The 144,179-nt window shown below is 39.0% G+C and overlaps 1 protein-coding gene and 1 long non-coding RNA gene across 6 annotated transcripts; one reads left to right on the top strand and one right to left on the bottom strand.

Moving 5' to 3' along the window:
* Nucleotides 1–25,243: 25,243 nt before the first annotated feature.
* Nucleotides 25,244–143,868, top strand: gcgra (glucagon receptor a). 5 transcript variants are annotated; one of them, XM_051716474.1, is made up of 17 exons: nucleotides 25,244–25,378; nucleotides 25,907–26,205; nucleotides 27,850–27,922; nucleotides 78,407–78,501; nucleotides 115,819–115,961; nucleotides 117,956–118,052; nucleotides 119,379–119,486; nucleotides 120,495–120,598; nucleotides 125,261–125,367; nucleotides 125,541–125,709; nucleotides 127,308–127,467; nucleotides 127,585–127,645; nucleotides 131,211–131,280; nucleotides 133,616–133,704; nucleotides 134,276–134,423; nucleotides 137,131–137,172; nucleotides 137,258–143,868. In XM_051716474.1, the coding sequence occupies exons 5-17, from the start codon at nucleotides 115,908–115,910 to the stop codon at nucleotides 137,618–137,620; spliced, it is 1,572 nt and encodes a 523-aa protein (XP_051572434.1). In that variant the 5' UTR covers nucleotides 25,244–25,378; nucleotides 25,907–26,205; nucleotides 27,850–27,922; nucleotides 78,407–78,501; nucleotides 115,819–115,907; the 3' UTR covers nucleotides 137,621–143,868. The 5 variants fall into 5 exon arrangements, with proteins under 5 accessions (XP_051572434.1, XP_051572435.1, XP_051572433.1 ...); XM_051716475.1 differs by lacking the exon at nucleotides 78,407–78,501 and having other exon boundaries at nucleotides 27,850–27,918; XM_051716473.1 differs by lacking the exon at nucleotides 78,407–78,501.
* Nucleotides 64,408–77,521, bottom strand: LOC127451661 (uncharacterized). The gene is made up of 2 exons (XR_007899124.1): nucleotides 77,388–77,521; nucleotides 64,408–65,789 (listed from the first exon to the last, which is right to left on the bottom strand). It is a non-coding gene; the product is annotated as an uncharacterized LOC127451661 (long non-coding RNA).
* Nucleotides 143,869–144,179: the final 311 nt, after the last annotated feature.

Genomic DNA, 144,179 nt, shown 5'->3' with positions numbered 1-144,179 from the left:
TGGCTCCCTAAGATCAAGGGAACGAGACACTGCTGTAAGCACTTTGGGGAGTATCCTTCTACATGACCTTGCTAAAACCCTTAGACAATCACACCAATCCTCTGATTGGCAATGGTGTCTGAGCCCCGCCCTTCAGGTGCACAGTTGGCCTATATAAGAGGGCGCTCAGTCACCATTTCTGACTGAGGGACAAGAGTGAGTCACTCGTATTATGAAACTCTGAAGTAGTAGTGCAGCCAGCTTTCGCAATGTCTCGTTCCCCATCTCAGGGAACCGAGGTTATATGTGTAACCGGAGACATTCCCTTTCTATTCAGTTCACTTGACATTGCTGTAAGCACTATGGGGAATGATATCCCATCACGCCACACAACGTGACATCACACTCCCAGAGTAATAACACTAAATATAGATATTCATAAAGGAGTCACAGGCCACAGTCATATTTAAGTGTATATGAATAATCCCACGTGGCAGACGCCAGATGGAAATTAATGTAATATGAGATTTAAATGAAACATATAGATATACACAGTATGGTTTATTAACCCTCTCACAACATGGTTGGAAAAGTAGGTTTTATTTCTTATGGGAGTGCTTATGACTTTTAAAGGGGCAGTTCAACAGCATATAATTAGGTGCTGTGTTGATTATAGTCAGTAGCCCACCTGTAATAAGGGCTTGTGCTCACCCGCTTGAATGTAAGAAGTGCTCTATACAGAGAGGACTTGTGAGGAGATGGATGCCATGTCCAGGTTATAAAATCTCATGAATGTGTTTTGTGAGGACCATCCTGCTGCCAAACATGTGTCCTTAAGGACACACCGTTTGTCCACACCTATGACGAGGCCATGCCTCTGGTTGAATGCGCTTTGAAACCAATAGGGCAATTCGCGTCCTGTGATTCATAAGCGAGGGTGATCGCATTAACGATCCAGTGAGAGAGCCTATGTTTGGAGATGGACATTCCTTTTGTGCATCCTCCATAACAAATAAAGAGCTGATCCGACAGCATAAATGGACAGGTGCGCTTGACATACTGTATGTATGCAATGCCCTCACCAGGCATAACATTGCTCTTCATCCGAATTAAATGGTGGGGGATAAAGGCTTGCAAACAAACCACCTGAGCCAAGGGCGTTGATAAAACCTTAGGCACATAGCCTTTTCTAGGCTTAATGGTGGCTTTTGACAGATCTGGACCAAACTCCAGGCATGAACTGTCAGTTGACAGTGCCTGCATGTCACCCACCCGTTTAAATGAGGCCAAAACCAATAGGAGTGTGGTTTTTAAGGAAAGCACCCGCAACTCAACAGATTCCAATGGCTCAAACGGGGAGTTCGTGAGTACCTTCAGCACCAGATTTAAGTCCCAAGTTGGCACCATAGCAGGGCGAGGGGGGTTCAAATGCCTCGCTCCCCTAAGGAACTTTATGACTAGATTATGTTTGCCTATCAAAGAACCAGCCTCCAGGGCATGGTATGCTGAGATAGTCGCTGCATAAACCTTGAACGTTGATGGGTTAAGACCAGCATCCAGCCGCTCTTGAAGGAATATCAAAATCTCAGCTATGGGGCAATTCACCGGGTCTTTACCACATGAAGAGCACCCATTTGCAAACACTCGCCATTTAAGTGCATAGAGGTGTCTCGTGGGTGGTGCTCTAGCCTGTAAAATAGTGTTCATCATTGACTGAGCCGATTTTGGCTTGTCCGATGTGCCCCATTCAGGGGCCACACATGTAGGTTCTGCAGCTCTGGCTAGGGATGTCAAAAAGTTCCTTGTGCTTGAGAGAGAAGGTCTCTCCTTAGCGGTATTTCCCATGGAGGGTCGTCTAGTATTTCTGTCATCTCCGGAAACCAGGACTGATTGGGCCATTTCGACACAATTAACAGAACTGATGCTGGCATGCAGAACAGTCACTGGGTCTGCTCCAGCATACCTAAAACCATTTCTGCAGAGCTACGCGCCCACTAGAAGCCTGCGGTCGGCTAAGGAACATCGCCTTGTTGTACCAACACAGAGAGGCACCAAAACACTTTCCTGGACTTTCAGCTTCATCATACCACGTTGTTGGAATGACCTTCCCAACTCTATCCGTGAAGCTGACTCACTCTCTGTCGTCAAAAAATGACTAAAAACACATATTTTCCATGAGCACTTAACCAGTCACAAATAAATAAATAAATAAAATGTTCTTCTTACACTTTAATCTGTTTTGAAAACTATTCTGATGCTAGTGAAACTTTGTAATATGTCACTTTTCGTACCACTGTCTCCTTAAGTTGATTTGCTTATGCTTTCCTCTTTTGTAAGTTGCTTTGGATAAAAGCGTCTGCCAAATGAATAAATGTAAATGTAACTGTTTCCATGTCCATTTGGACTTTGCTGATGACAGAATTTAGGAGGCGCACCGGGGGAAATGCATACTTGCGTTTCGCCGGCCATTTGTGAGCCAGCGCATCCACGCCCAGCAGGGTTTGGTACATGGAGCACCAAAGGGGACAGTAGGCATTCTCCGCGGAGGTGAATAGGCCAACTTCCGCTTTGCAGAAAATTCCCCAAATCCTCATCACTGTCTGAGGATGAAGTCTCCATTCCCCTGGTAATGCTCCCTGCATGACATCAGATCCGCTCCAAAATTCAGATGTCCCGGGACATGTGTCGCACACAATGAGAGGAGATGATGCCCGCTCCATTGGAGGAGGTGTTGTGTCATGCTCATTAATTGTGGCAGTCAGAGTCTGCCCTGGTGATTTATGTATGCCACTTCTGTTGTGTTGTCCGAAGGAATCAGAACATGATGATACACAATGTCAGAATCAAAAGCTCTCAAAGCTAGAAAGCACAGGTTGATGTGCCACGCCTATTTCGCACCTGTCCAGGTGTCAAATGTCAGGCGTCCATCGCAAACCGCAGACATCTGTGGTTACCACTTTTCTTCTGAAAATTTGACCCAGCATAACACCCTGATGGAATAAGGTCGGCGCTGTCCATGGTGCAAGAGCAGCCAGGCAGTGGCGAGTCACTGCGATGCGCATGCGCCCGTGGCTCCAGGCACGATGTGGAACGTGTCGCTTGAGCCAGTACTGGAGAGGTCTCATGTGTAACAGATCTAATGGTATGACGTGGATGCTGCCACCATAAAATCCATCATTCTCTGTAATGACTTAGTGGCAATGTTTTCCCCAGTTTGAACTGAGACAGACACCGAAGAATGGTCTATACACGCTCATTTGTGAGGTGCGCATGCATGCTCACGGAGTTGAGACAAACTCCTAAAAAGGAGATTTGCTGGCTGGGGAAAAGTGTGCTTTTCACCCAGTTGACATTCAAACCCAGATTTTTCTGAAGGCAAAGCAGCAAGTCTCTGTGTTCACTCAGTAGTGCCACTGATTGGGCTGGTAATAACCAATCGTCGAGGTAATTCAAAACACGCACACTGTTCATTTTCAATGGAGTAAGCACCGCATCGATACATTTCGTGAATGTGTGGGGAGACAGAGACAGACCAAAAGGAAGGACTTTGAATTGATACGCAGTTCCCTCGAACACGAATCTCAAAAACCGCCTGTGACACTGTGCAATTGGTACATGAATGTACGCATCCTTCAGATCTATTGACACAAAGCAGTCCTGAGGATGGATGTGCGATAAGATCTGTTTCTGAGTTAACATTTTGAATGGGCGCTTCGCGAGCAAGCGATTCAAGCATCTCAAATCTAGAATGGGCCGAAGCCCGCCATCTTTCTTCAGAATGAGAAAATATGGCTGTAAACCCTGCTGTGTGTGTCACAGTCTGGGACAGTCTCTATCGCATTTTTTGCGAGGTGGCTGGTGTAAAAACTAAAATCATGTAACCATGCTCGATAGTTTTAAACACCCAGTCTGACACTCCCGTGAGGGCTCGCCACACATTCGCACAGTGGGACAGCGGGCTTATTGATTCGCTCACTATAGGAGATAGAGCGCCGCTCACCATAGGGAAGCGGTTGAGCATAATGCGTATGATATGTGAAGAGGAAATGGCCTTTTTTCTGAGAATGTGTGAGTGTCCCGTGTTTGTACAATGGCCACTTTTTTCTCTTTTGTGAGAACAATGTTGGTAACACTTTATTTTGATGGTCCCAAATAGATATTTAACTGACTATAAGTGACTTATCAACTGGCTTGCTATAGCTAGTAAACAGTGTTTCAACAAACATTCAGTAGACTTTCAGTAGCTTGTATATAGATCTCTATTAATGACCTACTTACATTTATCAACTGACTTGCTATAGCTAGTAAACAGTGTTTCAACAAACATTCAGTAGACTTTCACCAGCCTGTATATAGATCTCTATTAATGACCTACTTACATTTATCAACTGACTTGCTATAGCTAGTAAACAGTGTTTCAACAAACATTCAGTAGACTTTCACTAGCCTGTATATAGATCTCTATTAATGACCTACTTACATTTATCAACTGACTTGCTATAGCTAGTAAACAGTGTTTCAACAAACATTCAGTAGACTTTCACTAGCCTGTATATAGATCTCTATTAATGACCTACTTACATTATTGTTGAGAACATCACTTCATTAAAAGGTCATTAATAAAGATCTACATACAGGCTACTGAAAGTCTACTGAATGTTTGTTGAAACACTGTTTACTACCTATAGCAAGTCAGTCGATAAGCTGTTATTTAGGCCCTTGACCCTATCTGCTCCAGGGGCGCCGTATCATGGCTGACCCTGCACTCTGACCCCAGCCTAACTGGGATATGTGAAAAAGAAGAATTTCACTGTATATGTGCAAATGTATAATGTGATAAATAAAGAAAATTATAATTATAAATTATTATAATTATAATTAAATTATAATTATATTTTGCTGCTGTTATACAGGCTATTGAAAGTCTACTGAATGTTTGTTGAAACACTGTTTACTAGCTATAGCAAGCCAGTTGATAAGTCACTTATAGTCAGTTAAATATCAATTTGGGACCATCAAAATAAAGTGTTACCCTCCATTTTTCAAGCTATTTCCCCCCTAACCCTGCAAACATATCGGACAGCTTGGAAATGCTTAAAAGATTTCCACCTAAATTATAATCTTCCATTTCAAGATTTTTCTCTCCTCTCCATATCCTCCTTCACCTCACACCCCAACAAAACCAAAAAACGACTTACTATTGATCTACTAACTCATTGAACACTAAACATTCTCCATCAGGGTTACATTTCTCTAAACGCCTCAAAAACACTAGACACCATGTTCATCCTTGCCTTCTTTGGCTTCCTCTGTTGCTCCGAACTCACCACCACAACAAAATTCGACCCAAGACTCCATCCCACTATTTCAGACCTCCACATCCTAGATAATGACACAATCAGATACTTCGTCAAACAAAACAAACCAAACCCATTTTCAACCTTCCTACTCCCATCCAGCCCTTCCAATCACTAGCACACTACCTACATTTCAGAGGATCCCAAACAAAAACCCCTCTAGATCCCCTCTTCGATCGATTGAAAAATCAAGCAGTATCCCGATTTTAGTTCCAAAAACACCTAAAGTCTTTCCTGCTCAATTCATGCATCTCAGATAAACTATACACAAGCCATTAATTTCACATCGGCGCCGCAACAACAGCAGCCCACAAAGGCCTGCCCAAACACCAAATACAATTGGTGGGCCGCTGGTCATCCAACGCATATCTCGGCTACATCCGCACCAACTGTCTCCATATCAGGAAAGTGCATCAAGCCCTAATCAGCTAAACACAAATGTTCTTATTCAGGATCAGGGGGACGCTTGCTTCATCCTTATCTTTCCAATAGGCCTACCCCACCATTCGGATGTTGCAGGTGTCCACCAAAGCCAGTCCAGAAGCCCCCTGTCCCACAATGCAGGACGGGCCCACTTTAAGCACTCAAGGGCTCTCCCGTTCGAATCGCAGTGGGGGTTCTCCCGCTCTAATGCAGTGTGAGCTAACTCATGTTTATTTGCATCATGGACTCCCCCATTCGAAGTGCATTGAGGACTCCCCCATTCGAATGCCGTGAGGCCCCCCCCCCATTGTCAGGAGGAGAGGCTGAGGTCATTCCGAGTGCCTAGGATTCACTCCTACACTCGAGACAATCTGCCCTAATAGCTAGGATTCACGCTTCCTCTTGGGCGGGTCAGACTCCTCCAACACAATCCATCAAGGGCTCTCCCATTCAGACCGCAGCAGGGGTTCTTCCAGTCTGAACGCTGAGTGAGCTATTTAAATTTATTTGTATTGTGGGCTCTCCCGTTCCAATCTCGGAGGACTCTTCCGGTCAAATGCAGCGAGAGCCCCCATTCAATCCTAGGTTGGGCTCGCCTGCTCGAGCGGAGCAGTGATCCGTCCCTCAGGGCTCGCCCGCTCGCTGCACGGGCCCATCCGTCGGACTCACCAAGCCTGGAGGAAGACTTAAAGTTCAGTCTGGGCGGCCCCCGCGTTCAGGCGTAATGATTCCTCCAGCGCTTTTCAGCTCTCGCAGAGCTCATTTCCATGTGGCCGCAACCACCACTGTCTCTTAGTGCTTCCTCCTATTTTCATTCTCCATCTCTACCTATTCTACACCTCCCAGTTTCCTATCCCCCGAGTGGACCCTAGTGCAAGGCTGCCACCACTAGCGGTCCCCGCTCATTCTATCATACTTTGGCACCTCTGCCCACCTCTCACAGGGCTCAGCAAGCACCTCCCCCTCCCTCAAATTACAGTGCATCCGGAAAGTATTCACAGCACTTCACTTTTTCCACATTTTGTTATGTTACAGCCTTATTCCAAAATGGATTAAATTCATTATTTTCCTCAAAATTCTACAAACAATACCCCATAATGACAATGTGAAAGAAGTTTGTTTGAAATCTTTGCAAATTTATTAAAAATAAAAAACGAAAAAAATCACACGTACATAAGTACTCACAGCCTTTGCCATGACACTCAAAACTGAGCTCAGGTGCATCCTGTTTCCACTGATCATCCTTGAGGTGTTTCTACAACTTGATTGGAGTCCACCTGTGGTAAATTCAGTTGATTGGACATGATTTGGAAAGGCACACACCTGTCTATATTAGGTCCCACAGTTAACAGTGCATGTCAGAGCACAAACCAAGCCATGAAGTCCAAGGAATTGTCTGTAGACCTCCGAGACAGGATTGTATCGAGGCACAGATCTGGGGAAGGGTACAGAAAAATTTCTGCAGCATTGAAGGTCCCAATGAGCACAGTGACCTCCATCATCCATAAATGGAAGAAGTTTGGAACCACCAGGACTCTTCCTAGAGCTGGCCGCCTGGCCATACTGAGCGATCGGGGGAGAAGGGCCTTAGTCAGGGAGGTGACCAAGAACCTGATGGTCACTCTGACAGAGCTCCAGCATTTCTCTGTGGAGAGAGGAGAACCTTCCAGAAGAACAACCATCTCTGCAGCACTCCACCAATCAGGCCTGTATGGTAGAGTGGCCAGATGGATGCCACTCCTCTGTAAAAGGCACATGACATCCCACCTGGAGTTTTCCAAAAGGCACCTGAAGGACTCTCAGACCATGAGAAACAAAGATTGAACTCTTTGGCCTGAATGGCAAGCGTCATGTCTGGAGGAAACCAGGCACCGCTCATCACCTGGCCAATATCATCCCTACAGTGAAGCATGGTGGTGGCAGCATCATGCTGTGGGGATGTTTTTCAGCGGCAGGAACTGGGAGAATAGTCAGGATCGAGGGAAAGATGAATGCAGCAATGTACAGAGACATCCTTGATGAAAACCTGCTCCAGAGTGCTCTGGACCTCAGACTGGGGCGAAGGTTCATCTTCCAACAGGACACCGACCCTAAGCACACAGCCAAGATAACAAAGGAGTGGCTACGGGACAACTTTGTAAATGTCCTTGAGTGGCCCAGCCAGAGCCCAGACTTGAACCCGATTGAACATCTCTGGAGAGATCTGAAAATGGCAGTGCACCGATGCTCCCCATCCAACCTGATGGAGCTTGAGAGGTCCTGCAAAGAAGAATGGGAGAAACTGCCCAAAAATAGGTGTGCCAAGCTTGTAGCATCATACTCAAAAAGACTTGAGGCTGTAATTGGTGCCAAAGGTGAATACTTATGTACATGTGATTTTTTTTTTTTTTTCTGGTTTTTTATTTTTTTAAATAAATTTGCAAAGATTTCAAACAAACTTCTTTCACGTTGTCATTATGGGGTATTGTTTGTAGAATTGAGGAAAATAATGAATTTAATCCATTTTGGAATAAGGCTGTAACGTAACAAAATGTGGAAAAAGTGAAGCGCTGTGAATACTTTCCGGATGCACTGTAATTTCATCATTTCAAACTCTTTTTGGGGGGTAGAAGAGGCACCGTAAAATACTTCGTCTCGTCCCATTTTCTGTCATCTTTTGACTCCATTGCCAATCAGAGGATTGGCGTGATTGTATAAGGGTTTTAGCAAGGTTGTATAGAAGGACACTCTCATAGTGCTTACAGCAATGTCAGGCGAACTGAATCAAAAGGGAACTACAAATACTCATGTGATCATAATGTTTCTAAACAGGAAACCATGGACCGTATTTTTCCATGCCTGTCTACTACTGTGGCATCAACTATTTCAGATAAACCCGCCAATAAACTGTGTTTAGTCGCTTTCATGTTGATCATGCAGTCTCATTCAGTCTCTTCCTGTCTAAATGTTTGTTTTTGTATTATCATAATAAGCTGCAATCTGGACCAGACATTATGCAGAAAATCTATTCCCATCTGGGATTCCAAGAGTTTTTATTTATATTGTTGAGTTGAGGACTTCTGGGGAAGAAAATAAGGGACTTTTTGCAGTTTTCACACCAAATTTCTTCTTCACTAAATGGTTAAGCACAGTGTATTGCTTAGTTATTAGATATGCAAACATAAAATGAGTAATATACTGTATATTTAGATTGTAATTATATATCCCCCTTCTTGTAATATACAGTGTAGCTTACATATGTACTGTATATTACACAATAATATATAATATATATCTGTTTTTGGAAGGAGAAGAAAAGTGGGTCAGAAGACACAATCAGCCATATCTCCTCAACCCTATAGCAGCTGTGAGCTAAGCGTGATGGCACACTGCAATTAATGGGGGTGTGAGTGACACACTACAGTATATTGTATTCTATTGCTGTTTCATGGCATGAAGCATGTGATAGATTTGTCTAGTTTGGTAAAACAACACTGTGCTGTCTAGACTGAGTTCAGGAGCATGGAAGTGTGTATAATACGAGCTTTGAATCATTCATAGGAACTCTAGTAGTTTTGTGCCATTACACAAGTTCTGTTGGCAGTTACCTTTGCTTTACATATTTTCAGCAATTTTAAGTTTGATATGTATGTTCTATTTGGCTAAAAAAAAAAAAAAAAACACTCATACAAATAGATCAGAGAATGAGGTCATAAAAGAAGTGCATTTACATATCCAAGTGCATTAAGATCATTAGTTATTGAGAATGGTCTGGATTGTTGAATATAAAGGCTACCCCAAATAACATCAATCTGTTATGTAGGTAAGGGTACAACGGAGCTAAAGCCTCCCTCTCCAACTATGATTAGATAGTTATACCATCCGACATTCTGCTGTGCAGGATCTTCTGAGTATTTATGGAAAAGAAAAAAATTCAGCGTGAGTTTGAAACACCAACCAGAAACGAGGTGTATAAATAGAGCTAATTACAATTGAAAGTGATCATCCCTATGCCATGCTCACTCCGAATGACAGAGCTCTTGATGTGGGCACTCTGAAGGGAGCATAGCATTACTGTATGAACAATTTATGGTTCCAAAGACTTAATAATAAACAGTCCTGCAGGCTGAAAGTTGTTGTATGTAAAAAAAAAAATCAGATAAGTCAAATGAACAAATGCTTTTGGTTCCTTAAAACAACAGGGACACTGAGCAATGTTCTGTGCAAATAATTTTAGTTACAAATGATGAAGAACATTAACCAAGCAATATTTTTTTTATAAGCAGTATGTTTTAAACACATAATTTCTTTGCCTGCCGAGGTTGGCTTAAAAAATACAGTGTATATATATATATATATATATATATATATATATATATATATATATATATATATATATATATATAGTATATATCCCAATTATAGGCATAAATGATGGAATATAACTTTACTTCCCTTCATAACCTCAAAAACATGCAGCCATAGTGTTAAAACTGTCCTTCTACTTCTATTAATAAGATGTGTGAATATGCTAGACTCTGTGTTGGCCCAAACCTGTTTTTAGTCCTAGTTTTCTTCTCATATTGTGTGCCTGTAAACATGAGGGCAGTTTTGGGGTTACTCATCTGGCAGCATTTTTTATGACTGATATGCTCCTTGGGCAGGCCACACCCATACTAAAGAGTGGAGAATAGTAATTTGCAGAGAAAGTGCTATGAGACTAATTCTTTTGTAACTGAACTGGTAAAATTGTACATTACATTTATTTTATCTTATATTATTTATCTTTATACTGTCCCGTTCTGCCAAGACCATTTTTGATGCACTTTCAACTGTCATTGAAAAAACTATTCAGGGTCCTCTTTTCACCAGCCGACACACATGACACAGTAGCCGGACTTTCTTTTCTGAGTTTACAGACATAATGTAAACATGCAATGATGAATAACGTAAGCTCTAAATAAAAATTATTATTGTAAGCTTACCATAGTAAATCGGGGTAAGGCAAGGACAGGGTTTTGAACACAGATTTTTTGTATACTTACTCAATAATGGAAATTTTGTTAATTGTAACAAAAAAATGAAAATAAAAATCTTACGTTGTGCAGCTTTCAGAAAGCAGAGAGTGTACATTTTTATTTAATGTCGACATTTCGAAGTACACAGTTTAGCTGAGATGGAGCACTTAAGTATTAAAATGAATGGGAGAAATTGGAACACCCAATACGGCGGATGTCAAAAAGGAAGTCCCACCTTAGAGGTAAGAGACAATAACCTTTTAAATACACCCTTACAAAAAATTCAGTTTTGACAAACTTGCTGCAAATTTGCACTCATTATTTTCACATGCAAATGAGCATATGATTAGCTGGACTAGCCGGAAAAATATAGTTTTTTAGTGATCTGAGCTAAAGAAGCACAATTTATGATACCATTTTCTGTCAGATTTTACCGCTGATTTGAAATATGATATTTGATTGTAATCTTGACCAACCGTTTTAGATATTTTGGTCTTTCCCAATTCAAGTAGATAGGAGCTGCACTTTAATGTCACATGTATTCATAGAAAACGGCTGCAAGGGAATGTTCCCAAGATGGCCGCAGAGTGGTCTGGCTTGCCTCGAAAGGAAGTTTGCTTTAAGTCTCACATTTTATTTTGATATTGTCCATGATACACTGTGATATTATACTTTGTTCCATTTTGTGACTATTTGACCCTCTCTTCAAGAAATTCCATAGTTTCTAAATAAATAGGACAGAATATTATATTTTTAGCTACTTTTACACACACCTGTGCGCTTGTGACCTGGCCAGATGCCATTTGTACTGACTTTGAACAGTAGCGCCACCTAGCAGTACCTTTCTGATTTACAGTTACAATAAAGGGCATTTTATCTTGTTATCATATCACAGAAGGTGAAATTCTCAGAGGAACTCTATTTATTCTCCAAATGTGGTTGATAAATATACCTGTTCCACATACTTTTCACATACTTAGTCATTTAACAGGCTACACTTATTTTTCTTCCCCCAAAAAATATCTGATCTGTGGACACTGACACTTCCATTAAGGTACCAAAAAGATTATTGTGTAATAACTTTTCCCATTTAAATTTCTGTACAATTTTAAGATTCTGAATGGTATTTCAATCTGAGGTTCCGAGTTAATTCCACACGACACAATGTGACATACAGTAGCTTCAAGGCATATTGGGATATGGCCAATGGTTATGGGTAGTGGTTGATTTCTTATAAGAATAATGTTCAGTAGAGTGTAGAAACTACATTCTGCATCTGCCTAAGGATGATTTTGCAGAAAGTCAGTTAGAAATTATAGAACATTCAGAGTGAATGTTGATTAGACAAATTAAATTTACTACTTGGAAAAATGTTATGAATTCCAGTGCTGATTACAAACCTACTTTAAAATGGAATAAAACGGTTTAACTTCTATACACATTGACACTCTAATGCATTTTAAATGCGGACACTGTTTATGAATTCCGCAGAATAAAACTTTGTCTAATAATTTCTGGAATTTGTTGGAATACAAATATATGTAGTAGATTGAAAACACCAGCTTCTTTTATATTACTGAGGTCTAAACATCAGGTGGCACTCCCATGTGTCTTGTTCTTCTTATATTTTGTTTGCAAATCTGGACACAGATGCAGTTGATGTAATCTCTCCACTACCAATTAATGTCTCTGAAAGTTACATTTAATTAAGAGTGGAAGCTTTTGAAAAGGCTCTCACACAGCAATGAGAGAGCCTTTTCAAATAACAAATCCTGTTGTTTTATAAAAAAAAAAAAAAAAAATGGCAGCAGTGGTTGCCAGAATAATTATATAAAAAATACAGTAAAAATGTAAACAACTTTACAGAACAACCTGTACATTTTACAGTTTAAAACTGTTGTAATTTATATGACCATGCTGGCACTGTAAAAAATAAAATAAAAATAAAATGTTACATTTACAGTAAAAAAATAAAAAAAACATCATTAACTTGATACTAACCTTCTGAAATTGTAAAAATCTGCTTTTTACTTTATAATGTATTGTTAATCACTGTAGTAATTACAAAAGTGCATGTGATGACATGAAGTTCATCAATAGTGGCTCATCTAGGAGCAATGACCAATAAACATATAGAGACAGCGCTCAGTGTCACTCACACAAACACTAAACACCATCAGGGTAATACATGTGAAATTAAAATAATGCAGTAAACATTAACTAAACTACATCAAATATAACACAGAACACCCCAAAGTACATAACTGATATTAAAAATAAGAAGAAACATTCCCATAAATTCCCATAAAATATAATGAAATATGATGGGTCATGCAGGGAATTGTGGGAACACCCGATTATTTTTATTTATTTATTTATTTATTTATTTTGTAATTTTAACAATAATTTACTGTAAAAAGTACATGTACTCTCTTGTTAAACATAATGTACATTTTTACCATTATTTATACAGGAAAATTATACCATTTACATCTAAAAAATGTAAACTTTTACTGTGTATTTTACAGTTAATACACATTAATCAATTAACGTGTTTTTTTTTTTGTTTTGTTTTGTTTTGTTTTTTTTCTGTAGCATTTTTACAGTCTTTTACTGTTAAAATTACAGAAATTTTTTACAGTGCAGTGAATGACTCAAAAGCAATTTGGTACATTGTTCTCAACTATGGAAGAATCATTTATACGAATCAAAGCTCCTTTTTCAGAACTGAACAAAATGTTCTTAATAGCTTAGGCCTGATGATGGGTAAGCAGATTTTCACAGTGCACTGGCCCAATTCTGGACTTTGAATTCAGACTCTAGATCTACCAGAGACCGTATATAGAATGAAACAGGTCACTGGTATACTGTACTTATGAATGGGAGAAATCGTAGCACTGAATATGGTGGCTTTAGGAATGGAAGTCCCACCTTGAAGGTAAAAAAGCCAACTACCTTTGTGATATAGATATCGCTTACCAGTTTTAACCGAGAATGTGCTTGCACATCAGCTGGACCAGCCTGAAAAAATTTGTTTTTTAGCGTGATCTGAGCTAAAGAAGCACAATTTATGATACCACTGTTGTCAGATTTTAATGCTGATTTGAAATATGTTACTTGCTAAAAATCTTGACCAACCATTTTGGAGATTTCCATTTTTTCCAAGTAGATAGGAGCTGTACTTGCATCCTCATACAAGATAGCTTCCTGCGGGCTGCCTGGAGGCATTACAAACATGGCCGCTAAGTGGCCTAACTAGCCTTAAAGGGACTTTAGCATCCTGATCTCATGAAATTTACGTGATTGTGGCCATAAATTTTAGCAAAATGACATTACGTGGTTCATTACACGTAACACGGCAGTTCCGAGGTGAAATGTCCACTATGTGGCGCTAAAATCGATGAAGGTTAATGCTCGAGTTTTAAATCAACAAAACCGACCGACCGACCTCCCTACCCTAAACCTTAAACCTAAACCTAACATAAACAAATGCGAGATGAAAAATGGAATTGCAGAAGGAACCAAGTCATTTTGTGCTGCCTTTGACTGAAGTGTCGAATCGTTTGCTCTTCAGGACTCGTACCCCTATCCTTTACATTGCAAGTGCAACGCTCTACCAGTTTCGCTACCGCACAATTTGATTGCATTAAAAAAGCTTTTGTTTAGTGTAGTTTATGTAATGCAAACGTTAAAATGTTTCACCTTACAAGTCACACACAATAGTAAAAGTATTTAGATGTGAATTGTGTGAGGAAGAAGGCGAAAATTAAGTGTTTATGTAATGATAATCTGCAGTTTTACTCGTGAATTGTTTGAAAGGGAATAAAAGCCATTGTTATGTTTTTTTTTTTTTTTTACACCAGGAAACTGCTACAATCTGTACAACAAGCCACACAAAAACCATTTTGCAAAATTGTAGGTATAGTAATGTGATTCAATGAGACCCGGTAGGACTTTGGATATACTTATTCAGCACCATTTTGCTATGAGGTCACCGACTGTCAGTTCGAAGAACTCAGTAATCCTTTAATACAAACTTAGACATTAATTTACTGACACCCTCATCTAAAAGTGATATGTGGCATGCCAGATATCAAGGATGAAGTTTTATGGCTCCAGTAGCTTTTCTTCAGTATTCAGCAGCTGGCTTAGTGTTTCTGAGTATGGGAGTCTAGACAGCTGGACCTGCAAGAAATATACTTCAGGGAAAAGTCCATTTAAACCCCCTTCAGCACAAATGCCACGACTACTGTTCATGCTGGCTAAAGTTCAAAGTTTATCCAAAATATTGATATTAGAGTAGACAGAGATGCTGTTTACATTCCTTTGAATACTGATACAATACAATATTCAATACAACATGGGCCTAAACCAATACAATTGATTTCTATTGCACATATAAAGGTGCACTCAGTAGTTTTTTATCTCATTAAAAATGTTTTAACTCCTAAAGACATGAATTGTAATTTTGCAATATATGTAGGAAATCATGAGCACTCACATTAAAATGAAGACTCTAGTCATATCAGTAACCTTCTAAAAGCTGTTTTATTCTACATGGAGAGGGTCCGCACATGGGGGCTGCCATGTTTGAATCACATGACCAGCTGAATACTACTCGCTTAATCTCAATAACTGTCCTGTTATAGGACACTTTCACTCATTGATTAAAGTAATCATACCTGACTGTGAATACTAAATTTCTACAATGGCATCTGAAACTGAAAACTATTGATTTTAAATGATGCTGCATCCAAGCCGCTAGGTGTCAGTGTAAGTCCAAGATGACAAAAAAGACAAAAGTTACTGAGTGCACCTTTAAAAACAACAGAAGTTGACCAAAGTGCTTTACAGGTAAAAAATATGTAAAATCAAATAAATAATAAAAGAAATTAATAAACAAATGCCATTCCACATTACACATTCAGTAAGACTATGGAACCATTGTTGTTGTTTTGCCTCAAAACGCAAACTAAAACCCCGTTCTTAAGATAAGATTTAAAAGTCTCAATTGTAGGTAGTTTGATTTATCAGCAAGGCCGATTTATTGTCAGATTTTTGGCTAGTTTGTGATTATCGTATTGGCCAATAAATTTGGTCACTCTTCCAAGTGTCAGTTCAGCCTTGTCAATCGATGACATTTTCTTTTCTTTCTTTTTTTTTTTTTTTTAAGAAGAAAAACATGACAGATTCTTTAACAACACTATGAACCATTCTTGCACTCTAAAGTTATGAGTTCTATTCATAGGGTGAAATACTTGTCTTAAAAATAAACAGATTGAACTGTGTTGTACAAACAGAGTAGTTTGTCTCACCAAAGCTTATCTAAAAAAGTGGAGCACTGAATTTTGTAGTGGGGCAAAGTTCAAAGTGAACAGGGGCATGTGTTAGGACTTAAATAAATAAATCTTTTGAAGTTTCGCTGAACATCACATCTTGATTTTTTTTTTTTTTTTTTTTTTTTTTTTTACATCTCTGGACATCTGAAAAACACAAGAGTTGTACTTTTACCTCTAATGAAGCAGTCTACCCAAAACCCAGACTTCTAAACATAATGAATCCAAGTGCAAATTCCCCTTTGCCCTAATTCATTGCCTTTTCATTGTTTTGATATAATCACTTAAATTGAGGCATGGGCATCTCCTCTCAAATAAACACATTTGATTAGCAATTATGAATATTTCCCAAGTGGGCTATTCACTCATCATGGGGTCAGTCACCCATGACAGCAGTATTTATTTATGCTTGGCATTTCATTGGCACCCACAAACAGATGCAGCCATAGGCCTGATACTTCCCACGCAGTGGCGATTACAGCAATGTCATCGTAAGCAGGAGATCATGACTGAACACACAAATGGCTTGAAGCTGAACTGTCTAATGAGTACAGGGTTGCGTGGAGTCAGAGGAACATTATGAATAGGTTATTATTCAGGGCAATGGGGTTAAAGCAAGAACTACTGGAGAGATGTGTCCATTGAAGTTCTTATACTGTATATGGAACTGGACAATCATTCTTAACTTTAACGTTTACCATCACACCTGTAATTTTGCCTTTGTCAGAAAGAAGCTCACTCATGCTCACATCCAGCAATTAAGATTGCCCTGTTGTGCTGTAACTAGATTTTTACATTTTCTGAAGTGTGAGTGATGCATGCTTGTGCAAAACTCGCCATCAAGTTGCCAACTTTCTCAGTATTCTCAGTTCTAGGTGGTTGCAAGGGTGTTGCTAAGATGTTCTTTGTGGTTGCTTTTCGTTGCTATGATGTTCTGGGGGGTTGGGGCAATGCTAAGGTGTTCTGTGTGGTTGCTAGCTCATTGATAGGGTTTTCTGTGTAGTTGATATGGCATTACTGGGGTGTTCTTGGCGGTTATTAGGCATTGCTGTGGTGTTCTGGGTGGTTGCTAAGGTGATCTATGTGGTTGCTATGGCCTTTCTAGGGTGTTCTTGGGGTTAATATAGCACTACTAAGTTGTTCTGTGTGGTTGCTATGGCATTTCTATGGTGTTCTGCGTGTTAATAAAGCACAACTAAGGTGTCCTGTGTGGTTGCAATGGCGTTGCTACAGTGTTCTGAATTGGTGCCTTGCTGCCTAAAAGCTGATTTAAATAATTTAATGGCTTAGCCAATAGCTTATTTGCGTGAATGGACCTCTTAAAGTTTTAGTTCACTCAAAAATGAAAGTCATAGTTTACTCACCCCTGTGTTGTTATAACTCCCATATGACTTTCTTTCTTTTTCTTAACACAAAGGGAGAAATTGTGAAAAATTGTTGTTCTCAGTGATGTCATACAATGAAAGGATAGGGTAATAACAACACAGGGGAGAGCAAACAATGACTGAATTTTCATTTTTGGGTGAAATAATCTTTTAAAGCTACACTAAGTAAAAAATTTTGTTAATGAGAAAGTGCAACAAAAATCCATCTTCCAAACCACGTCTTTACCCAAATTCACTTTGATAATCCTATAATAATGATTTATATTTTAGAGCTGTCAGGACAGATTTCATGGGAAATTGCATACATACGTCATTCGCCTGTGCGTGTTGACGTCATATCCGTACACAGTGACTATTACTGCACGTGTATGGTGTGGGAGTAGCTGAAAGTTTGTTGTCACAATGAACGAGAAAAATTGACCGTGGATCATTCAAAACGACAAACCTCCAGGGAATCACCGGTTGTAAAAACAAAGAAACCTTGAACAGAGCAGAGTCTACAAGCAAAAAGGGAAAGTGACAGAGTCCGTAATAAAACATCAGCTTTGCTTTTCAGAGGTGGTGACATCTCCGAGATCTGAAAGGATTTACAGTTGAAGTCAGAAGTTTACATACACTTAGGGTGAAGTCAATAAAACAAATTTTTTAACCACTCCACAGATTTAATATTAGCAAACTATAGTTTTGGCAAGTCGTTTAGGACATCTACTTTGTGCATGACACAAGTAATTGTTTACAGACAGATTGTTTCACTTTTATTTTGACTATATCACAATTCCAGTGGATCAGAAATTTACATACACCAAATTAACTGTGCCTTTAAGCAGCTTGGAAAATTCCAGAAAATTATGTCAAGCCTTTAGACAATTAGCCAACTAGCTTCTGATAGCAGGTGTATTGAATTGGAGGTGTACCTGTGGATGTATTTTAAGGCCTACCTTCAAACTCAGTGCCTCTTTGCTTGTCATCATGGGAAAATCAAAAGAAATCAGCCAAGACCTCAGAAAAAAAATTGTGGACCTCCACAAGTCTGGTTCATCCTTGGAGCAATTTCCAAATGCCTGAAGGTACCACATTCATCTGTACAAACAATAGTATGCAAGTATAAACACCATGGGACCACGCAGCCATCATACCGCTCAGGAAGGAGACGAATTATGTCTGCTAGAGATGAATGCAGTTTGGTGCAAAATGTGCAAATCAATCCCAGAACAACAGCAAAGGACCTTGTGAGGATACTGGAGGGAACAGGTAGACAAGTATCTATATCCACAGTAAAACAAGTCCTATATCTACATAACCTGAAAGGCTGCTCAGCAAGGAAGAAGCCACTGCTCCAAAACCGCCATAAAAATGCCATACTACAGTTTGAAAGTGCACATGGGGACAAAGATTTAACTTTTTGGAGAAATATCCTCTGGTCTAATGAAACAAAAATGGAACTGTTTGGCCATAATGACCATTGTTATGTTTGGAGGAAAAAGGGTGAAGGTTGCCAGCCAAGAACACCATCCCAACTGTAAAGCATGGGGGTGGCAGCATCATGTTGTGGGGGTGCTTTGCTGCAGGAGAGACTGGTGCATTTCACAAAATAGATGGCATCATGAGGAATACAATTTATGTGGATATATTGAAGCAACATCTCAAGACATCAGACAGGAAGTTAAAGCTTGGTCACAAATGGGTCTTCCAAATGGACAATGACCCCAAGCATAGCTACAAAATTGTGGCAAAATGGCTTAAGGACAACAAAGTCAAGGTATTGGAGTGGCCATCACAAAGCCCTGACCTCAATCCGATAGAAAATGTGTGGGCAGAACTGAAAAAGCAAGTGCGAGCAAGGAGGCCTACGAACCTGACTCAGTTACACCAATTCTGTCTGGAGGACTGGGCCAAAATTCCAGCAACTTATTGTGAGAAGCTTGTGGAAGGTTTGACCCAAGTTAAACAAGTTAAAGGCAATGCTACCAAATACTAACCAATTGTATGTAAACTTCTGACCCACTGGGAAAGTGATGAAAGAAATAAAAGCTGAAATAAATCATACTCTCTTCTATTATTCTGACATTTCACATTCTTAAAATAAAGTAGTGATCCTAACTGACCTAAGATAGGGAATGTTTTCTATGATTAAATGTCAGGAATTGTGAAAAACTGAGTTTAAATGTATTTGGCTAAGGTATATGTAAAGTTCTGACTTCAACTGTAAAAGCGACCCAGAGATGGCTTTTTTCTTACTCAACAGGTAAGATATTTTGGTGTTCTGGGGTGACTGCTAAGACATTTCTTGGGTCTTCTGGGTGTTTGCTAGGGTGTTCTAGGGAGTTGCTAGGGTATTGCTAAGCAGTTGCTAAGTTTTTTGCTAGGGTGTTCTGGGTGGTTGCTAGGACATTGCTAGTGTGTTCTAGGTGGTTGCTAGGATGTTGCTAGGTGGTTGTCAGGGTGTTCTGGGTCATTGCCAGGGTGTTGCTGGGGAGTTACTAAGCCAGTGGTTCCCAACCCTGTTCCTGGAGACCCCAAACACTACACTTTTTGGATATCTCCCTAATCAAACACACCTGATTCAACTCATCAGCTCATTAGTGGAGACTCCAAAACCTTACATTGGTGTGTCAGAAAAGGGAGATATACTAAATGTGCGAGCCCATCCCCAAGTTTCTATGATATTCTTGTCTAAGCAGCACCATTAATAATGTTTTATCATTTAATTGTTTCTAAGGGTGTGTTCACACTTGGCAGGTTTGGTTCGATTAAAATGAACTCTGGTGCAATTGCTCTGTTAGTACGGTTCATTTGAACAAGTGTGAACGCTGCCATCCGAACCTTGGTGCGCACCAAACAAGCAGACTGAGACCGCCTGAATAGTGGGTCTCGGTCCACTTCCAAACTAACTCTGGTGCGGTTCGATTGATATATGAATGCAACATGGACCAAAGACGTCTAAACGGACCAAAAACAGTTAGTAATTTGCCTAATACTGACCTCAAGCATACCTGGTTCTTCTCATCATAGGAGCTATGTTGCCCATTACAGTTCGGGCTTCGGAACCGCCTTCAGCTCTCCTTGGAGCATATCTTCATTTGTGTGTGCAACAGAGGAATTCCTGGCGCTGTTTTGACTCCATTACGCATTTTATTAGCTCTTCGTTTGTTCTCAGCTGGTAAAAATACCACAATATATATATATATATATACATAAATCCAAGGAGCGCATTTAACCCAGCAGCCAGCATTGTTTTGGATGTTTGGAAAGTTCCGTCGCAAAAATACATCATAAAAGCTGTCCAATCAGGTTCTGACTTTTTCTTGAAGCCTTTTGTTTTATATCTTTAGGTTCGGTATTAAAAATGCCAGTGTGAACGCTAAGTGCACCAGGACTAAATGTATCATTTTAGACAGTTATTGAAGTGCAGAGGAGGACTCAATGACTGCTGAGTAAAACTGTATCAGCAGCGCCTGTGGCAGGTTGAATTTCCTCAGCTGGTGAAGGAAGTACAACCTCTGCTGGGCCTTTTTCACAATGGAGTCAATGTGGGTCTCCCACTTCAGGTCCTGTGAGATGGTAGTGCCCAGGAACCTGAATGACTCCACTGCTGCCACAGTGCTGTTTAGAATGGTGAAGGGGGTCAGTGTTGGGGTGTTTCTCCTACAGTCCACAATGATCTCCACCGTTTTGAGCGTGTTCAGCTCCAGGTTGTTTTGACTGCACCAGACAGCCAGCTGTTCAGCCTCCCTTCTGTATGCAGACTCATCGTCATCTCGGATGAGGCCGATGACAGTGGTGTCGTCTGCAAACTTCGGGAGCTTGACAGAGGGGTCCTTGGCGATGCAGTCATTGGTGTAGAGGGAGAAGAGTAGTGGGGAGAGCACACATCCCTGGGGGGCACCACTGATGATTGTACAGGTGCTAGAAGTGAGTTTCCTCTGTCTCACAAGCTGCTGCCTGTCCGTCAGAAAGCTGGTAATCCACTAACAGATAGACATGGGAACAGAGAGTTGGTGTAATTTATTCTGGAGTATAGCTGGGATGATGGTGTTGAAAGCTGAACTGAAGTCCACAAAAAGGATCCTTGCATATGTCCCTGGTCTGTCCAGATGTTGCAGGATATGATGCAGTCCTATTTTGACTGCTTGATAATTGCTCGATACGCAAATTGAAAGGGATCTAGAAAGGGTCCAGTGATGTTCTTCAGGTGGGCCAACACCAGTCTCTCAAATGATTTCATGACCACAGACTTCAGGGCAACAGGTCTGTAGTCATTAAGTCCTTTGAGCATTTGAAGCAGCATGGGACTTCACACTGCTCCAGTGATCTATGTGAAGATGGGGGCCAGCTGGTTAGCACAGGATCGAAGACACGCTGGTGAGACGCCATCTGGGCCTGAAGCCTTCCTCATCTTTTGTTTCCGAAAGACGCAGCACACATCATCTTCACAGATCTTAAGTGCAGGTTGAGTAGCAGGAGGGGTGAGGAGGGGGGTTGCAGGAGGTGTTGGTGTTTGTGTGAATTGAAGGTCAGAGTGGGTGTGGGGTGTGAGATTGGGCCTTTCAAATCTGCAGTAGAACACATTCAGGTCGTCAGCCAGTTGTTGGTTCCCTACAGGGTTGGGGGTAGGAGTCCTGTAATTTGTGAGTTGTTTCATGCCACTCCACACTGATGCAGGGTCATTAGCTGAAAACTTATTTTTCAGCTTCTCAGAGTATCTTCTTTTAGCCACTCTGATTTCCCTGTTCAGTGTGTTCCTGGCCTGATTGTACAAGACTTTATCCCCACCCCTGTAAGCATCCTCTTTGGCCTGACGAAGCTGCCTGAGCTCTGCTGTAAACCACGGTTTGTCATTGTTGAACTTTACATAAGTCCTAGTAGGAATGCACATAACCTCACAGAAACTGATATATGATGTAACAGTATCTGTGAGCTCATCCAGGTCTGTGGCTGCAGCCTCAAAAACACTCCAATCCGTGCAATCGAAGCAGGCTTGTAGTTCCCGCTCTGCTTCATTGGTCCATCTCTTTACAGTCCTTACTACTGGCTTGGTTGATTTTAATTTCTGCCTGTAGTTTGGAAGAAGATGAACCAGACAGTGATCAGAGAGTCCCAAAGCTGCTCTAGGGACAGAGCGATATGCATCCTTTATTGTTGTGTAACAATGATCCAGTATGTTCCTGTCTCTGGTGGGGCATGTGATGTGCTGTTTGTATTTGGGCAGTCCACGTGTGAGATTTGCTTTGTTAAAATTCCCAATAATAATAATAACTGAGTCCGGGTATTGTTGTTCCATGTCTGTGATTTGATCAGCCAGCTGTTGCAGCGCTGTGTTCAAACACGCGTTTGGTACGATATACACACTCAACAGAATAAACGAGGAAAACTCCCGCGGCGAGTAGAAAGGCTTACAGTTAATAAAGAGTGCTTCCAAATTAGGACAGCACATCCACTTTAACATTGTTACATCTGTGCACCAACTTTCATTGATGAAAAAGCATGTTCCACCGCCTCTCGTTTTCACCGTTAACACTGCGATGCGATCCGCTCTGAACAGTTGGAAGCCCAGCAGATGTAACACACTGTCCAGAATGGCTTCACTCAGCCAGGATTCTGTGAAGCACAAGGCAGTAGAGGTTGAAAAGTCCTTGTTTGTGCAGGTGAGATGTAGTTCGTTCGTTTTGTTAGGAAGAGAGCAGAGATTCGCTAAGTCAATACTCGGCAGCGCTGTTCGAAATCCGTGCCGACGGAGTTTGACCAGCACACCGGCTCATCTCCCTCGCCTGCGTCTCTTGAACAGCAGAGCTGCGCCTCCAACTAAAATGTCTAGCAAAACGTCTGAATAATCGGAAACAGGGAAAAGATTTTCTGGTACACGCTGTCGAATGTTCAGCAGTTCGTCTCTGTTAAAACTGACTGAAAAAAGATTACTGAACACAGGACAAACAAACAAAAACAACAAAAGAACTGAGGAGCTCCACACCGAGGCAGCCATCTGCGGCGCCATCATTAAAAAAACACTTTTAGACAGAATGTTAGCCTTGGACAACATTTACTTTCAGTGAATGTGTTTTTTCTCTCTCCATATTTTGAAAGTGAATGGTGACGACATTGTCAGTCCCTAACATTCTGTCTAACATCTTTTGTGTTCCACAGAATACAGAAGGTCACATGGGTTTGGAACAACATAAGGGTAAGGAAATTAAGACAGAATATTCAATTATGGCTGAGCTATCACTTTGAAGGGATAGTTCACCCAAAAATGAAAATGCTCTCATCATTTACTCACCCTCATGCCATTCCAGATGTGTATGACCTCCTTTCTTCTGCAGAACACAAATTATGATTTTTAGAAGAATATTTCAGCTCTGTAGGTCAGGACAATGCAAGTGAATTTGTGCCAAAATGTTGATGCACCAAAAAGCACATAAAGGGATCATAAAAGTAATCCATACGACTCCATTAGTTAAATCCATATCTTCAGAAGTGATATTATAGGTGTGGGTGAGAAACAGATAAATATGTCATTTTTTGCTAGACATTCTTCTCCCTGCCCAGTAGGAGGCGATATGCAGAGAATCACCAAAAACACAAGAAGAAGAACGTGAAAGTGATCTGTTTCTCATCCACACCTATCACATCGCTTCTGAATATATTGATTTAACCACTGGAGTCTTAAGGCAGAGCAAAAAGCATTTACACTTAATTTGGATGTTTACATGGATTTATTCAATTAATCAGCCCAAAGTAACTGCGAAAGTTTCCAGTATCCCTGCGAGGGCTCGGGGTAAATGAGTAAATACTGCTTATAACATGCGGGATGCGGTACAAAGCGAACTGATATATTTCTGCACTGATTTAAAAATGTATACTTAAAAACTGATGTCACAAGAGCCCATATTTAAAAAACTGATGTCACAGAAAAGCCCACGTTATCATAAGAGCCAAAACTTACCTCAGCATGCTGCCTTAAATTGAAGCTGAGATTTTAATCATGGAATATCAGTTTGTCTTGGCGTTAAATGAAGGCATTGCTTGACGAATCTATTCTTTTTGTGGAGCGAAGAAATGATTTCACTTTGAAGAGTTTGTTGCTGCAGCAGTGATGGACTCGGCTTGAGTGACAATCTGTGACAGCGTGCGCAGCTGTGTGAACTTCCACTGTCGTAAACATCCCATTCAGTAATCTCTCAATAAATTACACATGAAATAAAATTAAACCCAGTAATGTAACAACAGGAACGCTGCCCATTGTAACAAAGTAAAAGTAAAAAAATTTCATTCGAAATTTATTTGAGTGAGAGTAAAACGTACCCACTTTTAAACCTACTCTAAAAGTAATTTTTTTTCCCAAAAAGTTACTCAATTAAATGTAACAGAGTACATGTAGCTTGTTACTACCCACCTCTGATGCTGGACCTCCCAAGGGTTCTTCGCAAACAAAAATAAATCAGACACCAGAGGGGACCAGATTCCCACAGACATAACACAATAATGGATCTCATTTACAGTGTGCTTGTAGCAGGATGACTTTCTAATGGTGCAATTTTCCATATGCCCATCTTTAAGTGTTGAAAATGATGTTTACATGCAGAAATAAAGGTTATGGAATTACGCCTGTGCCATGACATTGTATATATGCAGAGTGAGTTACTGCACACGCTGCGATTACTTTTGGAGAGTCCCTAAATGGAGAGATCTCTTTGCGCATATCAGTCATGTACTTTTTCATGGCTTAAAATAGAGATTAGTCCTATTGCAGTTTTACGTGTCTAAGAAGTGTGCAGAGTTTATTTGGCTATAGGGGAGACCAGGGCTAGTTGTCACACAGGGAAGATAAAAAAGGTTTCCTGTGATTTCTGTCCTCCATAATAAATACTTACCAGGAATAAGTTCACAGGACAAGGGTATTTTTGGTAAGTTGTGGCAGGTAATCACATTTTTATTGTGGCCAGCTGTCACATACAGTATGTTTTATTTGTCGTAATTTATTTTTTACAATTTATGAACTACACGTTCTGTTGGCATAAAAATTGGTTTGATATTTTGTGTTAAAAAAAATATTTTTGCTGTTTCATGAATTGTGTTACTGTTTAAAATATCCTGTGATAGGCTATACATGTTGACAAGGGGCAGGTTGTCACAAAAGGTCAATATGTGTTAAATGAGCTGTATCTTTTTTGCTTGATAATAACATTGAGAATACTCAACAGATTTTTACCCACAACTTTAATGTATGTATACAGAAACATTCAAAAATGAAACCCACCCTGAGATATTTATTGAGAAAAAAGTGTGACAACTAGCTCCTTTCTTCAATGTTTATATTTGGAGAAGTTGGAAGTTGCTGCCATCACAGAACCGTTTTACACTGTGCCAACGATGTTGACTTTAATTAATTATGCCATTTTGTTACATTGTATAATTCAGTTTTTGTATATTAGGCACTGAGCTGAGTGTTGACGTCAGGCTGTTGATGCAGATAGACGCTGAGAAGCTTCACTGAGCACTTCATTCGAGTCTACAGTTCCTTCAGAGGGACTCACGTGTGTCACCATAAACCACTAACACCAAATAGAAAAGTATTTTGATATTCTCCGAAGGATTCATCCTGCATCATTTCATTCAGGACTGGATTACGTGTTAAATCCTAAACTGGGATTCCGTCTAATTTTGTTCGTCGGAAGATGCGTGGCTGTGGATCGCAGATTGAGGACTTTCGCGGAATTAAACGAGCTTTAAGGTAGATTACTTTTTAATTTATTATTTTTAAACTGCAGCTAAAGCTTTGTCCTGGATAGTTAAACTAGTCGAAGCTGCTTCTTTTTCTTTGTTTCTTGTTTGCAGGGTGTTCATTGAATAAAACGACTTTATTAAGTGATCCGTTTGTAGATTATCCACGTGGATTGATTATGCATATTTGGCCATTTGTTTATTTTTGATGGAGAGAAAAGAAAAAAGAAACTAATGCTTAAAGAAAAAATATAGCTTCATGTAGGTTACTCTTGCGCAACTCTTAAAAACAAGTAGTTTGCTTAACATCATTCTTATCCCTTTTTTTTTTTTTTTTTTTTTTGTTTGTTTGTTTTTTCTTTTGTTTGTTTAAGTACGTAAATATGTAGTGAGGAAAAAATCCGCAGTAAAATGTGTCATTAGTAAAATGAGCTAAATTAATTTAACACCCAAGCCAAAACAGATTCGTAGTTTTATACTACATTTAAGTCACCAAATGAAAGTTAAATGTATTCGTTTATTAATTCATGAGAAAATATATTTTTCATACATTATGTAGCCATATTTCCACAATGTGGATTGAATCCACGTGCGCACCGACAGCAGAGAGACAGCGCGCGAGGCAGGAGAACTGACAGGACTGATCCGCGAGTTGTTGACATTTATCCAGATTCAGAAATAGAGTTAGTTGTATATTCACGTATACGTATGCTTGCTTATTCTATAGCATATCCTTTATCCTGCAGACCAGGGTAGGGTCGCACTAGCTGTGCGTAAATTCTCACGTAAGTTGGGACGTAAAATTCACACTAAGGGCGTAGTAACTACTAGATAGTTTGTAACTAAGTCAATGCTTAATTTGGTTGCACCACCTGTTCTTAAGGCAAGACTTAACTAGTAGGTCGTAAGCTCTCCGTAAAGTAATGCGTAGTCGCATAACATGACGTTTACCTGTATTGATCCAATAAGCAGCCTTCAAATTTGTACACAGAAGTGTTAAACAGCCGTGAACTTCAGTTTGATCTTGTTATGGTTGATGTTCAAACCTTGTTTGCTCATGTATCTGTCATCTGGAATAAATTATATCCGCATTGAAATATGATACGTAATAAAAGTAGCTTTAATAAATAGCATATTTGCCCTGTGTAAATAACAATATTATAGGAACTGTATCTAAAATCATACAACATCATACTGTATGTCGAAATGATTGATGCCTGTCATGCAAAACATGAGCTCATTGATGTCATAAAATATAAATCTGCTTTTTTATTCCATCAGTTACGCCTGGTCGGAGTCTTCCGTATATATTTAGTTTATATGTAGGGTTACGTCCTACCTAAGTTTAATGGTGCAACGCTCAAATATTCAGTAGTGCGTAAATTGTGACTTAGTGTCCATTTATGCCACAACTAGGCTAAGTTTGAACTTATGCACAGCTGGTGCAACCGGCCCCAGGGGCGTAGATTTCAGGGGGGATGGGGGAAGGTAACCCCCCAAAAATCAGAACAAGCAAGTACAACCCCCCCAATATTTATACACTGATCAATGTAAATTCTTCACACTGTAAACCTCCCACCCCCTACTCTATGCCCTTGCTGCCGACTGTAATGTTTCTTCGCAGTTTTAACTTTCTGTTGTCTTTACATTTTAGTCACTGCAAACGCGAGTCGCAAGAACTGGAAGAACTGACCGACCAGTTAGTTGAAACGCATCGATATGTGTAGGTTAGTTATTTACTCTTACATATGGGCACTTTTTCTAACCTTTACTCTTTTATACGCACTCTTTTAGCCTTTAAATCTCATAGAATTTCTTCTTCTTTTCTGAAATTGTAGCAAACAGTATAACCACAAACGTTTCTCATATGCGGTTAAGGTCACTTTTTTGTGCTAAATAGTGCTTCTCTATTTTGCATGTTCTCTTCATTTACAGTACATGTTATATTGGTAGGCTACTGTTTAAATCTTAGCTGTTTCTCTCTTCTCCATACTGTAGTATGTCATTGCTTGCACGCAGTTAGAAGCCATACAGCACCACTGTTTAGCCTAATATATTCATTGCTATATGTTTTGTGGATTGTGTTGGCACTGTGTGGTTGTTTGAAGCATTTTTAGACAGAGCTGTTGCTTAAACGTCAAAGATGTACAGCTGGACTAAACATTTGCTTTGTCCTGGTGCCTACAAAAACCTCTGCATTATTTAGGAGTGCAAACATGTGTACTTTGCAATGCATACATACAGTAAACCTCTCCTGACTGTTTTAATGCTTGAAGAGAACTGAAGTGGCCGTTAACCATCTGATTCATGAAAATATTCACATCTAAGTTCTTTCTACTACGGCATCACATGTCGTGCAGTTTAGGAGCTGTTACAAGACAAGACTATAAAAATTTCATAACAAGCAAATAAGTGCTTTTTAAAGCTCAGGGCATGCTTTACATGAATTAGTTATTTAAATCTACATGCAGGATGGTCACAGTATGATGATTACAAAGCCTTTAAACATTTTGTTGTCCCAATCTACCTTCCACTTTTCATTCATATCAAACCTCATCTCTTTCCCTGAGGTGCACTGGCCAACTGAGCCATGGATTTGGCTTGTTATAGACCTTTAGGATAAGTTCTTTCTTGCATATGCATCACTTTTTGTCAGACGATCATGAAGGCTGTCTCCTACATGGTCTAATGATGAATGCATGTGTAACTGTGGGCCTCTTTCTTAGGAAGCCTCTGAAGGATAACAGCCATGAACTTTTTCACATGCCCTGATGGCATCATCTCTTTTCATGAGCATAGGAGCTATTTTACATTTCTTGGCTTTGCCTACTTCAGTGCACAAACAGATTTTTTTTTCTGGTTTTAATGAATACAGTATCCCTATGTTGCCTTACCAAGACAAAGACCATTTAAATATATAAATAAATAAATAAAAAGATAGATTACAAGTTCATTTATGTGCTTCAAAAAGCCAAATATAAATTCAGGGCTCCAGAGTAACATATTAGAGTGCCACTAAGTTCTAGGTGGTGGCTTCAGCACCTGATTTGGTAGCTGGGATCCTTTAAAATAAGAAATAAAAGTATAGACATCAATAATTAGGTCATTGACTAATAAGGTGGTCAGAGGTGATAAAATGAGAAATCTTTTAAAAATCTAGTTTAGAGCACATGTGTGAAGTTAGAAGAAATGTAATCTTTGTGTACAAGTTTTTGAAAAAGATAGCATTTTCTAGCAAAATAAATAAATCAAATTTATTTAATGACATAAAAATGTAAAAGATAAAAATGTAAAAACTAAAAAGTATTAAATGCTTTCCTAGAATACATGAATTATTCAAAAAAATCATTTGACCTGAAGAAAACGTGCCTTTTCATAAAATGTCAAAATATCTAATATTTTTCAAAAAGTTCACACACAGTCATGAGGGTCTAAAAGGGTTCTTCTCTGTTTTTTTATTTTTATTTTTTTATTATTTTCCGAATGGCCACTTGCATGTTGGTTAGACCACCTGAATTTGATTTGGTGGACAGATGTTTTTTAAATATGAATAATATTTTATAATTGTTTCACTGCTTTTTTCAGACATAATAACAAAATATTATTCCAAAATATTATATATATATATATATATATATATATATATATATATATATATATATATATATGTTGGGTGCTTCACTCAGGAGCGGGTTTGATTTTTAGCAATAATTAATAATTATCAAAGATCATTATTAATTATTAACATCAATAGAACATTGATTAGAATCAACATTAGCTTATTAATCCTTCAAATCAACAGTCATCAAAGATAACTATCAATTATCAAAATCAACAGAATATTTATTATGATCAAAGACAACTATTAATTATTAACATCAATAGAACATTGATTAGAATCAACATTAGCTTATTAATCCTTCAAATCAACAATCATCAAAGATAACTATCAACTATCAAAATCAGCTGAATATTAATAAAGATTAATATTGCCGTGGCACCACCCTGGAATCAGGGAATAATAACCAGACAGTATAGCAGTCTCAGTATAGGATTGTTCTCTTAGGAAAGTCGACGTCCGGTGAACATCGACATTCAAAAGGAAAACGATGAAGGCTTGAATCCGAGCACTGAAATCCCCTGCCAGCACTTGACACAAGTGCATGCAGAACAATACCAAAACACTTCTCTTTAAAGTATAACAAAGTTTATTAATGCAGTAATATCAATTAATAATCAGTACAATGCAGTCTATAAACTTCCGACTTCCAACTACAAACTAAACGGTAACATGATTAGATATGGTAGCAAATAAGCCTATAATACATGAGGAGGGTAGGTGTGTGTGTGTGTGTGTGAATAGGTGTGTGTGTGTGTGTGTGTGTGTGTAAGGAGAGAAGGAGGACACAAAAAGGCGGATGTGGCTCTCATGGAGAGTATGTCACGCAAGGTTTCCAGCCAGAGAATATGGCTGAGAATGTGGGCGGAGAGACTGGTTAATGGTGTCTGCCCATTTAACGCATGTCTCCGTTGGTATGATAACTTAGGGACAAAGCTGGGCTCCATCGCCAAGTTATCTGCTCTCCAAATGTGTGTGCGGGTATGTTTGTGAGGGGTCGTGTGTGTGCGGTTAGTATGAGAGAGAGAGAACTGAGTGATGGCACTGAAGCCAGTTTTAGCTATTGTGGGAGAGAAGACAACCTTTAGTTTTATCACTCAGAGACGCGGTGAACGGCTCGTAATCCATCTGCTGCAGTCGTTGGTTCTTTAATGGATAAACTCAGTGTGCCGTTCTCACCCGCGATGGCGGAAATGCACAAACAGCCCAACGTGGTTGGACGATAACACAGCAAATCTCATTCGTGGTAACAGTAAGTTACAGTAATACTATGAGTATTATTAGCAGCAGTGAGCGGATTCGGCAGTCCATAAACTGTACAAGCAATAGCCTTGATACACAAGAATAACCCACAATAATAATCTATCTCTGCCCAGATGTAAACCTCTTACTTGAGTCGCATGAGGACGCGGGTAGAATGTGTGTTCGTCCGTCGTTTGACTCTGACTCATTCCTCGAAGCTCGGGTGAAGACAGGAGGCCATTTCCTCACTCTGTTGGTGGGTGGTACACCAACTGATTCTCGGGGGGTTGGCAGAGATATCACTGAAGTCGAATCGGTTGAAGAAGGAAGAGAAATCTTCTTTCTTCACTTCTGCAGGCAAAAGGGTGAGACGAGGATTGCTCAGCGGTCTCCTTCGGATCCGTTAGCATGCTCGGTGGAACACGGAGAAATCTCGGCTCATCCAGCGAGATGGAGATTGTATGGCCAAAGTTCAGGTACGTACGTTACTTCCTTGGGCAACGAGGCTACACCTGGGAGCAGCAGGGCTGCAACTAGACTCGGCTCATACTGTCTTTGGAAGCAAAGCTTAGAAGGATCTCTAAGATTTTATGCTGCGTTCCATTTGTCTCGGAAGTCGGAGCTTCGAGTTATTTTCCAAGTTCTGAGACCGGAACTGACAAATGGAACGCCCCCCGATGTCGGAATTCCTACTCGGAAGTTCGGACGAACTCAGAGGACCCCGAGTTCAGAAAGCAAGATGGCTGCGAAGAGCATCGACTGTAGTATGATGTGGGTTTAAAGTTTTTTTTTTAGCACTTTTGTCTTTTTTGTGTCCAATTTAGTAAGTCGTATACTGGTACAGCTAAAATTGTCTAGGTCGCTGCTGCTACAAGAACAATGGTCAATGTTGCTACAACAACACTGTCTAACGTTACAAACCGTAAAACCGTTTACACATAACACAGTTAGGCAAATTTATATTGCAAATATACCTTTGTACTTCCATAGGGCATTGCCCTTTGTTTACACCGCTGGTTCGTTTAAAACGTGGTTAACATGTTTTGATACAATCAAATACGCGGAAACATTAACATACCTTCTCCACTTTCTGTCATCTTCCTCGAGGTCTCTTAGGTGAAGGGCATACTTATTTTGTAGCTCTCTGTACTCCAAAAAAGCTAGTGCAACAATTACTTTCCTGGAGGCGTCCATCTTTTTTTCCAACTTGTCGTGTTGTGTGTAAAAGGAACGCATCCAACTCGGACTTCTTGTTTTTTTTAACGGATATGACGTCATTCCGAGTCCCGAGCTCCGACTTCCGAGACAAATGGAACGCAGCATTATACTTTCGATAACGTCATGGTTGAGGGATGTGTTCTGTCATGTGTTTCATCCAATAGGAGTTGAGAGTTCGATCCTTCAGAATTTCACACATAGGTGTGAAAGTAAACTGAGCAAGGCTTGATGGGATCTGTAGTCTGTTTTGGACTCCCTTTGTTTGATTTTGGTGCTGTTTGTGTTATCAGGCTTTGAGTGTTCCCTTAGGCTGAAGTAAGGCTTTATGACTGTATGTAGGCCTGCCTTTGTCTCCTATCTGAGTACATGAGGCCCAACATATATATATATATATATATATATATATATATATATATATATATATATATATACACACATACACTACCGGTCAAAAGTTTTGAAACACTTACTCATTCTTTATTATAATTTTTTTTTCTTCACATTTTAGAATAATAGTAAAGTCATTAAAATTATGGAATAACATAAAATGGAACTTTGGGAATTATATTGTGACTAAACAGAATCCAAAATAATTCAAAACTGTGTTATATTTTAGCATCTTCAAAGTAGTCACCAAAATGTACTCGACATTTTCTCAACCAACTTCTTCAGGTATCACCCTGGGATGCTTTTTAAACAGTATTCAAAGAGTTCCCATCTATGTTGGGCACTTATTGGCTGCTTTTCTTTATTATTTGGTCCAAGTCATCAATTTCAAAAACTTTTTTTTTTAATTACATTTTAGTTTTATAATGAAATAAATTAATATGGTGGCACAATTATATTTTTGTCTACAAAACTAATTTCAAACATTTAAGCATGCACCTTCAGATCAAAAGATTTTTAAGATCATGAGAAACATTTCAGTCAGGTGTTTCAAAACTTTTGACTGGTAGTAGAGCCCGACCGATATAGGATTTTTGAGACCGGTACCGATTTTAGAGAGGGAAAATTCACTGATTACCGTGGATTTTTCACCGATTTTGCACCGATATGACTATACAAAGGTACTCAGAAGGCTGTTTTCTTAAACAAACATTTTTATCACAGAATATTTTACATTATTATTATACATAGTCAACAAATTCTAGAAATGAACACTGAGAAAAAAAAAGAATAAATAAAATACAATAAATAGCTTAATAAACATCAGTACTGTTTAGTATCAGTCAGTTGCTGACCATTAAAATAAAGAATAAATAAAAATAAAATAAATAGCTAAATAAACATCCGTACTGTATGTTAAGTATCAGTCAAATGCTGACCATTAAAATAAATAATAAATAAAAATAAAACAAATAGTTATATAAACATCAGTATTACTGTTTAGTATCAGTCAAATGCTGACTATATTAATACTGCCGAGTCAAGATAAACAGTGGCAGCGGTGTTACACCGTATTCTACTATACAAGTTCAGGGGAAACTTTCAACGGTGGAAAACCAGACTTTTAATATTACATTTTATAAATGACATGACTGAAATTGTTCGGTTGAAGGGGTTACCAAACTGTGAATCCTTTTTGGTGAATACATGTTTACTCGTTAGCTTTCACTCAGCTGACAACAATGAAAGTAGCTACGTGATTAGCTAGTTAGCTATAAGCTCGTTGTCACAGAGAGTAAAAGACGGACGTTGTTTATTTTACTTTCCAGCATTGTGTCTCAACTAGGTAACAACGTGGCGTGAAATCAACACTCAGACACATTCTACCACCGCACCCATTGTTTGCTGAGCTGCAAAAAGATGCTCTGATGTTTACCTTTCAATCTGCTACATTACTGACTGCACTGACAAACTATAGCTGGCTAACAGCAAACAGACATGAGTGACATGGTTGTCAGGGACAAGGTTAACGTTATATTAGTTATATTGAAAAGGGAAAATGATGGGGTCATTGTTTATTAACTTTCCAGTATGTATTTAACAAACTAGTTAACAACTTACCGACACAGCTTAACTCCGCCCTGTCTGCAGAGCCACCATCAGTTTAGCTCTGTAAACAATGGAGTCGGAGCGCACTCTGCTAGAAAAACTACATATGACACCAATTGTAAAGCATTGTTTTCTGCATTATATGTTCTGAAAAAAGGTTTTCATATCGGTGCATATTGGTAAAATATACGCCAATACCGATATATCGGTGAAAGGCTAATATCGGCCAATAATGGGCACTAACCGGTAGTGTGTATATATATATATTTTGGAATAAACATCAGTAGTAAAAAGTTAATTACCAACTAATTTTTATAGGGCAATGTTAAAATATTCGGACAGTGGGACTGATTTGGGACTCAGTATTGTTTTCCTTTCATGAGGCTTTTGAAATAATTGAAATAAAGTCATATCTTGGAATTTCTGAAGGCAGATTAAGCCAGTGACTTTTTCTACAATCAAACATGATTAGAACAGAACATAATTTACACAGGAGCTATTCAAAAGGTCGCGCAAGTAAACAAACTTGCTCTGCACCGTGCAGATAATTGGTCTATGTCCATGGCTTACTTGCTATTTCATCTTAATTTTGAACAAATGGCCGCTTGCACATAATCAAGAATTTTTGTTTTCGACTTTTGTAGTTTTGTAGTCTTACCAGTATGACTTCTAACAAACTTTAATCCTACCAGCAGGAATAATGATCGCAAAATGTGAAAACTGAAACTGCAATTTATTTTTTTATTGTTCTTTAAGTGGGTGTGGGTAATTTGTCAGCAGTGGGGAATCGTGGTGCAACTCCTCAATGTGGGTGCATTAAGCTCCACAGTGAGCTGTTTTTAACTTATCAGATGAATTAAAATCCAGAATGGAGTGTCTCACATTCACCTTCTCCTGTCTACAAAGAGGTTTTTGTTTTAAGTTAGAAAGTTTTTCTTTGGCACAAAAGACTAAGGTAGAGATGGCCAGATTCATGCTGATTGCATTGTTATAAACGGTGTGGAAACATGTTATGTCACACTTACTTATAGTTTCTGTCAGCCTTTGGGCAACTTTTGATTAGTTTAAGGGCAGTTCGCAAGAATTTGCATACCCAGGGGTGTAAAATAATTGAGTAAAAATACTTATGTACTGTACTTAAGTATTATTTTTTGGGATTTGTATTTTACTCGGAGTTTAAATGGAATACTTGTACTTTTACTTAATTACATTTCCAAAGAAAAAATTGTACTTTTTACTCCTTACAATTTTATTTAAACTTGAAAAGTACTCACTACATTTTTCAGATAATTTTCTTTCATCTTACTGGACAGAAGCTGCCTTTTCACTGCATCCGACAAACGACAGATGACAGACCAGAGGTCAGTCATTTCAAATTGAGCATTGCACGGTGGCTGTGTGGAGTTCCAACCATCTCCAGATGTGGAATTCGGATCTGATTTGAGCTTCAGATACATTTAAATATTTGTGCAACTAGACCGTACGTGAACACCTGACTGAATGTGATGTATTCATTCAAAACTATGACCATGAAGTGAGAAACACTGATGATTTTAGGACACTGACTGTCCTAAACTTTATTCTAAATGCCTACTAAAGATAATAATAATGATAATTAAAATTATGGAGTCTGAGTAAATATTAATTATTCATTTTATTGAATTCATCCATCTGCTCAACAGCAAGGTTTGGTAGGAAACCTCAGAAAACAATTCACAAAACCAATAACATTACTAACTTTCTTCAAAGCTTCATCTGATTTTTTTTTTTTATCTTTATGTCTCAAGGGGCTGGGTGTTCTGACATCGCAATTCATGAGTGCCTTCTCCCATGCAACGAACATTGCGTGACTGTGGCAACGTTTTTGCAAAATAAAATTATGTGGTTCATTACACGTCTCAGGACAGTTCTGAAGTGAAATGTCCACTGTGTGGCGCTAAAAGCGAGTGAAATGTTCTCCTTTACAGATGAGGTTTTTAAGGTTAATTTTCTATCGAGATTTAAATCAACAAAACAAGCTCCCTACCTTAAACCTTAAATCTAAACCTAACCGATAGTGTCATAAAAAGCAAATTTCAGATGAAAAACACAATTTCAGAAGCAACCATGTCATTTTGTGGTGCTTCTATGACACTTTCGGCTCACGTGTCGACTCGCATGCTCTTCAGGACTCGAACCCTAGTCCTGCACATCACAAGTGCAATGCTCTATAAGTTGAGGTACTGCACAGTTTGATCACACTTCAAGAAGCTTGTAAATGTAGTTTGTTATGTAATGCAAATGTTAAAATGAGTCATGTGCTACAGTAAAAGTGTTTAGATGCCAAAAGATAGCACTGTGTGAGAAACATGTGTTTATGAACTGATAATCTACTCACGATTGAGTGAAAAGCAATAAAAATCATTGTTGTTGTAGCGCCTCTAGTGTTCATTCCACCAGGAAATTGCAGTGTTATGTACAAAAGGCCACATAAAAATCATTGTAGGTATTGTAACATGATTCTTTGACCAGGTTGTAAATGCAAATGTGGGAGAAATATGACAGTGTTAAAAACAGTAAAAAGGCGGCTTAACAAACCAGTCGAATTTAACAACATCCTCTCTCACACAATCTCCTCTCTTCATTTCATTCTAGCTAGAAAAAAGTTACTTTTTACTTTTTTAATACTTAAGTACAAATTAATGTGAATACTTTTTTACTTTCACTCAAGTATGTTTTTGGCTAGGTACTTGGACTTTTAATTGAGTAAAATTTCACTCAGTATCCATACTTTCACTTAAGTATAATTTCGGAGTACTTTTTACACTCCTGTGCAAAGCTAGGTTTTTGCGTTCATGGACTTCCATAGAGTATGTTTTGGGCCTAAGGTGAGGTTATTTAGACACTATCAAAAGTCTTACACTTTATTAAAAATTGCTTGACTACAAATATACAAAGAGACTCACCATAAGCATTTTCTCCAGAAATGCTGATCTATTATTTTTTACTTTATTTTGTCAACTGGCTTTGGCTTAAATTTTATCAAGCTATAGAAAAAGACGACAGTGATAGCTATGTAGAATATAAAGTATGAGTTCAATCAATGATCGAGAACGATTCATGACCGAAACTATAATGAAGGCACTAATGCAAAGTGTTGAAAACCACACTACTAACTGGACTACTTGGTGCTAAGAATAGTCCTTGTTTTTAATCAATAGCGATGTGATGCCTTGGGGCTGATAAACATACACACACTGTGATGCAGGATGCATAACATTAAAACTGTAATGTGTGTGTTTTGTCTCCGTGCTTTTTATTGTTGTTTTTCCACTCTGTTCAAACAGTTTTTTTTTGTTTTTTTTTAATGCTACCAGTCTATGCTTAATGTCTGGGATATTTTTAGGGATTATTAAACAGCTGACTCAACTACATGTGCTATCATAAATGGAATATGTTCTCTCACTTAAGGGAGCAAAGAGGATGTTTTAAGAGAAGTTTCCTCAGTCTGGTGAATCATAGCCCCGAATCAGGTGACAGAGCAGAGGATACATGCATCTGCATCGTCTCAACGATGCATTTTGTCCAGATGCTGCTCATTGTCCTGTAATGTCAAACAGCTCTGCTAGACAGAGGGGTGAATTTGAGGAAAACACATCACAGGTTGACACTAATCATGAGCACATACTCAAATATCACGGTGATGTCTCGATAATGAAGAATTAACCCTCCTCCATCCCATAGAATTTATTCACAGTAGCGTCATATATGATTTTTGACGTTAATGAAAACGAGGCTCTGAGGGATAGTCTCTTTAGTGGCATGCACTGTAAAAAGCTGTATGAAGCTTCTATATTTTATCTAATTTTCCACAACTCATGTTTTCTTGAGTTTTTTTGTCTTCTGAAATTGTTGGAAAGATGTTTCATCAGTGGAACGCTAAACACACGTTTGAATTCCTACGACTTTCACTACAGCCAATGACGTCGCTGGATATCGTTTCCATCTAATACGTGACAATTACTTGCTTCTGTCACACATAACAGCTTCCTATCATGTTTACACATTCTACTGATTGGTTAAGTTTAGATAAGGGGTTTGGGTAAGGGCATAATATTAATAAGTATGTCCTTAATGCCTTGTGCGCTGAACTCGTGCTTACTTCTGCATTAGAAATCCGGGAATTTGCACGTGATGAAGTCGTACGAGTTTATGCGAACAACATCGTGCGAGACCATACGAAATAGCCAACTCGTAAATTATGTAAGAGTTTTCATGAGATCGGGTTGGTAAGTCTATCGCTCACAGCCTCTGTCATTTCCTTCAAAAAGATGGCGCTATTGTGAATAAGGTCCAATTTAAGAGTGGGCAACATTAGACCACACTAATCCCTTTTAATTTGAAAACAAATTTTTCAGTTTCATAACGTCATCATTTTCCAAGGTATGCGATAATCAGTCCCTCCAGGATTGTGCGATGGCAATTGCACATTCAACCAATCTCTGCATTCTTTCTTTCTTTCCTTTGTTTGACAGCGGCAAAATAAATGCTTGAAAAGCCTGAAGCAGTGCACAACTGTCCAACTGCACAGCTACCATCCTATCATCTTCACAGTAACAGAGTAAGCGTCTCCTCCTCAACTCCTCTGTGTCACTGCGTACCATTAATCATGCATGTATGAACCCGCAATGGCCAAGAACATTTGCCATTACATGAATATTAAATTTAAATGAAACCGTAACTTTTTGTGTTCACCATCAAAATCCTTGTCTAAACTTTCGCTGAACTGCAGAAAGCACCCATACATCACAGCTAGCGTTTAATCTTCACTCTGAGTGAGGTGAATGAGACACAACTGTAACTTTTTCACAGGCGCAGAAGCAGGAACAGACGTAGACTTGAAGACATAGTAATGAATAAAAGAACCCAAATGCAGTTTTGTTAAATACATTTTAAACCGTGGAAGAAACAAAATAGTAAATCAAAACAGAACATAAACATAAACTATGACAAGACTGTGACTATGACTATGACCAAAAACCATAAACAAGAACAAATGACAAGAACAAAGACACATGATCAAAACATGACAAAGGAACAAGGCAAACATGTACGCCATCAAAGTACCACAAAAGTGATTTGAGACCAGCTGTCTGACTCAGCCAACACAGTTGCTCCAAAATGGCTGCACAAGATCTGAATGACAACACAGCTTACTCACGATTGGCCAGACTCACAACGTGATAACGTTGACATGTGTTTCAGTGGCGTACTACTCTTACTACTTCAGTCAGTCTATGGCAGAAATAAGGAACCTTCAGTTCCGCTATCCATGTTCTTATTACAGTACATCATGTTTATATCATGTTATATTATGTTTATCATAGTAATATCATGATTATTCATAAAAATGATTAAAAACACTGACTCCTTTGGTATTAAAATGATATAGGCTTAGGGGGGCCTGGGTAGCTCAGCGAGTATTGACGCTGACTACCACCCCTGGGGTCGCGAGTTCGAATCCAGGGTGTGCTGAGTGACTCCAGCCAGGTCTTCTAAGCAACCAAATTGGCCCGATTGCTAGGGAGGGTAGAGGAGGGCGAGTGGTAAGTTGTGCGTGGATCGCAGAGAGTAGCGTGAGCCTCCACATGTGGAGTCTCCGCGATGTCATGCACAATGAGCCATGTGATAAGATGCATGGATTGACTGTCTCAGAAGAAGAGGCAACTGAAACTTGTCCTCCGCCACCCGGATTGAGGTGAGTAACTGTGCCACCACGAGGACCTACTAAGTAGTGGGAATTGGGCTTTCCAAATTGGGAGAAAAGGGGATAAAAATTTAAAATAAATAAATACAATTATAATATAGGCTTTTATTGAACTTTTTCTTATACACACAGCAGGCACTGTATCAAGCATCACATAAATCAAATGAATAATGTTTCTGGTTATTATACTACGTATATATAAAATACAAAATATGTCAAATTCAGTAAGGCAAGGCACAGTTGAAGTCGAATGCTGAAACTGTGCCTTGTCTTACTGATCGTCGAGATTTGCGGTTGCAGTCAGGGGATGAGTTTAAAAGAGAGCCGTCAAGCCGGACACTCTGCGCTTCCCGTCGTGTTCTGAGCCTACAAGCTGTGTCGTCATTCAGAGCTTGTGCAGCTGCTTTGAAGCAACTGTGCCGGCTAAGTCAGACGGCTGGTCTTGAATTGCTCATGCATTACTTTGATGGTATACTTAACGGTGACGCGGCGATGTTGGCGTCTCAAGTTGAAAAACATTTCTAACCCACATATACTGCTTTAAGTCCGGAGCCGATCGGTCTGCGCAGCGCTGCATGAAGTTGAACACACCTAATGAAACAATAACCAATGCCAAGAAATGACAAATGAACCAAAGATCAATCAAAACACAAGACTAATAAACACATGATGGAACAGGTAAATCACATGACAGGACAGGAAACAATGAACTAAGACAAGTGAACTAAAAAACATGACAAAATTAAGACGAGACATAAAACAAAACTTACAAAAACTCAAACAGATGCAACACGGACTGATAAAAGTCAGTGCACCTGACTCTTGGAAGTTGCATAAAGCATCCAATTAGATTAGATCTGATTGACCAGATCTGATTTGATGCCAGGTCAAAAAAAAAAAAAGCTTGCCATTTTTGTGCAATATATGCATCAGACAGCTCTGAACAGACTGTGGGCAGTCTTTGGATAGGCTGCGGCTAGGGTTACTTTAACATAAATGCAACCCATCACTGTTCAAACCATTTAATCACTCAAATGGAATTGAGTGTAACATGGTGTTGCAAGAGGTAAGCACCAGCTGTCATTTGGGGTTTATGTCATGGGGTTACACAGAGGTCATATAGTTCACATAGAGCATTACACGTGCAGCAACCCACATAGCCCACGATAATTACAGCCTCATGTGCCTTAGTGTTCATGCGTGCTGTATGTGCAATTGCATACGTCCAACAAGTACAAACAGTGCCTGAAAGCTGTAGGAAACAATAAACCTTCACTTACTCAATTAGCATTGACTTCTCTGTTTTTTACCAGCTCAGATTTTATTGGCAATCGTGCCACACTTTCCTACTTGTGGTGTGTTAAACGGATCAGCACCGAGTTTATTAAATCTGTCTGAGTACATGAAACACTGCACATGAAGCTGGATGCTGGTCAGGGGTCATTTAATAAAACGTTCTCAAACACACACATGCTCTTTATCTGCCTGTGAAATTACATTACCGCTGTGTCATTTGTTCTGTGGAGGGACAGACACTCATGTCATTAACACAATTTGCCGTTGTCAGTCCGTAGCGTAACACTGTGTCCTAAACAGGTGTGACGTGACTAGTTTCCTGCAACAAGTAATTTGTCTGTCCGCACTGAATTGAAAAAATGCTGTGCAATGCCACTAATCTGAACATATTTGATGTGCAATTATGTGGGCAGGATTTCACTGTCGGCGAGTGCTGCCCATTCTAATTAAAATTGGACTATTTTACCCAATATTTATGTGCTACGAATTTATGCTTAGCTAACATGTTAACGGAAAACTCTTTGGAAATTAATTGTAAGTTGAGTCTGCTGTGCACATGTGTATGATGTGCGGAGTTGCTACCTATGGAAAGTGTTCCAAATCAGTCATTTATGAGTGCATGAAAGTGAACGAGAACAATTTGATTAAATTTGAATAGATCAAAGGTTCAAAAACACGAGTTGTTCACGACCGAAACACCATTAGTCTTAAGGCATGGATGAAAGTGTGGAAACCACACTGCTAACCAGACTCAGGGGTGCTAAGAATAGTTCTTGCTTTTAATCAATTTTAAGTCGAGTCTGCTGTGTACATTTGTATTGTGCTAAAATTCTGCCTATTTAGAGCACTCCAAATTGGCCACTTATGATGTTATACTTCAGTTAGGATTGCTGCCTTACAAAAATACATAGCACACTCAAATATTGGGAAAAACAGTACATTTTTCATTAGATAAAACAGCGTTTAAGTACTCAACATTTTTCTCATTTGTACACAGGTGTTTTTAGCTATATAAGCTCAATTTTATTGTTGCGTCGTTATGTTCCTAAATTCATAACACAATGCAAGTTCAGGTTGCCCCATGACACCTGGTATTTGTGGACAGAGAAGGAGAAGAGGAGCACAATATAAAGCTGTTATGAACTCAGCTACACACAGAAATTAGTAAGTTGGTGCTGAAAATCTCTCCAAAAATTAAAATTCATCATTTACTCACCCTCATGTAGGGCTGGCAATTAATACATTTTTATTTTTAATAACGATTTTGGCTTCCAACAGTGTTGGGTGTAATGCATTACTAAGTAATTAATTACTGTAATTAAATAATTTTTTCAATGAAAAAAGTAAAGTAAGGGATTACTCTTAATTTTTCAGTAATTTAATTACAGTTACTTCTGATGTAATTGTGTTAATTACTGTATAGACTATAGAACAATTCTATATAAAACAATAGTGAGTTTAAAATTGAAATTTAACGTCTAATGTAAAAATTTATGTTTTCTAATTTAATGCAGCCCCCTTAAATTCATTGGCCAGTTAATTAATAATTTATTTGATTTTATATGATTTATTTGAAAGAATTAATAGAACAGTTTCATGTCTATCCTTGTATTTTTCATCTGGTCGAGGTTGATAAGGGTTTTAGAAAGTAATTAGTAATAAGTAATGCAATTACTTTTCAGACAGAGTAATTAGTACAGTTATCTAATTACACTGTAGATGTAATTAGTAGTTAGTAATTAATTACTTTTTTAGAGTAACTTACCCAACACTGGCTTCCAACGATTTTGAAAACAAGATAATCGAGATAAAATGATTGTCTTTATTAAAGTTCAAATAATAAGGAAGCGAGTGATGAAAATAAACTCTGAAACTGGCATTCCCTGTCTGTCACTCACTCGATGTTGTGCCGATGTAGTGACGCTAGGGGTTTGATCTTGAGAGCCCCAATCACATTTGCTTAAAGTAGAAAAGGCCAATGAGAATTGGCGAGTGGAATTTGCATGCCACTCTCCACCCCGGACATACGGGTATAAAAGGAGATGGCGTGCACAACTCATTCAGATTTTTTCTTTGGAGCCGAATGCATGCTTGTGTTTGTCCTCTCACCTTTCGCTTATGATGCTGGATTTTACAGCGCATATCAGCGGTCACCCTCGCACGGTCGAGTGTTGTGCTTCCCCTGGGCCCTTCGGCGGCTGAGTCTACGGGTGCTAAAAGAGTATATTTCTCGCGCAAACGCTTGTCGACTTTTTAAAGATGTCTTTCCGCGTTTGCGCTACTGGATGTGGCCGATATCTCTCCCCTCCGTACAGCCATGAAATCTGTCTCGAGTGCTGTCTCCAGCACGCCGAGGCAGCTTTCGTGGAAGGGTCATGTTCTCATTGCGAGAACATGCCCATGAGAACGTTGCGGTCGCGGCTCACTTCCTTCTTCATTAAGCAAGGGGCCACCGCGGCTGCTCCCCAACCTGGTCCGTCCTGGGCTGATGCTCAGCCGGCCGGGTCGGCAAGCACTGTGGGCGATCTGGATGTGGACATGGGAGTATTTCCACCGGCTAAGCCCCTGCGGACCTCCCATCCCCCAGCACGCTTGTTCTACCCAGAAGAGCTGTTGAGTGATGCGGGCGGCCTGCCTCAGGGCGGGTTTAATGTGTCGTTCGTGGCTCGCGACGAGGATGAGCTTTCGGTCGCAGCATCGGAGGGTGGGCTTCTGCTATCGGAAGCGGACGAATCTTCATCTTCTGAGCTCACGCCCATGGGTAGAGGTGGACGCTGAGATGGCAGCTTCCTCATTCCCTGGGACAGCGCACTCGTGACCCAAGTCTTTTCGGTCAATCTGGCGAACGTGAGTACCTCCCGTTCCCTCATTCTCCGTTGAGAGACAGCCGGCGAACAGGTAAGTGTGCTGGTCTCTGGGGTCGCTTGCCTGCCCCAGTCACCGGCCACCAAATCCAGCTGATTTGGGAGAGATTCGGGGAGGCGAAGGTAGACCTGTTCGCCTCCCAAGAGTCCTCTCACTGCCCCCTTTGGTACTCCCTGTCCAAGGCCCCCCTCGGCACAGATGCCTTGGCGCACAGCTGGCCTCGGGGGCTACGCAGTATGCGTTTCCTCCTGTGAGCCTCATTGCACAGACTTTGTGCAAAGTCAGGGAGGACGAGCAGCAAGTCCTGTTCGTTGCGCCATACTGGCCCAACCGGACTTGGTTCTCAGATCTGATGCTCCTGGCAGTAGCACCTCCCTGGCGCATTCCCCTGAGGCGGGACCTTCTCACTCAGGGGCAGGGCACGCTCCAGCACCTGCAGCCAGACCTCTGGAATCTTCATGTCTGGCTCTTGGACGGGATGCAGAAGACCTAGCGGGTGACGGCTGTCTCCCTCTACCCTGAAAGTGTACATGGCTGCCACAGCAGCATACCACGATACACTGGACGGAGACCCTCATGACAGCGCAACCTCATCAACAGGTTCCTCAAGGGCGCGAGGAGGTTGAATCCTCCTAGACCGCGCCTGATTCCCTCTTGGGATCTCTCTGTGGTCCTACCTGCCCTACAGAGAGCCCCCTTTGAGCCCCTGGAGCAGGCCGAGCTCAGCACTTTGTCTCTGAAGACGGCCTTCCTGGTGGCGCTCACTTCCATCAAGGACCTGCAGTTGCTCTCTGTCACCAACGAATGCCTGGAGTTTGGGCCGGCACACTTTCATGTGATCTTGAGGCCCTGGCCCTGTTACGTGCCCAAAGTTCCAGTTGCTGTGTCCAGTTTGCCGTGCCCCTTGGGAGTCCGTGCGCACTCCACTAGAGGTGTTGCATCCTCCTGGGCACTGGTAAGGGGGGTCTCTCTATCAGACATACGCAGAGCTGCATGTTGGGCTACACCCAATACCTTTGCGAGGTTTTACAACCTACACATAGAGCCGGTTTCGACCCAAGTGTTACGCAGTAACAGCAGGTAGGCCGGGCGGCCGGTTGGGTGTACTGCTTGTATTGTGCCTTTCCCCTTTTTCAAAGGTAATAATGTGCACCTTTTGTCCACAACAGTTCCCTGTATCCGGTGAACCCAGGATGCCTCTTTAATTCTTAAGCACTATTCGGTGACGAACTCGGTGGAGGAGTTACGGCACCAGGCCCAGTACTCATGGTATGCCTCTTTTCAAGTGAGCCCGTGTGCTCGGGCTCAGTGCTCCATAAGTGGTGATTCCCTTTGGTAATCCCGCATGATGAGCTTCCACTGTTCGGTTTCCCCATAGGAGAACCCTGTATTTCCCCTCACCAGAGCTTTCTCTGCCTCGGCCACTGTTGCTGCGTACCCTCTCTGTAGATAGGGTCCTCCGGTGGTATCGTTCCATATGTGAACTTCCCCATTGGTAAGTCCATGTGAGGTATTCTCCACATGTTAACCTCCCTCCGGTAGGATGTGGTCTCCGTAGTGCCCTCCCTCCTGGAGAGGGAAGAGCACTTCCCAGTGCTATTCTAGAAAGTGCTCAGCGGGAAATTGCTTAACAGCAAATCAGGAAAGGCTCCACTGGTAGCCTCCTTGGGTAAGTGCCTCCTGCCCCCTTAACGGGACTAGGGAGATGCCTTACCTAGCTCGCTGGAAGGTCACGACGTGGTTGAGCGCTCGCTGCGAGGCACGCAGCAGCTTGCCCGTGTCTACTCTTCCTTACCTCGTGACACAGTTCAGCGCCTGCGGCGTTTCCTATAGGAAACCCTAGTGTCACTACATCGACACAACGTTGAGTGAGTGACAGACAGGGAACGTCTTGGTTACTGATGTAACCTCTGTTCCTTGATCGAGGGAACGAGACATTGTGTCCCTCCTGCAGCAGTGCTGATCTGGCCACTGACATGGCCGGGACTCTCTATTGGCACCTCAGCATAAATCTGAATGAGTGGTGCACGCCATCTCCTTTTATACCCGTATGTCCGGGGTGGAGAGTGGCATGCAAATTCCACTCGCCAATTCTCATTGGCCTTTTCTATTTTAAGCAAAGGTGATTGGGGCTTTCATGATCGAACCCCTAGTGTCACTACATCGACACAATGTCTCGTTCCCTCCATCAGGGAACAGAGGTTACATCAGTAACAAAGTAATTTCTCTGTACGGTCAGCACCGTGTCTATGAGTTGCGTGAAGTGACTGGGGAAGAGATTGAATCTTCTCCCGGCTGATGCACACTCTGGCGCGGGAATGCTAATCACTCGCGCACGTTTGCTGCAGCTAGATTATAACGTGATGGCTTGCGATGTAGTGAATCATAATATATGCTGAATGTTGAGAATGTTGTATACAATATTTAATTAGGGCTCGACATTAATACTTGTCCACTTGTCTGGGAGAAGTGGATTTTTGAAGGTGCAAGTGAAAGAGAATTTTACTTGCCCGACCGGACAAGAAGACTGATTAAAACATCAATAATGAAAAAATAACCAGCTATATTTGTGATAGCCTTGGCTTCACTTGTTAGAAAGTTCATATTCTTTTTCTGCTGTTGAAAGTAATTTTATAATTCGCTAGCGATCTAGTAACAGCTGTGCCCTGTTTGATTGACAAGCAGCGTATGTGTGTGTGCTGAACATGCTCGCGCTAATTCGCGCCTGAACGGTCAAATATATTTCAAACTTCCACCAAAATGCCCGTCTTGGTGAGGTATTCATGTAAACACAGAGAGTGATGTCTAAAGTGAACGTAAACAGTGGAGAAAAATAGCAGATTTGTATTAAAATGTCAGAATTGTGAGTATAAATGTAAGCTAATAGACCTGCTGCCTGTCTAGTGTGTCATTATAGTAATCAAACAACCATAACAAGAAAATGAGAAAACACTCACTGCTCTTGACTGAGTAACTTTTGTAGCTTTAAAAATTATTGCTGTATTATAATCATACAGTGAAGACCAGTTGTAGTTTTATGTTGCATTTCATTCTGAATGTTTACTGGAATACTTGATAGCCTACTACTGTTAATTTGCTAATTAAGCTGTTAAAAAGCACTGAATTTTCTTAAATTGTATTTTTTCATTTTATTAATTTTAATCAATTTCTATTAAATGCTGTTTTTTGTTGTTATTTTATTACTGACAGTTTACTAGTCTTGAATAATTACTTAAGAACTTGAAACCATTCTTCGATAATTAACATATTAGTTAGTGTTATTATTTGTTGTGGTTTTGAAGCTGGTATTTAGAATCGTCAGATTTCATTACAGACTACTGAAATGTTGGTATTGTGATAATTTATAGTCTTTATTGTACATGGTAGATCTTGCTGCAATAACATGATGAAAAAGTAGATCTCATTCCATAGTAGTGTGAACACCCCTACTGTAAATGGTGACGATGGAGGCTTTCCTTTATTTGACTACCATACGTAACATAAAATAATTATCATATGACAATAGCCTCCTCCCCTACCCAGTGCAGTTTACATTTCAAGTTCAAGGAAATCCACTGTTAAAAAGTAAAAAAAAAAAAAAAAAGTTCAGTAAATGCATAATGTTTCCAAAGTCAATGAGTAATCGTGTTAAATAATCGTTATCTAAATACTGACCAAAATAATCGTGATTATGATTTTTGCCATAATTGAGCAGCCCTACCCCCATGCCATCCGAGATATGTATGACTTTCTTCTGCTGAACACAAACAAAGATTTTTAGAAGAATATTTCAGCAGTGCAATGCATAAAATCATGCAGATACAGGTCAGGAGCTTCAGTTAATGTTCACATCAGCCATCAGAATGGGGAAAAAATGTGATCTCAGTGATTTGGAGCGTGGCATGATTGTTGGTGCCAGATGGGCTGGTTTGAGTATTTCTGTAACTGCTGATCTCCTGGGATTTTCATGCACAATGGTATCTACAGTTTACTTAGAATGGTTGCAAAAACAAAACAACATCCAGTGAGCGGCAGTTCTGTGGACGGAAATGCATTGTTGATGAGAGAGGTCAACGGAGAATAGCCAGACTGGTTGGAGCTGACAGAAAGGCTACGGTAACTCAGATAACTGCTCTGTACAATTGTGGTGAGAAGAATATAATCTCAGAATGCACAACACATCGAATCTTGATGTGGATGGGCTACAACAGCAGAAGACCACATAGGGCACTTTTTTAGGACCATAGTTTTCTTAATAAAGTGCTCAGTGAGTGTATGCCAAAACACTTAAACTTAATTATTTTTATTTTTTTCAAATAATTGAACCTATTATTCATGAACAGTTTGGTGAATAACAGTCATTCCACTTTTGGGCCAAATTAATTACCTCTGCATTTAATTGTGTAAGAGGCTGTCCATGCACTGTACCTCTTGCACAGACTGAAGTGTTGCTGTCACTGAGCGTGGCATTTATTCAGTTGAATTGGATTTCAATGAGTGGCACTCTGTGAGAGGCTGAAAAACATCAGTGTGATTTGCGTCATCACAGTGGACTCCTGATGATAGTGTGTTTAGTGTGGCCCTTGTAGTCAGAGCTCGGCTCTGCGTTATTGTGTAAACAAACAGGAAGAGTTGACCTCGAACTTTGCCCTGCATGCTCATGGCTGAACCGTGTAACTACTGGACACAAACACACTGTTTAGGGGAAGAGACTCCCTTTGCCCCTGCTTTGCTGTGGTTCCCTTTAAGAGTTCAAAATGCAAAACAGATAAGTCTCAGATTTGAGTCATGGGGCATATTGCTATGTGGTGAGAGGGAAGTGCTGTAGGCGAAATCGGGTTTGGTTGTCACAGTTTTCAGTCTTCAGTCTTCAATTTCTGATGGAATAAACATTAAGATGTCCCAACTAGATGCGAAGTTCTTGGGTGAAAAACATAAACATTTAATGTCACGTCACACCATAGTTTTGGTAATTCATTATTTTTGCATTTGCAGCGAATCCATTATCTGTAATTGTCTGCTATGGCAAAATTATCTGTATCTGTATTTGGATATAACCGGATGTGGGTTGGGCTTAAACCGGAAGTGTGTTGACACTAAATTCTTAAAATTATATTATTATTCATAGTAGTTGTATTATTACTTATTAGTAGTGGTATTATTATTCTTTTTTCTTACCAGAAGAAGCTAAATATGCGTGGATTTTGCTCCCTCATCATACATATTGTCAAACAAACAAACAAACAAAGATAATAAAAAAGTGCTAAAAATATTCCGTTTAAATCTGAAATAATTAACAACAGTGTGACTTTTGGCTGCATTTACACTGAAACAAAAAATCAGATTTTTTTACTCACATCTGTCAAAGATCAGATATTGATGCACATGAAAACACTTGAGATTGCATGTCTACGCATCCAATATGATCTTTTCAGATGTTGCATACCAGACATCTGACCTAAATGTCCTGCCTACTCTTCATGCTCCATTTACTTCCATTCAAATGCATCTGAACGCGGGAGACCGGAAACACAAGCTCATGTGAAGAAATTTTGCAATACACTTCCTGAGATTTGTTTATACTGAGATAACAACCTCAGCGTTTGTACCATTGTAGAGAGTGTAATGGTCAATTAGTGTGTTTCGAGAGTAAGTCAAAATTTGTGGATACCATTCAAATGAATGGGGAGAGCCGTAAACCAACCTGTCGCAAAATTGTCAGTGACTTCTCTTACAAAACAGCACTTTTATTGTGGTAAACTCCACACATGTGTAAAACATGTTGAAGATTAGCAAACAGCAGGTCAGTTTATTAAGTGATGAGCTATTTCCACATGAAAGCAGTTTATTTGGTATACTGAAGCATCTCCTCCTTTAACATCCATTCAAAAAGAACAGCCTGTGGTCTCATTACCAATGTAATGCCGCGTTACGCTTTGTTTTGCTAACTTTGAAGGCTCCCTCTTGGTAGAGGTGTTCTGACACTGTGTACACAAAAGTTAAAGTTTGGCAAACTCTGACCTGCGAATCGATGAGGAGAAGATGCGAATTTCACACACTGACCACTTTGATCAATTTAAAGTTTACATATTTCAAAGCTGCATGTTTTTAATTGATGCTGGAATGTGAGTTGAAAGTATTTTCTAACATTTTGAATATAATATTACTTATTTGTGATTTAATATGTATTTACACTTATGCATTTGGCAGACGCTTTTATCCAAAGCAACTTACAGTGCCCTTATTACAGGGACAATCCCCCTGGAACAACCTGGAGTTAAGTGCCTTGCTCAAGGACACAATGGTGATGGCTGTGAGGATTGAACCAGCAACCTTCTGATTACCATTTATGTGCTTTAGCCCATTACACCACCACCACTCATTTTTTAAACCAGAAGCCCTCATGCATGACATCACATCCTGGTTTGTTACGATGTCCGAAATAATTTTGCATGCTCAAAACCTAGTGTGGCCGGGACTAAACACAAGTCTAAACACTCGTATCAGATTTTCCACGTATTTCTGACATTAATATCTGCTGAAAAATAAATTTTAGTTGTTTTTCTGGAGGTTTCATGATGTTGTGAATAGATGTACACTCTATGGAGCATTTAAACAATTAAGACCTTAATTGGTGATGTGGATATAATTGTGGTCAAAGTTGTGTGACGGACAGACGGGCTTAGTCGTGAAATCATCACTTGGTAGCAGTTTGGGTAATGAATGCATGCATGGAAATTCTTATGTGTGAACCGTGTGAAATATTAACACAGACATTTAAAAAAGTGGAAAATGTGTATGATATAGTATCTTAGTTAAAATTACTCTTGACAAGCTCAGATTTCTGAGACGTGCACAATAAACGGGGATTGCAATGCAGCCATCTGATTTTAACTTTTCATTCATGAAGTTTACACTTTTGTCATATTGGCATCATTATGTTGTAATTTTAGATATGTTTATTATTATTTATTTTTTTTATGTTTGCCCTTGTGCCTGTAGGATAATCAATGTAATTTTTTTTTTCTTCTATTATTCGGTAGAATTGGTTTTGAAGTCATTATTCTTGCCTTTATGATTATTTTTTTCCAATGCAGATAAATGAAAAACAAGCGAGTAATAGATCACAATATTTCAGCATTTTTAATTACAATACACTAAATATAAAGAATAAGGAACTCTTGTGCTGTACATCTCAAGAAACCTCAATAAATAATATGTAAATAATGAATCATTTAATATAATTTTTCATTCAAAAATATGAATAAACTCCAGTCACGTTCTCAGCATCAGACTTGCTTTTTATTCAGAAGTGATCACCTCTGGAAACAGCAGAATCAGCAGAGTCACACATATCAGCGGAAGAGCAATTTAGATTACGAGGACAAAGCAATTTTATAAAAAAAAAATAAAAATAATAATATATATATATATTCACGGATGAATCCTTCACAATAAGATCAAACTTGCATTAAGAAAATAAATAGTGTAAATTTAAGTTTCATGCCGACTTTAACTGCCAATGACTTCAAGCATTACTGCAAATATTCATGCTTGTGCATTAGGGTCTTTCAGCATTTTTTTACAGGAAGACATTCAAGAAAAAGATACTGTATTTTCCATTAAATCTAAAACAATCACAAATGAATCTGTTCTGAAAAAAGCATGAAAATAAAATAAAATGCAACAGGGAACACATATGTTTTATGCAAGCTTAAGTGTGACTCATCCTTTTGCAGAAAAAAACAGTGCCAAACTAAAATAGCAGTGCCAAATGAATCTCAGCATGAATTTATTTAAAAATCTTGGCTGTGTTGGCTTATATAATAGAAGTGTTAGAGCAACTGAATAGATGCAGAATAATTTTGTTAATCTGGTTACGGTATGTTAAAGAAATAGAAGAATTTTGGGAATATTTCTCTGGGTCTTTTGTACAGATCCTCACAGAAACTGATAGCTTTCCCTTGATGTTGCGCTGCAGTGAAACAGATGATTAATTTCCTGCAGTTTGATCTATGCACAAGCTGAGAGAAAGCAGTAAGAGCATAATGTATGTGTTGAGTTAACCGATATGACACTGCTGTGTGCTACTGATGCTGAACCTCATAGTTTCCTATTTGTCAGATAATGTAGACAAAAAATAGCTAAGCACAATTTTATTGCAACATGTTTGCTCTTTAGATGGTTGCGAAAATTTCTGATATACTATATGATGCAGCTCTTCAGCTTAGATTAGTTATGGTATTAATTTAGTGATTAGATTAAATGAATGTGATCTCATTATTTTCATGTAAAAAGTGGTTCTAGTATGCATTCATTTTTTTATGTTTTGATAGACTGACATGTACAATATCAATGTATGGATAGCTTCTAAAACCCAAACTATTGTATGCATGTGCTGCTTTAGAGACACAAATATTTGCGAGTACTTTGAGGCTTTAAACTAATTACACAAATAACATGAAAGCTAATGTAAATTTAATTGTTAACTGATTCCTTTTCTATTTAAAATAAGAGCAGCATTTTGCCTCATCCTCTCTGTTAACAACTATTCATGCTAAAAGTTTAATTTCTGAGATTCCAGCACAAATTATTGAACTTTGGCCCATTTCATCCACATGTCCATTTTTCCTTTTGTCATTCTTAGGAATTTTTCACAACACATGTGAAAGCAGTACATAAACGGTGTATATTCTTTTATTCTTCCCAAATTAATATGTTAGAGGATCCACACACCAGCAGGGCAGTGCTGTGTAAGAATCATACGTGCAAGTAGAAATCTGCCACTCATAGTGCGCTGAAATCAGCAGAAAACATGTTAAAAATGCACTATAAACTTATTAATCATCACAGTCTTTCGCAATATAGACTTTTATATAGCAACATCAAAAATACTGGAGTGAACGACTCACCCAGTGTTTGTTGGGTGTCTGTTAGGCTTGATGCAATTTCCACACACAATAACAAGCACACAAACACCAATTTCTATTCAGTATATCTAACTGAATACAGCTGATTAATTCTAATTATAGATTATGTTTGGGCTGTGGTTTCTGTTCTGTGTATATTAATAACCAAGTGGATGTAAATGTGGTCATATTTCACAGACTGTATAAATTAGATTTCCCAATGATCAAGTTTGTACTAATTCACAATGACTAGAATTCACATGAGATCAGTAAAATAAATATCAGTAAAAGTTTTAACTACAAGTAAAATATATGCAGTAGATAATGTGTAATTTGTTATGTTTACATTCTGCATTCATGGCGCTAATGCGCTAAAGTTATACGCAGCCATAAAATGCATGCTTACACTCTGTTATTGTATTTTATGATGACACTGGTACTACTGCAAAGATGGGTGTATAAAAGAGTGTTAATGGGAAGAACCTCAAAGTAGGTGGAGCTCCGATGACGTGGTCTAATGGCAGTGAGAAGGTGTTTAGCAGCCTGTACAAAGTTTTCCTGAAAGTTTGCACTGGCGAGCTGTTTCAAACCAATGAAACGAACTCAAAAACACATTTGTTTTGCCCATGTTTTAGTTGAAATGACATCACACCCAGTCGTTCTTCGATTTCATATGCAGTATACGACTATACAGTAAGTATATAAGTATACAGGGCCTTAAGTCTGTGGTTGCAGTTATGGTGCTGCTTCAATTATGCACTGCTTGAGTATGCAGTGTGAAACAGGCCTTACTTTATCTCTACATCCCCCTCTCTCTCTCTTGCTGTCATATTCTTCCAGACATTGCTCAGGAATACATCCCAGCTAATCAGCATGGACGAACATAAACAGCTTTCAGTGTCGTTCACTCTGCTTTGCACTCTTCACATTTTCTGTCAGACTGGGCCATCTTTGGGCTGCTGCCCTAGGGTAACCGTGCTCAGTTTTCCGAATAAAGTATGGTCAGCTCACCTTGGCATAAGTTTTACCATCAGCTATCTTTCTGTGTCTTTTTGAAATCTAATCATAGTTCTCTTTGAAAAAGTGAAGCTTTCCTCACAGGAAAGTCTGTGCCAAGTAGTTTTTATAATAATATTTAAAAATAATATTTTTGGGAAATTGCTTTGATACTGTAATATTATCTAGTTAAAAAGTACTTAAATATTGATCTTTTAAGCAGCAAAAGTGATTGTTTCACTTTAGAAGACATTAATTTAACCAGCTGAGTCATACAGATAACGTTTATGCTGACTGTATGTTCTTTTTGGAGGTTCAAAGATTGTACCCTCATCCACTTGCATTTTAAGGTACTACTTAGCTAAGATATTTTTCTATTTTTCTTCAAATGTGTTCTGATGAAGAAAGAAAGTCATACACATCTGGGATGGCATGAGGGTGAGTAAATGATGAAAGAATTTTCATTTTTGGGTGAACATAATATATGATGTATAGTTGATATATGAGCCAATTGTTTAAACTTTAACTATACATTTAACACATTGCCTTCTCTTGTTCAGCCAGTCAGCAGATCCCAGTTCATGAACGAGATGACTGATTCATTCATTTCGTTCGTGAACGAATGTATCAGAACATTCAGTTCATTCATGAATGAGATGTCTTTTCTCGTTCAGACTCAAATAACTGCCTGTTAGTTCAGTAAAAAGTGTGTATTTGTTCATTGGGCCAGAACCAATGATATGCTCCTTCACATTCGCCACTCGAATACTATTGGCTTACACTGTAGTCAGTCTTTAAAAGCAGGACGAAGCAACAAAAGTGGAATTTGCATGTCTGCAAATGTACGAGGACACTTACCATAGCTTTAATGCCACAAATGACAAGTCAGGTCTTATTTTTCTTACATTTTGTCAAATGCTGGGCTTCACTTTTATCAAGCCTAAATATCTTACACTGTGCACAAAAGCACAACAATTCCATTCGTAATTCATGTTATTTTACATGTATGGTCTTCAGACATTTTTACACATTTATAAATTGGGGATTATGTTTTTTTGCATATCTATAAACTTGTCTTAGTGCATTTCACCCCTTTTTCTCCCTGTTGAATGCAAATTACTAGCATGCCGAACTGAACTGACTTGCCTCCTCTCCTTCAGTCAGTCAGCAGATCCTCATTCACGAATGAGATGACTGAGTGATTAATTATTTTCATTTCGCGAATGAGTATACCAGTACATTCAATTCATTCATGAACGAGACTTCTCATCTTGTTCTTCAAACTCAAATGGCCGACTTGACTGATTCAGTGAAGGGGTGTTTTCGTTCACCGGGTAAAACCAATGATATGCTGCTTCACAGCCCGCAATCGAATGCTATTGGCTTGTGCTATAATCAGTCTTTTACAGTTACGAAAAGCCACCAAAGCAGTCTCATGCTTCAAACTAGAGCTCATTGACTTCAAAAGGGAGTGACGTCAGTGAATGATGAGCTAGTGTATGACGGTGAACGACAACGATTCAATCACATAAAAGATTAGTTCACGAACAAACATCACTATTCATTATAAGTCAAGTAAGCATTTCTGCTTGGCTCCGCCTGCAGGATTTCATCTCCGGGTACGCACAGAAACACACACACACACACACACACACACACACACACACACAAAAACAACACCAAACCATTTAATTCTGATGACATTGAGAAGTATTTTTTAAAATTTTCTTCAGTATGTGTAGCATTCATGTAACTAATGGCTTAAGCATTTGAAAAACTGCTTACAGGCTGTTTAGACTGAACACGTTCTTACACTTAAAAAGCACGACACAGTGCAACGAATACAACCAAACAAGTTTTAACAGTTGAAGTTATTTTTAAATGAAAGAACTTTACAAAAATGTTGGTGCTCCTGTGTGAGACACCAGAAACACAGCGATACGTGGCTTAACGTTCAAAGACATCCATTTACCACATACTTACATAGAAAAATTTCAACCTGCCACTGGAGCTGCTGACTCAGTTCTACTCAGCCGTCATTGAGTCTGTCCATGTGTACATCAGCCACCAAATCAGACAGAAGGAAACTACAACGGACAGTCAGGACTGCTGAGAGGATTATTGGTGCCCCCCTGCCCACCCTCCAAGACCTGTACATCTCCAGAGTGAGGAAACGTGCAGGTAGAATCACTGTGGACCCCACACACCCTGCCCACTCCCTTTTTGAACTGTTGCCCTCTGGCCGGTGCTACAGAGCACTCAGCGCCAGGACAACCAGGCACAAGAACAGTTTTTACCCTCAACAATTAAACTGCTTCAGGACTCCCATTGTGGAATAATGTATGTCATGTTCATATGAAATTCACATATTTAATTCAATAACTGTACATACCCCTACCTTGCACATATATTACCACTTGCACATGTACATACGCCATTCTATGTTATATGTTCTATTTTTTTTTTTTTTTTTAAGGTCTATTTATACTCTTAACTTGTTTTATATTCTGTGTCTCACTGTAATGTTCTGTGTGCACTTGCTTGTTTCTCCAATCACCAAAAAACAACTGAAAAGCATGGATGGACACACAAAGTGTTTGGTGTGAACAGCCTCTTATTTACATGACACAACACCACTTAGAGTTTCTAAAAGTTACCTCTCAAAAAAGTAGCCCTTTGTTTCAAATGATTGGAGGTAAATATCCACTTCATCCAGTGATCTCCGTGTTGTTAAATATCCTGATACTGTTTTACTGAGTGAGAAAACGCTGCAAATAATTCAGTGAGATAGCAGTCCATATGAATCGGACTGAGTAGCAAATCAATTCAGACTTTTTTGCTAACCCATTTGGCAAACTCACTGAAAAGAACCGACTCGTGAATTGGGCATCACTAGTTCTGATTCAACACAGCTGACAAAAATTCAGGACGTCATAATCACTGATATGTCAATCAGAGAAATGTTCACATACTTTAATTTCAAAGCACTCATGGTATGTTTTATGAAGGGACTTGTCTGGTCCTGTTTGAGTCTGACAACTGCAACTCTGCTTAAATGCATACATTTCTTATAAATGCTGCTAACTAATATATATAAACAATACTCTAATTCATTATTGAGTTGAATGCATAGTGATGAACAGCAGCATTTAATGAAATATTTCGCTTCAAAAAAAGACTTCAATGAATTGGGGAATCATTTAATTACATTAACGGTTCGAACAAGCCAATTCACTAAAATGTATCAAACTTCCAAATGCTACATATGAAAGAAAGGAAACAGTTTAGGAGAGTGCGTTAGATGGGTTGTAAAGCTGCGGGCAGCCGGGTACAATACAATGTGACAAATGATAAGGTTTTATTTCTTTTATCTCATTAATCATGATTTTTATCACATTTAATCACACTACATTGCTACATCTTGGAAAAAGTTGATTGTTACTGGAAAGCTAAGCTGTTTTGAATGCAGCTAATGTACTGCATGCTACTACAAAAATAGTAAAGTTAGTAGCTTGCACTACTTTTAGTAATTTACGCCCAAACTCTGATTCAGGGTTTTTTCTTTTTTTTCTTCATAATAATGTCTAAAGACAGCATCTGTGCCAACCTGATCTCATTAAAAGTTGTAAGAATGCTATGATATGGCAAAATCATAAGAAATTGTAAGAATACGAAAACGTACAACTTTTAGACCTATCAGTCACATATGCTTCCCTCGTCTTGTTGTAAAGCCCCGATATTTCCTTTGTTCTGTGGTACAGATAAAGCATTTTGATGCAAAGCTATATCTAACAATAAAGTCTAACACCTTACCCAGACTGTAAACATAACCATGACATTAATCTAAGAAGTTCTGTTGTGTACAGTGGAAGAAAGTGAAACATCCAGGTTTTAAACGTGCATTCATGAGCTTTTTCCTCATTTCAACCCCTAACATAAACCCTTCACCTAACTCAAACCCTTACCATGATTTTAATTGTAAAATACATTTTGTGTAACATGGAAGATTCAGGGTTTAGAATCAGAAGCTTATGTGATTGGTTGGTCTTAAAATCTTAAATTTTAATTTCGCCATCTTGTACGAATTAGTATGAATCGTCATGACACTGTGTTGGGCATGCTGTCAATTACAACAGACAATAATTTCATCCCTCAGTGTGTATAACCAAATGAATTACATTTAAGTAAACTTCAAATGGAAGAATATGGTTGTTGTCAACTCTTTAAAAATGTACACAAAGTAGTACACAACATACTTTGCTAGTTCATGGATAAGAGCAGCGTCACATTCATTTTCAGTTTAATTTCGTTAAGATGTTTATGTACACATATGGATGGTGAGTGAAAGAGTGGAAAGCTCCTACATCCCTACACCATTTGTTCTTAGAACAATTTTGTGCAGAGGAAAAATACACAGTATGGTAGCTGGGAAGATAACATTTCTTGGCATATAGAGCTGCATGGCTGGATGCTTTACTTCATTATTTATGTTCTCAGGGGCTTGCGCCAGCTACTGAAAACTTTGTAAAGAGACTCGGGACTGTGTCACCCATTCTTCTCTCCAAAACATTTGGGAACAAATGAGACCTTGCTCACAGCCCAAAATAAGAGTGGACGTTAAAGAGCCTCCAGGCAACTTGATGTGGCTTACATAAATGTGTGTGTGTGTACATGTTTATACTACATTGTGGGGACCAAATGTCCCCACAAGGATAGTAAAACCTGAGATAACCGACCTTGTGGGGCCCAGCCAGCGGTCCCCATAAGGGAAATGGCTTATTAAACATACTAAACAATGGATTTTTTTTTTTTTTTTTTTTTTTTTAATGTACAAATGCAAAAAGGTTTCTGTGAGGGTTAGGTTTAGGAGATAGAAATTATCGTTATGAAATCCATAAAATGCATGGAAGTCTATGGAGAGTCCCCACAATGATATAAAAACAAGTTTGTGTGTGTGTGTGTGTGAGAGAGAGAGAGAGAGAGAGACAGAGAGAGAGAACATCTGGCATGGCATATGGGAGCATATCTCTGTAAGAATCGAAGTGTGATTCAGAAAAACAGGACGAGAATGACAAGGAAAGAGAAGTAGAAAACCACTTAAATGAGACTAAATGAAACAAAATGCAGAGAAAGCAATTGTATTATTCCACAGAAGTGGATCCGAGATTTCAAGGAACAAGAGTGAATGATTATGCTGCGAAGAAAGAAAACAAGGGTGAAATGTGTTGTAATGAAGACATGCAGCTGGAATAATTTACATTTTCCAGTGTCCTACTACTTTTCTAAGTGATCATGAATTTTTTTGTCCACTGAACAGTTTGGGAGACCAGCAAACCACCTTGGTATAAGCCTTTTTTCTCCAGTAGGGCACGTTTAACTAGATTTTTTCTGTGTATTAATTTTGTTGCTATGTTTCTTCAGCAACAGAATAATGTAGAAACTTCCTAATGGTTTATTTATCGCCACACTGCTGGGTTCGGTTGTGTTTAAACCTGCTACCTTGTGCTTCCCAGCTCTTTAACAGAAACAACGTCCCCAATACTATTTTTCTCATTGTGCTGATGGTCAGTCAATGTAATTAATTTGTGTCTTCGTCTTCTCAGCATATCCTTTTAGCTGCTGTCAACCTAATGCATTTTGCCTTCGATCTTTGTCTGATACTCCATAAATAATGTGTGTAGAGTGATAATAAAAGCCATTTCTTGTTCATGATCTACTGTATACTACTTATATACTTATAACAGATTTGATACATTTTGACTGCAGTTTAGATGAATGGGAATGCTAACGGAGAGCTTTATAATTTTGCATGCTTAAAGTCTAGTTTGACCTCACCTTGAGTCATTCTCTTCAACTGTTCAACTTCTATATTACAATTGTTTAATATAACTCAAACTATCTATTGCACTGATGCACATATTGTAATATATCCTGCTTCATTTATGATTGACAGGACTTAAAAATACCATTTAATTTCCCATATGAGCTTATTTGTGTTTTCACATGCTGCTTAATTTTGGAAACCAGCCGCATGAAACGGTTCAATTAAAATACCTGGGAGATTTGAAACATCATACCCTGCTAATTTCTATTTTAATCCGTTTTCTGCGATAGCTTTCCCAGTAAATGCTAGACAGTATTAGCACTCATCCCTTCTGTTTTCTCCCACTGTACATTGTGTGTCCTGGAGTCTTCTCTTTCCAGAACATTCCTGGAGTGATTAGATTGATTTGATGCTGCTATCGTACTTCAGCTAAACTCTTGACACATGCTGCAAGCATGTTTCTATGTGTGAAATTTAAAGGTGTGTAGTGTATAATTAATTTGTATAAATGTGTAAAAGTGTAAAGTTTATTCAATGTTGAAATACAAGTGATTTCCCAAAAGAGTGTAAACATTGTGGCATCCCAACAAGCCCGACACATTGGTTCAACCAATGGTGTATGTTTGGGAAAGTCGGGAAACCCACTTGAAAACAATCATTATCTTTGCAATTCCGTTTGGTGATGTTAGTGTTGCAGAAATTACAATATACTTAAATTCAACTTTAAACATTTGCATATTACTAAAAATTACAGGGGTAAGCAAGTTTGAATCAAAAGAGAAAGACAAGGTTTTTGTTGTGAGCTCTGCCACACTTAGTAAAACAAGTACAAAGTGCTTCACAAAACACAAAATCAAAACACAAACACACAAAAATCATAAAGTAGTAAAAGCAAGTTTATAAAAATGAGTTTTTAAATGAGAAATAAAAACAGTCACAGATTCAGCAGATATAATATCCCAGGCAGGCTGTTCCATAATTGTAGGGCCTTCACTACAAAAGCTCTATCACCTTTAGTTTTGTATCTGGATTCTGGAACAGCCAACAGTTCATGACAAGAAGATCTAAGAGGTCTAACTGTTTCATAAGGTCTTAAAGGTTCTGATAAATAATCTGGCGCCAACCCATGTAATGACTTATATGTACTCAGGGGCATCGGACCGCGGGTAATGATGGACCTGAGTAACGGGCCCTCACTGGAGGGGTGCCTACAGAAAGGCTTCATTGATAATCAGTTATATTATCATTTGTTTATATATATATATATATAAGCAATAAAATGCTGTTGGTTGGAATAAAACGTTGCAAGACACTGTTTTCCACCTGTAAAAATGGGAAGTTCCCCTATAATCTGCCTTGTCTCCTCCCATGTTATCCTCCTAACCCTAAATCGAATCTGAAAATCTGTAACAATACCCTAATTTAAAGTAATTTGGACCCTGTGTAAATATCAGTTAGCAAGTTAAGACTTAATAAAACTACTGAGAGCTGAAATGTCTCGGGATAGACAGAACAACCTGGCACTCTTCTCATTTCCGAAATGTTATGGTGACTTATTACATGTCAAATTAATTTTGTTTGTAGGCTTTGTTTTTTTGTTTGTTTTTTTTATGTATTGCTTGATTCAAATAATATTTGCATTTGAAAATAAAAAGTTATGAATTACCACTGTTAAATATCGATCTAAAATGTTTATACTAGATATTATCCCCACCACAAACCCAAATTGGTCAGGGAGTCCAAAAACAGTTCTGGCGAAAGAACGCATCCATGACAGAGGCAGCAGCTAAATGAGAGAATTGCTTCTCACTGTCAGAGTTGTAAGACACTGCACCTTTTAAAAGCGGCTAGATACATGGCAGCAGTCAAAGAGTCTGTGTAGTTCATGTTTATATACAAAATAATAAAAAATAGTCCAGATGGGTCCCTTCGGTGTTATGCTAGTAATAGTTAGCCATGGAAGGCCTGAGGCCTGTACCATGAAGGTAGCTGAGCGAACTCAGGGTTTCAGGATTAGTTTCAGGTGGACAAATTCAAACCAATCAAATCAGGCTTAATTGGTACCATGATGCAGCTCATCAACTTTCTCTGTCAACTCAGGCTTCGATCCTGACTTTAACATTAGGTTACGCGCTCGTGCACATTAATGAGTGATGTTTGTAGTCCACAACCAATTGTGTGAGAGAACGCGATTCACTTCTCACGAGAGACTCCTCAGGATTGACCTCTCTGCTGAAAGTTGATGAAAATAAGGATTTCAATTCATTTAAACTGCATTTTTATAAAAATATAACAAAGTTAAAATGCATTTACACTGCTCAGTAGTTCAGCATGAAATCATGAAGACTTAAAAGACATGATTTACACAGTACAAGGGATAACTGTAAAATTATGAAGCAATTAAAGACATTTACACAACAAGAAGAAACAGCGTCTGCTACGAGAGCTCAAGAGGACTGCTGCAAACAAATTTTTAATGTGATAAAAAAATATAAAACAGCTGGTATATCAATGCGTAAGTGAATTCATATAGACCCACAACAAGAACACAGGCTTATTCATTTTAAAAGCTTACATTTATTTAAAATATAAAAGCTTTTATATTTATTTGAATTGAAAACTTTATAAATCATTCAAAACTATTACAAAAAAATATGCTACTATTGATTACAAAACGAATAGAGACTATAAAGATTAATATTAGTTTATTAAATAAGTTTATTTTCCTTTTTCAAAATCTACCAGTTAGTACATCAAAAAGTGTTTTTAGACAATGGAATAAACTACTTTGTAAAACCTAGAATTAGTCTTAAAGCCTACATTCTGTAAACAAGTTTACATATTTTTCGGTGTAAAATTAAATCCAAGATGGAGAATTTGTCATTATAAATATACTTATAAACCACGCGCTTATGTGTGTGAGAGAGAGTGAGAGAACAGAATATCTGCGAATACCCTTTATCAATACTATTTTATCAATAGTATTGATAAAAACTTAAATAATAGAAGACTGTCTATTTTACCCAAAATGTGTGTGTGCTGTGTACTGTATATTTATGCTCGTTAGATGATCATGTCGTTCCTCTTGTGTCACCTGTAATGCAGTTATTTGAATGACACGTGAAGTTTACGCTTATGTAGAGCATTCCAAATCACTCACTTATGAAGCTTCATTTCAGTAAAGATGCTGCCATAGAAGACTGCTGCCTATTTAAGCAGGAGACAGTGACAAAAAGCACCATGAAAGCAGTCCATAGAACTGAAGTGCTACATTTCCAGTCCTCTGAAGCCATTTAATAGCTTTGTGTGAGGAAACGGCCAAAATGTAAGTCGTTACTTACTAAAAATATTCCCAAATATTTCACGGTTGTATATATTCAAAAATGCTGCATGAAGATGCTTGGTTGCTTGGCAGGCAATGGCTGCTTGCACAAATGAAAATCTTTTCTTTCACATACAGTACAAACCAAAATTCTTGCAACGTGCCCTTGAAACCAATCAAGAAACTATAGGAACATGACTGTTTTTACACCATTTATGACAGCACAAGGCATGTTTTGGTTTCTCACCCACATCATCTCATTTGCGCAGATATTCTGTTCTCTCACTCTCTCTCACACACATAAGCGCGTGGAGGAAGAGAGAGAGTGAAACCACACATATACAGTAAAGATGAAAGCACTATTTTTTTTAAATGATTTTCTTTCTTGTGAGTATTAGCAGTATTGTCTGTAAAAATGATGGACATCATTTGGAATGAGCCGTCAATGTTTTTTAAATGCGTAAAATAGCAGAACATTTACATAAGTCATTTTCACAAAATAAACATTGACCCGCCGAGTAATTGACTGCTCAACTACTTTTGCAGGTGGTTACTTGACTAGTAAAAATGAGTATTTGTGCAAGACCTAGTTTGAATATGTGGAAGTGCAAAATAAATTTGAGAGCTGTGGTGTAGGGGAAGATTTTCAGAGAATAACAACCTAAATTTCATACCATACCTCAAACATAGAAATCGTATTGCATCAGAAGACTGGGAATAAAGCACACAAGTCGTATAGACTATTTCTATGGGGCTTTTTTGTCCTTTTGGGAACATAAAAGTCTGTGGTCACTATATGACTTCAGTGCATGGACAAGAGCTGGGTGAATATTCTGCTAAACATCTCTTTTTGTGTTCCACAGAAGAAAGTATGTCTGAAAGGTTTGGAACTACATGAGGATGAGTACTTAAATAATAACAGAATTTAATTTGTGGGTGAACTAACGTTTTAAAGCATGGCAGAATTCATCTTTCATTCATACATGCTATATTTAGGACTCTACTACAGTGGACAACTGATTCTTTTTTTTTATCTGCATCCTGATAAATAATTAACTCAACTAGGACTAGTTCTTATCGTGAGTGGCATTGACAAGGAGAAACAGGCTGCTAATACTCATGCTGTAACATGTTGTCAGCACTCATGCTAGATGTTTTTCTCAGTAGATCAGCCAAGGCACGAGAGATAAGTGAATTTATTATCAGATAATTGGTGACAAAATCAAGCCTGCCTCTACAAAGGCAAATCAAGCATTTCAATCACTGAGATGCTGCATGCCAATACACATTCGTTGAATATGCACATTTTAATGCACATAAACATGTATAATATCTGGAGAGAGCTAACCATTAGCATTCCCATTCACCACAATGGCAGTTGCTTGGCCGGCACAGGACCACCGTGAAGTATGTGATTTGAAATGATTGCTTAAAAACTTTGCTCGTGGGCACTCATTCTCCAAATACAGATAAGAACTGGATGCAGAGAAAACAAACTCAAAAAGTCATCCTCAATTTCCCTCTCTTGTCTTGAAGTTCTACACCTCGATAAAGATGAATCAGTATGCTGCACTTTCCTCCGACTATGGAAAGATCTTTCAGGAATTTGACAGGGGCTGTGTAACTGTTCGCTGAATCCAGCCTTGCACGCTCTGAATGTTGAGTGTAACTGAGTGCTCCTCTGCCCGACTTTACCAGGTTTATTGTTGAGAGTCTGTGGAGTACCTTTTTGAACTTAATAGTAAATTTCCTCTGGAGTGTCAGCTCATTCTGTGGATAATATTATTTCTGGATTGTGCATTTAAATTCACAGTTTTGACCAAGTGTGTGGTCGCACTACTTTTTCTCTGTCTGATTTAGAACAGGCGGAGCTGTATATCTAATGGCCCTTAGATAAAATTAACTGTTATTTTTTATTCTTCCAGTTGTTACGTCCCGTTCCCCTTTTGTCTAGGGTTTGAGGAAAAGGGTAACAAAAGAACACGAAAAACATTCAGGAGACTTTATCTCCTGTCCCAGAATGATTACATAACATACCAGTTCTCAAAACAAAGATATTATTTAATGGTTTTAAATACAAAGTAAGATGGCTTCAGGAGGGGACCAGGCCAAAATAATAAGGTATTCTAGCTAGTTAGGAGTGGAACTGCCTTACCTTTAATAAAATAAATTAAACAATAAACAGAAATCTACCCTCACTCCCTAACTAGCCAAAAACAGGAGAAAAAGTTGGTCAATAAGCACAAAATGGCATCCTCCTCTCTACAATTTTCTATATAAACAAAGTGTTCCAAAATTATAAATAAAGTCAAGCAATTTAGTATTTTCTTCAGTCTTAGCACACAGCACAAGATGATAGAAAAATCATCTGCTCACAAAGAGGTTCAAACACAACAGTTTCTGGGGCAGGAGACTCAAAGGTCCCTAACAACACGCACATGGAGAGTAGACGACAAGTCTCAAAGTCTCTCTCTTTTCCACAAAAGGAACTCTGCCTTATATAGCTCAGCTCGGCTGCATCTCCAATCAGGGTGTCATTGCTTGCAGCTGCTGCTTCAGCTCCTTCATTAAAGAGAGAAATAAAACACACAGAACACACGCCCCCAGCAGGCATATAACAGCATTACAACAACAATAACTTGTCAACGTTAAAATACGTCTCAAGGATGTAACACAGTTATAATTTGCGCTGCAAATAAATCTATGTCAGCTGTAACTACTCAATGCTGGCAAGTGACCATGGTATAAGTGGGATATTCCATGGATAGGTGTGTGTTAAACGATTTTAAAAGCACTTCGCGTCGGGTGGTTCTTCGCTTCCACGTCGTGCATTTAAAATCATTTAATGCACACCTATCCGTGGATTATCCCTTAAATACATATATAATAAAAGGAGTTAAGCATTGATAAGACAATACAAAAAGTGGCTTTAGCATCCAGTGAATTGTTTATTTGCATATTATTGCACATAAGCCAATCATCGGCCTACAATTCACAGCAATCCATTTTGCAATTGAATTTGTCAACCGCTCTGAAATTTATTATGAGGGCTTATCTAAGGATGCCTCAGTGTGCACCTGTGTCAGACGGATACTTTCGGAGCGTCTCACTTCGGTTGTGTTGCATCATAAACATAACATTTTTAGGTCGCTGTGTCAAGTTAAATGTAGTTTAGTTCTTGGTCATGTTCTCGCAATGAGTACATGACCCATCCACGAACGCTGTCTCCGCGTGGGTAGCGCCCAGACACGAAAGACAGCGATCGTGACCGTCAGAAGGCGATAGATAATGACCGCAACCAGGAATAACACACAAACGGAAGGGTATCTTTAAAAAGACGTTCTGTGTGTGCCACTCTTTTAGAGAAATATATTCTTTTTTTGTAGAATATACTCTTTTATTTCTGCCGAAGCGCCCAGGGGCGTTCTCTGCAGTGCACCAGTGTAGAGGGGAGAAGCCACTGAAATGCGCCGTCAGATCCAGCAGAATTCAGCTCAGTGAGCATCGACCGTTCGGCACCAAAGATAAAATCTGAATGAGTGGTTGCATACCAGCTCCTTGCAAATACCACTCGCCAATTTCCATTGGCCTTTATTCAAAGACCAGAGGTGTTTCGGGCTCCCAAGAGTGACCCCTAGTGTCACTACATCGACACAACATCGAGTGAGTGACAGATAGGGAACTCTTGTTTTCCTTCTTTATGCATTTCAGGACAGATGTGCTGTCAGTACAAAAACAAGATCTTTTCAACTGAAGCTGAAGTTCTCTTCATAGCATTCTATCGATGTGAACAGCTAGGGCGGCAGCAGTAAGTTCTAAATGAGGAATAGTGACTGGTTTAAGGGGTGCCACTCTGGCTTTGCCAAGTAGAAAGGAGACATGAACAGCGTTATGACTATCCTGTAACATAAGGTAGATCATAGAGCCATATCCACTTCCACTGGCATCTGAAAAATGGTGTTGTTGGGCATGAACAGGTTGTCCAGGATCGTATGGCTTTAAGCATCTGTCAACTGTGAAAGCGTTCAACTGGTCCAGGTCAGTAACCATTCAATCCACTGTCGCTCAAGAACTAGAAGAATCTCATCATTCCAGTTGTAGCTCGTCCTGCATAACTCTTGAAAAATGAGCTTGACTAGAAGTGTCAGTGGTGAAAGATATCCAAAGGATCATAATCTGAGCTGATCATTTACAAAATCCCACATCTGGTAGGCATTCGGTCTTTACAGGCAGTCTTTTTTTATTATTAAAATGTTTTATTGATTCCCTTCAACAAATTAAATAAACATAACAGAAAATACGGAATCAAATTATCTAAAATTAAACCCTTCCCCCCGAACATTCCCCAAAACACAAACGCATCCCAGTGGTCATAATTATTTAGAATAATAAAAAAAAAAAAAAAACATAAAAAGTATACTTAAAAAAAAAACAATAAGAATGCACACACACATTTAAAACTACAAATCCCTCTCCACTGCCCCTCCCCGAGAACTCTCCAAAAAGGCCAAATATCTACCCCACTTCCTATTAAACAAATCCAAGTTTCCCAGCCTTCTACTTGTCACCTCCTCGAATGCCACCACCCCACCCATCTCTGTGCACCACTCCTGAAATGAGGGTGCTCCAGCCGACTTACATCCCCTAAGAATGATCCATCTGCCGATCATAACTCCGACTAGGACCCAACTTTTTATGTATCTGTCCCCTTTATTAATGACTGCTCCATCACCTAAAATACAGAGTCTGGGGCAAAATGAAAGTTGAGTGTTCAATATGTCACACATAAAACTCTGAACCCTCAACCTAAATTCTTGGATCTTAACACACCACCAAAAACATGGGTTGTGTCTCCATCTTCTGATTGACATCGCAAGCAGGTGGGTGTCTTTTAGACCAAGCCTGTACGATCTAGAGCGAGTCCAATAGATTAGATGTAAAATCTTACATCTCCAGATGTAGACTTGATGTTTTTAGAATCCTTGCCCACACTCCCTCCTCCAATACCAAGTTTAAATCTTTCTCCCATAATCTCATGAAAGAAGTTGAAGCTCCGTCCCCCAGACTCTGAAATAACAGGAAGTAATACTCTGATGCCTCATGACCTTTTCCAAAAGCAGTAATCACCACTCCCAGAGTATCTGCTGCTTTAGTGTATGCTACTTCCAAAAATAGTACAGAGCAGGTGGCACAGCTGTAAAAGCCTAAAGAATTGAGACTTGGGAATCCCAAAATGTTGAACCATATTTTCAAAGGATCTCAACACTCCACTCTCATATAGGTCACCGAGTATATTAACCTCCCTCACAATCCACTCTGATCAGCAGAAAGGGGACTTATTAATACATAATTTTGGGTTCAGCCATATGCTCGAGGCAACATTTAAATAAATGTCTGAATTAAACACTCTGGACACCTTTGTCCATACCAAGTGCAAATGCGAGATAACGGGGTGTAACTTAACTTCTCTGGTTAGTTTGATAGAAAAGCTTTGCAATGGCGAAATAGGAGAAGAACTTCCTGTTCAATATAAAACCAGGGAGTGGCTCTCTCAGCTGGAAGCGACCAATGAGCCAAATGTCTGAGACCAAATGAAAAATCTAAAAAGATAAAACAAAATCTTGGGTAGGCCTAGCCCACCTTTGTCAATCAGCCTATGTAACTTACTGAAATGTAACCTGGGACGTTTACAATTCCAAATGAAGGACTTCGCTATGCTATCAAATTGCTTGAAATAAGGGAAGGGGACATCTATAAGGAAAGATTGTAGCAGGTTGTTGAATTTTGGAATACAATTAATTTTAATAACATTAACCTTCCCAATCATAGATAAATGTAATGAAGCCCATCTACCCGCATCGCTTGAAAAACATTTTATTAAAGGGTCAAATTAACTAAATCACACAAATTTTCTGGAAATATAATACCCAAATACATAATGCCCTGTTTGGGCCACTGGAAGGTGCCCGGCTGAAAAGCCGTTACCGGGCAGTACGCTGTCAGAGCTAAAGCTTAGGATTTAGACCAATGAATAATGAATAATTCTGTGGAGGCAAGGCATAGATCTAGTAGGGTCGGAGACAAATAATAAAATATCATCTGCATAAAGCAAAAGCTTATGCGCCACGCCTCCCGTCACCACCCATGGAAAATCATCCTCCTTTCTTATCGCGGCTGCTAATGGTTCCAGGGCAAAACAGAACAATAAGGGGGAAAGAGGGCAACCCTGCCGGGTGCCCCTATCAAGAGTAAAATAATCAGAAATTAATCCATTCGTTTGAACTGTCGCTACTATAACTGCCGGTGTCTATAAAGTAACTTAATCCACCCAATAAAAGTATTCCCGAACCTGTACATTTCCAAAATCTTAAAAAGATAATCCCATTCTAACATATCAAACGCCTTTTCGGCGTCAAGTGAGATGGCAGCGACAGGGGTCTGATCGTTCGCCACTGCCCACATGACATTAAAGAAATGCCTAGTGTTATCAGAAGAGTTACGGCCCCAAATAAACCCCCCCTCATCTATATGTATAAGAGATGTCATAGCTTTACTTAATCGGTTAGCCAAAATTTTGGACAATATTTTAACGTCTAGCTGGATCAGGGAAATTGGATGGTAACTCTTACACTCACTTGAATCTTTGTCCTTTTTAAGAATCAGACTGATCCGGGCTTGCAACATGTTTGGCGGTAGCTTTCCATTCTTTAATGATTCTGTATAAACTTCTAGCAAAAGTGGAGTCAGTTCTATAGCATAAGATCTAAAAAACTCAGTGGCAAAGCCATCTGGCCTCGGAGCCTTGCCTGTAGGCAAGGCCTTAATTACCTCGCCAAGCTCCTCCAAGGTTATCTCAGAATCAAGAGAATTCCTTTGCTCAGTCATCAGTTTAGGAAGTTCTAATGGTTTCACAAAGTTTCTAATATCCTCATCAGTAGACGAAGACATGGAACTATAGAGATCAAGATAGAATTCTTTAAAAGCATTATTATTATCAATGACTGAGGTAAATATTTTACCACCAGCAGATTTCACTGAGGGAATGGTAGAAAAAGACTCTCTCTGTTTTATATATCTAGCCAGAAGCTTCCCTGCTTTGTCCCCCGATTCGAAGTATGACTGTCTTGCCCTGAATAGCCAGAACCCCACCTTCCGCAACAAAATAGAATTATATCTGTATTTCAATCGGGACAATACACTGAGGCCATTAGACAACATTCAGAGCTTCAGCTCTGCCTCGGCACTTTCAATATTCCCTTCCATTTCCACGAGTTCTTGTGCTTTGGATTTTTTGGTGAATGAGGCATACTGTATGATCCAACCCCTAAGAACTGCCTTAAGTGCCTTCCAAGCCATGCCCACAGAGGATACAGAGGATCAGTTGGTCTCCATATAGACATTGAGTTCAGTCTTTAGCATTTGTTGGAATTCAGAATTTTGCAAAAGGGATACATTAAAGCGCTAACTATATGATTTATTTTTCTCCGTATGTGGCAACACCTCTAAACACACCAGGGCGTGATCTGAGAATAAAATGTTTCCAATTGATCAATCAACAACAGATGAAATGAGGGATCCTGTGAAGTGTCAATATTGCTCTAGGGGGCTTGTACACTTTTGCTTCACTATGATCAAGGACTGAGTCCATCAAAAGATTAGTCTCTTCACAATATTATATCATGAGGGGTGCCAGTGGTTTGCAACATCCCTTCAAGATCTATAAAAAAGCCCTGATCACCAACGTTAGGTGCATAAATATTAGCCAAAATAAGACTATGTCCCTGAATTTCAGCTAAAACAATAATGACTCTTCCTAATTTATCTTTACACTGTTTGAGACATTTGAATTGTTGATGTTTATTTATCAGCATAATGACTCCCCTGCTCTTACTCGAGCTAGCACTATAAAAAAAATGCCCACCCCATATCTTTCCAAATTTTTCAGCTTCCTGTGGAGAAAGGTGCATTTCTTGAAGAAACACTATATCATATTTCTTACACTTAAGAAGATAAATAACCTTCCTTCTTTTTATAGGGTGCCCCAACCCATTCACATTCCACGTGGAGAGAGACAATCCACTCATATTAAAATTTGACATTTTGACATATAAGAAAAAATAGGTTGTGTGTCAAAAACAAAATTATAAAGACCACATTCCAACATTGGTGCAACCATCAAAACCTGAACTTTCCCCAGAGCAAAACAAACAGAAATAAGAAAAACGCATGCATTAACCCCACGCACGACAGCAGCAACTGGCATCCATCCCTCCAAACTCAAACAGTCCATGCACGCCTACGAGAGCCCCCACGACAACCTTGACAGTCGAATTGCTCAAGTCCGGTGTTTCTATACAAATTTTGTGAGACAGAATTACACAGCAAAAGATAATCTATAAAACAAACTCCAGCCAATAGGCAGAATAAACACAAAGAGCGTGTAGATTCGTCTAACTGTCCTGAAGGTGTTTTACTCTACAAAATAAGCTCCAGCTGCTAGGCGGAACCAGCATGAAAAAAGCACACAAATTCTTCAAACAGTCAAGCAAATGTACAGTGAGCTGGTCCACTCAGCTGCAACATGAGTACAAGCAAATTACTTAATCACTCCAATGTCTTTGTAAGAAATACTCCGTAAAACAAACTCCAGACAATAGGAGGAATAAGTACAAAGAGCGTATAGATTCATCCATAAAACTGTCCTGAAGGCTGCAAAGTGAGAACCACAAGATGACTTACTCCATTGACTTTATGAAGGACATCGCTTGTTTTACGGCCCTCCTTAGCATCCATTCTCAATTTGGCCAGGAATATGTAAAAGTGCAAAAGCGACCTTCCGTTGATGTAAAAGTTTCTTGCATTCCTTGAATCGATCACATTTCTCTCTTGTTGAATTCGCAAAGTCTGGGATCAAGAAAATGCTATGGTTTTTCCAAGAAAGCCTTCCTTTACTTCTTGCCTCGCGTAACACAAGATCTTTATTGGATGATCTCAGAAATTTGCCCAGAATTGATCAGGGCCTGTCTCCCTCCACAGCTCGCCAATCAGGAACCCTGTGAGCGTGCTAGATTTCCAGCTTATGGCCTGCTATGTCGAGCAGATTCAGAAGGAGCCCATCTAGGAATTTCATCATATCCTTTCCATCTTTAGCCTCAGGAATTCTGAAGAAACGGACGTTATTCCACCGGCTACGGTTCTCCATGTTCTCCAACTTCTCCCAGACATGCTCCAAATCCACATTGGTCACTAGCGGATTAGCAGATAACTCCCTCTCCGATGACTCCAGATAATCGATCCGTTTCTCGACATCCCCCACTCTTGTAACCACCTCAGTGAACTTCGCCTCAGTGGCAGTGACCTATCGACCTATCACAGCAAGATCCTCCAAGTCAGCAAGACTTTTGTCAGCATTGCTGACATGTTCAGCATCTCTCGCCGCATTTTCAAAGGATCCTCTTCAAACAATGGAATTTCATGTGCTGAAAGGTGGTGAGCCTTTTGTTGTTGTATTAGCAACTATTAGCAACTGTTATTTCTTGTTGCCTTTGAAGCACATTTAGTGTTGAGTCAGAGTTATCCCCAGCATTTAATAAAACCTGATCTCCTGTGTCAGGTCCTCTAGATCGTACATTAAGTCTGCATTTTCTCTGCGCAATTGATAACCATTTTGAGCATCTTGCTCTGAACCATGTGATGTTTTATGTTCCAGAGGTATGCTTTTGTGGCTTTGCAGTGTAGCCCTTGATGGTTTATTTATATCTGGATCGAAAAATGAAGTTGTTAATTTTGTGTTTTCCCCTTTGTTAATATAGGATTCCATTCCATCTGATATCATGCTCTCAGTTGTTTGCTGTTCAAACGTCCTGAGAACAGATAACTTTGCAGTAGAGGCTGCTATTTCAGCATTAAGATCCATTTGCTGCTTTCGTTTCCTTAATATTTCCACTTGTTCCTCAATATAATGTTTTTCCTTTAAAGACTCAGCACGAGTTACAAGAGCAGTTCTTTCCACCTCTGCTTGAATGTACAGAATGTACATGAAGTTGCACAGATGACTTAGATCTACTAGAGCCTGACCTACTGTGTCGGCTACCTTTGTGGCTTGAAGTATGACAGCACACTTGCATTTCAGTGTTGGAAATACTATAATTGGGGTTATTTTCACTGTCAGCATGATCATTTACGTCCCAATCTTGTTCCAGCCACGTATTGACAAGAGCGGAAAACTCCATAATCCACAGCATTTTTGCTTTGAACCATGTTTCATGTTCCCTATCTGTCACTCACTCGACGTTGTGTCGATGTAGTGACACTAGGGGTCACTCTTGGGAGCCCGAGACACCTCTGGTCTTTGATAAAAGGCCAATGAAAATTGGCGAGTGGTATTTGCATACCACTCCCCACGGACAGACGGGTATAAAAGGAGCTGGTATGCAACCACTCATTCAGATTTTCTCTTTTCTCGGAGCTGAACGGTCGATGTTTACTGAGCTGAATGTTCATTCACCTCTGCTGGATCTGACGGCGCATTTCAACGGCTTCTCCCTCCTCTGCACTGGTGCACTGCAGAGAACGCCCCTGGGTGCTTCGGCAGAAATAAGAGAGTATATTTTTCTAAAAGTGTATATTTCTCTAAAAGAGCGGCACACACGGAACGTCTTTTTAAAGACGCGTCTTTTTAAAGATGGCTTTCCATTTGTGTGTTATTCCTGGTTGTGGTCGTTATCTCTCAACTTCTGACAGTCATGATCGCTGTCTTTCGTGTCTGGGCGCGACCCACATGGAGACAGCGTTCGTGAATGGATCATGTACTCATTGCGAGAACATGACCATGACAACGTTGCGGTCGCGGCTCCCTCCCCTGAACCCTCAAGGCTCGATGATTGGTTCCTGGGCTCGCGGCGCCGCTCACAGCCACGCCCTGCTCCAGTTTCTTTCTACCCGGAAGTGCACGAGGAGCTGACAAGGTCGTGGGAGGCACCTTTTACTGCCCGGTCTCGATCTTTCAGCTCCCCCGCCCTCACTACCCTCGATGGTGGGGTGGCCAGAGGCTATTCGGTGATTCCCCCAGTGGATAAGGCGCTCGCGGTGCACCTATGCCCGCGGAGCGCCGTCACCTGGCTCGGGCGCCCAACGCTCCCGTCCAAGGCCTGTAGGTTTACGTCGTCCCTGATGGCCAAAGCCTACAGTGCCGCTGGACAAGCCGCATCCGCCCTGCACACCATGGCTCTCCTGCAAGTCCACCAAGCCAAGGCGCTAAAGGAACTGCACGAGGGTAGTTCCGCCCCAGATTTGATGCAGGAGCTGTTCTCGGCGACCGACCTCGCTCTCCGGGCGACGAAGGTCACAGCGCAGTCTCTCGGGTGGGCAATGTCCACCTTGGTGGTCCAGGAGCGCCATCTTTGGCTCAACCTGGTCGAGATGCGAGAGGCCAACAAGGCACGGTTCCTTGCTGCCCCCATTTCCCGGGTTGGCCTATTCGGCGACACCGTCGAAGACTTTGCCCAGCAGTTCTCGACGGTGAAGCAGCAGACTGAGGCTATCCGGCACATCCTGCCCCGGCACGGCTCAAGATCCCACACCCCACCTGCTCGTCGCCAAGGGCATCCCCCTGCAGTGACTGTACCGGCTCCGCCGCAGCCCGCCCCTTCGGCCCGGCCCCGGCGTGGAGCCCACCGCAGGAAGCGGACACCACCCGTCTCACGGCCGGCCGCCAAGAACCCATGAAAAGCTTCGAAGAGCCCCTGAGATGAGTGACCCAGGGATGACGAAACCCACTGCCTTTGAGCTGGTAAGCAGACCACTCCATCCTCCGGTGGAGGGCCGGGAGGAGAATCTTTTGTTGCCTTTTCATTTAATTTTGCCGCATGCCCAAGTGGCTGTGGTACCCAACAGTTCAGCAGAAGAGCGGTTTCCTCATTCCCTGTGTCACATACCCGGTATGCACGGCCGTCATCACGACCACCGTCCACCATTCCATTTTGGCAGGTTTGGCGCTCCAGCAGTGGTCTCCCCTCCCGTGCGCGCCCAGCTGTGGCACAAATCCGCCCCCGATGTGACAGTCTCCACGGGTCACGAGGACAGGCCTCTTCCTCCCCCGTCCCAGGCTGTTCCAGGGGTGGTCACAAGGAGCCAGTTAAGTGTTTTGATGTCCCTGAAATCAGCACGGCCACAACATGGCGTGGCACCTCAGGCTCCGCCCCGCCGGTACGTCCAATAAGATTGTCCCCTTGGTCCCCCTCGCCCGGAACTTGGACGCATGGCTTGCGCTCCTGGGCTTTGACCAGTGGCGCCTCTCTAACAGACATTTGCAGAGCAGCGGGCTGGGCAACACCCAACACCTTTGCGAGGTTCTACAATCTCCAGGTGGAACCGGTTTGATCGCGTGTAGTGGCACGCACAAGCAGGTAAGTCCGGGACAGCTGGCCGGGTGTATCACTTGCGCATAGCGCCTTTCACCTCCCCTGAGCTGAAGACGTGCGCTGTTTACTCCCAGTAGTGTTCACAAACTGTGTTCCCTGGATGATTTCCTCCGAGCCCTGTGGCATAAGAGTTTGCGGAGAAACTCGCTGCCGGCTCAGTACACGTGCTAACTAAGCTCTGTAGGTAACGCGTAGGTAACCCCATGCGACGTATATCTTCCACTAATTCATTTTCCTGTTGGTAAACTGCGTCTTCCTTGGGCAGAGGCCCCTCTGCCCCAGTCACCATGCTCATAGAAACTCCTCCCCTGCAGGGTAGGACCTACCATGGGACTTCTCCACATGACATACTTCCGAAAAAGCTCGGCAAGACCATGTGACGTATTTCCACTCAAAATACAAACCCCTTTGGGTGGGGTGTGGTCTCCGTGGTGTCTTCCCCTTGGGAGTGACACCCAAACGACTAGACCTGGTGGCCCCAGTCGGTTAATTCCTTTTTTTTGGGGAGAAGAAAATAAAAGCAGGATAAGAGGCCACGACTGGGCTAGCCTGTCTCTATCTTTTGGGCAGTCGACTTGTCCCCAAAGGGCCGTTCGAAACTCATAACAGTGTTGGGGGAGGTTACGTGTCGGCCTGGTGCGTTGGCTACGAGGCATACAGTGGTCTGCCTGTCACACACTGCCAGTTCACGTAACACAGTTCAGCCAGTTGCGGCATTTCGTATCGGGACCTCTAGTGTCACTACATCGACACAACATCGAGTGAGTGACAGATAGGGAACGTCCTGGTTACTTGTGTAACCTCCATTACCTGATGGAGGGAACGAGACATTGTGTCCCTCCTGCCACAACGCTGAACTACCCGCTGAAATGGCCGGGACCTTGTCTCGGCTCCTCAGCACAAAACCTGAATGAGTGGATGCATACCAGCTCCTTTTATGCATGTCCTGGGGAGTGGTATGCAAATACCACTCGCCAATTTTCATTGGCCTTTTATCAAAGACCAGAGGTGTCTCGGGCTCCCAAGAGTGACCCCTAGTGTCACTACATCAACACAACGTCTCGTTCCCTCCATCAGGGAACGGAGGTTACGCAAGTAACCAGGACGTTTCCCTCTCTCTTCATCGTGCAATAAAACAATCAAAGACTTGTATGCTTCCCGTGACTCTTTGCAATGGATTTTGACATTTTCGAATGTGCTTTTAACCTCCTCAAATTCTCTGCTAACCATGAAATCATGAATTATCTTTTTAAGATCAGATGCTTTGTTAAACTTAGACTTTCTTTGTTTTTGTAACATATTGAGTTTTACCAATAACCCTTTTGCATAAGTTTAATCTCAGGTTTTCAAACAGACTGTTCAATTTTGTCATCACCCTCTGCATTTTGCGTTTGAACCTTGTCAGGCTCATTCAATTCAGAACCATGAATCTCACTTTCATCTGCCATTTTAAACCTGAACGAAATACTCACTGATTATTTTGTATCACATACATGAACGCCAACTTCATAAGCATTGTCAAATAATGTAAATATGAACATGATAGGCAATAGAAACACACTTTTCACCAATGAACTTGATAAGCAACAGAAACACTTTCTTTTTTTTTTTCTTTTTTTTTTTTAACTCTTGAAACAGTGTGCTCACTCTTTTTAATGGCCATGTAACTCAGGTTCCAGTTTAGTGCTCAAGTTTAATATTTTCTTAAGCTCAAGTCTAATTGTGGTGCTACTCATACCTCAATGTTCCAGAGCTTGTGCAGTTCGTGGCTGAAGAGGCCTTGGCGTCCTTTTGCACTGCTCCACAGCTTGTGCAGCTTTGATTAATTGAGCTGTCCTATATGGAGACAAAATGATGCCTTATATATTTCCAAAAAAATAAAGTATTGCAAAAGACAAAGCTGTGTTTAATTGCAAAAAACAATGTATGTTGTAAATGAAACCCAAGAGTTGAGATCCTTTTTTTAATCTGCAACAGACTTTTGGCATAATTCTTTTTTCTTTTGGCATAATACAAAGTTTCGCTTTGTGGGAAGTATTTTTTTTTTCTTGGCGATGCTCCTTTTAATGTTCGTGGTACCTCTTTCCCTTTGCACTTTGTTTTGAAATGGGGCGTGGCTTATTCACAAGGTCAAGGAGCATGTGCAGTTTACATGCAACATGATGCCCGCTAACTTCAAAACAAGTGGATGCGATCAGCAGAAAAATGTCACTGTGATTTAAGGTTTGTCTCATTTTCTCTAATTTCTAACCAAGAATAATATCACTTCATGTTAAAAGCTGAAAAAAGCTCATTTTTAGTGTGAAATTCCTAGTTACAGTGCTTTTGTGCTTCATGTAGCTTTTTAGCTAATATCACTGGCCTGTGTCATTTGCTGTTAGTCTGCTATTTTCACCATAATTAGGTTTTTAAAAACTCCTATTTACATATTGGGAAGTATGTGTTTGTCTTATTTTTAAATGTTATTAATAAAAAAATAAGGCATTAATGCAGAAGAACAGTGGTATAGCTATAGAAGTGCCTTTATGAAATATGAATAACAATTCCTGAAGAACATATACCATAAATTAATACTCTAAATTAGAGTTTGTGCAAGAATTGGGTTTCACATTTGTTAATTTATTTAATAAAACACATTATCTTTAGTATATTATATTTATATTTAGTATTATTTTGTTTGTTATGGCAGACCAGTCTTATATTACTCTCATCATGTTCAGTGATGGTTGACTTATTGGTTCTTGCTATCTTTTTCAGATGTTTCCCCTGTGAACTGCCCATCAACTTTGAGCACTTGACTCACCTGCTCTCAAACACTGTGGTCCCAGCTCCAACACAGGATACATTTTTAAGTGTGTAACATAATTCATCAGTAATTCTTCTCTGTGGTGGTTGTCAGACTTTTCAGTAATATTTCCATGTCTTCAAATGAAAGTGTTATAAAATTTGACAAAATTAGCAACATTGTCTTTTTTTGGCTACATTAAAAGGTTAGTGCACTCAAAAATGACAATTCTGTCATTGTTTACTCACCCTCATGTACTGGTGACTTTCTTCAGTGGAACATGATACATTTTGAAAATTGTCAGCGCTGTTTTTCCCCATACAATAAAAGTATATGGTGACTGAGGCTGCCAGTCTCTAGCATTCTGCCTAACATCTTTTGGGTTCCATGGAAGAGTGTCATATGTGTTTGAAAATACATGAGAGTAAGTAAATGACAGAATTAATGTTTCTGATTATCTAATCCCTTTAAAATCATAAATCTCTTATTCTGTGTTTTACCAAGGCATTTGAGGTTAGGTAAGTTTTTAAACAACACAAAAATGACTCAAAGCAAGTCTGTTTGCTAAAGTATTATTTATAAATTATTAAAAACATTTAGTATCTTGTAAAATAGTATAAATTGTTGTGCATGTTACTACAAAAGACAATCAATTTGGGTACACTTTACACACACTGGTATACAACATGACAGCTGGTGCTCTGGCATTTTGTGTGTGGTCGTGTCCGTTGTCAATAATCTAGTCAGTGCAAGAGCATTCTTGTCAAATAAAAATATTTACATTTATACATAAAATACACTCCTTTACTGAAAGGAAAATATTACACAAAGAAACAAGATTGTGGCCACGAAGCATTGTCATGCCTCACCAGTAGCACAAAAGCCCCACAACTGTTTTCATCATCTTGTGATAAGGAGCAGGGATCACCATTAAGTATACTCTAAATTCTTTGGTCTTCTTGTACCTCACAGCCATATACTTCCTCAGTAAATAACTGGAATACACATTGTTTACAGGGTTAATATACATAAGTATTCCTAATGAGTAACATCGGATTGGTCTACCACAAAAACATACGAAAGTGCTAAAGAAAACACAATAATGCTGTAAAATTATACTGCTGTTCTTCTGCATTAATGCCTTATTTTTTTTATTAAGAACATTTAAAAATAAAACATAAAGATTATGTTGTGTTATGGGTGACACTTTATTTTGATGGTCCCAAATAGATATTTAACTGCCTATAAGTGACTTATCAACTGGCTTGCTATAGCTAGTAAACAGTGTTTCAACAAACATTCAGTAGACTTTCAGTAGCCTGTGTATAGATCTTTATTAATGACCTTTTAATGAAGTGATGTTCTCGACAATAATGTAAGTAGGTCATTAATAGAGATGTATATACAGGCTAGTGAAAGTCTACTGAATGTTTGTTGAAACACTGTTTACTAGCTATAGCAAGCCAGTTGATATGTCACTTATAGTCAGTTAAATATCTATTTGGGACAATTAAAATAAAGTGTTACCGTGTTATGTTGCACTTAAAGTAACAGCTCCTTACACGGAATCATACGTTTTTATCAGACAGGTAACAGTAAGAACTGTAATCAATGCTTTAATGGCACAAACACATACTTCCCAATATGTAAAAATGAGTTTTTAAAAACCTAGTTAAGGTGAAAATAGCAGACTGTAACTTCAAACGACACAGGCCAGTGATATTAGCTAAAAAGCTACATGAAGCACAAAAGCACCGTAACCAGGACTTTCACCCTAAAATGAGCTTTTTTTCAGCTTTTAACATTAAGTGATATTATTCTTGGTTAGAAATGAGAGAAAATGAGACAAAACTTAAATCAAAGTGACATTTTTCTGCTGATCGCATCCGCTTGTTTTGAAGTTAGTGGGCCTCATGGTGCATGTAAACTGAACATGCTCCTTGACCTCGTGAATAAGCCACACCCCTTGCGATGTCATCATACTCATAACTCCGCCCTATGTCCAAACAGTGACACATAATGAAGCGCAAAAAGAAATGAAGCGCAAAGGGAAAGAGGTACTGCAAACATTAAAAGGAGCACCGCAAAGAAAAAAATACTTGTTGCAAAAAAATGTATGCCAGAAGTCTGCTGCAGATTAAAAAAGGATCTCAATTCTTGGGTGTCGTTTACAATTTACATTGTTTTTTGTAATTATACAGCTTTATCTTTTGCAATATTTTATTTTATTTTTTTTTGCAAATATATAAGGCATCATATTGACTCCATAGTCCTATTAATCCACAATCGAGCCCACAGCTATAATCCACAGTAAAATCCACAAAATAGTTTTTAAATTGTACACCGTAGTTCTTAACAAAAAATCCACGCGACGGGCGTTAGTGAACATCTCTATGCAGATCAGTTGACTTGTCCTGTAGTCTCCAATCTGACCCGATTCAATCCATCAATGCTGATTTAAAGCCCAACAAATCCAAAACTAGTTCCAACCAGAGTCAAACTTTTTTGACTAAATGTAGTGACACAAGGTAAATCCAGTTGGCTTGTCGGTTTTTGAAGCGTGCTTGTAGCCTTGAATAGATAACTCAAAATAAAGCGCAAAAAATGTCCATACCTTGGAGATAAAGTTGGATATGCCAATCCATTTATTGTCCATTTCTTTCACAACTTCGGTAATATAAACAAAAACATGTATTTCATAATTCCAGGTCTAAATTTGCACTTAATTTTCCATTCACGGCAACTCCGTTCATGCTAACACTCTCGCTCACAGTCAAAAAAGTTTGTTTGACCTCGCCTGCATCAACCCGTAACCCCATATAACCTTCCTTATATGGCTTAGCATAAACATATATACACCCCCTAGTGGTGGGAAGAGAAATTACACCAATCCTTTGAAATGGCTTATTAGTTTAAAGAAAAAGTAAACTGGCTTTGGCTGATTCGGAGAGCTCCTTCAGTTTATGACAGTATTCTGTACAAGATGTATTGAATTTCTATCTAGACTTAAACCACTTCAATTATTATTAATAAAGCTGTATACACCGCAAGTGTGCAATGTCAGAATGCAAAACAGTCTAGTATTTTTTATTTTTTATTAATTTACAGCAGTAGTGGTGTTAACCACCACACAAATCATGCAATTGTGTGTTCTGTGTTCACGTGTGGATATACTGTTCACGTGTGGATATACTGTTCACGTGCATTGTGAAGTGCTGCAGGTTCACCCATTCGTGCAATTCCAAACATTTGAGGCCGCTTAAAGTTATTATATAAATCTAAAAACGTGACGTAGTATCACAGAAATGGAGGAGGTGACAGCGTTTCACCGGGTTTGTAATGAGGAACATTATAAACTGTGAAATACACAATGACTCTGCAGTTCACTATCAATACGACAGAAATATATTACTATTGTATAAAACAAGCCCTCAAATTAATAATACTAATTCAGCATCATATTATAATACCAAACTTGACTGGACAATAATAAATAATATTCAGCTACAGTAAAGTTGTTGTTTTTGCACACTGTTCATTTACAAAATGTGTTGTATAAAAATATGCTGTATGTAGGAAACATTGCCTTTGTATTACTATATTGTTGTATTGGTTCATATAAATTATATTTATTATATTATTAATTAAATACCATTCTTTCTTGTGTTCATTTAGTGAAAATTTTAATTTTATTAAACATTTTTTATCTACTTGGCTACAATGGCTGTTAGGATTAATACAAATAGTATTTTAAATCAACGAAAAAAGGCACGAAAGGCTAAATGCCCTGCTGCCCCCTTTCTTTGCATGCCACTGCCTAGACATGTTCTTAACATGTTGTAATGGATCTTCAGGTTCGGGAAAGCAGTGACAAGCTTCAGGTAGCTTTTATTCTCTGCTTTCAGTTCGTTTAAGTGCAGCCTTCTCACGGCTTTCTTATTTATATGTTCAAAGCAACAAAAACTCTCAATAACTTTCGAATACTTCAGCTTCACAACAATAAGAATAATAATAATAATAATAATAATAATAAAACACACAATAAGGCATGGCAGTCACTGCACTCTGGTGTCATTCTCTCTCTGCCTTCCTCTGGCGTGTTCGGCTGTTTTAAGGCGTCTCTCCGCTATCACTATAATGAGAAACAGCTGTTAGAAATTACGTCAACCAGCTTGACGAGCCACACCACTCCCACTCTCCTGCAGACAGACACACAACCACTCCCCCATCACCACATACCACATGTGGTTTTGTTAATTTGGGGACGCACCTGTCCATGGCCCAATTGGAACACCAGATACCGAAATTCCACCCGCCAGTTGCGCACTTCTTTGGGTTGGCCATGAGCCCCGCCCACCGCAGTGATCTCAGGACAGCTCTCAGATGTTGCATGTGCTGCCGCCAATCATTACTATAAATGACGATATCATCTAGATAAGCAGCGGCGTATGCCGTATATAGCCTTAGAATTTTGTTCATGAGATACTGGAACTTGCAGGGGCGCCGAACAAACCGAATGGAAGGGTCACGAATTGGTGTAAACCGAACAGTGTGGAAAACACAGTTTTTTCTTGGGAGATTGGAGGTAAGGGGATTTGCCAATAACCCTTTGTTAAATCCAGTGTTGAATAAAATTGAGCCATACCCAACAGATCGAGCAATTCGTCAATCCGGGGCTTTCGGTACATGTCAAATTTAGACACAGCATTCACTTTTCGATAGTCACACAGAATTGGACCGTCCCGTCGCTCTTAGGTTCCAGAACCACCTGGCTGGCCCAATCGCTGTGTGACACTTCTAGTACACCCATCTCGAGCATTGCCTCTAATTCTTCCTGAACTACCTTTTTTGTGTTCAGGAAGGTGATAGGGGCGGCTATGAACCACCACCCCCGGAGTGGTCTCTGTGGTGCTCTATGAGGTTCGTGCGGTCGGGGAGAGGCGAGAACACGTCTGCGAATTCTGCTTGCAACTTGGCTACCACACGGGACCAGGGTGAGCTGATTAGGTTTGAGCGTTATCTCTGGCCCAAGCTCCACCTTCTCAGGAACTACCATTGCCAGTGCCACAGGGACTGCCTCCCTCCATGATTTTAGGAGGTTGAGATAGTAAACTTGACATGCTCTGCCCCATCCGTTCGCTTAACTTCATAATCGAGATCTCCAAATCGCCGTGCATCCTCAAAGGGCACTTACCACTTGGCGAGTAATTTAGAGCTTGAGGTGGGCAGTAATACAAGCACTTATCTCCTGGTGCGAATTCTCGTTGTAGAGTGCCCTGTCATACAGCCGGCTTTGACGTTCCTGAGCTTGGAGCAGTTTCCCCTGTGTTAATTGACCCAAAGTATGAAGTTCAAAAATCAAGAATTTTGTTTTTACTGTTTGAAGGTTCCCCCTTCCAAACTTCCTGTATGACATCGAGCACACCGCATGGCCGATGCCCAGGCAGCAGCTCAAATGGGGAAAACCCTGTGGAGTCTTGGTGGACCTCTCGCACTGCAAATAACAGGGGTTCGAGCCACTTATCCCAATTCCTAGCATCCTCGTGTATGAACTTACGGATCATGTTTTTCAGGGTTTTATTAAATCGTTACACCAACCCAAAGGTTTGTTTTAAGGCGTCTCTCCGCTATCTCTGTAATGAGAAACAGCTGTTAGAATTTATGTCAACCAGCTTGATCTGCCACACCAATCCCTGTCTCCCACAGACACACACACGGCCATGCCCCCATCACCACACATATTTTGCAGCATTCACCATTTTACATACTGAGAGAGGAGTAAAAATTATTGTCATGGTAATTTACAGCATGTAACAGATGAGGTAAATTAAGTTGAAAATAGCCTATTATAAATTAGTGTATGCTAAACACATCAATAATTTTTATGTGCTTGCATCTTAATCTGTTAAATCTTTCCATTACTTAACAGTAACTCTCTAATGAGATCATAGTTATGACATTTATTGCTGTGTGTGATTAGAAAAGTGGATCATAGAGGATTAGGTTTAGAGGAATCGAAGCTTCAAATTTCTAAAACCTCTGCACGCTGTGTTACACTCTCCCCAGATTTTTAGTTAATGGGACAATGAGAAATAATATAGACTGAAAATTGTCTGCTGCAGGCAGACAAAAAATCTGCAAGTAACCTGAAAATAACTGCAAGTGGGTTGCTAATGGATTCCGGCAGACAGAAATTACAGAAAAGTGTGCTCCAGATCATAAAAGCCTACATTCAAATCAAAACATTTATAACTTCTACATTGTCTGATGTCAAGTCTTTTGTACTTTTCTGGCTAACTTCGAAACTTTGTATTGCAGCAGGATATTCAATTAGAAATAAGTAGAACTTGAGTTGATCTGTTGGAAATTGATTGGATTGTGATAAGTTGGCTTTACATACCAAAATGGAACAAGTTATTATTACATTATTACAAGGGATGTAGCAATTAATCGCATATATCAATATATCATGCTGACGTGGCTCATAAAAAAACAAAGTTACATGTACTTCAAGCTTGAATTGTTTCAATGGTAGGAATATACAAACCAGAGGTGTGCAGTGATGCCATTATCTATATCTGTATTGGTATTTGTTCATATGACAAAATTATCTGTACCTGTCTCTGTATTCGGATAGAGCCTGGTGTGAGCGGGGCTTAAACCATAAGCGCGTTAAATGTTACTCTTACATTTATAGTTTCTTTTAATATAATATGCCTTGTGTATGCCTTTTCATAATAATAGTCTAATAATAATAATAATTATTATTATTTTATAATTATTATTTAATTAAATGATTATTTTATGTTTATTTATGTTTTGTCTTCAGGCTCAATGTTACAGGTAATAAGTACAATCACTGACTATTATAACAGTCCCCTGTCTACCGTACTAATGATTTATGAGGCACCATTGTTATGTAGTTGCTGAAGTGTGCACATTGTCGGGATGTGTCAGGCATTCAGCGGTCATGGTTGGCACACAGCCACTCCTAATCACACCTATAAGGGTCTCTATAAATATATTAACTGTGTGTGTTTTCTGTGTATGCGTAAGATACATAATATTAGACAAGGTCATATGTGGCAGCCAAAATGACCAGGTATATAAAACTCGAAAACATATTTTTGAGATGTTAGGTAATATGGTTGTGTTGCAAATATGAAGGTAGACAATGATAGCAATTTTTTTTTTCTCTCTGGATTTGTCTTCCTCCTTCAAAAGTGAATGTCATGTGGAAGTGACATAGATGTGTTATATTTATACTAGATTTGAAAACAAATATGCAAGGTCCAAAATTAACTCTTTAAAAATGTATTTTGCATTGTTTTTATTAAAATGATATTTTAGTCCTTATGACAGTGGTATTATTTAGCTGTTTTTCCCTGCATATTTGTGACAAGCAACGCATGTCACTGTGTCACTCAGGATTTTATTTGAGCTAGGCTCTGTGTCTGTTAGTTAAATGGCACCTGTCACTAAACCATGCACACACTGATTTTGTTCCAAATATTTTTGTTTTAGTGGTTTAATGGAGTTATGGAGAAAACAAAACTTTAGGCACCAAGATTCACTTTTGATGGTAAATTTTACCAAAATGTAGAACCTAGGGATGGGCGTTTTAAAGTAGTTTTGTTGTTGAGTACTCTAGTCCACAAAAAAGAAGTAATCGATTACTCATAAATTAAGATGTCAGTTTAAAATAAATGGTTTCAAAATATGCGAACTTTAACAAACTATGCTTTTCCTAATGTAAAGCAATAAAAATTAAAAAACAATATGCATTAATAAAAAATATATATTTAAAATAACAGTAAAAAACATTTGCACTTATGTGGAGCTTACATACTACAAACAAGTACTGACAGCCTTAGGTTAATTTACATATATAAACTCTTAAAAAGTCTTCATAAAGGTTATCCAATTTTATTATTATTCAGAAAAACGAGTAAAGAAAGTTAGCTTTTTGTTCAGGTACACACATACACATACTGGTCTGATGAGCTTCCGAGTGTCTCGTACCACTTTGCATTTCCTTTCCACCATAAAAGCAGATTCTTGTCCGTTGGTTTGCATGACTTCAACAAGAACCAAATACCAACATAGAATTCAACAAGAATCAAAATATCACAAGTATTGCAAAACTTTACTTTGCTTGAAAGCACAAAAAGATATTTGGATGTGTTTGGGAATCCTGTTTGAGAACAGTCATTATTTGCAATTTTATCTGTTAAAATTTTTATTGAGAATTTACTCATGCTGAAATTGGGGGTTTCATAAAAACCCAAATCCAGTTAATGGTGTTTCATCTGCCTTCTAAAATCCAAATCCATGCCATGCTATGACTATTCACAGTGTTCAGACAATGCATCCTTCCAGTGTTTTGACAGGGCTGTCGATGTGGATTAAAGTGGTGATAATACTGTTTTAGGTTATACAAGAATGATGCCCTATAGGGAGGTGTTATGAGGTTAAGGCCAACAAACCAGTCAGAATAATCATTCAGACCGGACATTTCAAGGTAACACAGATTGCTTGTATCTATCAGCCAGGGCAGACAACTAGTAAATTTACTGATGTTCAGGTAAAGTAAATGACTGCCTGACAGTTAGATTCCTTTTCAGTCGTTATCTTTTTGAATCTGGAGCTAAATAATGTACTCAGTGGTGATTTCTCAGAGAAGGCAAAGGGTCAAAATTGTTTTTCTCAAAATAAATTTGAATGAGAAAATATATTACATTTCCCTCCCTTGAGCTCATTGTGTTCTCATTAAGGTTGAAATTCAACATTCAAAAATTTTACATTTTGATATAATTTATGTGAATTACTTCGCGGAAGCCCGGGCTGCCCTATAGGCATTATAAGCGGCCACCTAGTGCCCGGTGAGGATGCACATATTTATGTTCTTACTATAACTACCGACGCAAGATTGTATTTGGTCATCCGAATACTGGAAGCGAGCAACGCAACACGGAAATACTGTATATTCTACTCTTTTTTCGTAGCCCGACACATGATCGCTTGCTCCTTTACAAATACTGAACTACTGCAACCTTGTCTTTTTGACAGGTAATAGATCTCATAATTTGTCATGTTTTGTCAAGAACAATCTGGGGAACTAATTGAAACATTTCCACAGTGTTTACCACAGGATTTTGTGAGACTGTGGTGGGTGGACCTTGGACCTTCTAGGGGGGTATGGGGGCATGCTCACCCTTTAAGAAAATGTTGTACATTTTTAAGTTAAATGCATAAATCTGGTGCACATTGAGAGCAAAATTAAGAGGCTAGATTTATGAAGAACTTTGTGCTCTTGTAAACAATTTTGTGCTCTAGTAGTAATTTAATCATAGACACATTGGTTGTTTAGCTATGAATGGTGATGACATGGCAAAAAAGTCATACCCACAAAGCATGGTAAATGAGACGGAGTTTAACGCGGTTCACAAATGGTCAAAACAAAAAATTGACTTGAGCATACATTTGAGCCATCAAAGAAATGAAGCAAAAGTGGTTACCTGTGTTGAACTGGTTTATTTTTTAGAAAATAAAACTGTAGAGCTTGATGGGTGATCTCAGGACATCGTTTATCGGCTTGAAAAGTCCATATTTCATGCATGGGGTCTTTAATACAGATTTGTTTTTATCTATTATTGGTAGAGGACATGGTATTGATCAACTCTCCCTATATCCCTATTGGCAAACTTTGTACCCTGAATTTTAACAAATAGCCTAATGATACATGATGAGCCAACTTGCTTACACTTCACAGCAGAGATACTGGAGGAAGACATTTAATTTTATTAAACATTTAATGTGATTTTACAATGTTTATAATGATTGATTATGGTAGATGTGATTATGAACACGATTGTCGGTGTGTGCGCCGCCATGTTGTTTACAGTACATTGCGATGCTGCATGGGATTCTAAAAACCAACCCTTCCACTTTGTTGCATCGGAAGTGGTGAGAATGAGTGATGGACGGAATTGGAGAAGGCTCAAGTGGACTAACTAGTTTATGCATTATTTGCTTAATGTAAAAAAATATTTTTTTTTAAAAAGCGCTGCATCAGAGCAGCCAGTTCAGACGGTAATGGCTTTAAACTTTTATTTTGTGATTATTTTAATGTTTGTAACATAAAAAAATAAAGATAATTTGATGTTGAAAATACTATTTTAGCAGCTATTTCATTATGACATACGTGTCATTTTCCCCTGGTAAACAGCAGCACAAATGCAGATCACACCAGTTTGATCGCAACGACACAACGTCGAGTGAGTGACAGATTGGGAACACCCTGGTTACTTTTGTAACCTCCATTCCCTGATGGAGGGAACGAGATGTTGTGTCCCTCTTACCACAACACTGAACTAATGGCCGGGACCTTGTCTCGGCTCCTCAGCACAAAATCTGAATGAGTGGTTGCATACCAGCTCCTTTTATACCCGTATGTCCGAGGGAGTGGCATGCAAATTCCACTCGCCAATTCCCATTGACCTTTTTTCAAAAAGCAGAGGTGTTTGGGGCTCCCAAGTGTGACCCCAAGTGTCACTACATCGACACAACATCTCGTTCCCTCCATCAGGGAACGGAGGTTACGAAAGTAACCAGGACATTTAACACTGGGTTAGGGGTTCTGAAAAGCACTTCAATTTTACAAAAGAAGTCAGCATTGTAATCTGCCTACATAACTGCTTTTTCTCAAACCCTGTTTAGCTTTTTCAACACTCGAGCTGGTTTTGAGCCAAAGCAGTTGTGTAGGTGGATTAAAATGCCAAATTCTATTGTAAAAATATGTTTGCAATTGATGTTCAAGCTAACAAATGCGATGAATCATATAAATGTCCCAGAATACTTATCCTCCTGTTTTTTTTTTTTTTTTTTTTTTTTTAAGAAAAACATGCGTTTCATTGCTGAACTTCTTTTAGTATGTAGCAATCATACATGTGCTTGCTTGTCACAGCAGCAGTAGACAGAAAGGCAGCTCACTAAGTTTTGAAACAGAGCTGTACATTCTCATCTGGGTAATATCAGACATGGTACTGATACTGTAGAGCTTTGGAATGGCAGTGTTAGATGAAGTCAGCAGTAGTTTGTGAGTATTGCTGCTGACAAAGGCACAAAAGCATTGACATTAATCTGAACTTGGATGAAGTGACAGCTGGTGGGGGTGTGCTGTGACGGGGCATGCCTGGTTTCCCACTGCGTTCCTCACTGGTTCATGGCCTCAGCATCGCCGAACTCTCTGTGAGTCCCTAATTAGTTCATGGGCCCCTAACGGTGGGTCTGCAGCCCAGCGGGAAAGATAACTTTACTTGTTCTCTTACCCCAAATTTTAAATGACAATGGGGTAAAAGGGCATAGAGGGAAAGGGATTTGGGGCCACACTGTCTGGTAAAAATACAGAACAAAATATCAGTAGATGGTATACAACTAGACTGTGCCCACAAGTTCCAGCATTGTCGATGAATATTTCTGCACCTGATAAGGCGTGTTGCTACATGCATTAATTTGACTGATGCTTTCAACAAATTTTTGTCATGCTGCTCAGCTACTCCAACCATTTTATTTTCCCTGTCCATCAGATACAAAATTATTTTGTTAATGTATATGTGTGACTTGAGGACTATGAATTGTATTATATATATATATATATATATATATATATATATATATATATATATATATATATATATATATGTGATGAGGAGGAGGACGTGGCCGGGCCGTACATGGCCGGTGCTATATCAGCTGATCAGCAGGAGAGTGAGATAAAGGGGAGCCGGAGGCGCCAGTTCGAGAGAGTGCATGCGGCCGTGCTGCATGCGTGTCTGTGTCCTTATGTTTTATGAAGTTTTAAGTTCATCTATATCATTAAAGTTTATGTTGACTGTTCATCCGGTTCCTGCCTCCTCCTTGCCCATCCTTTTACCTGTTACAGTGGTGCCGAAACCCGGGAGGGAGGAGGGATGCGTTGTCACGGAATCCTCGCCGCTACCATCCGCCAGGGGAGCAGCCACGGCTGTCTGCCTGGGCACGGAGGGGTTGTTGCTGGCTGCCGAGAGCCGGAGGAACCGCTACCGTCGGCCAGGGGCCAGAGAACTCGCTGCCATCCACCAGAAGGCGGAGGAGTGGTTGAGGGCCGGGCGACAGCATGTCCGGGAGCCAGCGAGCAAGTTCTTCTCTCTCTCTATCTCTCTCTCTCTCTCTCTCTCTCTCTCTCTCTATCTATCTCTCTCTCTCTCTCTCTGTGTCTCCGCTCACCCTTTCCCTCTTCCCACGCCTCCCCTTGTCTCTCCCCGGGGTGGACCACCGGCTGACAGAATGGCTGGAAGGGCAACGTCTCCCCTCCAGAGATGGTGGGGGGGGGGGGGGGTGGCAGGGGGAGTTAGTCAGACCGGTGGTGCCCCTGCCGGAATCGGGTGGGAGAGGAGTGTGATGAGGAGGAGGGCATGGCTGGGCTGTGATGGTGCAAGGCCAGTGCTGAATCAGCTGATCAGTGGGAAAGATAAAGGGGAGCCGGAGGCGCCAGTTCGAGAGAGACAGAGATGCACACGGTCACGTTGCATGTGTGTCTGTGTTTGTTTTATATTGTTTTAAGTTTGAGTTTGACATTAAAACTTTATGTTTACTGTTCAGCCAGTTCCCGCCTCCTCCTTGCCCATCCTTTACCGGTTACAATATAAAAACATTAAATGACCGTTAAATCCAGGCCAGCTCATAATGGGATTAAGACACTGAATTAAATTTATTTGAATGTTGAAATACGTTTTCAAAACGTGCACTTTGTTTGTGGGCAGTTTATGTTGTGACAGTCAGTTACATCATCATTCGGCTGTCTAGTCAAGTTCATGGTAATGTTTCAGGTTCAGTGAAAACATGGGCTGGTTCTAAAAAAGCTTCACAGTTCCCGCAGCCAAGCACAGGCTCAATAATGAGTGAATGTCTCAGGATAAAATGGAGAAATTGAACATTTTTACCTCCTTATAATTATTCTTGAGAAGATGTGGTCTTACCATATTCACAGCAGTGCCATATTTAATTTTTGACAGGAATGAATATGAATATGTGAGGGATAGACTTACTCTTCAGTGGGTTGTGCTGTTGTTTAAATTTATGTTTATTGTTCAGATGATGGAAAAAATAATATGTAATTTTTTTTTTCAGTCAATAAAAAAACTTCAAGTAGTTGTGAAAATCAGATTTGATCTAGGAGCTTTAAACAGCTTCATATAGTGCATGCCACTGAAGAGACTGTAAGTCTTATCTCTCCCAGCCTCGCTTTTATTCCCGTCAAAAATTAAATATGGCATTACTCTAAATAAGGTCTATGACATTTTTCTGCTATCCTGATGCATCGGCCGAACAAAGCTGCATGTGACGACACCTCTGAAACATTTATTTGCAACGTAAGTTTTTACTAGAGCTGTCAGAATTAACACATTAACACATGCAATTAATTAAAAAAGTAACTCGTTAATTTTTCCTAATCGCGATTAACGCTGTTAACGTTAATACAGCATAAACCAGGATAAACACTGGCTATAAGGGTGGAACCTTTGCGATGTGTCCGCCCGGAGTCATTACACTGACAGACACAACACACACAACAGTGTGTCAGTGATCAAATGATGGGGAAAGGAGCTCTTAGTGCTATTTGATGTACAAAACAAGCCCAGATGGAACTTGTGATTTGGCACAGAAATCAAATATTTTTTAGCCTATCTAAGGTGCATTTTAATTACCACAGAAGCTCGTCAAGTCTTATCTATCACCAAAACGCAGGATGAGACGTTTTTGTTAGCAACGCTTTTCATGTGGATTTCAAAGCGCCGCTTGACGCTGACATTGACGCACTGATGCGAATCTTGAACGCGGTTTCACGATTGCTGTATGAAAGCAGATAGCCACAGTCTGCTGGCTGATTATTATTGTGGAGGATGAGAGTTTAAGAGATTTAATGCCCATTGCAATGAATATGCCACCTATGTGGAAACTAGTTATTTAAACTAGTCAAACTAGACTTTTGGGAAATTTAGACTTTGGGAAACGTTTAATGTTACTTGAATTGGTGCTATTTCAGTGCATTTCTGTCTTTATACTGTGGAAGGCTTTGTTTGTAAAATGTTAATAAAGCATATTTTTACATATTGTAATGTTTTCTTTCCTAAGACAGTAATACATGCATTTTGACATGAAAAGAAGTATATACAGTATAGTGTCAAATGTCAGACTTCTTAAAATCTTTGATTAATCGTGATTAACTACCAAAAAATATGCGATTAATCGCGATTAAAAAAATTATAGACTGACAGCACTAGTATTTACAGAAGAGTGTCTTGAATTATAAATAGGTGTATGAGGGCTTGACTGAAACTCTGACGCTCGTATTTTAATACAACACCAAAAATAACATCAGACCGCTCTTTTAAAATTGAGGAGCATAATAAGTAAATAACATACTAGTTATTGCTGTTGGCTGATTTGTAATGTAATCAAAAATGTAATCATGCAATCCATAAAAAGCAAATCTAATCTGATTACTTACATTTTAAAATGTAATATAATCTAATTACAAGTACTTGATTTTTGTTATATGATTAAATAATCCAGATTACATATAATCCCTTACTACCCAACACAACTGGTAGACCCTGTAATTACACAATTATGCACGACAAAGTATCCTTCTCCATAGACGTCTATTCAAAATTAGCAAGCAACATATATTATTATATATATTATTTTAAAGTAGATTGTTTAGCATACGCAGGCTGAGCAACTGTATTGAGATGACTGGGAATGCTAACTGATGCCAACATATACTGTAGCTCTCTCCAGGTATATTAGACTCTCTTTGGAGATTACCACCAGCACCATTTGAGTGGAAAAATGCATTAGTGTATCTTTGCAAGATGGCTTATTTGTCCCTGAATAAATATGAAATCTCAGTCTGTTTCACTGTGTCTGTTATGTTAAATGGTCCACTGATGGAACTGCTCAGGTAAGCATCACTCTGCCCGTGCCACACATGAATGCCATCATTGTAATTGCACACTCTGTCCATATCTGTTGAATTGTGTGTGCCCCTGCACTTCTCTCACTGTCCTCTTCAGAGGGCCAGGAGGGCAGCTGTACATTGTGCGATTTATCCTGAGAGGTTTGTTTGCTGGCTTATCTGTTTTGCAAATGGCTCTTAAATACAAATAGTCAATGGTTGTTTTGTGGTACTTGTGAATTACGAGTGAATGCTTGATGCGTTGATGCTTTGTTCACTGTATAGACATTCTCAATCTCCCCTGTAATTACATTTTGTTCTGGATTGGGCAGAGACTGAGTCATGAAAAATGTTAGCTAAAATATTATTGAAAATGCAGCTAAAATGGCAATATTGACTAATTACTGGAGCAAAGTAACAGAGACCATGAATATTTGCCAAACAATTAATTTATCAAACTAGTATCAAAAGCAAAGTCCTTTGGATGGAAAAAATATTTAGGGTACAACGGGGCAGAAGGCCCCCGAGGTTAAAGGCACTTTTGATTTTATTTTCTTCCAAAACTCTAAATAACTACAAAAACTACCACAGCACTTTCCTAAACACCTGTGAGCCACTGAGTACTGTAAAATGTCACATATTTATGAGGTCACCGCGTCTAAAGTTGACTTTGATGTAATTTGATAAAACATCAAATACCTTTTGTAATGTTGCAAATTAACCAATTTTGAGACAAAATCCTGATTTGTCATTTTCAAGGTGATTAAATCAAATGTTTTATAATAACCGTCCAAAAAGTAAAAAGGTAGCATTAGGGTTAAAAAAGCCTAAAGGCCCCCTTAAAACAACTGGGGGAATAGATTTGTTTTTTAATGGAAAATTTAAAGGAAAAATTATATTATTTACTCACCCTCATGTCCTTCTAAACATGTATGCTGTATTTATTTATTTTTTGTATTTTTTTTCTGACAACAAAAGGATACATTTTAAAGTATGTACACGCTCCTTTTTACCCTATAACAACAGGTTATAGTGATCATGGCTGGCAAAAAAAAAAAAAAAAAAACACAATAAAAGTATTACATATGACTTGTGCTCTATATTCCAAGTCTTCTGAAGCCAGATGATAGCTTCGTGAAAGGAACTGACTGAAATTTCAATTGTTACTAATTGAAAGTAATCCCCTGCATTGCATCTCTGAAATTTCCTGACCAATGGCGAGGAATTGATGACAAAGATGGCGCAACACATTTAAACGTATCACTTTTTATTGAACAAGAGTGCGAATGAGATTTGTGAGCTCTGGCATTATCAGTGAGTAAATTAAATTTCAGGCTGTTCCTTACACAAAGCTATAATATGGCTACAAAAGACTCAGAATATATTTAATGGACTACTTTTATTATACTTTTATAGTGCTGTTTGTCCTTTTGAAGCTTATAAGCTGTGGTCACTATTAAATGCATTAAATGGAAAAGAGGAGCATGCATATTCTTCAGAATTTCTCCCTTTCTGTTGTACTGAAAAAATAAAACAGTATTTGGATTTGGAGCGGCATAAAGGTGGGAAAATAATGACTCATTTTTGGTTGACTTTTCTTTTTCAAAAATATATGTCTGTGGAAGGGCTAGTCTGTTTCTAAACTCATTAGTAAACTGTTCCTTGCACAAAACCGAGTTTTCAAGTATTTACATGTTGACAGATGCTATAAGAACTGGGGTGCAAGCAAAGCCCTGTGGGCATAATGTTCACATGTTGCTAATTGTGTGTTTTGTCTTTGTACAGTATCTCATTACCCTAGGCATCTGAGCCCACCAGTCATTATTTAGCCCTCTAAGACCAAATTTGAATTGTGGCCTATGGGTTTTTCTAATTAGGTAAAACCGCCTCTGTGCACCTCGATTCTTTTTTAGCTACAGATTGCTTTAAAGAGGTGCCATGTGAGTTGGATAAAGTTGTAGGTATGGGTAACCATGAGCATGTCGCCTCCACATTGCGTTAGAGGTCTTCCTCAATTTCACTCATATCCTTGCTAAGCACGATTAGCCTAATAGGACTCAAGAGCTATTCCTAGGCAATATTCTCCAGTCTCCACTACTACCCAGCCTTCTACTGTTTTAATAACCACATTCCAACTTGTCCATTGAGGTGAGGTCTTAAGCGTTGAAACTGTCACTCAATGTTAGTGCTGTCTAAGAGAACAATGTAGCAAAAGTGCCCCTGGTATTCCACTGGTTGAATTTTAATTTGCTGAAAATGTTGTTATTTTTTTCTCCAAATGTGATGGAAAATTGTGTTTACTTTTGACACAATAGAATGTTAAAGAAGGTTAACCTTATTTTTGTTGCGTTTAATGTATCATTAAGTTTTAATAAATTTTAGGTTTGTTAGTGTGTACTGCTGCGGTGGTACCAAATATATCCGATAGTAATACCATGCTATTTTGATACGTACTAGGATATATATATATATATATATATATATATATATATATATATATATATATATATTATTATTATTATTATTTATTTTATATTTTAGTTTTTATTTATTTATTTATTTTTAAATACAGTAATATGAAGTGTATATTACAATTGTTATATTTGCTGGAAGTTCAACAAAAAATGGCTTACATATCCATGTGGTAATGCCTATTTATATAATAAGCCGGTGAATTAAATACTTTGTAATGAAAGTACTGCATCACATTTAATTGTTTTCTCTATTTATGTAGAACTTTATGGATACAAATATGTATTTGGAACTTGATGAACTGGCAAATACAAAAAAAGGCTGCACATTATGTAAAATTTGAGTTAAAAACAAAAGATTTAAAAAAGTACAACTAATATAATACAATGGATAGTTGCCGATCAGCCACAACATTAAAACCACCTGCCTAATATTATGTAGGCCCCCCACATGCCGCCAAAACAGCGCCAACCTGCATCTCAGAATAGCATTGAAGCACATCAGTTAAATTCTATATTAATGCGCCAAGTAATGTTAAGCGGCAACCTTAAACAACTAGGCTGTTTCTCAATGTGCATTTTTTGCTTTCATACATTCTCATGGACTCGTTCGACGTCATCATCCACTGCCGAAGTTCAATTCCAATACTCAAGAACGCAAGTACAGAGAATGCATAAAATTACCTGGATGTGTTCTTGATCAGGCCAGATATTGAGGATGCATCAGATGGTAACTTGTGGGCAAGAACCTTGTACTATGGTGGCAGACGAAGGACATTTATCATGTTTACCCTCAAGAGATTCCCGCTTTAAGCTTGTGAAAGTCTGATGGCTCATGAGAAATGCTGACTCCTTCAACATCTGTTGTTATGTTAGGCATGATTTTAAGTAAGTAATAAACCCATGGAAGAAACTAGTGTTTTCAGACTTTATTCTTTTAACGTGTCACTAGTCCTGCAAAACCTTACTGGTTTGATGATAATAAGTCAGTAGTTCTCTCACTGGATTGAAATGTGCACAACAGGAAGATTGCAGAACATCTCAAAGCTCGCAATAGATGCGTTCTACTCCCTTCTTCCCTTCCGAATTCGTTCTTCCAAGGTAGCTTGGCAAGACTGGTCTTCTTAAGAACACAAGTCTGTTTTCTGCATTCTTTGCATTGAAAAACACCCCTAAACTCCCCTTCTTGTTGTTCTAACATCCCTTAATTGCAAGTTCTTCCTCCTTTTATAGTTTTATTTATTTTAAAATTAAAATTTTACCTGTGATTTTAAAGTCCCATTTTCAGCCATCATTACTCCAGTCTTCTAAGAAAATTCTGTGTCATAATCTTCAAGAAATTATTCTAATGTGACAATTTGGTACTCAAGAAACATTTATTTTTGCTATAACAGTTAAAAACGGTCAACGGCCAATCGGAGATGGCTCTGACCTTGGCAGGATCTATGCGCACTCCCTCGGACAAAATGATGAACCCCAGGAATGGAATCGACTGTGCATGTAAAGCGCACTTTTCTGCCTTGACGAGCAGACGATTATCTAGCAGTCGCTGAAGCACCTGCCTGATGTGCTGAACATGGTCCTGGATATTCTGGGAGAAGATCAGAATATCATCTAGATAAACACAAAATGGTCAACCATGTCTCTGAGCACGTCATTCACGAGCGCCTGGAAGATGGTGGGGGCGTTGACCAATACGAAAGCCATGCCCAAATATTCAAAGTGCCACCTATGGATGTTAAAAGCCATCTTCCACTCACCCCCTTCCTGATCCGAACAAGGTGATAAGTATTGCGTAGGTCCAACTTTGTAAAGATGGACACTCCCTGCAAGAGTTCGAAAGCTGAGGACATCAATGGCAAAGGATAACGATTCTTCACCGTGAAGTCATTCAGCCCCTAATAATCTATAAAGGGTCTAAGCGAGCCATCCTTCTTCTCTACAAAGAAGAACCCCACCCCTGCCGGTGATGAGGAAGGGCGGATGAGACCAGCTGCCAGAGAATCATTGATATACCGGTTCATGGCCTCCCTCTCGGGAGCCAAGAGCTAAAACAGCCGTCCCTGAGGAGGGGACAGGAAGCAATTCAATAGCACAGTCATACGGGCGATGAGGAGTAAGGGTCATGCTGCGGGGCCGGCTGAACACCACCCTTAAGTATGTCAACGGAATGTCAGATAAATCCACCGGTTCATCCTGCAACAAAACACAAGACTGGACAGGGGAGACAGCAGAGTGAAGACGGTGCGACAAACAGTAAGGACTCCAAGCAAAAACAGTGTTGGTTGACCAGTCTATGTGTGGGTTGTGCGTTACCAACCAAGGATGCCCCAACACTACCGGTGCCGATTGTGATTGGATCAGGTAAAAGGACAACTGCTCCGTATGATTTCCAAAGACTAAGGTGACTGGCTTGGTGGACTGGGTGATGATGGTCAGGGGTGTGGGCGGTGATATGTTCATCCAACTGGATCATAGGAACCCGCCATTCGGAAGCCAAGTTGATGTCCATAAAGTTCCCTTCGGCTCCAGAATCCACCAATGCGGAGACTGTGTGACTGGTTGATCCATACTGCAGCCGGGCCGGGAGAAGTGTGTGTAATCCGGGGGCTTTGTCCAAGGGTGTTGTGCTCGCCGGTAACCCCCTGCCTACTGACGAGCGGTGTCTTTTACTGGACAGAAACCAGAGAAATGACCAGACCGGGCACAATGAAAGCATAATCCTTGAACGAGGCATCACTTGGAGAGATCCGAGTTCTCCCAACCTGCATGGGCTCTGCGTCGGGCCATGATTCCGGTGGCCTGGCCGAAGCTGTGGACTGGTTAGGATGGCCAGCCACCCGGGAATGTTGAGAGTGACGGCAGCAACGGCGTAGGTGCCAGACGTTGATCCACTCAGATGGCCAGTTCCACCAAATCATCAAAGCGTGGAGGCAGATCCAAGGGATAGATTTCATCGTGGATGTCATTGGAAAGCCCATGCAGAAACCGGTCCCACATGGCGTGATCGTTCCACTCACAAGAAGCATCCATTGTGCGGAACTTGATAGCATAGTCTGTGACTCACCGATCTCCCTGAGACAGTCTGGATAAGAACCTAACCCTTCCAGTGAGGAGTGTGATAACGCAAGTCACCTTCATTGTCTGCGACGGGAAAGCAGAGGGCTGTAACGTGAAGGACAAGGAACATTGTGAAAGGAAAGTGCTGCAGGATCCTGCCTCACCTAAGAACAGAGTTGGAGGATGGATACGAGACTCTGAGCGTACAGAAACGTGGGGAAACACCAGAGCCGGTGTGGGCACTTCTTGAGTGAGACCAGCATCGGAAGGTTGGTGGAGTTGTTGAACGACAGAGGTGAGCTCAGCGAGCTGCGACGCCATCATCTCCAGAGCCCGGTTAGATGTGGAGATTTGATCTTGCTGATGTCCCAGTAAAGCACCCTGCTGAGACAGGGGGAGCGAAGAGTAGATTCCTCCGTTGGGTCCATACTGGCTATATTTTTCTGTCAGAAAGCAGAGGAACAGTTCAAAGGATTTATTAACAATAAATTGTAACTTCAACTGGGCTGGTGAAGAGTAAGCAGGAGATAGGTGTTCGTTGATGAGCGGTGAGCAGATCCGTGAGGAATCCTCCATGAAGAGTGTGTTCGTAGGCGAGTGTATGTATCATGGTAGTCAGGAGAAAATCCGTGAGGAATCCTCCGTTGAAGAGTTGTGAGCACAGAGAATAAGCGTACAGCAAATTGGAAGGTAACCACACTCCCGACATGTGGGCAGAGACAGGCAACCAAACAGATACACAAGACAGGACTAACTAGGCAGAGAGAGAGAGCGAGGTAAGTTACTTCACACCAAATAACAATCTAGCAAAGATACTGACACAATGAAGGGATTAAGTAGGCAGTGAATCAGCGGAGAACCAGGTGCTGCTAGCACGCGAATTAGTGGCATGATCAGCGTTCCCCTGGGAACAATCAGGGTTCCCATGAAAAAACACTGATCATGCATGCCTGCAGCGCCTGAGACATGAGGGAGAGAATAACAAAACAAACAGAACAAACCAACGAACTCACTGGAACAGTGACAAAAAAAATTGAGTGGTAAATGATAAGAAATTAGTATAATGGATGGATGAATCAAATTTTGAGGTGTTGAGCTGTTGTTAGAAAAGCTTTGTTGAAATCAGTGAGAAGTGTCGTACAAGCCAATTACAGTACATCATTGGGAAGTGCTGCAGAAATCATGGTATAAAACTTGACTTGAAGATCTAGAAACTGCTAGAATGCCTACAGTGAAAAACATTTTTTGTCAGTTCAACTTAGAAAATGTACTTCATGTGGTAACATCTAAATTAACTGGTTTTGTTGAAATGAAAGATAGTGTTTAAGATACTGAATATAACTGAATTTAACCAACCTGAAATAGCGAGGTTCTACTAAGGCATAAATTCCAGTAGATACAGCTTGATTTGTCCTGTAAGGTCAAATCACATTTTAACTTTGAAGTATAACCTGATATGTCTTCTAAGCTCGAATCACATTTTCACTTTAATGTATGTTCATTTCTTTTATTCAGGTCAAATAATATTTTCACTTTAATGTAAGTATATTTCTTTCATCCGGTCAAATCACATTTTCACTTTAATGTAAGTTCATTTCTTTCATCAGGTCAAACCACATTTTCACTTTAATTTAAGTTAATGCGCCCTTTGAACGCTTTTCTTCTGAAGGTTGAAAACAAGCTCTCCACATTCATTTATATGGTATCTGCAAATGGGATTATGAGATCAGAGAACGCTGTGAATGCACTGATATCAAAGGGGATGGTGCATTGGAAGGACGGACATGTCACGATATGTGAATGAACCCATGTGCAGACAGTCATATAAACCAAAAATCCTTTATAAGGGAGAAAATAAAACTCAAAAACTGGGCATCTAACACAAAAGGCCCAGTCTTCGCCAAACACGGCAGATAAATTAAATTACCCGTAAGAGGGAAAAACTGAGAAAAGAAAACAAACTAGTACCAACTGACACAAACCAGTACGACCAGCACAGGACAGAGCACAACAGGGGAAATAAATAGGGAAGCAAATAAGGAAGGTAACAAGGGAAGGCAGGTGTAACTGATAAACTGATAAAAAGACAAACAAGGTTGAATTTTAGTTATTTTAATTCCTCTGTCGATCACCTTGAGTTCTGTTCCCCAAGAAACAAAAATCTAAATGTTGTGTTTATGAAAACTAATTTTGAGAGATGATATTTAAAGAGATTTATTTTTTTACAAAAGGTGAATCTGGAATTTCGACTATTGTACTTGATAATGCGCCTTCACTTTCTAATTTCTTTTTAGTACAGCACAATTAGTACACTGACTACATAAGGTTACACCAACAAAATTAATTTTTATAGTTTAAATCAGGTAGAATTAGCTCCTTCAAGCTACAACGGCATATGTTCAGTTTTTTTCAGTGTACGATGAATAAAATTTGAAGAATACAGCATTTATTTAAATAGAATACAATTGTTTTAACATTATAAATGCCTTCACTGTAATTCCTGATCAATTTAAAGCATCCTCTGTGAATAAATTTCTAATTTTCTTTCACCAACATGAAAATTTCAGTGTTTCCAAACATTTAAACAGTACAGTTTTGTGGCGGCGGGGGCGTGGTCGAGCGTTCGTCCAGACAGAGGTAAGGGTGCACACACCTGAGTGCTATAATGTCTTACACCTGTTTCTGATTGCAGTAAGCACTGGGGAAAGCGATAAAAAGGGACCACACCAGAGACGAGTGGGAGATTTCGATTATGAGGTGAAACGAACAGATAGAGGTGACGCAAGTCAAATATATCATCTCAACCTCCTGAAATTATGGAGGGAGGCGGTCCCTGTGAGGTTGGCAATGGTAGTTCTGGAGAGGGCGGAACTCGGACTGGAGGTGAATGTAAAAGCCAATCATGTCACCCCGGTCACTAGCAGAGACCACCTCTCACCGTATCATGTCACAGAGGTCGCCAAGTTGCAGAAAGAATTTGCAGACGTGTTTTCTCCTCTGCCGGGACATACAAACCTCATCCAATGCCACATCGAGACGGCGTCTGGGGTAGTGGTATGTAGCCATCCCTACCGACTGCCTGAGCACAAAAAGAAAATAGTTCGGGATGAATTAGATGTAATGCTCTATATGGGAGTAATAGAGGAATCCCACAGCGATTGGTCCAGCCCAGTTGTTCTAGTTCCTAAGAGCGACATGTCTGTACGGTTCTGTTTGGATTATAGGAAATGCGGTGTCTAAATTTGATGCATACCCAATGCCTCGTATTGATGAGTTTCTTGATCGGTTGGGCACAGCTCGCTTTTACTCAACACTGGATTTGACAAAGGGATATTGGCAGATCCCCTTGACGCCAATATCCTGTGAAAAAATGGCCTTCTCCACACCATTTGGCTTACACCAATTTGTGACGCTTCTGTTGGGTTTGTTTGGTGCCCCGGCTACGTTTCAGCGCCTCATGGACCACGTCCTCAGACCACACTCTGCTTACACCGCTGCCTATCTGGATGTCATCATTATATACAGTCATGATTGGCAGCGGCACATGCATCATCTGAGGGCTGTTCTGAGGTCGCTGCGATGGGCGGGACTCACAGCAAACCCCAAGAAGTGCGCAGTTGGATGGGTGGAGTGGGGTATCTGGGGTTCCACTTGGGCAATGGGCAGGTGCGTCCCCAAGTTGATAAAACTGCGGCGATTGTGACCTGCCTTAGACCCAAGACCAAAAAAGAGGTGAGACAGTTCCTGGGGCTGGCTGGCTATTATAGAAGGTTTGTGCCTAATTATTCGGACCTCACCAGCCCACTGACTGATCTCACTGAAAAGGGAGCTCCAGAACCGGTCCAGTGATTGGAGCAGTGTCAACAGGCGTTTACGCAGGTGAAACCTGCACTTTGTGGGGAACCGCTTTTACATTCACCCGATTTCTCTCTCCCTTTCATTTTGCAGATGGACGCTTCAGACAGGGGGCTGGGGCCGGTGCTCTCACACGTGGTGGAGGGGGAGGAACGCCCGGTGCTGTACATTAGTCGCAAGCTCTCACTGAGGGAGACTAAGTACAGCACCATTGGAAAAGAGTGTTTTGCCATTAAGTGGGCCGTCCTCACTCTCCGGTACTACCTGTTGTGGCGGACCTTCACCCTCTGTTCAGATCACGCCCCACTCCAATGGCTCCATCACATGAAAGATACCAATGCACGGATCACCCGCTGGTATCTGGCTCTTCAGCCATTTAGGTTCAAGGTGGTCCACAGACTGGGGGTACAGATGGCTGTTGCGGACTTCCTTTCCAGAAATGGGGGGGGAGTGGTTGGCAGACCGGGTGACTACCCAGCCTGAGTCAGGCGGTGGGGATATGTCGTGGTGGGGGCGTGGTCGAGCGTTTGTCTGGAGAGAGAGGAAGCGATAAGTGTGCACACACCTGAGTGCTATAATGTCTAACACCTGTTTCTGATTGCAGTAAGCACTGGGGAGAGCGATAAAAAAAGGGACCACGCCAGAGACAAGTGGGAGAGAGCTACCTGAGAGAAAAGACTGTGTTAAAAGTGTGATCTGATCTGATGAGTGTATCGCTGAAAAGCCACTTTGAGTTTTTTTAATTAAAGCTCTACCTTTGAGTTGCAATCCCAAGTTTCCCGTTTCCTCCTTTGAACCTCTTACAAGTTTCTACCATGATATAGTGATATACCATAATCTCTACCGATTGACACATTTCTACCATTAAATGGTATATACTGCCCATGCATATACAGTATATGTACTATGAATTACAATATTCATATACCATGTTTTTTACATGGCCCTCCAAGGTGCTTCATAGAATACCATGGTATTAACATGGCACATTTTTTTCCTTTTTTGTTTTTTGTGGCAGTTTTGACTGATTGCTTCTCCAGCAGAATGCATTTTACATCATGATAACCTTGATGTCTTTGATCTATTTGTTTGGTTAATGAATACACTTCCATGACTGACCAAATGCCCATAAACAAATATCACTCACATTTCTCACCTCTGTCTGTCAGAGTTTAATGGTTGACCTCCTCTCACTAGAGGAGGTTTGACTTTGCCTCACACTGCATAACTAATAATTCTGATGGATTTCTGCAGGATGGAAAGAACACTAGATTTAATGTAGAGCTGCAAATGCCTAGGAGACTAATGCCTAATTTAGACCTTCAGAGCAATTTCAGCTTTGAGGTGTGGATGATATGGAGTGTGATACTTCACACTCTTAGCTCAAAACCTTAGCTCATAAATGTGCAATGATATTTAGTTCTGTTGATTTGAGAGGTCAAGGAATGTTTTTGGTTTATTAAACCACTGTTAAACTGGCAGTGTGCTTTTGGTCTTTTTTATCCTGCAACACACCAGATGCAAACAGTTATGTAAATTACCTCTTGTCACAGCTGCTCATCCCTCAAGAACTGGCAGCATATTTTGTGGGTTGAAGGCATGCTTTGACTTTCTCCAAATGTAAAGCTTTCTGGAAATAGGAAATAAAGTGATGGATGACTTCGGCAGCAGACAATCTTAATTTTTCCCATTTGCTAGGTGTTTTGCGGCATTCTGCAAGTCTTTAACAAGATTATACCTCTTTGTGTCTGTGCCTTGGCAGAGGATAGAGGTGATTTTCCAATGCTTGCCCAGCCATCAGTTCCAGGATTGTAAAGCTCATAGCGTACAGATTTTGATGAGATGAGTAGCACAGAGGTGCTGATTTAGTTCTCTGGTAATTTATGACAGAGGATAGATGAAAAATAGAAACACCACATGAGAAAGAGTTTAATTTTGAACTTTGCATTTACTGATATAATGTTACATATTTAGATATGAGTTTAGCATATACAGGATGATGATGCATGGTCCAGTATTAATAAGGGAAACAAAATGAATTTTTACAAAATCTATAAAATACATCCGATATCATTCTTAATAATGCATTTTGTTTTGTAATTTACTGTAAAATACTAAATCAAATATTTTATGTAAAATGATATTTCAACAATAGTTTGACAATTTAGTTATACATAATTGAATAAAGACAGACAAAACAAATATCAGAATCCCATTCAAAGTAATTAATCTGAAAGGTAACTTGAAATTTCCTCTTTGAATTATATACTGTATAGACCTATGAATATATACATATACTCTATAAACCCCTATAGTTTGAATTAATTAAAGGTTTTAATTAAATTCAGACTGAATAATTAGCCTATGTAGGTTATATATTTTTTTTCAAATGTACGTCTAATTCATTTAATTATTAAATACTCCATGAATTATAATAATTATTACAAATTAAATAATATCACCAGCAACAACATTTACATTTTACATTTAAATGTATTCATTTGGCAGACACTTTTATCCAAAGTGACTTACAAAAGAGGAATAATACAACTTAAGCGATTAATCTTAAGGAGACAGTTGTACGAAAAGTGCTGCATCACAAAGTTTCAATTGCATCAGAAAAATGCTATCCAAGACAGATTAGAGTGCAACAAGTATATTATATTTATAATTGTTTGGTTTTTTGTTTTGTTTTTTTCATTGTGCTCATGGAAAAAATTTGTCTTTAGCTGTTTTTTGAAGACAGAGAGGGAGTCTGCTTTACGGATGGAGTTGGAATGATCATTCCACCACAGAGGTACAGTGAAGCCGAATGTCCGGGAAAGTGATTTGGTGCCTCTGTGTGTTGGTACCACAAGGTGCCGCTCATTAGCCGACCACAGGCTTCTGGTGGGAACGTAACTCTGCAGGAATAATTTTAGGTATGCTGGAGCAGACCCAGTCACTGTTCTATATGTCAGCATCAGAGCCTTGAACTTGATAAGTAAAGCAAGCGGCAGCCAGTGTAGAGGTACAGAAAGGGGTGTAACATGTGCTCTCGTTGGTTCTTTGAAGACCAGACGTGCTGTTGCATTCTGTATCATTTGCTGAGGTCTAATTGTACATTCAGGAAGGCCTGCAATGAGAGCATTACAGTAATCCAGTCTAGTTATGACAAGTGACTGAACAAGGAGTTGTGGGGCATGTTCAGAGTGGAAGGGTCTTATTTTCCTGATGTTGTAAAGTGTAAATCTACATGATTGTGCTGTTTTTGAGATGTGTTCAGTGAAATTTAGTTGGTTGTCGATGGTTACCACTAGATTTCTGACCATTTTGGAAGGTGTTATTGTAAATTAGCCCAGCTGGACAGAGATGTTGTGCTCAACCACAGGGTTGGCTGGAAAGACAAGGATCTCGGTCTTAACTAGGTTAATTTGCAGGTTGTGTTCCTTCATCCAGGCCAAGATGTCTGCCAAACAGGCCAAGATTCGAGCCGTCACCATGGGGTCGTTGGGCTGGAAAGACAAGGAGAGCTTTGTGTCATCGGTGCAGCAGCTGTAAGAAGACCCGTATGCTTGAATGATGGGTCCTAGTGATGATGTATATATAGAGAACAGAAGTGGTCCAAGCACTGAGCCCTGAGGTACTCCAGTATGTAGCTGATGTGACTTGGACACCACACCTCTCCAGGCTACCTTGAAAGACCTGCCTGAGAGAGAGGACTTGAACCAGCCAAGCACAGATCCTGTGATGCCCAGAGTAGAGAGTGTGGACAGGAGGATGATGGTTGACTGTGTCAATAGCTGCAGATAGGCCCAGAAAAATAAGAATGGATAATCTGGATCCAGCTCTCCACCTGTTTCAGCGATTAGGTGACACACAGCAGGGCAGTTTCGGTGGAAAGTCCACATTTGAAGCCTGACTGATTGTTGTCTAGCAGCTAGTTCTGTGAGAATAAGGCAGAGATCTGATTGAAAACTATCCTTTCAAGTGTTTACGCCATGCTACTGGAACAACATGCTACTGGTAGACTTATTCTGCACCAGTACTGAGGGGGGCTTCTTACTCCAAGGGTTTAACTTAAACTTTTCACTTCAAAATAAAAACTAATATTATTCCACAAATCTAAATGAATGACTTTTTGACATGCATGGACATACTGTATCTTAGCTGCTGCAAGCACCGAGGGGAAAAATACACAGTGTGCTGCCACATATAGATGAGCACATTGGGCAAAGTCACTTGGAATCAAATAATAAATCAAATCTTTATAATTCGCTGCCCACCATTAGCATAATCCCAGTAGTGAACTCGTAAAGTCACAGTTTGGCTAAGTGCAAATTTAATATGCTTATTCAATTGCATAGCAATCCGATCAGTAAACATGCATGAAGTGACCAAGTGTAAATACCACCTTGGTCTGGAGCTTTGATCACAAATGCTGCCACAAGAAAACTGTTTTGGTGAAAAGTCATGTCAACTCACTGGACTAATACCCAGGATATAAGACCAGAAACCATGATATAATACTGATCCAGCCTGTTTCTCTTTGGGCAAAAGTTACAGTAAGGTCATCATCAGTACAGCAGTACTTCAGATAAGAGTGGAAATTGCTGAAGCCTCTCTAAGGGCGCTTTCACACTAGAGGTTTTGGTAAGAAACCGAGTCCATTTGACATCATAGTTTGGTTTGTTTGGTTGAAGTGAAATCCTTTTCATCTCTTGCAATGCATGCATGGCAGACAATGGGACAAATACTTAAATAACACAGTGACACTTGCTTCGTTGTTACCTAGCTGCAGTGGTAAACATCTGTCAGTATTACTCACATATTGTAGTTCAGACCCAAAAGTACAGGTGGAGGGGGGGTGGAATGGCACTCTCATTCTAACCAAACATTCAAACTAAGTATGAAAACAGTCTTATTGTTTTGACTGCCCTCTGTTTTGGTGTGAAGCTCATTTCTCACTGATTGACCTTATTTGACCAACCAACATTGGGTGGGCTGTGCTGCTCTAGGCATGTGCCTGTCACTCTAATTCTTCTGTATCCATCGCTGAATCTGCTGTTATTATTAAACAGGCCATTTTCAACTAACCCTGAAGTTAAACAATGATAGCAAGTCTTGTGTCGTGCTGTTACCATGAGTGCACTCAGTGTCATCAAAGTCTTAAACCTCAGTAACTGTGTCAGTCATTAGATCAGCATCCTGTGGTACTCATTTTGTTTAAAGTCAACAGGAAACAGCATTTGTGACCCATTTTACTTTTGTAATGTGACATATTGTAACAGGATATGTAGTGAGAAAAATAATGTACTGTAGGACAGGACTTGATTTTATCAATCAGGAATTGATTGGATTGTGAAAAGTGGGTAATAGATACCAAAGTGGAGCCAGGTGATTGTTAAAAAGTAAGAGGGGTATGTGACATTAGTCAGATGGGAAATAAGTTAGAACATTTTGATAAAAGATTACAAAGACAAACATTAGTTTTTTTAGGAGTAATGTGCACCAATGAACCATGCACAATAAGCAACCTGTGGTCTTAGAATCATGTTATGTGCTCGTTGTATCTATTGTGGCAGTTTCCTGCTGAAATAAACACTAGAGTCGCTACAACAGTTAGTTTTATTCACTTTTACACAAATCACGAGTAAAATGGCAGGTTATCAGTTCATAAATACTTACTTTTTGCCCTGTTTATGATATCAAAAACACTTTTACTATGTATGCCTGTTAAGGCAATACATTTTTACCTTTGCATTACATAAGTACAAATGAAACACCACAGAATGACGTATTTTCTTCGGAAATTGTCTTTTTTTATCTCATGTTTGCTTGTTTTGACACTATTGGTCAGATAAAAAAAGTTATTCTGTTACAAATTGCGAATTTTGGAACATCTTAAAATCATCTCCCTGATGAAAAATCGATTTTTAATTGAATTAAAAAAATTACACATTTAGGTTAATATGCTATTACAATAATAGATAGGTATAGAAAGCTATATTTGTGCCAAGTTCAACAGGAACAGGTTTTCTTCCCAAGAAGTTTAGTCTCTTTAATCCTTTACATTTAGTCCTTTAATGCACCGCAGCTACAGCCATTAAAGCGCCGCTTGTTCACTGTCAAATCCTCTGCTGTGAGTAATGTTTCTGTTATGATGTTGTAACGGGTAAAGGATGGGCAAGGAGGAGGTGGGAACCGGTAGAACAGTCAACGTAAACTTTATATATATACACACACACACACACACACACACACACACATATGTTGGTTTAGCTATGCTTATGAGGACTCTCCATAGACATAATGATTTTTATACTGTACGAACTATAGAACGTTCCTCACAAAAAACGTTCTGCATTTTTACATTTTCAAAAAAACATCGCTTAGTTTGTTTTTAAGCGATTTGAATAATGGGGACACTAGAAATGTCCTCATAAATCACATTTATAGCATAATACCCTTGTAATTACCAGTTTGTAACCTAAAAAATCATACTCGTAAACCACCCAAACCCGTGCGCACACACACACAAGCACACACACCGGCCGCTTGTGTCTCTCTCTCTCTCCCGATCTGGTGTCTCCGGCTAAACTTTATCTCTCTCACCCACTGATTAGTTGACTCAGTGCCAGCCATCCACCCTCACGGCCTGGCCACACCCTCCTCCTCGTTACACATGTATAATCCACAGTTTTGATTGTGAGGTGTTAAAATAGTTTAGCTGTAAAAAGGCTCATCATACTGTTGTGCCCCCGCAATATTTATAATCTAACAGCTAACAACTTTTGATTGCACAGTGAGGATTGCCCTGTGACTCCTGTGACCTGTTCGTCAATAAACATTTCTTTCTTAGAAAAAAAGGGGTTAACACAGCCAAATATATTATAACATCAAATCGCAATACTTACAGAATCGCAATACTTTCAAAATTGCAGTACATATCAAATCAGCAACTAAATAGCTTCGGGAGGTCTGTGGCAATTCCCAGGCCTACTATCAGTTAGGCTAGGTTTGGGTTTAAGATTTATAGTTTATGGTATTGAGGTAGGTTTTATTGATTTAAAACTAAACAGAGCATTAACCTTAAAAACCTCATCTGTTTGAGATAAATTTAACTCACACAGAGGACATTTCACCTCTTAACTGCCGCACTATGTGTAATGAACCACGTAATGTAATTTAGCAAAAATGTTGTCACAGTCATGTAACGTTTATGAGATCAGGCTGATAATAAGCCCAGGAATGTGTATTAAGTAAGTAGGGTAATTTACTTAATGTTGACATGTTGTTACTCTTTCTTAGTTTTGTTTTTTCACCACAAACCTTATTAATTTATCGAATTCGAAAGGTATTTTAACTGACACGCTTGCCCCAACCTGCCCAGAGACTGGAACAGAATGGAATTTGAAACGTTTTAGCCAAAAATGTTTCCATGGTAAAGGTGTTTTTTGCAGAAACGTTTCAGATTTTGTTCTGTTCTCTGACTACGGCTGAATTGGGGGCACAATGTGGATCAATACACAGGTAAGTGAGCATTACTACGCTCAAAGCTTAAGAGCCCTATTATAAGAGGAATACATCATATGTGCAAAGTCAGTGGGCATCACTTTGACTTTGTTATTTTTGTGCAAGCATGAACTAAGTCTAGGTGCAAGTGGGTTGGCGAAATTGCAGGTGAAAAGCGCTAATGGGCTGGGTCAAGAGCAATTTAATTTGGAGGTTCTTCTCCGATTATTGCACAGTCTGCATCCTATTATATATATATTCCATTACCTTTCAAGCAATATAGATAGAAATGAAGACCATTCATAAGAATTCAGTAGCGTAAATGGGCTTAATGCAATGCATTAGAAAAAAAGAAATATGACCTTTTTACATTCTTTTGCGTATTAACTACGTCCTTGTTATATGTCAGGCATATTTCTATGACAGTACTATGCTCCTTATATACGCATGGAAAATATGGAGCTTTGTAAAGCGGTATACAAAATAAACTTTTTATTATTATTATTATAATTATTATAATTAATTGATCTACTGACACACAAATCATGGCTAGTATTAAAAGTGATCGATAGCTCTTTGATATTATCTGCTGTTGGAATCCCCAAACTGCAAATGCATGAACTGAGTTTAGAATTTGCGGTGAGAATAGACCTGGTTCTCAAAGGTCAAAGCGCAATTACCTATTTCTCCAGAAAATAGTAAACTACATTTTGTGCCACTTAACATAGAATAGCATGAAAATTGTGCTTAGAATTAGCGCTCTCCTGAAAATTGGTTAAGATGCAGCACACGGTTGTTGCACATAGAGTAGTCACGAAAATAGAGCTGAAGTGTGTAATTTTTTAAATGTTACAATACTTTTTCCTATCCCAGCTTAATATGCAGAGACAATGAAGTAACCCATTTGTAGGCTGATTTCCTCAAAAACTGTAAACACTGTCTATTTAGCGTTATACAAAATGGCTCTGTTTGTTTAAGCATCCAGGCCGACACCACCACATTGACACAACCAATGGCATGAATTTGGGGTAGGACTATTGGTTTATTTGATCAATGGCACAAGGATGGAGTACTCTGGAAAGCTGTTTGAAAACAATGTTATTTTTGCAATTTAGATAGCTGGCACTAGTGGTGCAGAAATCACACACCACACTTTAGCTTTAAGATCCAAAATCAAGTGACTCTACAGATGCAACCTTTAAAAACATGTTTTTACATGCGCTTTCAGGCGATTCATCACGTGAAATCCTGCAGCATTGCGCAGGCGGGCTTCTTAGAATTAAAATACATCTGTTGTACTTCTCACAATATCCACCAGGCACATGAGACACTGTTGAATACAGTTACAGGTAGCCTTCTGCATCTTTTGTGGGTGCGTCATGCAGTATCTCATGTACATTTTAAGGTATAACCTTAACCCTAAGGAAGGGATAAGAAGATTTTAAATATAAGCTACAATACGCACTGATGAGAAAAGCTGGCCTGCAAAGGTGATTGGAAGTGAGTCAGATTTTATTACAAGTGTTTCCAAGATGATGTCAATGTTATCTTGAAATTCAAACTGTAAAAATTTGTTTTTATGCTCTTAAATGCAGTGTGCCAAATCACGTTGCTGCCAATTCAGATGGGAGCGCTGCATATAGAGTCTCTACTCAGATCCGCAGTCTTCTTTACCACAAAATTGCATCACAAAAAGCACATGAATTAACATGAGATGTGATGTTGAAAGACACAATGCCATTGGCTAAAATAATCACATACCATGTAATCAGCAAATCAGTGTTTCATCAATGGCCCCATTTACACTCTGCATTAACATGTGTTTTCGGTGATTGGATCGCTATCGCATAGCATTTGACCACAGTAAATTTGACAGGTATAAATGCACCCAAAACGCATTGTGATCAGATCCAGAGGTGGTCAGGGATGGATTCTGACCAGTGTTGGGTGTAACGCATTACTAAGTAATTAATTACTGTAATTAAATAACTTTTTAATTGAAAAAAGTAAAGTAAGGGATTACTCTTATTTTTTCAGTAATTTAATTAAAGTTACTTCTGATGTAATTGCGTTAAATACTGAATAGACTACAGAACAATTCTATATAAAACAATAGTGAATTTAAAATAGAAATTCAACGTCTAATGTTAAAATGTATGTTTTCTAATTTAATGCAGCCCCCTTAAATTCTTTGGCCAGTTCATGAATAATTTATTTGATTTTATATTATTTATTTGAAAGAATTAAAAGAACAATTTCATGTCTATCCTTGTATTTTTCATCTGGTCAAGGTTGATAAGTGTTTTAGAAAGTAATTAGTAATAAGTAATGCAATTACTTTTCAGACAGAGTAATTAGTACAGTAATCTAATTACACTGTAGATATAATTAGTAGTTAGTAATTCATTACTTTTTTAGAGTAAAAAAGTTCTTACCCAACACTGATTCAGACCACATTCAAAGAAGGTGTTAATGCAAATGTGTTTTCGTTATCCAGATATACATACGTAAGTTATTAATTATGTGATGAGGTTACGCGACAGTCATCCACTGTTAACGTGCTATTTTGTGTGTTCTTTCATTGGAATAGCTCGTCTCTCCTCCTAATCCCCACTTGCTCTCATCTCTCTTCTGCTTTTTAAGCACTATGTGGCTCGTGAAACCAAGCTTCACTTGCGCGTTTCACATGGGAAGCAAATTAAGCACTTACAATGCGCAGAATCAGAGATGAATATCATTCGATTTGCTTCACCGACCCCAAATTTAGCTTTGGCGGTTGCCAAAAAATTTTCAATGAAGGAAAAAACCTGACTGTCAAAGTGATGGAAAACATTTGAATTATCCTTCAGTTTATTTACATTTTCTAAAAGACAGAGAATTTTCATTTACCACCACCTCTGATATAATATGTAAGTAGTGTTTTCAATTTTGTGCAGTTTTATTCAACCGTCCGGATATAAAACGCATGTTAACGCAAGATGTAAATGGAGCATATGACCTCAACTACTTTCACTTTGCTGTACACATTTACCTCAGGAAAGTTATCTGATCAGTTGTTCATAGCCTCATTGCATTGCCTCAATAGTTTGAAAAGTTCGCATCAAAAGCCTAATCGTTGACCTGTCATTCATTGTTATGTATTTTTACTCCTTTTTAGGTTGGCATGCAAAAAATCCTTAAAAAAATAGATTATCATACAGATGGCATATGCTTGAGTACACTATAGACTACACTACAGAGCCTATATCTGTACTGTGATCCTATCTGTCACTATAATCACCATTTCACAGAGACACACACACATTTATGCTCTGTTCTAACATTACCTCTCTAAACCACTGCAGTAATTGGGCTAGAAGTGGTGTAAATGAGGGCAGAGTGTATCCTGTCCATGACTCTCTGCTTTAACTGGCACTGTAAGCTAAAGCTTGAAGCCAAGACATCGGCATGGTCAACAGTCTGTGACCTTTATTTGTTCAGGGGCCTCTGCACTGTACATCGTTCCAAATGTGGAATAATGAGCCTGTTGTTTTATATAGATCAATAACCCATGTCTTAATTGGGTTGCACAAAACTGCCAACAGTCTATGTCCTTGTGTTCTATCCTGATTACACATATTCAGCAAACAATGTAGTGATCTAAGGGTGCCAATGAGAGCCACACTGCTCAAATTATTATTCTACATGATGTTTTCATGCTCTTATCAGCAGAAAGAGCCAAAATCATGAGCTTTCAGGTTGACAGTCTTGTTTTGGGAGTTTTTAGTGCAAGGTTGCCAAGCTGTAGAATACTTAGCTGTTTGATAATGGATAGGAATTGTAAGGACTGTATGGATTCTGGTTCTGACTATGATTCCACTTAACGATTTGGGGTCCTTAATGAATTCAATAATGATTATTTTAGTTCCTTATTATTATAAACACTCCACCCTATAATTGGTCCTAACTATATATTAAACAAAAACAATACTATTTTTGGTAACATATTTTCATGGTTTTACCATGCATTACTACAAAATTATTTCTGAATGTGTGTATTTTAACTTCACATTGTCACATGAACAAAAAGTTAGTAATTACACTGATTTAGACTGATCGCACTGTGAATCCTGCGACAGTGGGTCAAAAGTTCTTCAGCTGAAATTGGTCTATGCTTACCAAAATTTGAACTACTGCCCCCAAGTGGTTGAAGCTGGAGGTGTTCTTGAACTAATGGGCAAGTGTGAGCTCCAGTTTCCGGGTGAAATATCCACAAAGATTTTTAAATTGAGTTGTTTTTAGTTGTAAATGATGTAATGCAGTTAAAAGGAATGAATATTTTAGTAACCCTCCACCCTTACCCAAACACAAACCCCAACCCTAAACCTAACTGTTAGTGGAGTGAAAAAGTAATCTTAGAGGGAAATGCAACCTCCAAATTGTGCTCATGATTGTTTATGTGAAAGCAGTTACTTCCTAATTTATGCGAACCGTGCTTTCAGTAGGAAACGGTGAACATATTTGAATTGATGCAAAGATGTCTGATGGGAGATGCAACACCTAGGGCATTATTTTAAGACTGCTATGTCTTAAGCGCAGTACTATGCGATAAATCATACCCCCAAAGTCAGTTGGAATGGCCATGAAGTTTTGGTATTTTCATGTAAGCATGCGGTAAGTCTAGGCCCGACTGGGTTGGCGAAATATCCATGCAAAGTGTGAACTTAATTCGGTGGTTCTCCACTGGTTATTGCTCTGTCTGTGTCCTATTATATATTCCATTCCCTGTCAAGCAAAATTGAATAAATAAAGACAGCCCATTCATAAGAATTCAGTAGTGTAAATGGGCTAAAAGCAATTAATTAGAAGAATAGAAATATGGAGAATTTGTGTCTTATGTTCTTTGGCTAATATTAACAGTGATTGTCAGGGACATTGGTAGCACCTGCACTGACATAGCGCTGCGCCTAATCCAAGTACGGTAATAGAGCCCCCAGTCTTTCTCTCTCATCATAATCAATTCAGATTGCAAGCTCAAAACTCGACCAAAAATATCCTGTTTCTACATCACTGTAGATTCAGTAGTGAAGAAACAGTGTTAGACCATTTTAGTATGGAGTTCTGTCTGCATTGGCGAAAGAATTCAGAACTTCAAGAACTGTAAATGGAACTATGAAAATCAATTGGTCTAAGTATTTATTTATTTATTTATTTTCAAAAATGGAACTGAATAAAAGGAAATGAAAGGCTTTATAAAAAGGAAAGGCCTAAAACACACAACAGAGCACTTAGTAAGACCAAAAGAGTTCTTGCCAAATACAGTAAGTTCATGTGATATCAATGTGACATTAAAAATACCAAGCTTTACAATATTCTACTGGCTGATAAAAATAGAGCATGATGGAAAATTTACGACGCAGTCTTTTGTAAAGTTGTGGCACAACTTCTGTTCCCAACCATATTGATCATGTGTGTTTATCTCATTTTCATGCTCTCTCCCTCTCTCTGTCTCTGATTTTGGCAGTGTGGTGATACCAAAAGCGTTCCTATGACCTAAGCATCCCTTTAGCCCCTCGGTCCCCTCCCAGTGGCAGCAGCAGCAGGGAATAAGGGATGTCACAAGTATTCCTCCTTCTGATCCTGCTCAATTTCTCATCCTGCATCCAGGTCAGAGATTTCTTTATTCTCTCCCTCTTTTTCTTACACTCTCTCTTAGGGTCACCAGATGACCATGAACTAAACAGTGTAATATAGTAATGGACTACATGTAATCTAGATTACATAATCAGATTACAAAAATTAAGCACTTGTAATTATATTACATTACATTTTTAGGTTACATTTTAGTTTACTAATGTTTAATAAAATGAGTACAAACTGGTGCCTAATAGCCTGAACCTAAAATTATATTTTCAACAAAACATTATCTAACTATGCAATAAGTAATCCAAAAGTAATCAGATTAGATTACCTTAAAGTGTAATCTAAAAATAGCATTACTGATTACAATTTTAGGTGTATCATTTATAATCAGTAACAAATTACATTTTGGAACAATATACGCAACACTGGATAAAAAATAGGGACGGGTTGGAGACGTGGCATGGTGGGTAGTGGATGCCCTTTTAATGGGGTGGGCGACCCTAATTTGAATCCAGCCTGTTGTAATTTAGGTTTGTATTTTAATTCACAACAGTTTGTAAAAAACTGAAAAGATCATGATGAAACATTATTTACTGGTAATGGCTTGGATACATTTGACATTTGGACAAACTATGAGTCCAGCCTGAACTTCTCATTACAATCCGACACAAAGCAAATGTTTTGCTGACCTGAAGTGAAGTAGTTAACCTAAAAATTATAATTCTCTCATCATTTACTCACACTTATGTTGTCTCAAACTCTATAACTTTCTTTCTTCCACGGAACACAAACAAAGATATTTTTATGGAAATATGATGTCTGTTTGTCCATACAATGTAAGTGAATGGTGACCAAAATTGAAAGGTCCAAAAAGCAGATAAATGCAGCAAAAAAGTCATCCATATGACTCCAGTGGTTTTATCCACGTCTTCTGAAGCGATCCAATTGGTTTTGGGTGAGAACAGACCAAAATTGAACTCCTTTTTCACCATAAATCTTAACATTGCAGTCTTTAGGCAGTCCCTTTCTGTGTTTTTCTTTTAGTCATTTCTACACGTGTGATGTTTGCAGTGTGCACTGATTTGTTGTGGTGTGTGTTTTTTTTTTATTTATTTTTTTTACTTTAATTAGAACTCAATTGAACTGATAATTGAGTTTCAGTACTCGTTATCCTCTCCCCCAATAGCAGAAGACTTCCAATAAGCACCTCAGTGCTTATAAATATAAAAAAAAATGGATCACATTAAATAAATGAAATGTATCCCATATGGCAAACTATTCCTTTAATGTCTCTCCTAATGATTTGAAAATGATTTGTTACAAAATAAACTTTAACACTCATGTTGATCCTGAAATCCTGAAAAGTTTTACTGACCTGAATTTAGCTTAAAAGCGCGGTCAAGTTTACCATCGCACGGCGAAATTCTGTGGGCGAAAAACAGTCATCTCAATGGGAATTTCACTTGATGGACTTCCAGTGGCGAATAATTTCCCCTCATGGATGTTGGATGGAGTTCAAGTTTGGTGAAGTTTGACAAGCGTATTCGCTGTGTTGACCAATAGGAAGTTGCTTAGTTTTGCAGTGACCTCTGTGTGGGCGGTGTTTCGTATACAGCTACACTGAATATTCACAATGGACAAGAATCATTTTGGTGGCAAGTTTCTTTTTAACTTTACTCTCACAGATTATAAAGTGCAACATTAAAAATAGGCTGCTTGACAATTAGTTTTTGATATTTTCACACACACTCAACATCCGCCCCTGCTTTCTTCACCCGTGGAATTTCGCTGTTCAAAGGTAAATGTGAAAGCGCCTTTAGATTTCTTTTTGGAATTTTGTTGTCACCATCCACTTTCATTATATGGAAAAGAGCATTCTTAACAATCTGCTAGCTAACTTCTTGTGTTTTCCACCAAAAAAGTAACATTATACTTATTTTGAGCAGCATGATGTTAGAATTGTAATTTTTGGTAGCTTTTGGAGGTCTCACAGCTGCATTTTAAAACATATCTTACAGGTGTCCACGGCTGTATCCCTCAAAACTTTGATGGCAAGATGGATGATGTACCGAGATGAATGTTTTCGAAATATTACTCGAGAACTCCCACTGACAGGTGAGTCATTCAGCCTCCAGCCACAGGGAATGGAGTAAAAGACTAGAAGAAATCGCTTGACAAGTGTAGTTTTGTCAAGCAACACAATTTAGACTGTACATTTTAAAAGCATATATGTGCTAAAAGTTAATCTGATAAACTTTTAAGAGTACTCTAGAACAGGGGTCAGCAACCTGTTGCATACAAGCCAGCATTGGCATGCGGAGGGGTAATCACTGGCACACCAGCAACGGTGAGAGAGGAGTAGACTATTTTATTTATATAAATTCCGCACCTGCATTGCAATTTACATCTTGATGTAATCCTTCCTCATGATTACGCAGTGTGTTTTCATCAGCTGAATGGGAGGCTAAACACATCGTGGGGTTCAAAAATCGGAGTCTATTCAAAATATAAATAAAACCTGGAAATAAAGTTTTAGGATTTTGCAGGTGCGATTCACCGAAAAGGGCTAAATAATTGATCGGCTTGTGATGCGCGAATGGCTTGCACGCACAGCGTGAGTCTCGTCATACTTTAATAGTGTGTAGCCTTCCATTCAGCTGATGAAAACACGCTGCATGATCATGAGGAAAGATTACATCAAGATGTAGACTGGAATGCATGTGTGAAAACCTTCTTATAAATAAAATAGACTGCTCTTCTCTCACTGTTGCTTGCGTGCTAGTGATTACATGATTACAATGACATAATATAAGAAATATTTAAGATTCCACACAATTTCGTGATGAGTAATCAAATAAGCAAATTTGTGACATGAACTGTGTTCACTCATTTTGTACAAAAGCACAGCTTTTCATTCATTAAAGCACTTTCACAAGATGCTCTGTGAAAATTCACATGCAGGATCATTATTATTTCATAATCATCGGGTTTTGCAAAAAATTTTCACTCAAACTGTTATGCTGATAATATCATTTGTAATGAAAAATAAACGAATAAAATCAGAAAAATGGACTCTAACTTCCATTGACCAGGAAAATAAAAAATGGCACTCCATGTCAAAAAGGTTGCCGACCCCTGCTCCAGAGCTAATAAATGGCCAAAAAGACAAAATGTGTAAAAAAAAAAAAAAAAAAAAGACAAACAACATGGCCAAAATGAATTTCATGGGGTCTTTAAAGTGAGGGTCAGTGTGTACGTGCATCAGGGGTCTTTCCGAGATCCTGTCAACAGCCATGATGAAAGTGTATAGTGCTCCTAAGGACTTCAGAAGGAGGTGTGGAAGAAAACACTGCTAAGATCTCAGATTTGGGGTCATGTCATATACAGATCTTTGAAACTAGGGGACTTCAGCATCTTTGAACTTGAATGGTTGCTTTCCAGGTGTTGTGTGCAATAGAACGTTTGATAAGTATGCCTGCTGGCCGGATGGGCTGCCCAATACCACAGTGGGTGTGGCCTGCCCCTGGTACCTACCCTGGCACAGAGAAGGTAAGATTTACTGCGAGTAAGTCTCATGAAATCTGTTAAGGTCTTAAAGGTACCATTATTTTTTTGCTTTGTGACATTATTTCCATGACAATTAAGCACATTACCCCTCAAAAATTCTCATTACTGTAATGCAAAAAAAAAAAAAAAAGCTGGGAATGGTTAAGTTAACTGAAAAATTGCTTGACAAGTGTCTTTTTTTTCTTCCTGTGTTGCATTTCCTATTGAACAAGAAGTGGGGAGAGGACATATTGAATTGACATTACTGTAATTCCTCCCAAAAAATTATTGTAATGCAAAAAACATATTATTTAAATTGTTAAGTACTTTCACTTTGTAGTTCAGGGCTTCTTAAATATTACCCTGGCATTATTAAAAGGAAAAAAATCAATGCTGCAATGTTTTTTTTTTTTATATATACAGCTGCTGAGGGAGTGACAGTACATTTGTAATCTTTCTCTCTTCCTACTGCTGTTATCCTTTTCTTATAATTTTTTTCCTCTTTTGGAAAGTCGTGGAAACACAATAGTGGCTATTTTCAGCAATAATATTTGCTATGATTTTTAATTTACCTCTTTATTTCAGCTGCAATGTTTATCCTTCTATTGTTTACTTCAGCATTCCAAACACGGAAATGTAAAATGGATCCATAGTCCTAATTTTTTTTTTCTTTATGTAAAATATAATTTCTTATGTTTTCTTTTGATTTTAGGGTGACTAAGACATGTTATTGATAGAGTTTGTGAGATTCACCCAGTAACAAAATGAGTAAATTCACATCAATAATGGTGTGAAATTTTTTTGTTTGTTTATGTGGCTGCACTTTATATAATTAGGAATAGTTATTTTAACTTAGCACATCTTTACAGGATTTAGAATGGTTTTCTTATTATCTATTTGCCCCTTATTTAAAACATCTTTACTCTGTATGGAGTATTATCTTATGGTTGTATTGTGTTCTTTTATGTACATGTGTGTACTCTGGGTGATCACTCAATGTATTTGTGTCAGTCCGACATGGCCTGGTGTATGTGGAATGTGATGCAGATGGACAGTGGAGTAAGCAGAAGAATGTCAGTGAATGTGTATCACGAGACCCCACCCAAATCAACATGGTATGTGAGAGATCATTAAGATCTTTAACACTGTATCTCTTAGGCTAGATAAAAATGTGTTTGTTTTTTTCAGTAAATTTCTGTACAATTTGAAACATTCTATCAGAAAAAATTGTCTTGCGCTAAGTGCAGTGCTACGCACAACGACCATGTGCTGTGTCTTATTCCATTTTCATAAGAGCGGCACAATAATTCTAGGCACAATGAGCAAGTGGGCGTTGCTTGTGCTATCTGTGGGCATATCCGTTCAAACGGTGGGTGTATTGTATGTAAATGAAGTGGCACAAATCACAATTTGCTATTTTCCTGAAAATATTTACACAGAAATTACACACTTAACTTTGAAATGTTAATAAATCACATTGTGTTATATTAAGATAAATTATTAAATGCTGGGATTGAACTGTGCCTTCAGAAAGGTAACAGGGTTGAGAGTTTTACACTTTTAGCAACCCCTGTTCTCAAGATCATGACACTACAGGATACTTATTTGAAAGATAAATTAATGCTGATATTTCTACAAATATCAGTTTTTAATAATTGTTTCTGTACAAAATCATGCACTGACATTTAAGCCTGTCCCCTACAGAACAAAACAAACAAAAACAAACAAACAAAAAAACATTTAAAGTATAATTAAAGTAAATTATATAAAGAATAAAAACATAATACTAGCTTTTATTCCTAGATATTTGTTTTTAGAGCAAAAAGAAAAATGGTGTTACTGGATTTGTTGTTTAGTAAAATGTCTATAATAACACATAGGGACTCTTGTTTTTTAGCTGTTCAGTCTTAAAGGGTTCATGTCATGGAATATTTTTTTTGTTTTTTACTTTTAGGTTTTTACTTGAGGTTCACATAATGTTGGTAAAGGTTTTTGCACAAAAAGTTATAATATAGTATTACATGACCTTTTTCCACCATGTCTCTGGACCTCTGTCTGAAATGCTTCAATATACATGCCAACTCTTATGATTGAATAACAACTTTGCAGAGCAAACAGCCCCTGCCATAACACGTTACTATAACACTGCTTTAGTTTGCATCCTGTGTAGGTAAATACTGGATGTCCGCCAGTTGGGGCATAGGTCTTTTTAATATAAAATATAAAAACATAGTACTAGCTTTTATTCCTAGATATTTGTTTTTAGAGCAGAAAGAAAAATGGTGTTACTGGATTTGTTGTTTAGTAAAATGTCTATAATATCACATAATGAAGCTTGTTTTTTAGCTATTCAGTCTTAAAGTGTTCATGTCATGCATTTGTTTTTTTTGTTTGTTTTTTTTGTTTGTTTGTTTTTTTACATATATGTTTTTACTTGAGGTTCACTTATAATGTTTTTTGCACAAAAAAGTTATAATATAGTATTACATGACCTTTTTCCATCATGTCTCTGGGCCTCTGTCTGAAAACGCTAGTTTTTTTTTTCTTTTCTTTTTTTCTTTGTGGTATATCGATTTATTTTTTACACAAATGTATTGATTTGCTTCAGAATGCATTCATCAATTGACTGGAGTGGTGTGGATTACTTTTATGCCACCTAAATATGACTTTTGGACCGTCGAAGTGCTGGCACCCATGTACATCCATTATAAGGATCTGACAGAGCTCTGTCTTCTTCTAAAAATCTTCATTTGTGTTTTACTGAAGAAAGACAGTAAAACACATCTGGGATGGCATCAGGATAAGTGAATAATGAGAGAATTTTCATTTTTGGGTGAACTATTCCTTTAAATTTGTTCCTCTCAGGTGTCACTGTCATGTCCAGTATAGTTGGCACTGCTCAATTTTTTTTATGCAAGTATAATGCATATGGTGTCTTTTGTGTGCTTGCGCTTTTGTTTTATGGACTTTCATTTTAATAGTCTTGTTCCTGTTTCCTGTTATTACCTTGCCCAGATGTGTCTAGTTTGAATTAGTTTGATGTGGATTTAAGCCCTTATGTTTCCCTTGTTCATTGTCTTGTCTTGTCCATTTATGGTTGTATCACTGGTCAGGTTGGTTTAAGTTCTTGTTCTCTATTTTGGCTTAGTTCACTGTATTGTTGTGTCTTTGCTATCTTTGTTCTTTAAATACTGCGTTTGGATCCTAACACCCCACTCTCTCTGAGTAACCCTCTTACAGAAGATCAAACCTATTTAATATGGATCCAGCAGTAGAACTCCTGCTCCTTAGGCAAGATGAAGACTCCATAGAAAAGTATACAGAGCTGTTCTATGCCCTTGCGAACTGTGTAGACTGGGGAGATATATCGCTTTAAAGGACCTCTTTCGACTTGGTCTCAATGAGCCCATGAAGTCAAGTCTGCCTGGAGGCAGATGTAGCTTTACTTTGTAGCAGTACATGGACTATGCTTTACTGCTAAGCTTCTCCCCAAACACAGTGGGATACTGCACTACTACCCTTGTGGCACCCAGTGCCTTATCACCTGAGGTGGCACTCAAAGCTCACTTCATCTCACTCCTAGCTGGACCCCAGAGGAGGAGAATGGAGATCCCCGATACGGAGGCCCCTCTGTTCCATGCTTCGGTGGTTCCGGAGGTCCCCTTCCGTCTCCAGCTTCACTGGTCCCAGAAGTTCCTAGATAAGTGGTCTCAGCTTTGGTGGTCCTGGAGGCCTCTGCTGCAGAAGCCCCTCTGGCCACATCTTCGGTGGTCCCAGCGGTCCCTGGTTCAGTAATTTCAGATGTTCATGGTGTGGTTGTCCCAGCTGCAGTGGTCTCAGAAGTTCCAGGTTCGGTGGTCCAAGCTTCGGTGGTCCCAGATGTTTCTAGTTCAGCTGTCCCAGAGATTCCTGGTTTGGTGGTCACAGCTGTGGTGGTTCCAGAGGTTCCTGGTTCATTGGTCCCAACTTCGGAGGTCCCAGAGGTTCCTGGTTCAGCGGTCCCTGCTTCAGAAATCCCGGTAGTCCCTGTCTAAACCATCCTGGTCTTCGAGAGTCCATCTCCTCCAAAGACAGTTGTACTTCTTGCGGTGCTAGGAAGAGAAGGGAGAGGACCCGAGCCTTATCTAGCCTGGTCACAACCAAAAAGGCCATCTTTGAGTTCAATGCCATGACCACAGAGGTAATTCAAGAGTTTTCTGAGTTCTCTGTCTCAGCTATAGACGTTATCCTTGAGTTTCCTGTCACGGCTAAGGAGGCCATTTCACTGTTTCCGGTCACGGCCATAGAGGCCATCCTCAAGTTCCCAGAGTCCCCTGTCGCGGCCGTTGCCTCTCCAGAGTTCCCTGTTAAGGCCCTTTCAGGCCTCGTTCCCTTGTCAATCCCGCTTACCCTCGTTCCCCTGTCAGTCCCCTGGCAGGGGAACACTCTGCCTGAGTTCCCAGTTGCTCCGCCTAAATCCCCAGCTGCTTTGTCCTCACCTGAGTCCACAGCTGGCTTGCCCTTGCCGAAGTCCCCAGCTGCCTTGCTTTGGCCCCACCCGAGTCTCCAGGTCTGTCAGCACCAGGTCTCCAGATTCCATGGGGTCTCCAGTCCCTCCACGGTGTCCCCAGTGGTCAAGTGTTCATCTGCCGGATTCACCCTGGTCTCCTTGTCATCCGCCACCTCCGCCCTGTTCTCCTGGTCACCTGCCAGGTCCCCGGTGGTCTGCAGCTCACCTGCCAGCCCCTCTTTTGCCTCCATGGTCTCTGCCCACTCCTGATCCCCCATGGTCTCCCGCTCAACCGACTGTCTACAGGTCCTCTGCTGCCAGTGCCCCCTGGTCTCCTGCTCTGCTGGCACCCCATTGGTCTTCAAATCTTATACATCTAAGCTACTTTGTCCATTAAATAACTCTTTTTTTTATTGACTCTTATTTGGATAGTCTTATGCTTTCCTGTTTCCCTTGTTCCTGTTTCCTGTTATTACCTTGCCTGGGTGTGTCTAGTTTGTAATTAGCCCCCATGAGCCCCTATGTTTCCCTTGTTCATTGTCTGTTCTTGTCCATTTTATAGCTGTATCGTTGGTCATGTTGGTTTAAATTCTTGTTCTCTATTTTAACCCAGTTCACTGTTTTGTTTTTGGTCAGAAAAAATCTTTGCAAAGCCTGAATCATAATGGTTCTCAAAAGAATCTTTAGGGAAATGTGCCAAACAAACATATAATCCCACACTGCCGCAGTAAAGAAATACATTTAAGACACTTATTTCTAACGTTGGGATCCTTTAGAAGGCTATGCAGAGATACAGTTGTTCCATTACCAGGAACACCACTATGACTGGGAATCTTACTTGACATGTAAATATTATCGTTGGTTAAAATCAAACTACAGTAACAATAGTACCACTTTTAGTGTTTGAGTACCTCAGCCTCCTCGGCTCATTTTCTATTAATTTACAACAATAATTATGTATGTTGCAGAGGTGGGGATATTCAAATGAATCTGCACTGTGACTCCACAATGCAGCCGTTTTCAAAACGAGTTGTTTTTGCAGGGTGGAAACAGTAAATGCTCTTTATGGACTGGAGAGGAAGTTTCGAGTTCGGAAACGTACAGTATTTTTTTATAATACAGTGACCTCTCATTTTTTTAAATATTAAGGAACATTTTATTCCTCATGACATGAACCCTTTAAATTCACACACATATGCTAATGAATGACACAAAATGCATGCCTTTTTTTAGAGTGATCAGTCAAATGTATGTGTGTTTGTGTATTTGTACACACATGTGCGTACAGCAACACTATGGAAGGATCCTCAGTCAATTCCGCACCATGTACACTGTTGGATATTCTCTGTCTCTTGGGGCGCTGGTGCTGGCGTTGGGGATCCTGGTGGCCTTTAGGTAACATTCAGCTCAAGTAGGAATCACATTCCTTCTGCTTACACTTTAAATGAGAAACGTGTTTTGCATCTGTTTTTGGATCTTGGCTGTGTCTATGGTTAACCATTTGGGTTTCTCTGTGTGAACAGTGTAATGCTTGTTGGCTTTTATTCATTGCACTCTGATCCTGTCAGGAAGCTGCACTGCATGAGAAACAACATCCACATGAACCTGTTTGCCTCCTTCATCCTGCGAGCCTCCTCTATTCTTATCAAAGATGCCATGCTGGAGAGACCAGACACCTTTCATGTTGGTCAGGACATCACCACTGAACTGGAGGTGGAGTGGCTGGTTAAAAATGAGGTCCAAGAGCCTTCTATTCTTCATTATAAGCTGATTGTTTATCTAATTTGAATATAAATATAATATGATCATTAATATTATCGTCTTGTATTCCTGGTTATTTATAACTTTGCTTTATGGACAGCATTTGTGGTGTTCTGTAAATTAGCATAGGAAATACCTTGACCCATCCCTCAATTGGTATATATGCCAGAGAATGTGTCTACAGTACATACCGCAGTATTACAGTGGAAGTCTAGTAAGCAAGCAGGCCAACACAACACATGTACATTTAAAATGCAAAATCTTTTAAGTACAGTACCAGCCAATCTCACTTGACTGAATTTATTTAGTTTCTCGTGATCTTAAAATCCTTTTGATCTAAAGTTGTATGCTTAAATTACTGAAATATGTTATCTAGAAAAATATTAATTGTTTCTGCGAAATAATTTCTTTACACAACTGAAATTTAAAACATTTTGATGCCAAGAACCCCAAATATTATGATTCCCAAGGGACCCCATTCCTAAAATATAAACTACTTTTAATTAAAAATACCAATTTATACTGTGTTATAAAAATAGTATGCTTAATATTATAAAGACAGCATGGTGATTGCAAAATTAAATAATTAGCTTTTATATTGTCATTGTACGAAATCCCCCAAAAATAAAAATAAATTTAATTGGGAAAATATTTACTTTGATTAATTTGACAGCATATGTCAAATTCAGAAATGTATTTATTTATTTATTTGTACATTTTTTTACACAATTTTTAATGAACATTTTCAAGGACCCCATTACGGTTCCCTGGTGATCCCGGACCCAAGTTTGAAAACCCCTGATCTATGCAAAGGGAGGCAACTATTTTGAAGAAGCTAAAATATAAGATAGTTTTGAAACTTTTTAGGGTCCCTACATACTCCCAATATTTCAGTTTGTAATGAAAAAAAAAAGCTGTTATAAAGGCTGTTGGCTATTCAAAATGTGACATTTTGACATTTCTGGCTTTGGAAGCAAAAGAAAAAAATCTATCCACTATTAGGTTTCCACGACTTTCCACAAGCGGAAAAAGTAGAGAGCAGGAGCAGAGGAGTTTACTGTCTAAATTTACTGTCTCTTCCTTATTGAAACCCCCGTATTAGAAACCCCATCACAGCTGTGGTAACTATTTTTTAAATAAAGGTTAATAAAACACAAAGCAAAATTTTGTACATTTACAATAAATTATTTACTGCTAAATAAGGCAGAAACGCATCATTACAATCTGTGACGCCTCGACTTCCTTTTTCAATCGGAAATACGTCAGCACAGAAAAGAAAGCTGCATGGTCTTTAACAAAAATATTAGCTTTTTTCTTTTTAGCTCTCCAGCCTGCATGCCTGACAGGCTCCCATTATAAGTGGACGACAGTAAACACATTTTATGAGGGATTATTAAAAATGGTTAATGGTAATAGTAATAGGACAGTATTTCACAGTTGCCGTTGATAGACTTTAAATTGTGTATTCTTTGAGCAGCATGTTGGTTTGTATCAGGATAACTGAACAGAGATGGCAGGTAAAAATGTAGCCAAAAGCTTTCAGTGATCCAATAACATGTCAATGTGTGTTTCAGACGGCTGTCGGCTGCCGAGTAGCTGTGGTGATGATGCAATACAGCATCCTAGCTAACAGCTATTGGCTGCTGGTGGAGGGAATTTATCTGCACAGCCTGCTGGTGGTCACAGTGCTGACAGAGAGGAATTACTTCAGCATCTACCTGTGCATTGGCTGGGGTGAGTGACACAGCTTTTATACCTTGACCTCATTAACATGGTTAAAGAGCTTCCTCATTGCTTGTCCAAACAGAGTGTCACAGATGGTTTACGCTCTGTATCTCTCTCTTTCCACAGGTGCTCCTTTGATATTCGTGTTCCCGTGGGTGATTGTGAAGTACTTGTATGAGAATGAAGAGTAGGTTATAGAGCCTTGTACCAGCCACTGTTTTCACATGTGGGCATGTCCTGGGAAAGCTACTTTTAAACTGTAGTGTGTTAAGCTACATGCTTGTCATCATTTAAAGAAGTTTAACTGCATTCAACCTACCCTATAATTTTGTAGTTCTAAAATCCAGAGGAGAATTGGCATTTTCAAAGCAAAGGTTCCCTTGGGAATTAACAGTTGGTTTTTAGAATAGGTTTTTATTCTGTTTTAATTTCTCAGTATCATATCAATCATTCTCACAGGACAAGTAAACATGTAAGTGGTCACAACTGAAACCGGCGGGAAAACACAGAGATCCATTTTTAAATAAGCGACTGATTGACTCCCATTATAAAATTGCAGATTTCAGAGTATTATTACAATAATTGAAACAAAGTAAATTTAAAAATAAATATGCAGTTATTCTTGGTTTTTAATTCCCTTTTCCCCCCACAATTCCTTGATAGTAAAAATAATATTAACTTTTATTGTTTGCCATTTTCTGTTGGGTCCAACTGAGCAAAATGATGTGTCACACTTACTCTGTATTTTCCCACTGGTTACAATTGTGTCCAAGAATAAATCTCATACTTTCACTAACTTTAAAATAAATAAATAAATACAAAAGGCATACAGTGTTTTTCATTGGGCTATCCAGTGAGTAAAATACATGTGCCCACTCATCTGAGAAAAATGTGGGATTAAATGGGTAAATTTACTCTCCATCACTGCATGTGGGCTAAGTGTGTTTGTGTCACACAGACAGAGGGACTGATGAAACCCAGCACTAGTAAAATAGTCAGTGTGTTTTTTCAGTTAGCAGAGAGCAGTACTCTGTCATGTAGCATTTGTTTTATAACAAATCAAAAATATAAATGGTGATCACAAGCTACACTTAGCCTAGATATTCTGCCAAAGACTCTGATGCTACCCAGATATTCGGCTTCTCTGTGTTGACGAGAGCATTGAGCAGTTTTATGTTCCACTTCCACTCCAATCCTTTGGTTTTGGATGTATATTCAGCAGCCTTTGCACTGCATTGTCCTTAAAGTTACACAGAACATTGTAAAATCTCATAATAAATTATTCACTCAGCCACTTTTATTGTTGGAGGAACTTTCAAGATGTACATTTCTTTTAATGACTGAACATAAGGCCATGCTGGGATTACATATATTATTAGGGCTGTGAATCGATTAAAATTTTTAAACTAATTAACTGCAGTTTTCTGTGAATAATCACGATTAATCATGGTAAATTATGCATTACAACAAATATTAAAAATATATAATCATAAATATATTTACTTTATACTTGGTTAGTCAGCACTTATTTTAATTATTTAAATATGTACATGCTAAAAAAAAATTGTTTTTGTTTTTTTTGGAGAGTTAATTTGACACATTTTTATAAATCTTTGATACAAGTATATGCCATGCCATTTACATGCCATAAAGTCAGTGGATATGCTGTAATTAAAAGTTGGGCAAAATCTTCTGTTGTTTAAAAGTGTACTTTTTAATAATAGGATCGAATGGGCTGATTCAATTCATATCAAGCTTTATTGGCAATATAAATTTAAGTGAACATTGCCAATGCATTATTAGAAGTTTAATTTCCTGAAGTTAAAAATCTCAAAACTATTATTTTCTCTGGCTGGCGTTCAGCCTCTACAAGTATACCTGGCTTTAGCTTGCTGAACAGCCACATCCTTCGTAAATGCTGGGTCATTCTTGCGGCTTCCCTTTTGACAGTTCAGATAAAAGTGAGTGAGGCTTTTCTGGCAATGCGAAGGGAAATGGCAGTTTGCCCGTATTTCTCCCACACCTGGCTCACCACTTGGTGAAGTCTCCATTCTCCATACAGTAAATCCGCTCCCGTGTTTATTATGCCCGGGACATGATTTGCGCATAATAAATAAGTGTGCACTGCTCCACACAATCAGTTTCTGTGCTAGGATGTGCAGTCGAGTTGAGCGTTTATCTCCTGGAAATTTCTATGCTAATTTTAGCCACAGAACCACAATCCTTGGTCTCTTCAATTAGAAATTCTCAAGTAAAGTGTATTTTGCAATTCTCTTTTTCAAGTAATTTTTACTCACTCTTTATTTGTACATTTAACTCAAGCAATGTAGCACTGATTTATACCATGCTTTTAAAAGTATACTTGCATTTAAATGTTTTTATGGTATTTAGTCATGTACCATGACACGGAAGCCTTCTAAAGGGATGCTTAATGCATGCTATGTAGTCCATTAGACAACATTACCTTGCTTAAATGGCGATAGAAACAAGATCCAGAGCTGTGCAAGCAGACCTGAGCATTTGATAACAAACAGTTAAATTTTTTGATCATGAGCATGTCATTTCAAGTAGGAATTGAACAGACTCACAAAACAAGAAGTTACCAACTGTAACAACAAAATCTACAATAAAATGGTTTAAATAATCTTGCAAACAGAGAAACCATGCAAACTCATTAATTATTCAAGCCCGGTGCATGCTGGGAATGATGTTCTTCATATATCTTGATATTTATATATTTGTTCTGAAATGGTCTTAAAGGGTGATTTTCATTAAAAAGGGGTACAATTATCAACCAAACCCCCACTGTTGCCACAGATTAAAAAAAAAAAAAATGTAATAATGTAAGAAGTACAATACAGTTTAGTCTTGAAAACTCTCAGAATAAGATTTATATTATTATATTGGATTTGACAAATTAGTAGGTTTATTCTTGATGGAATAGATCTGCTTATGCTGCGGCAAAACAAGACTTTCTGCTGCTAGAACATACACAGACATGCTGTTATGAGTTTGTAAAACATGTTGCCGCTGCACAATTAGACATACATACAATCCCTGTGAAGTAGATCTAGACCGGTGGTGCTGAGAAGGAGGAGGGTTTCAGTGAGAAAACTCGTAGCATTCGACATTGAACCTGGCTAACATACAAACAACAGAGATCATTTAAATGCTAGACATAAGGTATGCTAGTTGACTGGCTCACAGATTTGATGTCCATTAATCATTCATCACTTGTCCATCTAGCTGTGTTAAACAGCCCTGATCATTGCTTCTTGTTGATAAGCCAAGCACTGTCTCCACTCTTTAACTATAGCTCTCTACTCAACAAACGGCATCATCTTTCATGTGTCTGTGATGCTATTTGTTGCAGAGTGTTGTTGTTGTTTTTTCCACACCATCACCGACAGGTAAATACTGCACAGATTTAACTCTGTAGTATGGTGTTACAGATACAGAGATAACACTGTATTTTCAGTATTAAAGGAATAGTTCACCCAAAATTAAAGATTCTGTCAGCAACTACTCACCCTCAGCTTGACAGAAAGATTCAAACGAATGCTTTTTTAAAAAAAATTTTAGTTTATGGTAACTGTGGCCGTTTAGCTCTAAAGAGGACCAAAAAATACCATAATTCACCAAATTCATATATACTAAAAAATCTTACCCTCTACCATAGAATGAAGTTTATTTTGTGACATATTTGCTTATTTACACTACAGTAAGGTATTCTGGCTCTTGTTGTTTATCAGATGCTGGGTGCAGAACATACACATGGAGTACTGGTGGATTATTCGTTCTCCAATCTTACTGGCTGTCCTGGTGAGTGAGATCTAACTTAGTTGACCTGAAAGAGGAAAATGACCATAGAAGAAGATGTGTACTTGCAGTTCGTTATGAATATACATTTCATAACACAACAATGCGTGAAATCAAGCTTGTATAAAATCATTTGTGTTTACGTTCTTACCTCACTCACTGTTGGCCACCTAATAATGTAATGCTTACACTGTCACACCCAATTATATTGCATTCACCGATGCATTAAACACACCATTCAATATTGGTCATTTCCATTATGCATGAAGCACAGTGCCATAAAAATTGCATTCCAGGATATGTGAATATACTTATGATTGAGGAATATGTGGTGAAGTCAACATGAAATCAAAATTGACCCTATTTACCTTAATGCACTTTCCAGGTCTTGTTGTGCATGATTAATCAGTGCATGTTATTCCAAACAGAGTATGTGCATCGAGTTGAGCAACAGCAATTTTTAATTATACGATAAAAGCATTCTGTAATCACTCCACTCCAACTTCAGTCTGGGTTTTCCATTTCCCACTCCTCCATAACAAAACAAAGTCCACTCCATTGATTGTCATTAAAAAGGGTGAACATAATTTTAACCAAACCCCAATTGTTGCCAAGAAGATAAAAAAAAAATGTAAAATAAGAAGTAAAATTCAGTAAAATGTAGTTAACAATATAGTTCACCTAAAAATGAAAATTCTCTCATCATTTACTCACCCTTATGCCATCCCAGATGTGTATGACTTTCTTTCTTCTGCAGAACACAAACAAAATTTTTAGAAGAATATTTCAGCTCTGTAGGTCCATACAATGCAAGTGAATGGTGACCAGAACTTTGAAGCTCCAAAATGCACATAAAGGCAGCATAAAAGTAATCCATAAGACTCTAGTGCTTAAATCTATGTCTTCAGAAGTGATATGATAGGTGTGGGTGAGAAAAAGATCAATATTTAAGTATTTAAGTCTTTTTTTTTTTACTATAAAACTCCACTTTCACTTTCACATTATTTCACATTCTGAAAGTGAAAGTGGAGTTTTTTTATTTATCTGTTTCTCACCCAAAGTGATTGCATCACTTTAGAAGACATAGATTTAACCCCCGGAGTCTTATGGATTACTTTTATGCTGCCTTTATGTGCTGTGTGAAGCTTCAAAGTTTTGGGCACCATTCAGTTGCATCGTATGACTTAGAGCTGAGATATTCTTCTAAAAAACCTTTGTGTTCTGCAGAAGAAAGTCATACACATCTGGGATGGCATGAGTGTAAGTAAACGGTGATAGAATTTTCATTTTTGGGTGAACTATCCCTTTAATTGTAGTTATTGTGCACGTTTCATTGGTACATGCTATTTCAAAAATTCTGTAATTACTCAACTATATTTCTACTCCGGGTTTTCCATTTTCCACTTCTCCTTAACAAAACAACATCCACTCTACAACAAAAGTTCAGTCAGGACCACTTCCATCAAATGAATACTTTTATTGACCTATATGACAATTTAAGCAATCTGTTGGTGTTGGTGTTGGTGGGATGTTTCTGTTCTGGGCAAACTCCCTGCTCGTGCATGGACAGGGCAGGGAGAGCAGCGAACAGATCCAAGCGAATAAAACAACAAGGTACAATTTCCTAACAAGTTTTTGTTTTTTTTGTTTTTTTTCTGACAGTGGCAGTACAACATATTGCAATCATTCATTTGCATAATAAAGACTAAATGTATACTTGATAGAGCTTCAAACAAGCTGGTATATCAAGAACAAGGCACAATAATACATGAAGATAGACTTACAATAGATTACCGAGAGAGATGAAGTTGCGTCCTATATTTTTTTCTTGTTGAATAGTCAGAAATACTGTATGTGTAAATAAAGAAGTTAAATCGGTTGTAAATGCAATTTCACATTCACTTTAAGTCCTACAACCATGATTCAAAGAGTCGCCATCCTCCTCCTCCAGATGCTAATTCCACATGATTGCACTGAAAGGCACAACTCAAAATTGCTTCCATAAAGGGTGCATTGGCTGTGAGGTGCACATGATCATTTAGCAATGCGCAGTGATGTTTCTGCACAACTGTCCAGATCTCAAGTGCTTCTTTATTCGACAGGAATTCCTATGTTTGCATTCTCACAGGGTTAGAGACGGTTCAACTGCTGTTCCCAGATTCCGCCAAGCACGACTGACTTCCTTCCCCACGGTCGTTGCCGCCCCAGCCCCTCATTTCAATCTTGAGTCATTTGTTGTGGTGTGAGGAAACTGTTGTGTCAGTTTTGTCCTGCTAATATGACGTAATGGTCTTAAGCAGGGCCTTATGATGTTGATTTGTTTTCTTCTGTGTCTCAGATTAACTTCTTCATCTTCATGCACATCATTAAGATCCTTGTGTCCAAACTGAGGGCACATCAAATGAGATATTCTGACTACAAGTTCCGGTAGGTGTCCAACAGATCTCGTCATAAAAAAATAATTAAAGGACCAGTTTACCCTAAATTGAAAATTCTGTTACCATTTACTCACAACCTGTATGAATGTCATTCTTCCATGGAATGCAAAAGAAAATGTTTTGAAGATGATATTCCATACCATAAGTATACAGTGACCAGAGGCTGTCAATATCAAAAAAGGACAACAACAACAAAAAAATTACCACAAAAATAGTCCATGTGACATGTGCGCTATATTAAGTGTCTTCTGAAGCCATACAATAGTTTATGCGAGAAACACAGAAATTAAACAGTTCGGAATTTATGTTTTGTTATTTGCTGAAATTCTAGATCTCCCCCATAGCTCTCAAATTGTATTCACATTCAAACCCATTAATTTTTGTTGTATGGAAAGAAGAAGCATGAACATACCTGAAAACATCTGCTTTTGTGCTCCATGGAAGAAAGTATTGCCATTTTTGAACAACATAAAGGTAAACAATGACATAATTAAAATTTTTGGGTAAACAATTCCTTTAACACACTGTTGTTGTTTTTTTCTCTTTCCCCTCATTTTCAGGCTTGCTAAGTCCACCCTTACCCTGATTCCGTTACTGGGGATCCATTCGGTCCTGTTTTCATTTGTTACTGATGAGTCTACCTCACATGGTGCTCTACCACTGCGCCTCACAAAGCTTTTCATTGACCTCTTCTTCAACTCCTTTCAGGTCAGATAGTAATTTAGGTTCTTAATACACATTGGCTAGGTTCAGAATAGCGTACTACCTTACTACTCTTACTATTACTGCAGTATATTGCATGTATTTTGTGTGCAGTATGCACATTTTCCAGCCTGAACTCACAAAATTTATGTGACAATGGAAACATTTTTGCAAACCAAAATTATGAGCTTTATTACACGTTTGGCTGCAGTTTCCCAGTGGGTGGCGCCAAAGTAGAGTGAAATTATGTTGTACCGAGACAAGGTTTTTAAGGTGAATATTAGATGGATGTTTTAATGAGTAAAACGTACCTCCCTAACCTAAAACTTTCAACTAAACCTAACCAATAGTGTCCCAAAAGCAAATTCAACATGAAAAGCACATGTTCTGAAGCAACCACGTCATATCGTGTCAATTTTATAGCACTTTCGCTTCACTTTCACTTTCATTTCGAGCTGCCTTGGCTGGGCTCCAGGCTCGGTTTCTGAGTCCAAAGTCCAACAATCTATCAGGTGAGCTACCAGAAGCTAATTATGTTGGAATAAATGTGTACCGTATTTTCCGGAAATAAAGTCGCACCTGACTATAAGTCGCACTGGGTCAAAATCGTGTTGTTTAGAGAAAAAAAACACAGATAAGTCGCATCTCTATATAAGCTGCACTGACAGAGGTTGCATACGAACTCACTAGGACCTGGGAGCAGCCGTCCGACTTCCCTTCAGATGCTCAAATGTCAAATGTGCTCATGTAGTGAAAATGACAGTGGGCCTACCTCAGAATCTACACATTGTACCACAGTGTTTTTGTGCTTGTTTTAAACAGGAGAATTTATTGTGTGTAACAGTTTCTCATATTCTGCTTATGTTTCATGAAAGAAACATGGCAACTTTAAAACGCTTCTATCATCTCTATGACTGATGTTTCATCTGTTTTTGTGTTCGTGTTTGACCGGCCGACATCAGTTATGAGTAAATTATGTATATATAAGTCACTTCAGACTATAAGTCGCAGGACCTTTCAGATGATGAAAAAAAGTGTGACTTATATTCCTGAAAATACGGTAAATGTAGGTGGGTGTGTAATACAAAATGTATCGTTTTTAAAAGATGCTTTAGAATAAAGGTGTTTTGATATAATAGCATTGCAGTGTGTGAGTAATAGAGTGAAAAATAAGTGTTAATAAAGTCATAAACAGCCAAAGTACCCGTGATTTGTGTGAAAGTGAATAAAACTCACAGATGTTGTAGCACCTCTAGTGTTAATTACACCCGGTAACTGCAGCAAAACGTAGAAAGCGTCACGTAAAACTCAGTGTGCAAAAATGTAGTTATTCTAATGTTCATTCTATGAGACTAGGTTGAAATTTTCTGTATACATACTGTAGATTTACCTAAATGTGCAGTATACTGTGTCGCACAATATAATGCACTCGGCCTGACCTTCTATTTCCAATTGTGGCATAAAGTAATCCACGCATTGTGCTCTGTTGTATACTGCTCGTTTTTGGCAAATACATCTTGCTGAGTGGGAATGTCCCTTGATTAGGTGGCAGCTTTGGAAAAAAAGAAAAGAATTTGATGTTTTGTTGCTTCTTTTACAGTGTCAGAACTAATTACTTCAAGTGAGCAGGCTGTATAAATTGGCAGACTTACCCTTTGACAAACTGATAATGACACTAAAGTGGAGTGCAGCTGTAATGTGTCAAATTTGTATCATCTGCCTGTAGCAATAGCCCTGATGAGACTTTTCATGCTTAAAGATTCAGAGGGAGGGAGATTGGAAGAGAGAGAGAGAGACCATAAAGATAGACTGCTACTGTATGTATCCATCTGTAGACACTTCAGTCCTAATTGGCTTTAACTTACTGCAGATTGCACTCAGTACACTCCTCATTCAAAGTGTCTATGTATATTGTCAGGTTTAGCTCATTAGCAGAAAAAAAAAAAAAAAAAAAAGTATTATTACCTTTATAGATTTATGAAAGTATCTGTATTTGTTTATATATGACTATGAACTCAAAAGATGGTGTTTTGCTGGGCTTCTGGCTGTGAAAGCAATTCTCAGAACACTTATGTATGCTTTGATTGATGCTTTTATCAAAAGAGACTTACAGTGCATTCAAGGTATGCATACTTAAAAAGTGCATACTTTTACCAGTATGTGTGAATCAGTGACTGTGGCATTTCTATCACCATGCTATACTAGCAACTTCATGGCATACCCTGCTGGAAAGTCCAACCTAGACCAGTTTGAATTTCCATGCTGATCCAGCTGATCCTGGTTTGTGGTGATTAGTGCTGGTCTAGTTAGCAGACATGCATATTCACCAGGAAAACTTAACCTAGCCAACATGGCTAATGTAATTTAGCCTAATTGGACAGGTTCCTGGGTGAACATCCTTGTAGGCCCTGGGACAACATTCCTATTAACCACACTTTAGGATTCACCGGAATAGTGTTTGGCTTAGAGCTGAGATTAGGGGCTTGAACAGAAATCTAATCAATCTGTTGTTTCCTAATGATTTCAGGGGTTAGGGTAGAGAAGCCTCAACTTTAAACTTATCCCTAACCCAACCCTTATTGAGCCTGTAAGGCTGATGAACCTCTCAGGCACAAAACACTCTATATTGCAACACATACACCACCTAGTTGTAGACAAGTGAAGTCTTAAATGGTAGTAAAGTTTGTTTATTCATGCTCTGATATGTTCACAGGGGCTGCTGGTTGCAATCTTATATTGCTTTGTAAACAAAGAGGTGAGTTTGATTCCCTTTTTCTAAATGCATACACAGCTTTTTTTGCAAATCCGTTTCCTAACCTTTCATCTTTCTGATTGTTCAGGTTCAGTCTGAGATTCTAAAGAAGTGGAGACGTTGGAAGCTTGGGAGGGACATTGAAGAAGAGTACCGCCACACTTACAGCCAGACCTTGCAGATGAAGAGTGGCAGCATCATGGTCCATCCACCCAATCTGCCCCGACTGCCCGATATTGCAACCACAACCTCGACGCTCTACAGTCCAGAAGAGAAGCAGATGTTGGTGTCCAGCAGCCAGAATGGTATAGAAGCTGGGCAAGGATGCCTGCAATTCACCACTACGCCACAAGATGGCTCCACCTGCAGTTCGCTAACAGAGAATCCAGTGGGAGCTGACAGGGCACGGCGTTATAGCATTTCAAAGGACAATGCTGAGAGCAACCTGTGAGTTGGAGGAAACGTGTCTCAGCGGCAATCCTTAGCTTGATCACTCTCGCTTCTTCAAGACGAGGAACCAGAACCGTTGGTCCTAGCTGGAGCGAAAGGTGTGTATGTGTCAAACAGTGCCTGGATGAGTATGTGAGAACACCTGCTGTCTCTAAAGCTCAGCAGGCAACTCATGATGGACATTTGATAATGACAACTCATGATGGACTCATGAAGGATCAGTAATACTAAAAGGTGGACATACCTTAAGGAATTGCACAAGTGTACATGCTAAAAAAACATGAGTCTTACCTCTTGTCTGGTATAGCTGTGTATTATGTTGGTGGTTCAATACAGGAGACCCATCTGGACAAATACACACACCAAAAAAAAAATAATAATTATGCAGGGGACCAAAAGGAACCATCATGACCATACATCTACAATGTCTCAGAATGGATGGACTATAAGAAGAGACACACTTAACTGAACTTAAATAAACTGGTTTATGCATTCCAGATAGTATTATTGAGGGTAAAGAGAAACCAACAGGTTCTTGTCTTTATAGCCATCTTCTCTATAACCCATCCCTTCATACTCTTTATGGAAACAATTGATGCTTTTTGGTACATGTAACAAGTAAGGGGGCGTTCACACAGGATGCATTGACAAGCTAGATGGAATGGAATGTATTAGAGTGCAATAGTGCCCACCCACTTTTTCAGCTGTCTTGGTTCCGGAAGTTGAAATAACGCAGACTGTTGGCTTAATCAGAAGCATATACCATTGATTGACAACCTCTTAGCTCACTGTAGGTCTTTCTTTAAAGGTTTATAAATTATCATTAAAAATCAATTCCCCTATGGAAAAATGTATGGGATATTTACTCCCGGAACCAGACTGTTGCGCTCTATTGAACAGAAGGCGTGTTTATAGGTGCATTAACTCATATAGGTTTATAGGTGCATCATTGCTGATGTACACATTCAATATGTAAGAGTTGCTTATCCCATCCCTAGACTGATCTGATTGGTCTGTTATCCATTGTTGTAAAACTTACATTGATCCATAATTTAACTTGTAAAACTTTACAATGTAGTGCTCATGGCGCATAGTGCTAAAAAAAACCAAAAGACGTTTGTCTGGCAAATACAATAAATCTCAAATGGAATGCAAGAACATGTCCTGTGTGAACTGGCCCTAAAGCTGTTTGTTTAGTTGAATTAAAACCATTTTGACCTGGTTAGAAATGATTGTCAAGGCAAGAACGAATCAAACAGTACTTCTTCTGTAGGTGATAGACCCAAATATTACAAAAACACAAAGATTATGCAGTACAACACAATTCAAGTCTAGTACAAATCCATTAGTCTCACTCATATAATTCAGAGGTGAAAGTTGCTTAAGGCAAATTCTGTACTCTGAGCATGAGTTCAAGCACAAGTTATGTGAATGTGCCACTATTAATCAAGATGATGTGCTCCCTTCAAGGAAACATGCTCAGTATACTCAAGCATGTAAAAAATACCCATATGTAAAAGGCTTTAATTAAAGGGTCTAAGTCAATTAACCCGTTTACAAGCACTTAATAAACTGGCTTATTCCAGGCTTTTTGCAGAAATCTGCATTCTGAAACGCCATGTAAACGTAAATGCAGTTTTCTTTAAGCCATTTAAGGGATTAAGAGAAAGCAGTTTAATACACATAGGTTTCTGGTGTCCATGTAAACAAGCTCAATGCCTTAATGGAGTTGCATGCCAGATATGGGTCCCATGTCGCTGGTCAAAGCATATGACTTTCCACCAGACATGTTGATAACAGTCAGTATTAGTTAGCTACCTGTTTTGCATGTTTCTTATCTCCTGATAGGCAGTTTAATTCTTTGGCATATATCTTTGAAAGAAGTTCATGAAGCGTAGGAGTATCTGCAAGGAAGACAGGCAGCAGCAATGAGAACATTTTGAACAAATTGCAACCTAAGACATTGATCAAAGCGATTCCTCGCTCAAAGGATGTTTTCATGCTCAGTTCAACATATAATTGCTTTAAAAATGCATAATCGCACCACTGAAATGATTTTGCAGTAGAGTTTAAAGGTGAAGTGTGTAAATTCTGCACTACTAGTGGGACCAAACAGAAAATAAATGGAAAGTTAAATTTAGTTATTTTTGCTAATCTGTTTGGAGCCGCCAGTGGCATAGAAATCAACAACCTGGTCTCATTGAATCAAGTTATACCTACACACCCCCTCCCCCCTGCGTATAGGGAACCATGAAATATCATTTTGCAAAAATATTGCCACAGTCATGTCATTTTCATGAGATCAGCCTGGAAATTACACATTTCTCTTTTGACGACAATGAGCAGCTGATGCCCTATATTGTGTGTTTGTGTGCATAAAAGATGCACATTTATAATATTTTCTTTGGATCATCAAACACATGATGATCATGATGATAATGATTATTGCAAATAACTGTGGGGGGCAATTTGCACAATTTTAATTTATATTTGTCAGATATGTATATATCAGTATATGCCTGTTGAGATTTGTAATGACTTTGTTTTGTGATGTGTGTATTTTGTGCTTGTGTGCTTCATGGAGAGTGAGAGAATCCTTACGGTCCTGGTTTAAAGTTTATCAGTTTAAAAGAGAAATTGACCAATTTTGCCTTTTCTGTGAAGCAGACAGAGATAAATTTGTGTTAAAGGTAAGGTATAGGTGGCTATTTTGTAATAATTGCAGGTGAAAGACTCTTACGAAGAACATGCAACACATTTTTTTCCAAAAAAGGAAATTCTTTATCGCAACAAGGGATCAAAGGACATGAACTTGTGAACTTGCCCGCTTCTGCCTGTCAGCAGGGGATTGTGCTGTAGCACGCACTCTTAAAGGCACCACTGCCTAAATCTCCCTTCGACCAAAAGATTTGTGAAAGGCGCCTTTAGATTTGTGAACGAAAGGGGCAGGGGCTTGCACCCCTGTAGCCCCCCGTTCTGTGCACGTCAGTGATCCCAGGGATACAAGAGCCAAGCTTTTGTAGTAGCAGATGTTAACATGTAACATGAGATGCATTTGGTGAATTAATATATATATATAATATATATATATATGTATGTATTTTTTTTTTTTTTTTTTTTTTTAAGCATCAGAAAATATAAGACGTTGATAACTACCAATAGTTCACCCAAAAATTTAAATGTAATCATTTACTCATTCTCATGTCTTTTCTACTACAAAATTAAACACAAACACATGTTTGGAAGAATGTCCAAGCTTCTATTTCATATACCTTGAAAGTGGATGGAGATTTATACCGCCAAGCATTGAAAAGAAAAAAAAAACACCATAAACAGGGCAGTCTCATGATGAGGATTTCACTGCAGTGACTTCTTCATCATGCACCATTCTTACCTCAGTTCAAATGATTCTATAGGCTCTGCAATCTTTGGTTTTATCGCACATGTTTTACTGCTTTATGTTTCATTATACTTATAAATAGGGATGTACCCAAAGCCAAAAAACCTTATTCAGAAAGGCAATAATAATGACTTCAAAATGAATAATGAATTCTACCGAATAATAGAAAAAATATTCATTAGACTGAATATCCAACAACAAGCACAAGAATAGACTTATATTTTAAATAAACATATGCAAAATGACAATGTGATATCTCAAGTTTAAATCAGATGGCCGCGATGCAGTCTCTGTTTATTCTGCGTGTCTCAGAAATGTGAAGTTGTCAAGAGTAACATTGACTAAGATACTATATCATACACATTTTCCACTTTTTGACATGTCTGTGTTTATGTTTAAAACCTTTCGAGTGAGAACATGCATCTGTATCTCTGTCGCTCCTCAAGCAGGCAAGCCGGAAGTGTGTGTGATGTGAGGGAGGGATGGATGAAGTGATTTCTTTATAAAACAATGCGAACGCAAGCCACCTGCAAAGAACAGGCACGAACTGTTGTGTAGGGCTGGGATATCATTGCAATGATTTCACTGGTGATCTAAAATGAAGCAATACTGTGAATATCGCAATGATTTGAATGCACTTTTTAACTGGCTACTTGATTTTCTAAAGAGCGCATCATTAGACTAATTTCACAATCCTTCAGGGCTGCACAATCAAAATAACATCAAAATTGTGGTATAGTTATATGTGATTATTACACCGCAAAAAGATGAGAAATTAATAGCCTACATGGTCTATGTGCACCTCAGAGTGAATAAATAATAATAATATTAGTAATAATAATAATATTGATAAAAGAAGAAATATTTGTAGAACTACAGTATATGTCATATTTGCTCTATGGAACAATGAATAGAATAGTTACATTTGAAAATGGGCTTTTCATTTATGTTTGAGGCACTTCCGGTTTAAGCCCCGCCCACATCCGGTTATATCTGAATACAGATTATTTGGCAAACGATACAGATACAGATAGTGGCTTCGCTGTTCACCCCTACTTATAAATATATTAGTTACATTATCATATCAATATAAAACATGCATCTGGCTGGTAAATGTAGTCACAACACTGTAATTTTAAGATATTTTTGAACACATAACCCCACCCCTACACCTAAAACTAACCAACCATATATAACAACAATATAATAAACCAACAATAAAGACATAACAAGCAGATAAAAGTACAGTTCAAACGACTTGTGCTGCATTTAAAGTCCTCTGAAATCATATAATAGCTCCAGAGGAAAACTGAAGTTTAATCTCTGAACATCTTCCTCTCGCTGAAGGCAGCTGCATCTCATTAAAAAAAATATAAACATTAGCATTTTGCAATCTATCATAAGTTAGGAGAGCCAATGCCATTTCACATCACTGATGTCAAACTGTCATAACGCTTAAAGATGTAAGCGACTTTAGCCATTCTAACTTCCACGAGACTGAGCCGTTGATTTAGCCACACCTTCTCTGTCCAAAACACAGCACCGATAACGTTGAAACAAATAAAAAGCTTGTTCTCACGGTTGTCAGACACAACAGTAGTGAAACAGCACCCTCAACTGACAAATTAGTATTCAGAATATGGCATTAAGCCTCAATAATTTGCTACAACGACAACACTATGAGAACGTGCAAAATGATTGACAGGCATAGTGTCAGAGACCGAGGCCCGCGGACACATTTTTGTTTGCTGTTTACAGAGTCTAGAGTTGTCATAGCGACCTGCGAGATATATTATGACACTTATTTCAGTAATAACTTTTAGGGAGTAGGAGCGCTTACAGCACCTTTAAGGCAGCCGATTTTAATGTTTTGAAGTGTAGGATTTGAGTGTTAAGGCGGATGGGGGATGCAGTGATGCAGGCAATGGACCAAGGAAAATGTTTTGATGGCGCAGGCAAAAAAGTATTGCCATGAAAGTAGTTCATAAGATTTTTACACTATATTTCACTATATTGGCACCATTTTTTAAGTGGACACAAGCTTGAATGAGATTTGCAATAAAGGGGAAGATTGTCACTGACAAAGCTATCATATGGCTTCAGAAGACTTGGATATAACGTACAAGCCGTATGGGCTACTTTTATGAGGCCTTTTGGATCTTGGCAGTATAAAATATCATACACTTGCAATGAATGGAAAGGAGCAGTTCAGACATTCTGCCTAACATCTTATTTAGTTTTCCAAGGAAGAAAAAAAAAAAGAGGTTGGACACAATGAGTAAATGTAAAAGTTTCCTTTTGGGAACTTGTGAACATTGGTTGGTCCCAAAACAGTAAATAGAAGATGCCAGTATATGAAATATTGCTCTCCTGTATTCCTTGCAAAAATATGACAAGAGATCCTTGTTTTGCCCCTGAAATAGTTTTTTTCTGACTGCAGTGTCTTTAATTGAATGTATTGTGTATACCTCAGTAAAGATTTCCGACAGGTTTTTTATTATTATTTATCACAGTGTCGGTGTTCCATGGCATGCACCTCATTTACATCACGAGCGGCTCAATAAAAATTAAATTCTCCCATTATAATCAACGATGCTGCCTACACTGCAATCAAGCCATGTAATGTGACAAAGCTTGCAGCGAAGACAGTTTCGTTCAGAAATAGGAGCATTCTAGTGTTTGTGGTGTTGTATATCTTGCTTACTGTGAAGATGGGGTGATGGTATGGCTGGCCTAAACTCCGAGAGGAACAGAGAAGGCCTGCCATCCTGTAGATAAAAATTGTGCTTGTATGTTTTTTGTTTGTTTGTTTTTTATTAATTCTGATATGAAAATGGTGAAAAAATAAATTCAAGTAAAATAAAGTAGTTTGATGTGTAGTTTGTCTCTCACTATTAATAGACAAATAGCTCCAGTATGGGTCTGTTTTGTTAGACTGACTACATTTTATTGCAACATTGAAAGACACAAATCCTGGCTTTTGCATTACTAATAGTGTAAACAATGAATGGCTTGACAAAGTCTTGACTAGAAGTTTAAGGTTATAGGCATTAAGTACAGTTTGATGAGAGATTTGAAATTTAAAGGTATTCTTAATGGTTGCTAGGCATTTCCTAGGGTGTTTTGAGTGGTTGCTAGGTGCCCAGTGAGGTTTTCTCAG

The sequence above is a fragment of the Myxocyprinus asiaticus genome, chromosome 14 (assembly GCF_019703515.2).
Source record: "Myxocyprinus asiaticus isolate MX2 ecotype Aquarium Trade chromosome 14, UBuf_Myxa_2, whole genome shotgun sequence".
Classification (NCBI taxonomy): Eukaryota; Metazoa; Chordata; class Actinopteri; order Cypriniformes; family Catostomidae; genus Myxocyprinus; species Myxocyprinus asiaticus.
Note: the sequence above shows the minus strand (reverse complement) of the source record. Positions and strands in the feature narration are given on the sequence as shown.

Coding starts and splice junctions, on each gene's coding strand:
- gcgra (XM_051716475.1), top strand. CDS start 115,908: ATGTCACAAGTATTCCTCCTTCTGATCCTGCTCAATTTCTCATCCTGC. Junction 118,053..119,378: donor TCGAGAACTCCCACTGACAG/GTGAGTCATTCA, acceptor GTTGCTTTCCAG/GTGTTGTGTGCAATAGAACG. Junction 131,281..133,615: donor CAATCTTACTGGCTGTCCTG/GTGAGTGAGATC, acceptor TCTGTGTCTCAG/ATTAACTTCTTCATCTTCAT.